This window comes from Pseudochaenichthys georgianus, chromosome 6 (genome assembly GCF_902827115.2).
Source record: "Pseudochaenichthys georgianus chromosome 6, fPseGeo1.2, whole genome shotgun sequence".
In the NCBI taxonomy this organism is placed as follows: Eukaryota; Metazoa; Chordata; class Actinopteri; order Perciformes; family Channichthyidae; genus Pseudochaenichthys; species Pseudochaenichthys georgianus.
The window spans coordinates 36,240,229-36,384,407 of record NC_047508.1 but is presented as its reverse complement, the minus strand read 5'-3'; the positions used below and the strand labels follow the sequence as shown (position 1 = coordinate 36,384,407).

The 144,179-nt window shown below is 41.9% G+C and overlaps 4 protein-coding genes and 1 long non-coding RNA gene across 7 annotated transcripts in view; 2 read left to right on the top strand and 3 right to left on the bottom strand.

Moving 5' to 3' along the window:
* The window catches only part of slc6a13 (solute carrier family 6 member 13), a 22,762-nt gene extending 12,483 nt beyond the window's left edge, over positions 1–10,279 (bottom strand). The window contains exons 1-3 of the mRNA XM_034085140.2: positions 10,169–10,279; positions 4,927–5,145; positions 3,731–3,865 (exon numbers count right to left, since the gene is read on the bottom strand). Of these exons, the coding sequence (XP_033941031.1) occupies positions 3,731–3,865; positions 4,927–5,145; positions 10,169–10,175 (361 nt within the window). The 5' untranslated portion in view covers positions 10,176–10,279. The remainder of the gene's footprint in view (positions 1–3,730; positions 3,866–4,926; positions 5,146–10,168) is intronic.
* A 34,927-nt stretch (positions 10,280–45,206) lies between these two features.
* LOC117447648 (aldo-keto reductase family 1 member D1-like) lies at positions 45,207–48,355 on the bottom strand. Of its 2 annotated transcripts, none has more exons than XM_034084439.1 (9): positions 48,224–48,355; positions 47,852–48,019; positions 47,650–47,766; positions 47,005–47,082; positions 46,674–46,796; positions 46,172–46,281; positions 45,726–45,891; positions 45,500–45,582; positions 45,207–45,406 (listed from the first exon to the last, which is right to left on the bottom strand). In XM_034084439.1, exons 1-9 carry the CDS (start codon positions 48,314–48,316, stop codon positions 45,307–45,309), a joined length of 1,038 nt encoding a protein of 345 aa, XP_033940330.1. In that variant the 5' UTR covers positions 48,317–48,355; the 3' UTR covers positions 45,207–45,306. The 2 variants fall into 2 exon arrangements, with proteins under 2 accessions (XP_033940330.1, XP_033940331.1); XM_034084440.1 differs by having other exon boundaries at positions 45,207–45,349.
* Positions 48,356–55,938: 7,583 nt separating this feature from the next.
* Positions 55,939–57,786, bottom strand: LOC139434010 (uncharacterized). The gene is made up of 3 exons (XR_011643412.1): positions 57,307–57,786; positions 57,015–57,065; positions 55,939–56,701 (listed from the first exon to the last, which is right to left on the bottom strand). It is a non-coding gene; the product is annotated as an uncharacterized lncRNA (long non-coding RNA).
* An 8,455-nt stretch (positions 57,787–66,241) lies between these two features.
* LOC117448320 (transcription intermediary factor 1-alpha-like) lies at positions 66,242–83,031 on the top strand. Its single transcript, XM_034085574.1, has 18 exons — positions 66,242–66,754; positions 66,975–67,093; positions 67,410–67,557; positions 68,929–69,061; positions 69,264–69,380; positions 69,600–69,714; positions 69,900–70,046; positions 70,213–70,327; positions 71,583–71,962; positions 73,194–73,322; positions 73,459–73,564; positions 73,659–73,716; positions 73,863–73,995; positions 74,412–74,731; positions 74,943–75,072; positions 81,501–81,575; positions 81,938–82,075; positions 82,151–83,031. The coding sequence occupies exons 1-18, from the start codon at positions 66,478–66,480 to the stop codon at positions 82,382–82,384; spliced, it is 2,874 nt and encodes a 957-aa protein (XP_033941465.1). The 5' UTR covers positions 66,242–66,477; the 3' UTR covers positions 82,385–83,031.
* A 2,986-nt stretch (positions 83,032–86,017) lies between these two features.
* Positions 86,018–115,363, top strand: fbln1 (fibulin 1). Of its 2 annotated transcripts, XM_034085543.1 has the most exons (17): positions 86,018–86,246; positions 89,719–89,827; positions 91,950–92,079; positions 94,834–94,993; positions 95,504–95,566; positions 95,671–95,757; positions 95,867–96,004; positions 96,099–96,236; positions 96,837–96,980; positions 97,081–97,206; positions 97,335–97,460; positions 97,950–98,069; positions 98,252–98,383; positions 98,487–98,610; positions 103,551–103,696; positions 104,949–105,089; positions 114,747–115,363. In XM_034085543.1, exons 1-17 carry the CDS (start codon positions 86,192–86,194, stop codon positions 114,884–114,886), a joined length of 2,079 nt encoding a protein of 692 aa, XP_033941434.1. In that variant the 5' UTR covers positions 86,018–86,191; the 3' UTR covers positions 114,887–115,363. The 2 variants fall into 2 exon arrangements, with proteins under 2 accessions (XP_033941434.1, XP_033941435.1); XM_034085544.1 differs by lacking the exons at positions 103,551–103,696; positions 104,949–105,089; positions 114,747–115,363 and adding an exon at positions 99,511–101,156.
* Positions 115,364–144,179: the final 28,816 nt, after the last annotated feature.

Genomic DNA, 144,179 nt, shown 5'->3' with positions numbered 1-144,179 from the left:
GGGAGGGGCGTATTTTGTCTTCTGCTATGCTGATGTTAAATCTCTAGAAATTGTCCCCACCATATTGTCTGACAAAATGACGCCCATGCTACAACAAATATATCACCTCACCTTAGGGCTGTCCCGAATACCATTTTTCGGGCTCCGGATATTCGGTAGTAATCAGCAGCGAATATTCGGTGCGGAGAGATTTGTATTTTTTTTTAATAAATTTTTTTTTCACATTTTTTTTTTTTTTCCCAAAAGGTTTCATAACACGCTCCGAATCCGAGACACCTGACAACACGCTGTTAAGCAGAAGCGCAGAAAGAGCATACTATTACGATTTATATGTATTTATTGTCTCAGTACTCGCAAACATTAAAACTAAATGTGTCCTCTGCATTTAACCCAGCGCAGCACCCGGGGACCAAATCTGGTTCCACATTCCGTCTATAACATTTTACAACCTGAACAGTCAAACAAAGATACAAAACACATATTTCAGCTGCCAGCTTCATGTTGCTGGCATTGTCGTGGACAACGGCTACTCGCTTATAATTCGGAATGGCAAAGGCGTCCGCCACTTCTCCAAGCTGTTCTGCAATATTTACTCCCGTATGGTTTACTTCCATTACTTTGGTTTCCAAAACAAAGTTACAGAGTTTCCACTCGCGAGTTATGAAATGACAGGTGACAGCCATATACGCCTCCATACGCACCGAGGTGGTCCAAATGTCCGTTGTAAAACTTACGGCAGTTGAGTTTTCAATCTGAGTTACAATTTGGTCTCGGTGATCGCTGTACTTCAGAGACATGGCATCTAAAATACTGGAGCGTTTGGGGACAGTGTAGCCGGGCTCCATCTTCTTCATTAATTTTCTGAAGCCTTCGCCTTCGACTATGTAAATGGGTCTCATATCCATAGCGATGAAATGTACTATGGCATCTGTTATCTCTATCTTTCTTTTCTCCGTTATCGTTTTTTTTAACTGTAGGGTCTGCTGTATTGTTGAGGATGTTGATGGCTGGGATGCGTGGGGATGCACCTATGGCCACAATGTATTATTAGGCTGAGCTACTCAACTTTATGCCAATAATTGCCTTAGCCCCAGATGTTCCCACATTACTCCTATTATTTTCACTATGCTGATAAAATTAAAAAACTAATATAAAAAAACAATTCGGTTGCTTGCTTGCAACTATTTTCCAAGCAAAGTAAGTGCACGTTTTTATCATGTTTAACGTTACTGTTTAAACGGCGGATAAAGCAGCTTCATCATGGCAACTTCACAACAGCTAAGCTAAGCTAGGCTACTACTTACTAGGGTTGCCAGAAACTGACCATGATCAAAATCGATTATTCGGCAGCCCTGGCGAATAATAATGTTTTCTTTACTGGAACATGTTTAACAGTACAAACAACAAACAAGCATGTCATCACAACGGCGTGGCCTTGAAGTGAAGTTGGTAATGGCCGGCTGTGCTGCGTCTTTCTCTGTAACCTCTTTGGCTTCGCACTCAAATGCGAACGCATTGTTGAGGTTGAGCTGTGATAGACCAACGTCTTTTCGCAGAGCTTGCATTTAACTTCCTTTGGACTTGTAAGTTCGAAGTAGTTCCACGAGGAGGAACTCTTTTTACCTGCCGCTTTGTTCATCTTTAGTCGCACGTGTGAGGGAGAGGGGGGGTGGGGGCGGGGTCGGTGTGTAGCGTGCTGCTGCAGCAGCAGTCTGCTCTGCACGCAGGCTTCCTCCAAGTTTACAGTAAAACAAACTGGTGGTGTGACCAATGACAATTATTAATACTATTACTATTATTAGCATTAGTCTATATTTTGGTTGAACCTAAGCCAGAAAAAAAAAAAACATAAATAATAATAAATAAAATCGATTTTTAAAAATAATATTCGATTATGGAGACTGTAGCGAATATTCGAATAATCGAATAATCGCTGGCATCCCTACTACTTACAGCATCCAGGTGACTTTTCAGAGTTGTTGTGCCACCGTGGTAGGCCAGTTTCTTATCACATATTTGGCACACTGCCTTCTTTTTACCGTCGTCCAATTTAAAATGGTCCCACACAGCTGAAGTCTTCGGCATTTTATGGGTGAAACGAGGTGAAGCGAGGTGAAGCGTGCCGTTTGCGTTCGTGACTGTGAACAGTGAACGCAACAGTGTCAGGAGCACAGGCTGAGATTGTATATATTTCCGCATTTTAACAGTGCAATTCAAAAGTATAAATATAGTATAAGAATATGGCAATTCGCCTTTATTAATAGCATACATTTAGAAAAATATATTAATTTGTTTGAAAAAATATTTTATTTTTAAAAATATTTTTTTGTTTGGGAAAAAAAAAAAACGAATATCCGAATAATGAAATTGAAACCCGAATAGTTGGCCAACGAACGAATATTCGAATAGTCGAATATTCGGGTACAGCCCTACCTCACCTACTAATTTCCCCCCTCTCATGTTTAACCCTTGTGCAGAGTTGGGTGTTTTACCGACAAAAGTAATATTATTACAGTAACGGGTTACTGTAATAATATTACCTTTGTCCAACAATTCCACATGTCCTTCACAATAAATAAGCCCCAGCCATTGAGTTTCAGGTTGAACGAAAATATCCTTATTTTTTTTTTTATTCATTGAAAATGGAAATCGGGTCAATTTGACACGAACACCACACAAGGGTCAATCCCTCGGTCCCTCCCGGAACGTTTATCTTTGTTTTCGTCACTTACGGGACTCTTTTCGGCCGAACACCCAGGAGCGGACAGGTATGTGTTTATGCAAAACAACTCACGCCAATGTTCGCCAAACTAAAACAAAGTGATGTCGACGTGAAAGTTTAGAAGCTTTTTTAGCAAACGAGTGTGCAAAGAGTTAATTTGTCGAGGCTTCATGCACACACACAAAGAGTGTCGAACAGGCTGATATGACCTGTCAACAATGTGATAGTTGATAAAGCCTGCTAAATTCCCCATCATTGGAGCAACTCAAAAATGAAAAAAATCCATGTCATCCATTTATATTATGAGTCTATTCCACCAGTTAATAGGATTGCATAAAACAACTGTATACTACATTGGCTTGTGAGTTATGCATCCAATGTTTGCAAATCAATTATTTGTGCATTAAAGGCCTCATAAACCATGTCAGGGTTGCAGGAAAAGGTGAATTGGTTACAATTGTGTGTGGTTTTATTTTCTTACAAGACTATGTCCGTAATGAAACTGCAATGTCCTCAGAGAGACTGAACAATAACTACATAAGGCTACTTTTCCATATCAAAGAAAACATGTATTATTCAGAGCAGTCACATAAATGGTGCTGATCAACAAATATTGCTACCAAAATGTGGTATTATTGATGTGCGTAGTTAAGCTGTTTGTTAAAAGGGCAAGAAATACAAGAAAACCAGCTATGAGACGCTAAAGCCAACCGTAACGCACTACATGTACACTGAAAAGAATATGAGCACACAGATCCTAACATATCGGAAATTCCAATCCCACATTGTTGTGAACATGTATAGATGTTGTCACAAAAAACGAACATGCATACTGCAATAAAATGCATACTGGGATCATTAGATCATTACATTTGAACGTTCTAATCATCATGAAGATGGATGCTTCCGCCAAGTCAAATAATTGTTGGAAGTGCATGCTGTAAAGCTGTAAAGTGTTTCGACAACATTAAACATCCATTTAATTCTATTTCTTAATAAAATGGGTACCTTCAAATAACGGGCAGATTTTCCTCCAGCAGGTGACTCCTCCCTCACTGGTGAACTGACCCAGAGACGTCTCCAGGAAGAAGACCGGGATCCCACAAGCAAACAGGAAGATGAGGTATGGGATGAAGAAGGCCCCTGTATAAGCACATAGATTAAAGGAACAGTTCACTAGTCTATTACCTTTCCATTACCATTCCTTACATTTATTATAGCGCTTTTTCAATGACTCAAAGCGCTTTTATATATACACACATTACACATATATCATACATGCAATGGTCAGATACTGTGGACAATACCCACAGGAGCAAGTTCAGGTGAAGTGTCTTGCCCAAGGACACACCGGCTTTACAGACGCAGCAGCGGAGTAGAAGATACTGATGCATTAATTTAAGGTATTGTAAAGAGAATATTTAAAGATATAAATTGTCAAAATCTTATGCTGGTCGAATAATCTGAAATCATTCATGTGGTTAACAAGAGAATGACACACTTTTACTGCCTGTCGGACATAACTGATACAATGTTGTTATTGTTTATTTGTTGTCAGTGAGCTCTCTCTTATCAGCCATTAGCCACACCTAAACTAGCTTCCCAAATGAGTCTGGCTCTTTTCTGTGAACTTTGACCCTCAATGGATCTCCGTGGAATAGATTATATATTAGCGTGTGTATTATCTCCTCCTAACTTAAAGGTGGGGTAGGTAAGTTTGAGAAACCGGCTCGAGATCGCTAGAATTTGAAAATACACAACCGGAAAAAATCTGCCCCTCCCTTATAGAGCCCCTCCTCCAACACACGAACGCGCACATGACCAATGAGGGCACGAGATACGTTTGTGCCCCGATGGAAGGCTGACAGGCAGGTAGTACTTTTTACAGTATTACGGCTTCTACAGATGACATTTTTTTATGGATTTTCTGTCAAAGCACTTCAGATATTCATTGCTATCGGGATGTTAAGAGCATTCCATGGAATATAACAAAAAGTGTATCTCGAGCTGGTTTCTGAAACTTACCTACCCCACCTTTAAATCTATTATTTTTAATCGGAAGCTTAATTGTGCTGCTTTACAATTTCAATCAGTGCAAAGTTGGAACTTCTGGAAGACTTGTGTTTGGAGTAAATAAGATATGTATGACTGAATACAAAAGCTTTTGTGTTAAACATGCCAGAGAGAAGTATTTGAGCACTCACCTCCTCCATTCTTGTAACATAGATAGGGGAAACGCCAGACATTCCCCAGGCCAATAATTTCTCCGGCCACTGACAGAACAAACTCGATCTTGTTGCTCCACTGACCCCTCTCTATCAACTTATCCTCTGTGCTGGGCACGATGTCCAGGGGTCTGCTGAGCCCATTGGAGGGCTCCACTTTGGACATGTCCTCCGTGTCCTCTGTGTCCTCCGTGTCCCCTGTGGGAATAAAGGGAAAGAGTGGAAAAGAAAATTACAAAGAAGTAATGTTGCAAATGGCATTATCCTTATTTCATATATCTCAAGAGGCATAACTGATTCCTTGTTTTCAATTGAAATTCCTTTGACAAATAATTAAGGACACAATCTCATAGTAGAAGTTCTAAAGCGCTGTTTGTAATTTATTTATTTCAAAAAGTTACTATTTATCTGAATAGCAAATAATTGAATTCCATAACTGGTGATGATGTCAACTGAAGACATCTTTAAATGTGGTAAATGTGAGCAACATCTGTTAAAGCTCGATCCTTGTGTAAAACAAGAACTTAAGTAACTAGAGATGTCCCGATCCGATCACGTGATCGGGGATCGGAGCCGATCACGTGATTTTCAAAAGATCGGAATCGGGAGAAAAAAATCGGGGATCGGGATTTTTTTTTTTTTTCATAAAATATATTTATTATTTTATTTAATGTTACAAAACAAAAATGACCATGTTCACGTCTTAAAGTCATCCTGAGGACTTAGTTGTGGTTTAAAATTACACAACATCATGTATGTGTTGCTTTCTTTGGGCTTGTTTTCATAGACCTGGTTGCTTATTTCTCTGAAAGCTGGCAACAGAGTGGGCGCAGTGTCTAATAGTAGCAGTAAGCTAACGAGAGGCTACGTTCAGCTGGTGACTCGGGAGTCGGCACAGAGAAAATGTCAGGAGTTTGGAAGTATTATAAAATTGAAAGCGAAGGCAGTGTAACAGCCAGATGCAATGTTTGCAAGGCAGAGGTTCCGCGTGGTGGAAAGAACAGAGCTACTTTCAACACGACCAATCTAATACGCTACCTGAGAAACAAACACCAACAACAACACGGCGAGTACACAGCGGCCACTCAGGTAACGGCACTGAAACAACCGACACTTTCAGAGACTTTTAAAAGGAAAGAGAAACTGCCCCAGAACAGTGAAAAGGCCAAAAATATAACAGCCAAGATAGCTGAATTCATAGCATTGGATGACCAGCCGTTATCTGTTACCTTTTTTTCTCTTAATGCATTGCATAAAGATCGGATCGGGAAAAATCGGTATCGGCAGATTGTCAAAATCAAATGATCGGAATCGGATCGGGAGCAAAAAAAGTTGATCGGGACATCCCTATAAGTAACTCATTTTGTTTGTTTGTAATGCAAAATTGCTTTTGATAGGATAATGTGATCTGACCATATCATCCCAATATGACTCAGCTGACATGTTCGTTTTAGAATACCTCTTTTGTTACCGTTCACACAAAGCAAGTCATGAAAAAGTAGGCAATGTCCGTAATGAAACTGCAATGTCCTCAGAGAGACTGAACAATAACTACATAAGGCTACTTTTCCATATCAAAGAAAACATGTATTATTCAGAGCAGTCACATAAATGGTGCTGATCAACAAATATTGCTACCAAATTATTCGTGTGTGTTGGAGGAGGGGCTCTGTATGGAAAAAAAAGTTGATTTTTTTAGACTTCATCATCCAAAATTATTTGAATAAGCTCAATTTGCTCAGTGAGCCTAAATGTGCATCCTATTATAAGGCTCCAGCTAATTAAAAATGAAGCTACCAGTCATGCATACTCTCAAAACGGAAAAACATGAAATGAAACAGAACCAGCTTCAAATGTCACAATAGTCCTCGAGAAGCTTTACAGTTTTCTTTAATTGGTCCTTCCGGGTCAATAAATATAAAAAGGGACCTATTTGAAGATTAAGTGAAAGACCTGGAGTGAGAAGGAGGATATTCAGGACCTTGGCTAGTTCTTAAGGAGAATTCCCATCGTGTATGAAATGTGCCAAATATGCCTGTTTTTGTTTACAAGATCTAATGTTTTATTTATGTCACTACTCTTCCTGTCACTACTCTTCCTGTGTTGGATGAGGTCAGTAATGGCTTGATGTTATGTGACAACGTTAGAAGTTAGTCGAGCCCTCGGCCAGACCCTGTTTTGGGGCCAGTGTTGCTGAAATAATTTCTCTCTGTGGAGGAAACAGACAACTCACTGACTGTGCTCACTCCTGTCAGCTTGCATTAACAGGCCCCTCACCAGCCCCTCTGTCACCCTTGTAGCTCTCTCACAGGCGTGATGGCTGTTGCAGTCTCAATTCAAATGGATTGGTTGTCAGTCTGCAGGAAACGTGCTCAAACTTATTCATTTACAAGAATACGTATGGGCATGAACCTTTCTTTATCTTTCAGACATGCGCACAGACTAATGCGTTGCATATGTTGCGCGACCTTTGTCTCACGGGACCAATAAAGCTGTCTTCTTTTTTGGAGTTTAGTTCTGAAGACAACAGCCTTGTTTGAAGCCACCTTAAGGAATGTGATCCTCCTGGCAAAGAGCAGAGGTGGAGCACAAGTGTGACTCTGTGTGTGCTGTGTGCATTAGGTTGGACCCCTCTTAAGAGCCAAAAACCTCCAGCACTGAAGCCAAATTGTGGCCGGAGGTAAAAATAGAGCCCCTTGTTTTCTGGAGGTACTTGGTGGGAATGAAGTCTTGGGGCAACAAAAGCCCAAGGAGCCCCACCGCTCTCCGCTCTGTGCTGGCAAATGAGAATCCTCACTGGTGTCGCAGCCAGATCACAGTTTACCTCACTTTTTCACACTTTCTTTGTGAATGCTGGGAAGCTCAACACACGGGCCAAATGCCTCACTTCAAACAGTCCTTTTTAAATAGGTGAGACGTAATATTAGCACTATTTATAGTAACATAGTCAGGCTGAAATAATGTTCTTACATATATGCTAATAGAATAGTCACAGAAGAGGCACCGTGTGAGAAAATATGCAAAGATTAAGAATGACCTCATCAAGAAACAGAAGAGCTTTATCCCAGGAAACGGTGCCAACGTAACCTCTCTCTGAGGAGCTGTGGACTGACTGAGCAAGTGACTGGCAGAGTGAGTGACTGACAGACTGACCTATTGAAGGATTGAATGAATGTGTGGCTGACTTAACTGGACATTGAGTGCTCAGTTTTTATTCTAATAAACCAATGGCCCTTAAAACACAGATTTAGCCTTAAACTTCTTTAACATTGCCCGGCGCACAATGGACAGTCTTTCTTTATTCCATGCCATTTTCTTCCTGCCAAAACCTGGTGCCTCCATTACCCATCATGCCCCATGGCTGCTGACAGTTTTGTTAGAGATTTTGATGTGTTATCCTGTTAGTAGCCTCCAGTTTCTAGCCTCAAGCAGAGATGAGGACTTTACTATGTGCCACTCCTGTGGAGTCACACAAGGCCTATATACCACTTATTCCACATATGTAGTACCCTCCAAAACCTGTTAACAGACTACCATTTGGTAGAGATCCTCTCAAAGGTTCAACATGACTTCAAAAATAAACTCAAAAAAGCCTTTAGGTTAATTTCTAATGAAATAGCCGGTCATGCCGCTCTTAAGCTGCCAAATGGTGCACTATTGGCACGACTGGTGCATGAACAGATAGAGAATTGTGAGTTCATTCGATTTCTTTGTTTGCTCATCAACAACTGTCTTTGGTGTAAAGAAAGGTAATAAGAGTTGTGACAGTGAACCAGAACAGTACAAATGTGGACCACAAAAAAACAAAGCAATTGGGCTGAAAGAGCCTCTGACACTTTGTGGAGCTGCAGGGAACTAATGAGGTTGGCGATGATTACAATCACCAAGGAGGTTATATTTTTTTGTTTGGTTTGTTTGTCAGCAAGATGACAGAAAAGCAACCAGCTCAAATGAAAGTAGTGGAAGCGTGTAGCATGGGACAAGAGAGACCAATCACAGAGAAGTGCCTTTATCGTTCTCTGTGGGTTCGTCATTGCAAGAGACTTATTTTTCTCTTATAGCCAGTTGATTAATTGTCAAAAAAAATGTAAACTACTTGTGGTACTGTCTTTTGTTCTTATTGGTAGTAATCCAAATATATGTACATCTCTAGTTCACCAGCGTGAGTGACCTTAAGTGAGATAAGTAGAGTCCACACTGATATTGAGGTGAAAGTGGAAAGCCACAAAAGATTAAACGGATAGACTAGTTAGACATTAAAAGAGCAGAAGACAAAGGTCTTTTGGGTTAGAAATAATGGCTCCTCTTGTAATTATGTGCAGCTCAGAGTTACACATTCACAATATCCCGTACCCCGAGGCTACGAGAGTTGGATAAAACAGGCTAATGCACAACTCAATCAGTTACAGGTGGTTGGGTTCAATGTCTCATGTCTACCTGTACGCAACAAAGACAGCAGCATTTGATGTTGAATCTACATAAGGGTTTAAAATGCTACATGTGGTTGGTGAAAAAACACACAAAACAAGGGGAATGGCATACATTGTGAGGAAAATGTCATGCATATTGTCTTAAATGTTGATTTAATGTTGATATAGACCTTTTCTTTAATTATCCGTTTGAATTTCCTGCCGAAAATGTTGTCACATGTCTAAATTGGTGAGCTATTGAGGTTCAAGCAAACATTTCGATTGCAAAACAACATCCACGCTTCACGTGATAAAGCTCAGTCGAAGCCATATTCTCTGATATGTAATTAATCTGAATGCAACAATGCAAAATGAGCTGCAATGGCTTATTATATTATCTCTGCCTGAGGATGCAACAACAAGCAACTCTTGTCTTGGACCAACACATGTAATCTGCTTTCTGATAACAGCACTGGACACCATGATCCCAGCATGGAATGGACTGTGCTGCACACACATTTGCTCAAAATGAAAACAAAGTTATGAAAGTGTTGATTCTCGTGCATACAGTTCCTGCTCTGGAGAACATCGTTATGTTTTAATACCGCATGCCTTTCCTTAGCAGGACAACATTATGCATTGTGTTTTTCTCAGGAAAACTCAAAATGACAAGTTTCAAACAACAAATTCCATTGAGCCAATAAATAAAAAATTAAATAACAATGTAGGATGTCTATGAATATATCCATTGTATCTCAAAAGTAGTTTTAACTTCTATCTAGGTCACATAATTGATATTCAAATGCACTCACCTTTCATAATGACAGCCTCAGGAAGAGAGTGGGCCACCAAATACGGGCCTGCTGGCGTTTTAGGTTTCACTATATAACATTCAAGGAGGGGCGGAGATCTGAGAAACTAGTGCAGCCCGTGCAGCGAGATTTTCCCTCTCCAAAACCCCCCCCCTTCCTGTATCCAATTCCATTCAGACACCCCACACACACACACACACACACACACACACACACACACACACACACACACACACACACACACACACACACACACACACACACACACACACACACACACACACACACACACACACACACACACACACACACACACACACACACACACACACACACACACACACACACACTCACTCCCCACAGCACACTAGAGGTCTGTGCTGTCTCAGCATGGTGGGCTGATTGCGTAACCTTTTGACACACACATTCTCCCAGGGCCTTTCTGCCCAGAGAGCAACCCGGGAGAATGGAGGGGAGGCTGGTCACACTTGTGTTTAGGTGGCCCCTTAGATTATATAGCAGGCATGCACATGTGTATGCAAATGTGCAATGATCTAATCTGTTTCTGAGACATACAGAAAAGCATCATTTGCAAAGCATGTAAACTAAAATGTGTGTACCAAAATTGCTAAAAATATCTCCCAAATTTCAGAGATCTTTCCTGCCCGAGTGTAATTAAAACATCACTCCTGCTTCATGAAGCCCCTGCTCCAAAAACATCCTTAATTCAGCCCCCGGAAAGGAGTCTTTATTCCCCCCACAGACCCAGGAGCCCATTCAGAACATTTTCCCACAGCAGGGGTCCAGAGTGGCCCGGTTCATGGCGTTTGTTAGAAGGTCACAATCCAGAGGGTCTTTATGGAGGTGGGGGAGTGATGTGCTTCTGCTTTTCCTGTCTGAAATCTTTCAGGGTGAGGCCTTTTTTTTGTAAACTCCCCATCCCCCACCTCAAGTCAAATTATAATTCAAGACACGGTCACGTTAGCTTTCTATAAAAAGAAGGCTGTCGGCTTGACATTAGATTTGTGGCAGTTTAGACTGAACAACACATCTGTTTATTCAGTTACAGAGGAATTACAAAAATAAGTGTCTTCAAATATTTAGTCCCTTTTTTCTATAAAGTAACTTATTCAAATTTAAATCTTGTGTGTTGTTGAAGATCGTGTGTGAGCAAGAGCTCAACAATCCAAATGTTCATTTTGTTGAATAAATTAATAACCTCTGTAGTGGACATTTTTATTATATCCTTATATGCTTAAACCAAATGCTTTTCATAAATGTCATGTGCTGTTTTCTTTTTCTTCTACGTGCTTCAAGGCCACAGAGCTGCTTTGGCTACTGGGAGACTCATACACAGTCACACAAGAACTTCCCTGCTCTGAGAACCGTTATGCTATCTACAGCTCAAGGCCAGAAGATGTCTAATAACAATGTGACCGTGTGAACACAAGAGTTATAACATTCCTTTTATGATTCTGTTTAGTTGTATTTTTGTTGTGTGCTTTTGTGTGCTATTTCCTGTCTCACCCCTCTCTTCTCTGTTTTCCTCTGCAGGGCTGGTGTGTGACAGGGAGTTGGCTGGCTCCTCCCAGTAGCAGACGAGGCACACCTGTTTCCACTCACCTCTTCACCTGTAGAGATAAAAGCCCGGTCCTCATGCCACTTCCCTGCCAGATAATTACTCTGTGTTTCGACCCTCCGGTGTGTCTCGCTGCTCTCCTCGTTGTTTGGATTATTGTTTGGATTTTTGCCAGCCAACTTCCTGACTCCACTGCCGTATTTTTTGTTCTCTGCTTGAATAAAGCTTTTTGTTTATCGACCATCTCTCTCCAGTCTTTTGCTTTGGGGTCCAAAATCCTATAGGCCGTAACAGAATTATCTGGCCAAAGCATGGACCCCGCAGAGACTGAGAGATTGAAGCAAGCTATTTCGACACAGGGAGCTCGTGTGGGGCAGCACGAACAAGCCCTACAAAGTATCATGGAATCCCTCCACAACCTTAATACCGGTTTCATTCAACTCAGCGGCCGCTTGGACCAGTCTTTCACCCAGCTCAACACTCTGACGGCTCCAGCTCCTGCGCCTCCAGCTCCTGAGATTCCAGTCATTCATCCCGGCCAACCCCGTGAACCATTCATCCCCACCCCTGTGAGGTATTCAGGTGATTCAGGGACATGCAGTCAGTTTCTTCACCAGTGCTCCATAGTTTTTGATCAGCAGCCTTTAACTTACTCCTCTGACAGAACTAGAGTAGCTTTCGTTATGAGTTTGTTATCGGGTAAAGCAGCTGCATGGGCGGTGGCCATAGCCAAGAGTAACCCAGCTATCTATAACTCCTTTCCTGTGTTTGAGACCGAGATGTATCGAGTTTTTGACCACCCGCTTCAGGGTAAGGAGGCTGGTAATCGGCTCCTTTCTTTACGCCAGGGTTCTGAGTCAGTCTCCACTTACTCAATTGATTTCCGCATTCTCGCAGCAGAGAGCGGGTGGGATGAGACGGCTCTACAGATAGTTTTTTCCCGTGGATTAAACGAGGAGTTAAAGGACGAGCTAGCTGCTCGAGATGAGACTTCGTCCCTTGAGGAGTTAATTTCTTTGGCCATTCGCTTAGATAATCGCCTCCGTGAGAGGCGTAGGGAGAGAACAGACAGGCAGAGATTCCCTCTCTTCCCCGCCCAGGAGAGGGATGTGGCAGTCCCCTCAGTACAGGGGCATCTTCGGCAGGGCCCGCAGAGTCTGGCATGAAGCTCGGGCAGCTCTTGTTCGCACTGCTGCTCGCAACCAGAGGCTTGCAGACCGCCATCGCACTCCAGCCCCGGACTACCAGCCCGGTCAGAAGGTCTGGCTGTCCTCCCGTGATCTGCCACTCCAGACTGACTCCCGCAAACTGGCACCCAGGTACATTGGCCCGTTTGTCATTGAACGGATTATTAACCCCGCTGTGGTTAGGCTCAAGCTGCCTGCTGCCTTGAATGTCCACCCATCATTTCATGTCTCACTTCTCAAACCAGTTTCCTCCAGTCCTCTGAGCCCTCCGGCCTCCCCCCCTCCTCCCCCCCGGAGTATTGACAATCATCCTGCTTTCACCGTCCAGCGGTTGTTGGATGTACGAAGGCGAGGCCGGGGGTTCCAGTACTTGGTGGATTGGGAGGGGTACGGACTAGAGGAGCGTCAATGGGTCTCCCGCTCCCTGATTTTGGACCCTGCTCTCCTTAGGGACTTTTATGAGAGGTACCCGGACAGGCCTGGTAGGACGCCAGGAGGCGTCCGTTGAGGGGGGGGTACTGTTATGATTCTGTTTAGTTGTATTTTTGTTGTGTGCTTTTGTGTGCTATTTCCTGTCTCACCCCTCTCTTCTCTGTTTTCCTCTGCAGGGCTGGTGTGTGACAGGGAGTTGGCTGGCTCCTCCCAGTAGCAGACGAGGCACACCCGTTTCCACTCACCTCTTCACCTGTAGAGATAAAAGCCCGGTCCTCATGCCACTTCCCTGCCAGATAATTCCTCTGTGTTTCGACCCTCCGGTGTGTCTCGCTGCTCTCCTCGTTGTTTGGATTATTGTTTGGATTTTTGCCAGCCAACTTCCTGACTCCACTGCCGTATTTTTTGTTCTCTGCTTGAATAAAGCTTTTTGTTTATCGACCATCTCTCTCCAGTCTTTTGCTTTGGGGTCCAAAATCCTATAGGCCGTAACAATTCCCACTCTTTTTCTATATAACCTCTGCTTTTTCATTGTACTACGCACACTCTGGCAGACTATTCTATGCTCTGTCAGACATGTGTCTATTTATTATTGTATCATGTATTTGAAGCTTCAAATAAATAACTAGAAAGACAAGCTCTGTCTGATTCACCATTTATTTGTTTTGATCACTTTGACTTGTACTCTCCAGCTGTGTTGGGTCCTAGATTTCCATAACAAATGGCGTTGTCGGCAGGATCTCTGCAAGTTCGATTGGGGACACCTCCGGACGCTGGTGGTCGCTCCAGGATCCTCGGATCCTCCTCTACCTCGACAGAAACCGTACGGGACGAGAGGACCAGCGCCGGGGTGGAACCGATTGACTTCACGAGATCCAACGAACTCAAAGGGCTTTCAATACTCGGTGAGATGTACAGAGTCTAAATTGTTTAAAGTTAAACGTAATTAAACTCGACATGACATTTATGAGAGGGACTGCTCGAAAGTAGGATATTTGGGATACCTGTATCATCGACGGATGAAAAAATAGTGTTTTGGTAACACGGGGTGTTTTGGTAACACTTAAAAGACTTTGTTATGGGAGCAAAGCATAGGGGATTTGTACATTCTCCTGAGGGTCCGATTATGGATGTCATGCGAGCAAAATATGGTGAAGACAGTCTGTCTAAATTAAATATATGGATGGAAATGTTCGGATTTCCTAAGGGAGGTTTTTTGAGTAAATTAAAAATCAAGAACCTAAAAAGAATAAATTACAAGAACATGAAGATGGAATGAAGGGTAAAAAAATAAAGTTAAAGTAAAAGACTTATAGAAAACTGGACACTCACAGAAAGTGTTTATAATACTGGGGAGTAAAAAAAAAGGCAGTTGGCCTTGGGCATTAAATGAAATATTAAGGTGGAAGATGAATGTGAAGAAAAGAAATACATTATTTCCAAAAGACATGTAAACCCCAGACATCTCTGTGTCCTTCCATTGCAGGCCTGAATGTCCTCTCCTCGACTCTGGGTATCCCTTCCCTCCTCTGGCGTACAACCCTGGCAATCCGGTTGGAACACCTCAACCACCTCCACCGCCACTACAAGCCCCAGCCATGCAGTCAGCGTCAACTCCAAGCTCGTCCACCCCCATCAGGCCCAAGTAGATGGGGACAACAGCGGGATAAACAAACCCGATGCCCTAGGAGACCAAGCAGGTGTTTGGGAAACAAACCTCAGTAATGCCTTTCTCAACGGACTCACAGACACAGCGCAAGCTAAGCAAAATGCTGGCCGCTCACAATACCGAAGGAGAGGCAGAGGAGGTTTTCAGAGGCAGAGGACGAGAAGCAAGACTTTCAAGTGTGGCAGTGTTGAACATTGGATTATGGGACTGCTCACAGAACACTGGCAGTGGAGGCAGAGGGGGACAGCAAGGACGGGACCATTCACAAAGACTGACCTACACCGGATGGGGAGGAGGGGGCCCAATCGAGCGAGACGGAAATTCAGCCAGCAGCATCTAACCAGGGAAGTGACACACACACACACACACACACACACGCATCATACATGCCATTGAGAAATTAGAAGAATTAGAGAACATGTCTGTGGCAGGGTTTCTGTGGCAGGGTTTCCGTTAGCCGGTAATTACCGGTTTTTAGCTGGTAAAATTTATTAAAAACCGGTAAATTCAAAACCTGCCGGTCAAAATGTCTGGTAATAATTAGGGAGACTCCGATCGATCGGCCGCCGGTCATTATCGGCCGATATTCACTCTTAATAGTTTGATCGGTGCTCTCTATAAAGGCAGAGCAGGAGAGCTGGATCTGATCGATATGGACATAAACGCGAGTGAAGTATAACCGGACGCGAGAGAGAGAGAGAGAGAGATCAGATCAGCTGCTGAGTCTGACCGAGACACGCAGCTCTGTATAATCACCTGAAGCCCCGCCCTCTGTTTAGCGAGCTGCAGGAGCTGCATGAGAAACTGACGGGCTGTCAGGAGAGAGAAAGGGGAAAAGAGAGGATCCGTTTCTCCCGTGTTATTATTCAAAGTTAATGTAAACTTTTGAATAATGTACGTTATCTACTACAAGTAGTTTGTTTGAATGTAATAATTATGTTGTTTGTTGTTTGTGGAATAATTTATTGAAAAATGAATCTGAATTTTTCGATCTGTTACAATTATAAACTGAAGCAATATAAAAATGAGCCCCGTGAACTGAGTTGTAAACTGAAGCATATCTGCTCATAGTCCGGTAATTACCTGCTAACGGAAACTCTGCTACACAACTCTTATTATTATTATTGAAATATGACCGGTAAGTTTCAAATTTGTCCGGTAAAATAAATTCTGCCCGGACATTTGACCGGCGAGAAAAAATCCTAGCGGAAACCCTGGTCTGTGGTTAAAAAGGGTACATATTTGAAATATGACAGTGAATGTTTGCATTAAGAAATGTCCCACACTGACTTTAGCTATCATGGGTGTTGGTTACATTTTTGGTTTTGATTCTGGGGCTACACATTCTGTGGTAAAAAAAGGGCAGATTTGCCTGAATGCAAATTTAGTGGTAGATGTATTCATGTGCTGGGTAACTGTAAAGGAGAAGTTTCTGTACCACTTCAGAGTAAAGATAACGGTGATGACAGTCATCCATTTCCCACATCAATAAAAAACAGTTATTTTATCATCTGTTTGCCCAATACATTTACTGGGCAGAGATCTGATTCTCCGGTTCGGCTTGGACCCCATTTTCCCACAAATGAGGGTCTTAAAGTCCGACAGCCATCTCCTACGATGGTTCAAAAAGTGTCATTTGATGATAAATAACTGGTGAATGTGTATCAATGGGCTGCTGACATATCCTGATTCTCAGGCGTTGTTGCGTTTGACTGATCAACGTGTTTTTCCACCTGCCGTGTTCATGGAAACTTCTCATTTGCATTGTACTGCTAACGTTGTTGATGATGATGCATGTAGATACTATGATGAGAGTTTTCTGCAATGTTTGAATGATTAGATCATGCTTAAAACAATGTATTGGAATTCTCTGTGTAGCGCTATCACACAACCAGCTGTATCAAATCCCAGGGGCGGTCCACACATTTCACTAGCCAGGGGGCCCACTGATAGATGGAGGGATTTGGGTCCAATCGTTAAAGATTGGGAGTCAGTCACTGATTGGGCACCTACACACACAGAATATGTCATGTACTCTATGTCACGTGACGTGTATCAAATGAAAATGTGCACGAATGTAGCCGTTCTGCGCACATTGCTGTTGGTTGAGGATGATAAGGTAATTCTCATATCTCTGAGCTTCCTGCCGCGCTTTCAGATGTGCCATACTCACTCTGGGCAGCTCACAGATATGACGTAGGGTTAATGTCCACGTTCCGTACCGTACCCATTTAAACGTGAAGCTGTTGATGGCATTCGGCCAGTGTTTACCTCTCTGCTTAAACAAGGGGTCATTATTCCGTGTAACGATTCCAGTGTTTCCTGTCAAAAAGATCAGAGACAAACCTCCTGACGAGTGGAGATTTGTCCAGGATTTACGATGTAAATGCAGCTGTGCATGCACGCTCGTCCGGAATCCTTATCTGATTATTTCCCAAGTTCCAGCCTCTGCAACATATTTACTGCCATAGATGTCTCAAATGCATTTTTCAGTGTTCCGGTACACAAAGACAGTCCATTTTTGTTCACATTTGAATATAATGGTAAACCTTACACATTCACACGTTTGTGTTAAGGCTAAATGGTAAAAAAGTCCAATATGTACAAAGAACAGTTACATGCACTGCAGGGTAGCTTGTGGATTTACTCCAGGTGGAACTAAAGTCTGATTTAACACTTGATTATATTTCACATCATTCATCCAGATCTGTGAAGTAACTGAAGGGATTAAATACATGTAGTGGAGGAAAAGTACACCATGTACCTCTGACTTATGTTCACTTCCAACCTAAAAGTACCTCAAAAAATAGTAATCAATAATGTATTGAAAAGTTATTTGCTGATTGGTTTTTATATCGGCTCAGCCAGGTTATATGGGAGGCCCAGTCTACTTACACTCTAAAAACAAATGCCTTGGCTTAACAAAGAAAATCAAGGCAATAGGTTGCATCGATGGTTATTGAGTTAAGACAACTTCTATTGAAATGTTGTTAAAGCAACAAAGTTATTTGGGTTAGGGGAGAAGGCTTTTCCTCTACAATCAGAGGTGTTTTCAATTACCACTTACTTAATAATTGGTAGCATAAACACAAGTTTTTAAGTTGATTACTCCAAAAGTTCCAACTTGTTTTACCGTATGATTTAAATATAATCTTAAATTGTATGTACTTAATTACCACATGTTGAACATGAACACATGTTTTTAAGTTGACAACCATTTATAAATTAAGTTGCTCCAAATAATATTGTATTCAATAGGGGTTTTCTCTTAGCTTTTTCATGTTTTTGCCTTTAAAGAAAGAAATTAATTGATTCCACAACAAAAATATTAGGCAATTCACTTTTTATTTTTTAACTGCAGGTGTTTATTTCAACACATGATGTTTCAAAAGGAGAGACTTCATTTAGTTTGAACATTGCCTGAAGACGGTTGACGAACTTCTCATGGTGTGCACACCTAGACCGGACTTAAAAGACGTTCTTCTGACCAACGCTGACCTCATTTTGTATGTTGATGGGTCTGCCTCTCGCGACCAAGGGGGCACTAATCGGGTGGGTTTTTCTGTTGTTTCAGATTCTGCTGTACTCCGTTCCGGCCCACTCCCATGCCACCTCTCAGCACAGGCAGCAGAGCTCATCGCACTAACTGAAGCCTGCACGTTTGCAGAAGGCAAAACCGTGACTATTTACACTGACTCACGATATGCTTTCGGGGTAGTACACGATTTTGGGGCTATTTGGAAGTGTAGACAATTTCTGAAATCTGATGGCAAACCAGTACTTAACCATGTACTGGTTGCAGGCTTACTAGACGCCATTTTGCTCCCATCTGAGGTTGCAGTCTGTAAATGTGCCGCACACGCAAGCAGTACAGACCCAGTTTCCCTAGGAAATGCGTCTGCTGACTCAGCCGCAAAGGCAGCTGCTCTGATTCCTCTCGCACCTCACGCACACTCATTTGTTAAAATCCCTGTCTCCTCCTTCACTGACAAAATGTCATCACTGACTTCCATGCAGCAGCTAGCTACGCCAGTTGAGAAGGCTCAATGGAAGGCTGCTGGGGCTGTTTTTGACCCAACCTCCAGCATCTGGGTTGGCCCAAATTCCAATCCATGTCTTCCCAGACATTTTTTCCCTCATTTCGCTAAGTTGACACATGGGTTGGATCATGTGTCAAAAGGAGGGATGTTAGAGTCTATCAATCAGGAGCGGTTCACAAGGGGGTTCACAGTAACAGCTCAAAAGCACTGTGAAGCATGCTAATCTGCATTATGCAAAATTCTGGTAGACCAGTAAAGGTTACAGGACCCGGAGCACATCCACCTCCCACCAGGCCATTTGAGCACCTAATGCTGGATTTCATTGAGCTTAGCCCATCAGAGGGTAAGAAGCACTGTCTGGTGGTGGTCGACATGTGGTCCAAATGGGTTGAAGCTTTCCCAGTAAAAGCACAGACAGCAAATGCTGTGGCAAAGGCACTACTGAGGGAAATAATTCCTAGATGGGGACTACCAGACAACATTTCTAGTGACAACGGTTCACATTTTGCTAATGAGGCCATTACGCAGATAGGAGAATACATGGGCATGGACATCAGAAAGCATTGTGCTTAATGCTGTGCAGACACAGGTCTGTCATGGACACAAGCTCTGCCCATTGTGCTGATGTAAATGCGGATGCGGAAAAGAACACAGTCAACTCAGCCCATTTGAAATCCTTTTTGGGGCTCCTCCACAGATTGGACTCAAGGCTCCAGGATGTCCTCTTCCCTCCACAACTTTGTGTGAGGATGCTATGTTGTCATATTGTGTTAACCTATCATCCACTTTAGCAGACATCCGACGTCAGGTAGCCGCAGCCTTGCCTACCCCTGCCACTGGTCCGCTTCACCGCCTTCAACCCGGCGATTTCGTGCTGATCAAGGATTTCCGGAGAAAGAGCTGGAAATCCAATCGTTGGCAAGGTCCCTACCAGGTGCTTCTCGTCACCCAGACAGCGGTCAAGGTCGCCGAGAGAGCTACGTGGGTCCACGCCAGCCACTGCAAGGTCGTAGTCACAGGAAAGGAGAAACGGTAGAAGAAGACGACAACGAGTGACGTGTCCTAGTCACCAACAGAAACAGATGACAACAAGTGACGTGTCCAAGTCACCAACAGAGATGACAACAAGTGACGTGTCCAAGTCACCAACAGAGATGACAACAAGTGACGTGTCCTAGTCACCACCAGCACCACACTTGCACTACATACACCAAAACACACTACACACAAGGTGTCACGAGCGAGTGCCAGCTGAGCAGTTCCATATGCTCTCTGGTTCCTCGTTTGTGTTATCGGTGTGCGGAGTCTGACTGTCCGTGTCACGAAATCGACCGAGAGAATACACTCACACACACCATGGAACATTTCCCCCTCGTGATGAGGGCTCGCCTGGAGAGACGACAACACAACCGTGAGCAATGTGAATACTACTGGAGAGCCTGGACAATCATAGAATGGTTCCTCTGCATACTTGCCATGATAGTTGTGTTAGGACTAGTCCTATATTTTATGTATCCATTTCAGCACACAGCATGTCAGCCAAAATCGAGGTATCTAAGAGGTACATGGGGAAAGCAGGGCGAACCACATTTATTTTATTTTGTTGTATGTATGTATCCGGCGCCGACCCGTGTGGCACATTTTACATAGACATCGCGCCCAAAACTCAGACCCCGAAAAGCGTAAGCAACTTTGTTGACATCCATAGGTACATCTACATTTAATCTATACATAGGCGATAACGACCATAGCAACATTGATGTGGGTCAGACCAGTAATGGGATCACCGGTAACGTCTGGTGGCACACTCTGAGATCATTCTTGCAGGCCGCAGGACAACATGGGTCATGTTATGCATGCACCCTTTTCCCCCAGGACTCATCAATGTCCGTGCCAGTTCGTCCGCGCTCTCTGACCCAGGTTGAACACCTCTGTGCGTTTATGGCTCTGACAAGGCCCATCAAGGGTGAAGACAGCGTAACCGAGTGGCGTTATACGAGGCCGCTTCCCCCACCATGCAGTAATCGGTCTAACTCCCCTTTGCGTGCATCCACGCTTGATACCACATACGCAAAGTACCAACCCGTCAGCCATGTGCACCCCAGTCATTTGAGAGGGATGAAACACAGCCTCTGCATCCAGAGAGTGTACCACAAAATGTCTCTTACACCACCTTATTTTTCCCTAGGAACTACTACTGGTTGTACTCGTATCCTACGGAACACGTGCAGTTACGGTGCTTACAAAATCTCGTATTGTCACATATCCGGTGCCCCTGAAAGAATCCTTTCTAACGTAGCATTCCCTGATGTTAAACATATGTCCCTCCAACTGGCCTGGCCCAGTGATGCTGGGTTTAGCGCGCCACAAGATTACGTTTGGTTGTGCGGCGACAAGCTCTATCAAGTTCTGGCTCCCCTCTGGATAGGTACATGCACTCTAGTGGATTTGAATCCAGCAGTCACTGTACTCACGTCCTTAATGTACACGACACATCATTACCCAGAGTTCCAACACCCCGACCACCACAAGGTAAAAAGAGATCTGACGTCCGCTGGAGCTAAATTCATGGGCGGCCTGTTCCCATGGTGGGGTACAGTAAACAATGCCCATAAAATAGATACCTTACACGTTCGTCTAGAGCAGAGGTTCTCAATTGTTTTTCAGCCAAGGACCCCTTACAAGATAGAGAATACACCAAGGACCCCCTCATTCTGATTTGTGATTTTGGGCTATATAAATAAAAATTGACTTGATTTGACATGTATGTCCCTTGGAATAATCTGACGTAGCCTATTTTTTACACTTTTATAGTCTTAGTTATGTGAAACTCTGTGAGTTGGGGGAACATGTCTGTAATGCTTTGTGAGCAACGCGACCAACAACCAATCACATGAATCTCCCGCCCCCGACATACAAAGCAAAAAACCCCGGGGATTTTATGCGAGCAATATATATATATATATATATTAGGGCTGTCAGTCGATTAAAATATTTAATCGCGATTAATCGCATGATTGTCCATAGTTAATCGCATGATTGTCCATAGTTAATCGCGATTAATCGCAAATTAATCGCACATATTTTATCTGTTCTAAATGAACCTTAAACACAACAACCTCTGAACATTAAAAATATTCGCCTCAATTCAACCTGGAACCTCTCTCATACAATACAAATGGTGTGTGCGTGTGCGCGTCTGTGTGTGCGCGTGTGTGCGTGCGTGTGCGCGTGTGTGTGTTGGATCGTTGGAGCTATGTGCAACTCAAGGCATATGCTCGAACGGGAGCTGCCTGGACGCTGCGATCATGTTGCTGCAATCATGAGTGTGCTGACTTCTCCTACAATGTCCCACTGTCTGACTTCCTGCATAAAGTCAAGTGCTCGGTGCAGTTGTGTGGATAGAGCGCTCCTCTGTTTTCATTTAAACAGCTCCTTATATCCGTTAGCGCAGCTAGCTAGCACCCGATGCTAACAACAACAATGCACGTACGGTCTCTCTCTTGCTCACTCGCGCCACACAAACACACACCCTCCCGGTCCTCCCGATGGCCAGTCGGTGCCTGCCGGTGAGCGTGGAAGTGTGGTCTGCTGCAAGCTGGCGGCAGGAGCGGGGCTGTCAGCATCAGCTTGTAGATGGTATTTTAAACTCGATGCGCTCTGAAACTACGGAAAAAAACATGCGTTAATCGCGTTAAAATAATTAGTGGCGTTAATTTTTTTTTGCGTTAACGCGTTATTAACGCTTTAACTTGACAGCCCTAATATATATATAAACTCCCCAAACAGGCGAAAACCTACCAGTTTCACCCACTGTCTCTGCCACCTCCCTCCATGCCTGCTTCCTCCGGTTTGTATCCCGTTAATAGTTCTGGTCGTTAAGAACCGGGTGATTTGCTACCGTAATTTCTCGTTTGGAATATGAGGAAATGAACTGCGGTCTGGCTCTCCCTGCTTACACGCGGTTTGATTGGCTAGCGCTTCTACTGTCAGATTTGCATAAACGTGTTTGATTGGCTGACGCTTCCAGCTCAGCTTCAACAGTTGAACATTGCTCAACTTTTGAATCCTGGAAATCTTCGCTTCGCTCCCCCACAATGCAGTTCGGCGAAAAGCGAGGCAAAGTGACGTCATCCCCATTCAAAGTCAATGGGCAGAGAAGCGTTGGAAGCGGTGGAAGATTCGTCTAAAGCTGCTGTGTGGACGTACCGTAAAGCTGCTGTGTGGACGTACCGTTAGCAATCCTCTGCGCTACCAGGTATGCCCGCTGCACTTTAGCAGAAACAGACGTAACATTAACCATCCGTTGTTGTTGCTGGCGTTAGTCCTCACCCTTCCTCTCAAAAAAAGCCTGGTCTTTTTTTACATAATCTGGATGCTTGGTCTCGAGGTGCCTCTTCAATTTGGCAGGCTTCATCACCTCATTGGCAAGACACCGCAGGCATATCAGACATTTCGGTTTCCCTTCCACTTCAATACATCCATATTGGAGATACTCCTCATCGTATTTCCTTACTTTTGTTTTTTGTTTTTCATTTACTTCATTTGTAGCCGTAACCGGTCGTTTTAAAAATCTGTCCATCTTCGTAGTATGCTAGCCGTGTTATATCTCTATGATGCTTGCAGCTGCGCTCTCTGACTGACGTAACAGTTATTGTTGTTTCCACGGTAATGGGTGACACGCTTGATTTTTAAATGTATCTATTTGTTAGATTAGAACGTAATCTATGAACTATTTTAGATTAAAAAAAATATATATTTGTTGAAAAAAAAAAAATGATATCATGATAATTTAAATTAATGAATCTGAAAACTTTTCACGGACCGCCTGGCAGTGCCACGGACCCCCGGGGGGTCGCGGACCCCACTTTGAGAACCACTGGTCTAGAGAACCTCACTTACGAGACGACGCAAGGCTTCCAGGCATTGCCCCCATTCATAATAGCCTCTAGGAACATGCTCATGCAGCACCAATTTGCTCTTGACCTTTTGTTCGCCTCAAAGGGTGGCCTGTGCTGTGTCATGTGATCGGTGACTCCTGTTGCACTTACATTCCCGACGCCACCAAGAACATCACTGACACCGTGCTGCATCTCAACGACCTGTTAGCCGTCATGAAAGCGATCATTTTTGGCCTATTAATCAGTTGTACCTGTTTGATTATCCCAATACTGAAGAAGTGCGTTTCCAGCATGGTATCCTCAGCTTTCGTTCAGTATACTGCTATTCCATTACAAGACAATCCTTTGCGCCACAGTGAGAGACCAGCTAGAATCAGAAGAGTCTGATTCCGACACTACAATATAATCATGTGTACCCTCCTCTCTTATGCTTACATTATATTGGAGTCTGTCCTCCACAAAAACAGCCAGTTTTCTATGATATATTTGTGATGTGTTTACTTAAACCAGCGATGGAGTGTATTCATTTGATGTGTTATATCAGTCTATCCTGTCATTTGTTTTTTTTATTGATCAAGTATGATCAAAAGGGGAGAATGTAGTGGACATTTTTATTATATCCTTATATGCTTAAACCAAATGCTTCTCATAAATGTCATGTGCTGTTTTCTTTTTCTTCTACGCGCTTCAAGGCCACAGAGCTGCTTTGGCTACTGGGAGACTCATACACAGTCACACAAGAACTTCCCTACTCTGAGAACCGTTATGCTATCTACAGCTCAAGGCCAGAAGATGTCTAATAACAATGTGACCGTGTGAACACAAGAGTTATAACATTCCCACTCTTTTTCTATATAACCTCTGCTTTTTCATTGTACTACGCACACTCTGGCAGACTATTCTATGCTCTGTCAGACATGTGTCTATTTATTATTATATCATGTATTTGAAGCTTCAAATAAATAACTAGAAAGACAAGCTCTGTCTGATTCACCATTTATTTGTTTTGATCACTTTGACTTGTACTCTCCAGCTGTGTTGGGTCCTAGATTTCCATAACACCTCACAAGTGCTACAATTTCATTTGTCACATTTATGAAACTATCTTTCCCGTTTAGCACTTTCTTGCATTTATTTGAGAAGAATAACACCTATCTTCTTAACCCTTGTAACTTATCGCAAGAAAGTGAGTAACTCACTTCAAAATGTAAATCTTCCTTTTAAGATTGAGTATGGTAACTGTGAAGTCAACTTGGAAAATCCTCACAGGAAATCAAGGGGTTAAAAAGTCGGGCTGATTGACAGATGTCTGAAATCATTCCCTAATTGCTAATCAGCATCGCTGCACCTTTTAAAAGCAATGCACCTGAAAGAAGGGCAGTAATCAAAGCTGGAGAGGGACAAACTAAAAAGCGTGCGTCCAGCAGAAGCAGAAGCAGCAGCAGCAACGAACCAGCAGAAGAAACGTCGAAGAAGCAGCACTGGTGCAGCCATAACAAGCTGGAGAAGCGGCCGGTGAGAGACGAACTGTGTGTTTAGTCAAGAGTCATACAACTTGCCGTTCGTGGCGTGCGTTCTAGTTCAGTGTCATTTGTTTGTTTGATGTCCTCAAGCTAAAGCAACATGATTGTTGATTTAAAAATGAATGTGATTTGCTTATTGAGAGATTGGTAAAAACGGTTTGCATGCTGCTAAAAATTCAGTCTATTATATTTGCATTTTTAATGAGACTTCATAAGTTAAAAACTGTTTAAAAACATAATTCATAAAAATACATTAAGAAAGTAAAACAATATTCACAAGTGTTAAAAAGTATATGTAAAGCATGTATTGTATTTACAGTAATTATTTTTTATTTAAGGTTTTTTACCTTACAACCTTTACTACATAAGCTGTACTGCAACACATGGGCGTAGGAAGCATTCTGAATGTGGGGGGGACCTTTTAACGGGGGTGTGGGGGCCCTCCCCCACGAACAAAAATAGATTTCCTGTATTCTGGGGCATTTTATAAGGTGGTTTGATACTTTTATGTGGCTATACTAGCATGAGGAAAATGATGGGTACATTTTGTAATTTCATCCAGTAGTAAAGAAAGGAAACATATTTTGCCTGAGATCGCATGCTGTGGTTTTATTAAATGTGCCAAGTGCTAGGACTGTCTTAGGGAAGAAAGCTTTTAGATGTGCAGCTCCACTAACATGGAACAGTCTGCAAAAAGAATGGAAAATTACCAAGCTAGTACCACTACATGTTTTTAAAGCTTGGTTGGATGCTACAAAATCAGATGCTGTTGGTACCTGTACATGTGGTTAGATATGTAAATTGTAATCCCTGTACATTTAGCTGTATGATGTCCTTTTATTGTTCTGTTGTTTATGTTTTTATGTCTTCTTGTGGAACCTACTGCTGCAGGTCTCCCTTGAAAAAGAGATAATTGAGCTCAATGGGATTTTACCTGGATAAATAAAGGTTTTGTATTGAATTGGATTATTAATTCAGAGCCGTCTTTGAATTAATAAAAAGCAGTTTAAATGCCAATTTGTTGTACATTTATAGACAACAATAAATATTTGTGCGTGCATTGAGAGATATTGTTGTGGAGTCATTTATATATAAATCGCAAAATACATTTGTGAATCCTTCCGTGAGCATTTATTAATATTGAGACTGATCTGACTCCATACAGATGTTAAGTTCACCTAGGAATGGTATCATTGACTTAAATGTTCAAATAAATATTGCTCTTCTGTCTATATTGGTCATATGATGCCCCTTGACTGAAATGTTTCCTGTTCAATATCCCCACTGATTTCCTTCTCATTCTGGGATGAGAGTCCACATCACAATTTACTCTAAACTGTCATTTCCCTTTCATCACTCACCTCAGCAACGGACCTCTCTCCACTGTCCCTGTGTGCTGCCTCTGACTCACTCTCAAGCGCCTAGATGTCAAGAGAGGTGGTGAAGTGATAATTATTTATTGAGCAGTATACTCTTTCACATTGAATCATAACAAGTCATACTGAATGTAAATGCAACTGACTCTAAAGTAAGTCCCAGTCTGTGACATTGGACATTTTGAAGACTCAAAGTCCCAAGCAGTAGGTAGAATTGTAGCTAGTCTATGTAATGTGCACAGAAAATAAACAGTTAAATGGGATGGAAATGGCCTATAAGCACTCAGTAAAACATAAACACACACACAAAAAGCTTCTGAATGATAAGAAGTATAATTAAAACATAATGCCCATTTTGAGAGAGTACCGAAGTTAAAGAACTCAGAAAATAATCTCTTATCGAACTGAGGCTCCAGTAAAACACACTGACTGCGTCTCTACATGGACATCATGGTGTTTACATGAGCACAGAGATCGGTTATTCATGTTCCCTGTTTACATGATAAATACTAGTAACCTGGCATTTCGATGCCTTTTCTCATCTAAACTATTCAGTATTTGTATCTCTCTATCATGACATAAAGACGAAACTCCTCTCCAGAAGTGAGACGTTTTTGCCGCCGCCGCCATCACTGTGGTTAACTGATTAACTGCTACCAGCTGAAGACTTACTTTCCTATTCTTTGAAAAAAAAGGTCTTATGTCCATGTTGTCTGGGGGAGAAAACATATCAAACCAAGAGATCGTCAGCTTTGATTTTCGCTGTATTAACAATGTCCTGAACACTTGGTGTGTGTCAGTGTTAATTTTGGCAGCTATTTTTGAGTTAGTCTTAGTCTTTAGACGAAAATGGTTATTAGTTTTAGTCACATTTTAGTCATTTCTATCCTTTATAGTTTTAGTCTAGTTTTAGTCGACGAAAACTCAAAACGTTTTAGTCTAGTTTTAGTCGACGAAAACTCAAAACGTTTTAGTCTAGTTTTAGTCCAGTTTTAGTCGATGAAAAATTACATTTTAGTTAACTTTAAGTCAAAATGTTTTCTCTCTTTAAACCAATTCAGTTAGGCAAATACAGGTATCTGAAATTGGAATCAAGGTGACCGTATCAAGTGTTGAAATTTGTAAAGCAACATTTCACTCTCTTAACCCTTTACTTAGTTAGTTTGATATCTCTAGCCTCTCACATTGGTGCAATACTGTTGTGTTGTCCTTGCTGATCCTCTAAGGTAAGGATAGTGCATACACATAGATACAAGTGGTACTGGTAACATAGTGGAATGTTCTTTACTCAAAGTCAAGAACCAAAACATTATTTTTTTTAGCCTTATATTTATTTTCCGAAACCTCCAATAAAAGTGAAGACACGTATGCCCAAAACAGAGCAATAAATGATGAACAATGACATGACACCTGAAGTTTTGGATCACGAAAATTACAGACTTGAGTTAGCTCAGTGACTCAAACTGTAGTCCATTGTAGACTCTCTACATTTATCAATGGTGTGTCAGTAACTTGTCAGAACAGAGGGTCATCCCTCACAAGATGCAGTGCAAAGCAGTAACTTGTATAAATTATAAAGTATAAATTGTTGTATAAAACTATCCCTCACCTTAACATTATACGTTTCTGTACCTACAAATAAAATAAAAATGTTGAAAGTGCATACAGTACATACCTATAGAATAAGATAAACCTTGAATAAACTTGGCCTTATAAACAATCAGAGGGAACCACCTCTGTAGTGCACTCTCATATAAAGTAACAGACAAAGTACAGACATCCGTAGTAGCATTAACAACTTTTTAGCCTACTGATCTCTATTCAGTTTGAGGAAAGCACTTCTCCTCTTATCGAAGGTCTCCATCATAAGGATGAAATCCTCATCCTCAACTGTACGGGCAGGTAGACCGGTGCGTCCAATCCACTGGGCAATGACCTTTTCTTTGGTGCCTTGTTCCAGCGAGTCTGCTTTATATTTTGGTCCTGAGGAAGAGAACGCTGCTGGGATAGTTGACTGTTTATTCTTTGCACCAGGTTGCTGTTTTGGAGTACTCGTCTCTGGGATCTAGGTGAGGAAAAATAAGATTGCATAATTACTCCCTATACAGAACTACAACGCCTACAGATGAATTCCAATTAATTAAATGTAGGCTAATCCCTTTAAAATATGCCTTTGGTAATAGTATCATTAAAATATAGTATATCAATAATATCAAGTTTAGATTTTGAAGATTCTAATTATGTGATAATACAATACAACTAGCCTATTATATATGCCTACCTGGCCTTAGAGATAAGAAGGTATTTTCCAAATAAATTGCCGTGTACTCTTAAAAAAACACACAATAATTGCAGTGACTAGATAGTTATTGCAATGCAAGCCCAGCCAACATTAGCCTGGAACTTGCCAGAATCATTCATTTGCTACCGGAAACTGAAAACGTGTTTGCAAGAAAGGCTAAGCTAACATAGATAGTTAGTACATTTGCCTCTAGTAACTAGTGACTAGCTAGCAGTCTGCATTGGCAATGGCAACTTGCAAATGCAGACTGCCCAGTAACATAGACTTAACGTTAGCAAATGTATATGCTTAGTTAGCGTTACCACATACGAGTTAGTTACGACTTATCATGTAACGTTACAGTTAGCTAACTTACCGTGGCATAAATAGCAGGATGGTGCGCCTTCAAGTGCCTCTTCAGGTTAGTCGTATTCTTCCCAACTAATTTGAAGCCACATGGCGTCTCTCCTTCTCCCGCAGTTGCAGTGCAGTGTGTTTTATTTTCTACCGAGTTATAAAGAAAGTTGGTCCATATATCTATTCTTTTTTTGCGACTAAAAGCGCTTTCGCTGAATCCGTCATCTTCACTGTTTGGATATCATCACCACCTGTGCTGCTGCAGTGAAGCTGGGGTGGGCGGGGGTGAGTGAGGTGTGCAAATTGACGGACAATTGGAGGAAAATAATATCCTGCATTTTTAATGTCCGATAGTCCACCCTTAACACCTTCGTCTCGTCTCGTCAACGAAAACTACATTTACATTTCGTCATAGTTTTCGTTATCAAGAATCTATTTTTAGCTCGTCATCGTCTCGTCTTAGTCATGTAAAAAAGGTCGTTGACGAACATTTTTCGTCATAGTTTTCGTTAACGAAATTAACACTGGTGTGTGTGTGCCTTACCTCCGCTACCGGCATCGCTTCATACAACAGATCTGAGCTGTCCAACTATGACAACACTCCTTGAACATGCGCGCGCTATGTGAGAATCTGCCTTGGTACCAAGTAGCAGTGAAAACATGGTATGGAGTTTCATTGATTTGGGCATTCTCTCAAAAAGCAAGTGGAATGGATTTGATAGTGAAGCACTGACACAGCGCTCTACAAAGTGCGGCGAGTGGAGAGGCCGATTCACGGACTTTCCACATGGTAGAAGTAACGGCCCGTCTACACTACAGCGTCGAAAGCTCCAATCTGCCCATAGCTTGGTTTCACTTGACGTCACACCGCTGCGTTCCTTTGGCGCGAAATTCCATTGGAGGTCAGGAAGTAATTTTCCACAGAGGATCTAGCTGCGAAAATGCCGGTGTGTTGTGTAGTTTACGGTTTTTCCAATCGATCCGGCCAAGAGAAAAACAAGAGGTTTTACCGAGTGCCGAAGGTTGTCGTCCATAAAGCTGAGCAATTTAAGAAGCTCGGAAAAAATGGCTTTCAAACCTACATCTGCGGTCGGGAGCAGCAGAGTCGTCTAATGCAGTGTCTGCAGCGACCACTTCATCAGAGGTATTAGCTAACTTGGTTTTTGTGGCTTTGTTTATGTATTATTGGGTTGTGGTTAAATGCTTATTTACTTAGTAATACTGATCATGTTTAAGTTACCTGTAGTCTAATATGGACTTTGATGGGACTTTTTAGGGTGCCCTAGCGCTTTGGGTGACGTTGAGTCGGTAGACTGGGCTCCCACTGTTAGCCTCGGTTACCTATGGGCATAGATATGTCTCATAATTATTTGTGTGAACATACAAATAATTTGTGTGTAAATATGTGATTTGTAAATGTAAAACACCATCCACAAATGCATTTAAAAGATTTGCAAACTCACCAAAAAATGTGCAAGTGTAAAACGGATCTGCAAATATGCTAAATTATTTCACAAATAAAAAAAAAATCTGTGAATATCTCTTTAACATTTACAACTTTCGATCAGGCATTTGTGAATCCATTTTGTATTTGCAGTGTGAGAAAAAGTTTTTAGAGAGTACTTGTCCATGGACAAGTGAGTTTGGCAATTTACTTGTCCGAATACATTCTTCACTTGTCCAGAATGGACAAAAATTGGGGCCACTGGAATCTTCTTCTTCGTCATCGTATTTTACACTTTCCCACGGTTTTTACAACACCGCTAACGTAAGTGAGCGGTAAGATGTTACTGCATCACACATAGGGATGGGTATCGTTTGGATTTTAACGATTCCGGTTCTGCTTTTCGATTCCGGTTATTTTCGGTTCTCGATTCCGGTTCTTTGAGAGGGTAAATAAGTCCCATGACAAACTGGGAGAAAAATATATTTATGAAAACATTAAGTCAAATCTGTATTCCTATTTACAAATCACTTCATACTGTTGAATTTCTTACGGTTATTGAATACAATTATATAAAAATAATTGCATTATTTAGTTAGTTCTAAGTGGTGCAGTTTAAGAATGTACAATTGGCCCAGTCTCCTCTGATGTTACACTGCAACCTGCCTGTGAGACAGAGTCCAACCACACATCTCCAACACATAGGCCTAATAATAATAATAATAATAATAATAATAATAATAATAATAATAATAAATTATTATTATCTCAAAAAGAGAGATGCTAACAAATAATCTAGGAAGTTTAACCACTTGGATTAAACCGGAGGTGACAAGTCTCGGTGTCATCCTGGACTCAGATTTGAACTTTAACGCCCATTTAAACAAAGTGACCAAAATAGCTTTCTTTCATCTCAGAAACATAGCGAAGTTAAGACCATTCATAAATCACAATGATGCAGAGAAGATAATTCATGCTTTTATATCTAGCCGACTGCAATGCACTATTCACTGGTCTCCCCAAGAAAGCTAGACTCCAGCTCATTCAAAACTCTGCAGCTAGACTACTGACGAATACCAAAAGGAGGGAACACGTTAGTCCTGTCTCAGCTACTCTACACTGGCTTCCTGTAACTTTCAGAACTGATTTGAAGGTGCTTCTCCTTACATACAAAGCTCTAAATGGACAAGGACCCAGCTACATTGCTGACTCTCTAATAAACTACACACCCGCCAGAACACTGCGATCATCAGATGCAGGTCTATTAGAGGTCACCAGAAAGAGTCATAAGAAGATCGGTGATGCAGCCTTTGTAAACCACGTTACCCAACAATATTAGGGAAGCCAATACATTAGGCATTTTTAAAAGGCAGCTTAAAACCTATCTCTTTACCAAAGCATTTTTACACTATTATACTGCACTATTCCCTGTGATTGACATTGCACTATTTCTCTATGTTTTATTCCCCATGTTTTTATTTTTAATTATTTTATCCCACTTTTTGCTCTTGCTGCTTGTTTTACACTGATTTGATGTCTTGTTTTTTACTGATGTAAAGCACTTTGAACTGCAATCCCCTGCATGAAAGGTGCTATACAAATAAAGTTATTATTATTATTATTATATTTATAGCCTATAGGCCTAGCGCTTTTCTACAACTCAAAGCGCATACACATGTCCTGCAATACACATGCTGCAGCTGCCCAGCTAATCACTGTTTGTAAAAGTAAATAAATAGTATTTTCATTTCAATAATGTACTTTCTATACCCTGCTTCATAAACAATACTAACATGACATCCCTGTGCTCCTCCGAGTCTGGGGGTCCGGGGATGTGAGGACAGCGCGAGGACAGACAGGGAGGCTGCTTCACTTCATAAAGGAAATGGCGGTCAATATTAACGACACAGGAGCTAAAACGCTTAATAACCTTCATTACGTGTTAGAAAGAACATAAGAAAGTTTGACAACGATGAGGCTGTTAAACGGGCAGCGGATCCGCTGTGTGTAGAAAGAGAGAGATAGAGAGACGCTGAGCTGCAACGTGCAGCGATCAGCTGATACGGAGCATAGAGAGAGAGAGCTGCGGTCCGCGGGGCTCCGCCTCCTGTCCTCACAACTCTTATTAATCCCGGTACCGGACAATTGTTATTTGTTCCTACTCGAAACCGAGTTTTGCTTCCCAACCCTGCCACTGTGCTACACTTCCCACCCCGCTCCGCCCCGCCCCCGTCTAACTGTACAGAAAACGGCGAGATGCATTTCCTTATGAATCGACAAGCAGAACCGAAACTAACATTTCTAAACGAACAATGGCGGACACAGACAATTTGCGAATGAGTTCTGCCTTTTGTAAACTGAATTTATCAATAATTTGTCAATAAATCGGGGCGAAAAACGTCACTTGTCCACCGGACAAGTCAATTATTGTCCGATATTGTAAATAACACGTCCCGGACGGTGGGACGTGTACTTTTTCGCACACTGATTTGTCGACCAAAAATGCGCTTGCGGATCTCAAATCTCTGCTCGTGGATCGTATTTTTACACACACGGAATTTTGAGACATATTTTCCACCTGTCTCTTCTAAAATCTACTCGTGTCACTCGGTTATTTTCGGAAACCACGTGATTGCCCGCTGATGACAACATTTCCGCATGATTTCAAAGTAAGAGCATGATGGTTTGTTTAATGCTCTGTTTTTATATTATAATGAACAGCGGAACGTTAGATGCATTTTTTATCACCATCATCATCATCATCATCATCATGTTATAGTGATACAGTTAGTTTGTGTTAGTTTATTGGTTCAATACAGCATATATCGAGCACATGCATTGATGTTGAAGTACAGGCTAAGTTACAATGTAAAATTGTAAGTACAATGTAAAGTCCTGTGCTCTGCAGGTGCCGGTAAAGAGCAATAGAATGACAAAACCTTTCCAAACAAAACAACTAGTAGGGCGGGCAGGCAGGCAGGCAGGCGGAGGGGCTATTGCTCTAAACTGGAAAAAGGGCCTCCCCCCGAACAAAAACATAAGACCTTTTTTTTTTTTAATGTAAAAGAAACCAAATGATTATTACATCAACTAAATTGAACAGTAATTCACATCTCATAACACATAAATAAGCTAAGGCGACTACTTGCATTCGGTGACTTAATTTCAACTATTAAAGACAAAATGGGGACAATTCTGTTCTAATGTATTTGACCTGTCTGTGCAGTCCAGACATACTGATAAAATAGGGCCTCTAACCAGGGGTTGAATTGGGCCGGGGCTGTCCGGGGCTCAGCCCCGGCACATAGGACGATGCTCTGACGTCATCACCCTCGCTCATTTGTCATTTGTTTAAGCCATAATGTCAAAACATCTCTCGTTCTTAATATAGACTTTATTTAGGGTCGATATGTGTTGACTTCAAAATTTAAAATAGCAGATCTCTGTGACAGGATATAGTTGTTCCGCTTAGTGAACGTGTGTCTCTGCTCCGATCAGGAGCTGCAGCACCGTGGCTCCTTCGTGCAGAGAATCTGCAGCTGTGTGTGTGTGTGCAGAGAGTCTGCAGTGGTACCGCCAAACCCCCGACCCGTCTTGTAACACGGAGCCCGTTTCCTACACCATCAGGGCCGGTTCTAACCAATTTGCTGCCCTAGGCGAGATTTTAGCTGGCGCCCCCCCTTGCCAGAAAATCGTTCAGTAGAACAAATAAAAGTATCCAAGGAATACACAATAGAATAAATGAAAAATCTCTACAAAAGACCAATGCACTACAAAAACAGAAACGTATTGACATGTTGGTTATATACATCAAAAAGGCTTCAAATGTATTCAGTATTATGGGGGTGAGGACATCACATCCTCTAGGGGGGTCCGGGGTATGCCCCCCCGGGAAGAAATGTTTGAACATTTAAAGTAACATGCTTCAATCTGGTGCACTTAGAGCACACATTACTAGAGACCTGATCTAGGGGGTACAACTCTAACGGCCGTCCACACAGCGGCGTGCGTTGAAGCTTCCCGGCGGGCGTGTCTGAAACTCAACCAACAACCAATCACATGAATTTCCCGCCCCTGACATACAAGCAGCGGTTTGATTGGCTAGAGCTTGTACTGTCATATGATTCGATTGACTAACGCTTCTGCCGTGGCTTCAAAACTTGAACATTGCTCAACTTTTGCAGCGAGCCACGCCAGCAAAGTGACGTTACCCCATTCAAAGTGAATGGTGAAGCTTGCAACGCACGCCGCTGTGTGGACGGACCGTAAAACACCCATATGAAAAAGATTGGTTTACATTTTAATAACCAAATATGTGAACATAACCAATAATCTACCATAGCCAATAGCAAATAAATGCAACTTGTTTTATTTTTGTTGTTCATTCATATTTTATTTTACCTAGTTAACATGTATGTGTATCTCTCAAGTTTTAAACGATATTTTTGGTTACTGTCCTATAGTATACATTGAAATGATTTCAAACCTGTTTACCCCAATAATTATAAAAGAGTGCCTTGGAAATATTTGTTTACATAAATTGAATTTATCTCTCTCGCTCGATCCCACGCCCACTTTGGCTGTGAGCTGCGGGTGCCAGATAAGCCAACACCCCCCACTTTCATCACTTACAGCATCTATCGTACAGGGCAAATGAAAAGTGTAACCGGGGTGAAAGGGGTGTTACCTTGACTTAATTATGAATGTTGTTACATCAAGGCCGAAAATTAGGATGAGCGCAAACAGTCAAAAAAATGTTTTCCCTCCCAGAGCTGCCAGCGCAGCGCCCCCCCCCCCAGATCTGGCGCCCTAGGCAACCGCCTATGTCGCCTATGCCAAAAACCGACCCTGATTTAACCTAACAACTTATTTAATTTGTTTTCACAATTACTGATGTCATGTTTTTTTTATTCTTGAAGAGAATGTATTTTTTTCTGGCATTCTTCCAGGATTAACAAAAATAAGAATAACATTGAGAACAATCTTTGAAGTAAATGGCTGTTGTTAAACGCTTCCCACATTTACTTCAATCGTATAATAGAAAAGATAAAAGTACCCAAGGAATACACAATAGAATAAATGAAAAATCTCTACAAAAGACCAATATACTACAAACACAGAAACGTATTGACATGTTGGTTATTATATATACATCAAAAAGGCTTCAAATGTATTCGGTATTGTTTGAATTGGGGTGTGGACGTCACATCCTCTTGTGGGGTCCGGGGGTATGCCCCCCCCAGGAAGAAATGTTTGAACATTTAAAGTAAAATGCTTCAATCGGGTGCACTTTGAGCACACATTACTAGAGACCTGACCGGGGGTAGAACTCTAAACACCCATATGAAAAAGATTGGTTTACATTTTAATAACCAAATATGTGAACATAACCAATAACCTACCATAGCCAATAACAAATAAAGGCAACTTATTTTATTTTTGTTGTTCATTCATATCTTATTTTACCTAGTTAACATTTATTTCTGCATATTTTTGTATCTCAAGTTTTAAACGATATGTCTGGTTTACTGTCCTATAGTAAACATTGAAATGATTTCAAACCTGTTTACCCCAATAATTATAAAAGAGTGCCTTGGAAATATTTGTTTGCATAAATTGCATTTATCTCTCTCGCTCGATCCCACACCCACTTTGGCTGTGAGCTGCGGACGCCTGATAAGCCAACACCCTCCACTTTCATCACTGACAGCGCCCATCGTACGGGGCAAATGAAAAGTGTAACCGGGGTGAAAAGGGTGTTACCTTGACTTAATTATGAATGTTGTTACATCAATGCCCCCGTCAATCTCCCGGGGGGAGGTCACTGAGGTCGTCAAACAACTCCACAGTGGCAAAGCCCCGGGGGTGGATGAGATCCGCCCGGAAATGCTGAAGGCTCTGGGTGTTGAGGGACTGTCATGGTTGACACGTCTCATCAACGTTGCGTGGAAGTCGGAAACGGTACCGAAGGAGTGGCAGACCGGGGTGGTGGTCCCCCTTTTCAAAAAGGGGGATCAGAGGGTGTGTGCCAATTATAGAGGCATCACACTACTCAGCCTCCCCGGGAAAGTTTACTCCAAGGTACTCGAAAGGAGGGTCAGGCCGATTGTCGAACCTCAGATTGAGGAGGAACAATGCGGATTCCGTCCTGGTCGTGGAACGACGGATCAGCTTTTTACTCTCGCAAGGATCCTGGAGGGGGCCTGGGAGTACGCTTATCCGGTCTACATGTGTCTTGTAGACTTGGAGAAGGCGTATGACCGGGTTCCCAGGGAGTTACTGTGGGAGGTGCTGCGGGAGTATGGGGTGAGGGGGTCTCTACTCAGGGCCATCCAATCTCTGTACTCCCAAAGCGAGAGCTGTGTCCGGGTCCTCGGCAGTAAGTCGGACCCATTTCCGGTGAGGGTTGGCCTCCGCCAGGGCTGCGCTTTGTCACCAATCCTGTTTGTAATATACATGGATCGGATTTCGAGGCGTAGTCGTGGGGGGGGGGGTCTGCAGTTCGGTGGACTAAGGATTGCACCACTGCTTTTTGCAGATGATGTGGTTCTGATGGCTTCATCGGTCTGCGACCTTCAGCACTCACTGGATCGGTTCGCAACCGAGTGTGAAGCGGCTGGGATGAGGATCAGCACCTCCAAATCTGAGGCCATGGTTCTCAGCAGGAAACCGATGGACTGTCCACTCCAAGTAGGGAATGAGTCCTTACCCCAAGTGAAGGAGTTCAAGTATCTCGGGGTCTTGTTCTCGAGTGAGGGATCAATGGAGCGTGAGATGGGCCGGAGAATCGGAGCAGCGGGAGCGGTATTGCAGTCGCTTTACCGCACCGTTGTGACGAAAAGGGAGCTGAGCCGGAAGGCAAAGCTCTCTGTCTACCGGGCCATTTTCGTTCCTACCCTCACCTATGGTCATGAAGGATGGGTCATGACCGAAAGAACGAGATCGCGGATACAAGCGGCCGAGATGGGTTTCCTCCGCCGGGTGGCTGGTGTCTCCCTTAGAGATAAGGTGAGAAGTTCGGTCATCAGGGAGGGACTCGGAGTTGAGCCGCTCCTCCTTCGCGTCGAAAGAAGCCAGTTGAGGTGGTTCGGGCACCTAGTTAGGATGCCACCTGGGCGCCTCCCTAGGGAGGTGTTCCAGGCACGTCCAGCTGGGAAGAGACCAAGGGGTAGACCTAGGACCAGGTGGAGGGATTATATCTCTTCGCTGGCCTGGGAGCGCCTTGGGATCCCCCAGTCAGAGCTGGTTGATGTCGCCAGGGAAAAGAAAGTTTGGGGCTCTCTGCTGGAACTGCTACCCCCGCGACCCGACCACGGATAAGCGGGAGAAGATGGATGGATGGATGGTTACATCAATGCCGAACATTAGGATGAGCGCAAACATTCAAAATGTTGCCCTAGGCGACCGCCTATGTCACCTATGCCAAGAACCGGCCCTGTACACCATGCTAAATGTATGTCTGCATAAAGCTGAGTTATGATCGGTCATAATAACACAGAATTTGGTGATGATTAAATAGTTTACAGTGAGATTTACTCCTTTTGGCCATACTCACGCAGCCCTACAAATGAATTGAGATTTCCACACAAATGTTCTTTAGCAAGTGTGCAGAGCAGTGTTGATTTAAAAAAGCAATTTGAAGGTTGGATATTTTTAAACCTTTTTTTGTGTATATATATTCATAATTTAAGATGTAAATGAATTCCAGTTTATTTGTAGTACTTTCTATTTTTATTATGACATTTAGTGGCATCAATGTCTGCATTTGATACAGATAATGGAGCAGTTGCTTTAGGGCCACAGTGTAGGCCTATATCCCTTAAGGTCAAATAATGACCTTTTTTGTAAATAACCAACGGTATCAAGAGGAAGTAAAGTCCCCTGGTTTGTCCCTTATACCCTAACTGCCATGAGACAACTCAAAATCAAGTTTCCAAAATCCGACACTGAGGTGGTCTTAACGCACCGGCAGATGACAGCACTTTTCCCGCAGCGAGACGCTTCTATATCATATATAGATAGATACTTCATTCATCCCAAATTGTGAAATGTGTGGAAACAAGTATAAACACAATAACATTAAATACAAATGAAAGCAATAGACAGGAATATATGCATATACAGTAGAAAGGACACGATGAATATTATAACATTTAATGTAGCCTTACTATGAGGCTAACCTAAATACGGTGCTTTTCTAAAGATTACTTTATTACTGCACTGGTAAAGTAAAATTAGGCCGATTAATAAGATGTGAAGTGCTTTGTAACTTCGACCCGCTTGACTGAATACACAACAAACAATGAAGAAAGAGTTTTATCTGGGCTGCTCCGCTGCCAGCTGCTCCCCCGGTACCCGAAAGTGGCGTAGGCTAGAGCCTGTACTTCAACATCAACGAAAGTGCTCGATATATGCTGTATTGAACCAATAAACTAACACAAACTAACTGTGTCACTATAACATGATGATGATGATGATGATGATGATGATGATGATGATGATGATAAAAAATGCATCTAACGTTCCGCTGTTCATTATAATATAAAAACAGAGCATTAAACAAACCATCATGCTCTTACTTTGAAATCATGTGGAAATGTCGTCATCAGCGGGCAATCACGTGGTTTCCGAAAATAACCGAGTGACACGAGTAGATTTTCGAAGAGACCGGTGGAAAATATGTCTCAAAATTCCGTGTGTGTAAAAATACGATCCACGAGCAGAGATTTGAGATCCGCAAGCGCATTTTTGGTCGACAAATACAAAATGGATTCACAAATGCCTGATCGAAAGTTGTAAATGTTAAAGAGATATTCACAGATCTTTTTTTTATTTGTGAAAATATTTAGCGTATTTGCAGATCCGTTTTACACTTGCAAATTTTTTTGTGAGTTTGCAAATCTTTTAAATGCATTTGTGAATGGTGTTTTACATTTACAAATCACATATTTACACACAAATTATTTGTATGTTCACACAAATAATTATGAGACATATCTATGTCCAAAACTCCAATCTGCCCATTCACTTTGGGGTGACGTCACGTAGCCGCGCTTTTTCGCCGAACTGAATTGTGGGTAGCAGAGCGGTCCGTCTCAGGCGACAGAAGTTGAACAATGTTCAACTTCTGTCGCCTGAGACGCCGGAGTAGCCAGCGCCAGCCAATCAAATCCCGTTTCCCAAAATCTGACAGCTGAAGCCGTAGCCAATCAAACCGCGTCTAAGCTGGGAGAGATATCCCGCCGTTCATTTCTATATTTCAAAAAGATTCGTAGGAGAAACTAACTATCGCCGTAGCAAATCACCCGGTTTTGTATGACCAGACCCTCTTCACCTACCGGGATACAAACCGGAGGAACCAGGCATGGAGGGAGGTGGCAGAGACAGTGGGTGAAACTGGTAGGTTTTCGCCTGTTTGGGGAGTTTATATATATATATTGCTCCCATACAATCCCCGGGGTTTTATGCTTTGTATGTCGGGGGCGGGAGATTCATGTGATTGGTTGTTGGCCGTGTTGCTTGAATAAAATCCCCAAGCTCCAGACACGCCCAGCTTCAAGCTATTTTTGAAGCTGTAGTGTGGACGCTCCGTAAGTGTGGGGGTCTAAACTAATCATTTGAAAAAGTGGGGGGGACTTGTCCCACCCTCTTACGGCCCGTCTACACTACAGCGTCGAAAGCTCCAATCTGCCCATTCACTTTCAATGGGGTGACGTCACGTAGCCTCGCTTTTTCGCCGTGACGGAGCGTCCACACTACAGCTTCAAAAAAAGCTTGGAGCTGGGCGTGTCTGGAGTTTAGGGATTTTATTCAAGCAACACGACCAACAACCAATCACATGAATCTCCCGCCCCCGACATACAAAGCAAAAAACCCCGGGGATTTTATGGGAGCAATATATATATATATATATATATATATAAAATCCCCAAACAGGCGAAAACCTACCAGTTTCCCCCACTGTCTCTGCCACCTCCCTCCATGCCTGGTTCCTCCGGTTTGTATCCCGGTAGGTGAAGAGGGTCTGGTCATACAAAACCGGGTGATCGCTACGGCGATAGTTAGTTTCTCCTCCAACTTTTTTTTAAATATAGAAATGAACGGCGGGATATCTCTCCCAGCTTAGACGTGGTTTGATTGGCTACGGCTTCAGCTGTCAGATTTTCAGAAACGGGATTTGATTGGCTGGCGCTGGCTACTCCGGCGTCTCCGGCGGGGACGGACCGCTCTGCTACCCACAATTCAGTTCGGCGAAAAAGCGAGGCAACGTGACGTCACCCCATTGAAAATGAATGGGCAGATTGGAGTTTTCGACGCTGTCGACGCTGTAGTGTGGACGGGCCGTTATAATGACTGCGACGCCCATGCTGCAACAACAAAAACGAAAGTAAAGAAGAACTCAAAAGAAACAAAGTTGTGGTCATTGTACGAGTGAAACCCAGTTAAAACCTCCTATGGACTGTACCATCCTACGGAGCCCCTAAAGGGACATGGAAAAAAAAAAAAAAGAGAGACAAAAAAAATAAAGGCAGGATAACGGATTCGTTTCTCGTGCGCACGAGAAACGAATCCGTTATCCTGACTTTATTTTTTTTTGAGAAAGTTACCGATGCACCAAGGAGGAAGTGGAACACGAGACAACCATTTCATTGCAGACTTTTATGTTTACGTGGGGAAATGAGAGTGCATACATTATTTGAGATATATTTTGAAGTCAGACTTAATTGTATGGACATTTCGGCCAGGGGTATTGGTATTGGCCAGCTATTGGTTTAAGCACCGGATTGGCAAAAAACAGGAGAGTCTGTAAACCAGTCTGCTTTGATCTATGAATTAATGTCCGTGACTCTCAGAGTACCTGCTGCCCGCAGCTGTCACACGCAGCTGTCTCTCACACTCACTCACTCACTCACACTCTCACTCACACACTCACTCGCGCACGCACGCACACACGCACACACACACACACACACACACACACACACACACACACACACACACACACACAGCCAGTGGCGGACTGGCCATCGGGACGTATCCCATTGGGCCGGTACCGAAGTGGGCTGGGCTAGGGGCTGGGTGCGAGTCCCGGGCTGATTTTTAGTCCCAGTCCGCCCATCATGTATAGCTGTTCAATGAAGGTAAACACAGTGTAGGCGGTGCGTAAAAGCTCTTTGAGCGCTGGTGCTGCTCTTCTCTGAGTTACACGTCCCGCTGCCTCCTGGAGTGACCACACACCCCTGGCCGAAATGTCCTTAAAGTGAAGTCTAAGTACGATATATATCTCAAATAATGTATGCACTGTCATTTCCCCACGTAAACATAACAGTCTGCAATTAAATGGTTGTCTCCTGTGCGCTTCACTTCCTCCTTGGCGCACCGGTAACTTTCTCAAAAAAAAAAGTGCGAGATCTCGTGCTCACCAGAAACTTTCTCGTGCGCACGAGTTAGTATCTCGTGCGCACGAGATACTAACTCGTTATCCTGACTTTTTTTTTTCTCCCTCTGTTTTTTTCTTCTTTTTTCTTCATGTCCCTTTAGGGGCTCCGTACCATCCCTTTCAAGCGGGGAAACTGCAAATATACCCAAGGGCTTGACAGTAACTCAGATGTACCAAATGGATAACTATATATAAAAATGATTGGTTCAGTTGTAATTTAAGAAAACAACTGTTCTGGATGTTTAAAAAGGAGGTACAACAAAAAACATTCAGTGGTCCTTTAATTAACAGTTAAAGGTCTCTTATAATGCAAAATGCACTTTTTGATGTATTTTGTACATAAATATGTGTCTCCTGTGAGTAAGGGAACTCACAAAGTGTCAGAAAATAAAACTTGATCCGTTTGGTATTTTGAGCAAAACACTTAATTGACATGTTTTTTATATGTCTGAGACCTATACTATATGCCTAAAATAGTATAATAGGAGACCTTTGAAGTCTCATTGTACAACTATTTCTTTCTTAGAAATCGGAAGCTAGTAGCTCATCCAGATCAATCGTCATGCTTGCAAAAGTCCAAGGATGTACAAAATAAGATAAAGGAAGACAAAACAACCAACTCAAGGCGGCTCATTATTGACCTGTAATTCTTCATTATCTCCTCTGCTTCCTGCTGTTCTATGACTCTATACGGACACAGTTCACTGCTCAGATTGTACATCTCTTCTGATCAAACTCAAATGTGCCGGTTAAATTAAATGTGTAAAATCATCTGTTTTAGAGTCTGCAGGAATGGGAAGTTAAAATTAGCAGCAGTGCAGGACCTCATTCACGGGGCTTGTTAATGATTAATATTAGACCAGATCGCATGCAATAAAATTGGTTTACCTGCGGTCAGTGGAAAAAAACAGCGGCAGATATTTTTGTTTGACTGCATGTTTGTAAAACCAAAATGTTGGATGGCTGACGAGATTAATAGACCGCCCACTTTAAAGTTTCTGCAAAATCAAATGACCAACTGTGCACATACAAATACTTACTCAAACCCTTTTCAAACGAGGCATGGTCAAATAAGTGGTTTACTGATAAGTGAACGGTTCTTACATCACTGCTCATCGGAGACATGAGCATAAAGCCACTAACTACAAAGTACATAGCTTTTGGCTGCTTAGAAAAACCCTCTTTTTTTTGAATGCCAGCGTTGGAGGGAACTGGCCATGATAGTTAAAGTAGGTAAAAGGTGTGTACACAAAGATTACACAGTCTGCTTTTAAAGAAGAATACCGGCAGACGGGTTGCTGTTTTTAATTATGCACAAGAAGAATAAACACATTCATATAACACTACACAAAAATGGTTAAGCTGCTATTATATTTTTGCACGAGTCTTTGTTCTGGTGTGTGTAATCTTCAAAAAATCTTACTATAATTAAACATTAAAAAGATTCTGTTTAATGCATAGGAGTCGTAAACATGGTGAATAATTATTTTTAACAAGATGCATCAATTTAGTTATGGCTCTTCTATATTTACTCTTACTTCTTCTGCATACATAAGTATCAAGTTTGTCGAAATTAGCCTAATACAGGTCAGTGAGAGAATGTCACTTTTTACAGTCTTCTCAATGTTGACACCCTCAGTTCATCATTCTGTTCAATCTTTGTATAATATGAGGTTTATCTTTCTAAGTAGAATAGATGTTTTAGAATGGTGGATAGGATACAAATAAACAACACCCACCCCTCTGCTTCGTTACCACACAGATGTCTTTCAGCAACATTCTTTAACCTAAATTCCTCCGGGGCTGAAGTGTTTGGACAGCAAGACATCACAGGTTTTAAACTCCGGATACTTAAAAAGTAAATACCTGCAATCCCCATTAATCACATTTAGTTTAGACTATAGGTTATTTGAACTGAACCTTCTTGACAGGGTGTTATGGTTAGATTTAGCTTAAACAGTGCAACAATGGAGCCTTCAATTTAAATATTTGCATCTGGAAGACAGAAACTGCGGCTCAAACCAATGAGAATGCTACGCCCAGTAAATGTTCTTCCTTTAGAGGATGTTTATTTTGAGAATGTATATCATGCGTCCATAAATATGAACTGGCATGGTCCTTTTGTCTAATTGTACTCTCTTATTTCATTTTGAAAGTATAATACTAAAACAAATTGGAATCCATCCTGCACAATCCTCAATATTCACAAATGTTTTCCCTTTCCAGTTACACTATATCTAAGAAATCAATGATCATTCATTGTCACAGGGTTGCACAACAAAACAAACAGATTTGAATTTGTTACAACTACTGATGTTCTTTATTTTGGAGATTCGGCACAGCTGAAATCTTTGTTCCCCTACAGTAAATAGCTTTTTTTCTACTTTCTCTACTCTTTGACTAACATAACTACCTGTTCTATATCTGTGTTGTTTGCTCTAACACAGCATTACCTTAAACAAGATACAGGACTTTGGTCAATTTGGATTGTTTTTAAATGTTCCTGTAAACTGGTATAGTGATCATTCGGCCATTTGTAGCCAACTGTTGTAAAGACAAACCTCTGTCAATATTTCAGCAAACCAGTGCATCCACATAGTCTTATTTTTTAACCAAACCTTATTAAAAGCAGACGCTGCGTCTATTTCAATTCAGCTGGAAGTGACAATACATGTTTTTTGGTTTTTATATTATGTAAACCCTAAGCACATTCTGCATGAGACAACTTGACATCATCAAACATCTGAGCTAAATGTTATCCTATGTTGTGCTTTTCATTTACTCACAGTAAAGCTAGAGCCCTCTAGTGTTCACTGTTGACATGTACCAGACTTTAATGGTGAAATAAAGATGCTGAAAACCAAAATCAGTCAATCAATAGTTTGTTTTATAAAGAGTCATTCATCATATTAATAATCCTCATGAAATGGGTACTCTGGATGGTCGCTCCACCTGTGTTGAAACAACGAAAAAGTTGTTTTCCGAGCATAATGATGTGGACTTGTTCGTCTTTTTGAAAACAGTATTTAGACAGAAAAACACAATATATAGTTAGTTTCAACTCTCACTTAAATATATACTTCTTTTAAAGCTTATACTTACATCAGCAGCTCCACAAAGCGGATATTTTTGTTCAGCGCCTCAATGGCTTTCATTTCCTCCGCAGTGAGTGAAAAGTCAAATATCTAGAAAAATAAATGGATTTATTTACTCAAATAATATAAATACATTTAAGATTACTATATAAAATAAATATAATAACTTGTCGTACTGACAAAAACGTATATATAAATATGTATATTATGAAAAGGTATTTATTTAAACCCACCTGGAAGTTGTGTTTGATCCTCTCGGGGCTGAAGCTCTTGGGGATCACGACCACTCCTCTCTGGGCGTTGAAGCGCAGAGCCACCTGAGCCGTGCTCTTCTTGTATTTTTTCCCAATGGATACAAGCAGCTCGTCCTCCAGCAGGGGAGGACATTTCACATTCACCCTAAACCAGAGAAGGAGGAAAATACAAAAGCAGGAGAGAGACGTTTATCAAAGTGTTTAGGTGTCGCATCGCTGTGTTAATGGTTTGGTAACAGAAATAATGTTGTTGGTTTAAACGATGCTGACGCGTGGCAGAGATGTTTTGTTGTATTACTTACATTTTAACATTTTACGATTGTGTTGTTGAACTCAAATGTTATCCATATACTGTATGAATACAGTACCAGAAGGAACAACACATGACAAAACACCAGTTTCAGTGAAAAGTGCATATATCTTACCAGGAGGCATCTCTGGAGGAGCCAATTGGGCAGTAGCCAACAATCACTATGTCATTCTGACGACAGTACTCCAGAAGCTTGGGCTGTGTGAAATATGGATGGCATTCAACCTACAGGTAAGTGAGAAGAAAATATATAATTTAGGAAGAAAACTGTTACATTACATCAGCACCCTTTGCGCTACAAGCCAGAATAATAGTGGGCATAGAGGGGAAATATTAACTAATTTTAACACCATAAAGCTAAAGAAATATGAATTATGATATAGTCTTTGACTATTGTGACAAGATCTAGGTTTGTTGAGTTCAAAACAAACTATACAAGTAACCCAAAGAATACACACAGCTCTACCAGCTACTTACACTTGGTCCAATGTGGGTTCTTTCGCATATATCTAAAAGATATCTACCCTCTTGTTTATGGTCTATAATACATACTGATTTACTACTGTAATACTGCTTTCTGTGATGTCAGTGGGGGTCTGAACACTAGTGTGGGTCACCTGGTTGGATACAGGTCTGTGTTTGAGGCCAGGTTTGTTGAGCAGCAGCTCCAGCTGTCTGCGGTTGAAGTTGGAGACTCCCAGAGATTTCACCAGCCCTGCGTCTTTGCAAGCCTCTAAAGCCTGTTGAGGAGAAAAAGATTTACATCCTCTGACTGATAGTGATTATCTTTACAGACGTACTGAGAGAGTTGAGTCGCATATGAAGCACAGCCGAGCTGAAAAAACAGATCTTTGAATGAAGCTTGGCTTGTCATGAAACTACCATATCCAGACATTTCAATGCAGGATGTTAAAGCATTTTAGAAATTGGGAATTGAATGGAACTCACCTCCCATGTTGCACAGAGGTCTGTGTGGTGGTAGATGTGTTTTCCATCCTGGTCTATTGGATAGAACTCTTTTCCAGGCTAATATTTAAGCAAAATTCATTATTTTGCATTAATAACACACAATGCATAAATAATAGTGCTTTGGTCTATATTCGTGCATATTCGGTACAGTGTTGGAGTGTGGTGGTGCAGTTGGCTTCAGCTTTGGTTAAGTTCACATCTCAACACATATCTGATTTATAAACTATAAACTGGGCCAGATAGTTTGAGTTCATGAGCAAACATACTCGACATGTCTGTCTTATCTTTTCTGTAACCTTAAACTAATCATGAGCCACATTTGACACGTGTTATGCAGCTACAATGCATAAATATAACAGTTTGATACAATTGTGTTGGCATCTTATCTAGTGCATATAACTAAAAATAAACATTAGATTGTGCATGCAGCTGTGTGTGTTGCCATACTTTCTAGATCTATTATCTTTTATTTCAAATAGTTATAATATTAATATTATCTTCTTCAAACCTGACGGAGTAAGTCAGAGTATTATCTAAACTAAACACTACCGGTGTGACTATCTTAGGTCAATGTTCAGACACTAAAGGGCTGGTTGTTAAAAGAACTGAGATCAAATGGTGTACCTTGAAGGCCATAGGGAGTTCAACAATGTAGAGATCCACATAGTCTAGTTTTAAGGCTTTCAGTGTCCTCTCCAAAGCTTGTCTCACCAACTCTGGTGGATGAAATGTATTCCAGAGCTGAAAAAAGTAACATGCAACTAGTTATACAAGATTGAAATATAGTTAACACCACTGAAGAATGAAGAATGACAAATCGTATTACCTTCCCACAGTAAAATATGTCCTTTCTTTGAACGGTTCCATCAGCAATCTTCTCTCTAATGGCTTGACCAACTTCATGCTCATTGAAATACACCAATGCTCCATCGAAGTGCCTGTAACCCACATCTATGGCCAGCTTGACACACTCAAGTACTGTGCCTATGGGTGTCTATTGTAAATCAAAATAAAATGAATACATTATTTGACCCGACTCATTATTCGATTGACTCGCGCTGCACTTTGTGTTGACATTTCTCTGTTAAACAATATCTAATCATTGCAAGAAAAAAACTCCTGCATTATAGAGAGTCCTTTTGGTGAAGCTGTCATTAGTAAAACAGATCTAGAAACACACATATCATATCCTTCTTACCGTTCGAGGGTCTCCATAGGTGCCCAATCCCAGCAGTGGGATATGGTTCCCGTCACTGAGAGGGACACTGTGGCGTTCTGCTGTCAGATCCATGTGTGTGGATAAACTGTGCTGTTATCTAGCCTGACAGGACCATGGATATATACCAAGTTATTTATTTACTAAAGAGCATGAACTTTGAACCCTGACGTTTGACTTATGTTATTAATTTCATACTGAGAGGTTTTGCCGAGTCAAACCCAAACAAATCTATGCAAATACGACTATAATGTTGGACTTAATCCAAACATTTTAACCCCTCCTATAATGTAAATGTTATCCAGCTTTTTAACAAAACACGCTTGCTGTAATTGTTTCTATGGCTGTTTGTTGTTATTATCGTGGTTCAAAACATATGTAAAGGAGTATACAAAACATAACATTGAAGAACAAAGGATAAATCAGTTATATTAACACACTGATTGATGATCAGAGGGGTTACGATGCTGGTAAGTGCAGCAGTATTGCATAACACATTTAAAAAAACATACCCAATCATTCATAGTGGTGTGTGGTTGCAATTACAATGCTAATGCATAACAACAAATGTAATTTAAGGTTTTCTTTCTCTAAGACTGCTCATATAGACTATAAGCATGGCTGTATTATTAATCAACCTTAAAGAATGGAAACGTTTAAAATTCCGAATTTACTGAACACATAAACATTTCAGTAGTGCAGTAAAGATCCTACCGATATGATAGACATGTACTCCGGCAGCAGCATTTTTACCCCTTGGAAAGTCTTTAGAGATTGGCCTGGACAGCTGGTCACAACTATCCTTCAGCAAAGTGACAAACCCTTGGCCTCGTTATGACAATGCTGTCTTTTAAAGGATTATTTCTCTGCCGCTAGTTCATTCCTCTTAGATTCTTCCATCAGTCCCAGTCATTGCATGTCAGTCAATAGAGCTTCGAAAAATGTGTCTGTTACGATTATTGTGTTATGTCACGTTTTGTAGTGATGTTACGTATTGCGCCGAGGCTTCGGAGCGTGTGTCGAGTAATCCCCGAAGCTTTTTGTGAAGCTTGTATCGAGGCTTGTATCGTTTTGGGCCAGTGACGTCACCGATGACAAACGAAGCCTCGCTGCCTGTCGATACCACGTGACTGCTTCAGAAAGTGCTTTAGATCGGTTGAACCACAACGCTCATAATACCCATGGATGTATAATAAGAACCATATTACCCCTCCTGTACCCGGGCCCGCTGGTGACACGATGTAATTAAAAGAGCTCAGACCCTCACTTATATAGAGGTCGGAACATGTCATAATAAATAGATACAAGCATAAATACATGTAGGAATAAAAACATCAATAAATACAGGAATACATATGTTGCAGTGTTTTCAGGGAGCTTTAGTGTGTGTGCTGTGGCTCAGCCTGAAAGCAGTTGATTCATGACCGCAGGGTCCCTGGTTCAACGACTCGTCAATACGTCGTTTATAAAAGCTACAGCTAAATGAGATAATGTAGTTAATAAATGTATTCTTTGATATGGTTTAGCCTTTCTCAGGCTACAACATGGTTAAGTTTATGAATATTATTAAGGAATACAAATCCCTCTTTGCAATGTTTACCAGCCTCCTTAGGATTTTCAATCACAATCATTAAACTGGAATAAATACAATATTGTTAACATGAAAATATGATTTTCTGTTCGTTGTTTAGAGTTATTCTAAGGCTTTACTCATTGGGAACTCGGTATGAGATAGATAGAGCACACTGTTGAGAAGTCCAATATGCCTCTTTTACACACTTTGACCAACAGGGGGGTTAGTGTTCAAATGAAGCCCATGATGAAGCCTCATGAGATGAACCCTTTTGCGAACCAATTGGCTGGAAAGCTTCATAAGGCTTCATCTCGCCATCACTAACGTTTTGTATGTCTTGTTTTGGGTGTTTTGCTGTTCTCCCTGTCATGTTTTCCTCTTGGTATATTATCTGGTCCTTTTCCCTGTGTTTTTCCTCCTGTCGTTAGTTTCCCTGGTGTGTCTAGTTGTCTGATTGTGTTCACCTGTGGCCCTTGTGTTTCTCCTCCCCTGCCCGGCTGTTTCTCGTCTTGTGATTACCCCTGCCTGTATTTAGTCTTGTCTCTTCCTGTGTTCAGTGTTGGTTCGTCGTTTGTCCGTGACTGTGTTCACCGGCGAGTGTTCTGATTGTCCGTGTGCCATATCCTTGAAATAAAGGTATTTTCAGTTTTTTCTGCATTTGGGTCCTGCCTGCTTCACTCACTGTAACAGAACCAACCAACCAAAAGATGGACCCAGCAGACAGCCTGTACGAGGTGACCAAGCGGCAAACTCTGGGGAAGAGCCGGGAAGCCAATACGGAAGTGCCACACACTGCAGTTCATATATTGGCCGATAGGCGATGGCTGCAGAAAGGAGCAATTTCCATAGACCCCCATGTTAAAATGCCCAACTTTACAGCGGAAAAAAACATGTTTCTCTCCCTGGCTCCATACATTTTATTATCGATATAGTTAGATTCCACCTTCATGATTATGGATCTGTGAGTGAATTGTTTTCTAACGCGACCCTTTTATTTATATTAGGTCTTAAAGTTTGTGCATACATTAGGGCGTGGTCACTTTGATTGACAGATACGTGCCTCACTGTCAGCTAACAGCAACTTGTCCACTCTGCTAGGCTACAACCATAGAGGCTACAACGTTAGTTAGTCATAGTACTGTACTTGACCCTTTAGCCGTGTTCGTGGTGATATACCAGACAATTAAGATGTCGTGCTGTGCGCTTGAATGTACTAACAGAACTTCCAAGAAGTCTACTCACAGCTTTTTTCGGTGAGTAAAATGATAATATTATACATGTTAACCCCGTTAGCAGGTGTTTGTGTGCTTGTTAGCTTAGCTTGTTATGTAGCTAGCTAAGGACGTAACCCTTTATGCATGTGTATATATATATATATATATACAGTTTAGTTTATGATTCAGCCTTGGGTAAGACTTTTATAGTCTATGGCTATGACGCCCATAATGCTAAATGGGAGCAAATGTTAAAAGGGGACCCAATTATCCCAGTGGTGGCCGCCGGAGTCCGCCGCCGAAGCTAACCGGAGCCGTAGCTAGCCCTTTGCGGCTCCGTTAGCTTCGGCCAGCGGCGGAGCCCGGCGTTATAACTGGAGATCAAGGAATGCAGCGAAACGCGGACTTGGTTCGCCTGCAGCCCGCTATAGTATTAGCTAAAGAAATGATGTTGAACAAGGCTTATTAAGCTGAACATCGCCACAATTGTTCTGCTATGTATCGGTACTTATTTTATTTTATTAACGTGTGAATGACAAGCATTAAGAATAACAACAAATAGCTATTTATCATGCATATTGTCTCGTTTGATTATGAATGTAACGTTTATATAGTGGAACTACACTGTTTTATCAAAACCAAAGTGCCACGCAGTAACTTGGTAGGCCCATGCATGTATTTCAGCAGGAAATGTGCAACCTAGATTACATTTACCAACACAGACTATATAGAAATATTTGTAAAAGTTGTTCATGCGTTACTAAGTGAATATGGCATTAACCCTCCTGTTGTCTTTGGGTCGGTTTTCATGTATTTTTGAATAAAGGTTTCCTTTCGGTGATCCAGACAGGCTGGACCAGTGGGTGCTGAACATCCGGAGGAATACATGGACCCCCAACGTTTCTTCTCGCCTGTGCAGTGCACACTTTGAGAGTCATCCCTTCAGCACGGACTCATGGGTACAGATCCTTTTTTAAAAACAAAATAACTTGGTTCCATTTGTGAGTGGAAATTGTTGTTACTAATTAAATACATGTTATACATTATATAATGCTAAATAATTGTTATGGCACAGCTTGCACATCAGTGATGAGTAATGTTCTTTTTATTAAAGGCCAAATTAAGATTTTGCCAGTTAAGTAAAGAAAAATAGAAATCGATTTGTTTGCAAACCATCACATTTCTCTTCAATTTATGCAAAGACTCTTTATCATAGATAGAGAATTGCCATTTCCCCCCACATACTCTATGTTAAAAACAGATGAATTATATTACCTTTTTTTTACATTATTTTAATAGCAACATTCATTCATCTGTTGTCATCTTATAACTTATTTATCTTAACAGCTATCACTGTAAAAAAAAAATGATTTAATTTGACTATACAATATTTATCTTTACATTCTGTTCTTGCATATGTCTTATTATATTTACGTGTATATAGATTTCTGCCTGCACTAATTTATTATTCTTAATTTAATTTTGAATTTATTTGATTGTTTTATGTCTTATATAACTGTTGCATTGTTGGAGGAGCTCGGGACAGATGATTTTCATTGCCATTCCCACACTGTAGCCTATGTGCTATGACATAAATCCTTTGAATCTGAATCTTGGAAACACGTAATTGTTGAATGGATTAACTGCATAGTTAACATGTTGGCCCTCTATTGTCTTTTATAATGCACTCTTACATTTAAAACAACATTATTCAAAAGAAAGTTGAATATCTACAGACCTCAAAAAGTTATTTTATGTGTTTTTGTTTATTATTTTTATTAGGGAAGGAGATGCCTGAAAAACACTGCAGTGCCCACCATTTTCTATTTCACCAATGGCAAAGAACAACAGCCTGGAAGGAGAAGCAGGTGAGTAACAATGACGAGGTAAGTGACACTCCTAGTTCGACTGTTAATAGCAATGAGGAGGTTGCAGATGTAGACCATGGTAGTGGTGAAAACAGTCTTGCTGCTGATCAGAGCAATATCATTATGATACAAGGCATGAAGAAGCCTTTGTTGTTCCACATGTGGAGCGTAATGACATTCCAACAGTCAATGCTTGTGAGGAGGGTGTTGGTTTGGGAAGCAGCAGCCAACAAACAAAACAAATTGGAAAACAGGCAGACTCCGCCTCTGTTCACTCTTACACTTGGGCTTTAAACTAAGACGGGTCATACTGAATAGTTTGTGCACACATTTCTAACATGTGATCTTTCTTTCATGTAGGACGCTTGAGGGAAGTTGCAACGCCTCGGCCAATGGGATGTCTTCTCCACGTGAAAGAGATTGAAGGCATAATTTATAACTTGAGACAATTTTCCAAAAGTTATGACTTGTATTGGCTTAGATAGTAATGGATTACATCGAACACGAATCAAGATTGTATAGAAAAAAATGAAAGTGTAATCCTTAGTTACATAGGAAGAGATGTAATCGGATTAGTTTTACTTTTTTTAATAATAGGGAAACTCAGGATTACAATCTTATTCAAAACCTAAAAAGAGCAGATAGTGGTTGTTGTAAAATGATCAAATGGTATCTCTTTGGAAGCCGTACTGTTCTGGAGGATAATACTTTAATTGTGAATCTCTACACCTACTGCCTGAATCTGCTTTATGGTATTATATTATACATTTTAAGTAAAAAAATCATATTCATATTTCTTCTCTCCTGTGTTTATTTGCATTACATTTGATATTGAAGTAATCCAAAACAAAAAGAAAGTTATCAGGTTACATTACTTTTATATCTTGATACTCACATGAAGTAGCCAGGCAAGTAGCCCTCCCAAGCCTGTGCATAAGTTATATCATTTTAATTACTGATGCAGTTGTTGCACATCTTTAATTTATTTTGTAGTGTACTTAAAGGGATAGTGGAAATTGAACCCCAAATAGTTTCGTTTTAACTTATATACAAGCATAATTACGTACCAAAACAATCACACCTGATTAAAAAAATATAATAATTGCCTTACGCATGTTAGAAGCACTTTATTGCAGCTTCCCCGAACTTTTTTAGAAACGAAATGATCGAGTCAGCCAAACCGGAAGTGAGGAAAACTCAGGAAGACGAAACAATAACAAACCACGGCGTCTATGCAGAATGAACGTGGAAGGGCAAATATACCAGACAAAGAAGGATTGTACGAGGTATCCAGTGATGATAGCGAGTCAGAAACATCCTCTCGGCTTTCCTGTGAAAATGTAGTTTTAGGAACTGAATCTGAATCCGGTTCAGTAAGCGACGATGGTGAGAATATTGAGCCAGACGATGGACCATTACGTCCTTATTTGTTCGAGCCCGAGGTGATGGAGTTAGTTCACGGCATGGGCAATGGCGAGGATGACCAGGACCAGGCGCCAGATGATGCACCCCTACGCACAAATAATCTTGACTGGTAGGTCCCTAAGCATAGCTCACGCTAGGCGCTATATTATATATTGCAAAAGTTGGCATGCATGCACTGTAGGCCTATGGCTATGCCCGAGGATGACTGCATGTAGGGTACATTTCATAACATACCAGGGTCAGGTTCACATAAATTATCTTGTCACATTTATTATTGTATATGTAACAGCCTTATGGGCATTAATTACATGAATAAATTTAAATGAATTGTATACTAGCATGATATACAGCTAGAGCCAATCGGTCTTTTGACGTAGTATGGTCCTAATCCTAGGCTAGCCAGGCTGCCTGTCAAGTGTAGGCTGTACTCACAGTACTGTTAGTCTATCATGTCTATATGATGACTGTAGTGTACACATTCGACACTGTGTACCGGATTATCGGATGACGAGGCCTCCGGTCGCCTAATCGACAGGCAATAAATGGCGTTGTACACAATGGTACAGGCTAATGATGCATTAAATCAGCCAGAAAACATAATAAAATACTCGTGCCTCGTCCAATGTTTGTGCCCGTCTTCCTTTGTTTTCGTCATCACCCGAAGATTCCCGAAGTATTTCGTTTCATTGAGAGGGCGTGGTCGGGAGCAGTAAAATTGAAAATAAAATGAAACTAGGCGCATAAAATTAAAAAAAATGGTTTATTATGCTTATTTTTAATAAAAATACATAAGTTAAACCCAAAATTCGCGGATTTCCACTATCCCTTTAAGTCATACAATGATTCGAAACCTTTACTTTTCATAAAATGCAAGATGTAACTTTCAATGTGGCTTGTGTATTTATCACATTTTCAATGTAAATAGATCTGATTAAATAAAGAGTAAAAGCACAATCTTAAATGTTGACGGTTATCATTTTCCTATGCTTATTGTTAATGTAGTGGTGTTATGAACAAAATGTTGTCCTAAAGGAAATTAAGATGTTTTTTATTTGTTGACAAAAGATTTAAAGTAGATGCTCACAACATGTGGGAACATTTATAGAGAAAAAATTTTCTATTGTAAAACAAATATTTATCTGCATACTGAACAATTTAGAAACTCTCTAAAAGGTATTATCTTCTGTGACGGTACGACCCTGTAGGGATTGTGGGTATTGCACTTCATAATTACATTCTATGGTATGCTTATGACATTGATGCCAACATACATGGGACTAGGGGAGACCTTCCTGTTGTTTGCATTGTCACTGACAAATGACAGTGTAGTATTCATTGTCAAGATTTTGTGTTTTTAAACTTGGGACTCTTTTCAGACTGCTCCGGCTTGGGAAAAGATTTGAGCCTTAATGTGTAATGTTTTCTGTATTGTATGGTAAGCTTATCCTTTCATTTGATAGTCCCATTTGGATGTGATAGCTAACATTTTCAGTAAGCAGTAGACAAAAGAAGTGAAAATATGAATGTAATTTATTTTCAATATTTACATAAATACATAATTATTTTAACAAATAAAATAACAAAAAACATCATAACAAATACAAAATAAAAGGTTTGACAGACAGCCATGCCCAGCATGGGCCTGGAGAGCTGCAGAGTCCATTGGGGGAAGAGGGGGGGTGGGATGTGGGGAAGAGGAAGAGCAGCCATGTTAACAGTGTTATGGCTACAGATGTAATGTCTAACTCAACATTAGCAAGGGCCTTAGAATACATACTCTAAAGGCCAAATCCAAAAACAGTGATACTGACATTTTAGCAGTTCACAGTCTTTGGAGGTGGTCTTTCAGGCAATTGGCTAGTGACTTTACAAAAAATATCATTTCCCCAAGGGGTGAAATTAACTCCATCTCGCAAAAACAGCCCAGGACTGTCATGTCTAATGTTGGAGTGGTCAACAATGGCACCATTTAGGCTATGACCAAAAGTAGCCATAACACTGTTAACAAACTTCCGGGCCTTGTCCATTTTGACAGGATTTGCACCAGCCCTCCACCGGCGCCTCTGGTTCATCTGGGAGAGCATGATCTTCATGCCAGGGTGCCGATGGTGAAGCTGGTGCAGGTCCTCCTTCATCTGGTTCAGCAACTGAACACTGGGCACATCCCCCAAGTCATTGCCGCCACAGTGGATGAGGAGGACATCCGGGACTGCTCTTCCTCGCAGGGAGTAGGAAAAGAAAGGGAGGACACCTCTCCAGCGCAGTCCACCCCAACCGAACCAGCACACCCTCAGGTCGAGGCCAAGGTTGCTGCCGATGGTCTCTGTAGCTCTCTGGGCTCCACGCCGGACATAGCTGTCTCCGATTATCCATACAGTCACTATGGGAGGAAAATAAATGAGAGCAACAAATGCTTCAGATCATGCGGAATATCAAATCAATTATAAAGGGTTTCTCATTTTGTTCCTTTGACAATAACATGCAAAATAACTATGAAATCACACCTGTATGGTTAAAAGTAACAAGAGAGCAAAACCTCAAAAAACAGATTAACAGCACACAGTTTATATATATATATTTATATACTGTGTGCTGTTTATCTACAATTGTGCACACATGTATATGTATAGTATGTTTGTGTGTAATGTCAACCATCTGAAGTCATGTAAAGTAAGCCAGGACCATCAACTTACAGGTTGTGCAGTTTGGCGTGGAGGAGGTTGCCATCTTCATTTTTCTTAATGCTGAAATAAATAAAAATGGTTTAATCAATATAAAAGCACCTTTCTTTTTCTACAGTCATATTTCATTAATCACATTTAATTCACGCAACACTGGCCATATCTCTGCTAGTTTACAAAGTTTAGTTACAAATGACATTTATATTTGAAAAACGGTGAAGCACTTAAAAAACAATTGTATAGTGTAGGTTCAAGAACATTTAAATCAAAAGAACAAGTTTTGTAAAGTTACAGGGTATCTTACCTTCAGAATATGCCGGGAACGAGGAGCAGTGACCTCAAGCTGGGTTGTTAGCATAGGTTGTTAGCTTAATACTGAATAGAGCATGTTAGCTTAGCTTCTTAGCCTGAGCTAGGTCTGGAACGTCACGCTCGGTGGCAGCAGGTCCCGCCCTGTCCAACCTCGGCTCCGCCTCAGCACCGCCTCTTTGCCCTTATTTGGAGCAGGCGGGAGAAGGCGGGAGTTAGACTCTGACGTCGCTGTCGAGCCGTTAGTGGCCGACTCCGCCTACTAAGGGCTTCACGGCAACTCTGCAGAATCCTATGGGTGACGTCACGGACCCTACGTCCATTTATATATACAGTCTATGGAGGTGACGTATAACCTAATGTGCTTTAAAAACGACTGTCGATATGCCTCCAGTAGTGAAGAGAGGCAGTCAATTATCTCAACGGCACGCCAAGAAGTAACCTCAAGGCCCTGGTTAAAGGAGTTACTTCCCGAGTGGGTGGCGGACTTTTTCGGTAGCTTTGAGGTCAAACCTGTTTCCCGGCCTGCTAGCCCCCTGCCGGGGCCGGGGCGAAGAAGTGTGTCGCTCCCTGCAGTCACAAGCCTCGGAGGAGCCGGCGCTCAGTAGTGGCCCTGAGCGTTGGCGGCATGAGGAGGCTTCTCTTCGTCAGCGACAGAATCTCAGGAAGCATGTTTCTGTGTGACACAGGAGCTCAACGGAGTGTTGTTCCTGCGGGGGGACATGTACCGCGGTTGACGACGGCTAATGGCGGCCCCATTCACACGTATGGCGTGAGGCCTATGTGTTTGTGTATTGGAGGACAGCAGTTCAACTGGGATTTTGTAACGACAGACATTTCCTCACATTTCCCCCACTTCTTCGGGGCAGACTTTTTATGTGCTCACGCCTCACGGACTCCTGGTGGACGTTAAAAATCAACGCTTGGTTGATGCCTTGACGTTTTCCTCCCTCGTGTGTACACTTGGCAAGGCGGCGTACGACGGGCTGTCGGGCTCGCTGTCGGGGGTAGACATTTTTCTCAGGCTGTTTTCCAGACCTGATGCTACCCACCTTCTCCGCACTCACCACCAAGCATGGGGTGGAACACCACGTCACCACCGAAGGTCCCCCGGTCTACGCCAGGGAACGGCGGTTGAACCCTTCTAAGCTTGCAGTATCGAGGGCGGAGTTTTCAACCATGGAACGTCTGGGTATCGTCCGCTGGTCTGACAGTCCTTGGGTCTCTCCTATGCACGTCGTTCCAAGGCCGAACGGCGGTTGGCGCCCGTGCGGGGATTACCGCCGCCTCAATGACACCCGACCGCTACCCGGTGCCGCACATTCAAGACTTTTCAGCACATCTGGCCGGTACCCTGGTGTTTTCAAAAGTGGACCTGGTGCGTGGATACCACCAGGTGCCCATACATCCCCTGGACGTTCCCAAGACGGCAGTGATAACGCCGTTTGGACTTTTCGAGTTCATGCGGATGCCTTTTGGGCTCAAGAACGCCGCTCAAACGTTCCAGCACCTGATGGATTCGGTGCTACGGGACCTCCCGTTTGTGTTCGTCTACCCAGGGCTCGAGCTTAAGGACGTCCCGGGGGCCAAAAAAATAGTATCTGGGAGGATAAAAAATTATTTTGGGACGAATTTGGGAAGAGAGTTATAATAAAAATACCCTGCTAACTCTACTACAAACGGCGATGAAAATGAAACCGACTGCACGTTTTGTGTAGCACATTAAACCTCCTTGTCAACATAAACACACACGCATAAAACATTTAGAAACCCGCGAAATACACACGTAGCTACAGCTGTGCCGGTGGCTGTCAGCCAGCCGCCCAGCTGGCTGTGCCCGCGAATTCGCAGGTCTAGCTATGTACTGTGTGTGTGTATTTCGTGGGTTGAGTGATGTAAAACTTATTGTTTTTCTTCAACAAGTTTTACTACATTGAAAGACAGAGGAGGGACATTATGTGCATTCTTAATGAACATACTATGTATTTTTGTAAGTGTCAGGGTGTTATGCTCCAGGTCCATGAGGACAGGGCCCACAGTGAGTTCAGGATGAAGTGTTACTGTCTTAGTTACCGTCTGGTTCAACATGTTCCTGGGGATTCGGCTCATTTCAGACAGGTTAGACACAGCCAATAGTAAAACATCAACTTTAATATAACTAGCACAAGGTAGCTACTCCCCAGAAATGGACTGACTGATCTGTGTGTGCTGCACAGAGGTCACAGTTGTGTTTTGTTCCTGTTCTGTTAAAGAGTATTTTTTCTTCATTCATAGTATAAAAGTAAATCAATTCATATCAGTATGTATAAGAAGATGTAAGTATAGAAAACATTTAGGAAAAAATATATGACTTATTTACTCCTTAAAATAGCACAATGTTATTAAACCAAAATGTTACCCTAAAAGAAATAATACAAAGCAAACTGAATACGTATTTATTTTGTTTCTCTTCTTACAGGTGGGGCTGAAAGACTCGACCCCCGTTGAGCTGGAGCATCATGGCTGCAGGTGTGGCGTGTGTTACTCTCCTGCTCCAGTCACATGACTCCCAGTGGGTCCCCAGTACTCAGCTCTACAGAGCAGAGCAGCAGTGGTACAAACCAAGAACTATGGCAAGTCTGAGAATAATGTCATTGTAATTCAAATACTAAAACTACACACACATCATCTTATAATTTCTATATCTTGCTTAAACTCACAGTGTGTAAAACCAGGCCCGGAAGAGAACATGGCTGGGATGTCCGCAATCCAAAGCAGAGAACAATGTCAGAGAGAGATTAGTCTGAAAGTAACCTCACAGTATCCCTGTGAGGTGCCAATAGTGGACTCTGCTCTCGGTAAAGTTCAAGCAGGCAGTCCCCTTGTCATATGAACATCACCATGACAGCAAGAAGTCACACCGCTGCCCACCACCATGCTCCACCAAGGCCAGATCTGCCACTGTCTGGCTACAGACTACAAGCATGCGGTTTTTGTTGTTGTGAACATCAACAGCTGCCCTTAAGAGTATAGTTCTGGTCTTTTGAAGTGGGGTAGTGTGTGGTGTATATCCATAATCAGTGTATTACTACCTACAGTAGTCGTGTGGAGAAACATACAGGAGCCCCGGCACAGCAGAGCCATGTGCTGCTGAGGACGTGGGCAAAAGCAACATTTCTTTTCTCCACCAAAAAACCTATATCAGTTTAAGTGTACATTATTTAATGCTAATAATAGCGATTTTTTTTCAGGTGGGCCTTCATTTTTGGGTGGATAAAATAGGTTTTGCTGCTGTGTTTTTAGAAAAATGTGATTATTTGTGGCCTATTACAGCTTTGTGCAATTACCAAGACACAAACTGGTACTTTTGGCACAATTATTAAACTCAAGTTGCCTTTCATCTATTGAACAGATATGGGTTAGCCCTACTAACCCTACACCCAGAATGCACATGTTAAAATGATATCACTTAGAAACCTGAGCATGAACACTTTGTTGTGCACGACAATGGAGGCCAATTTTGGAGAGAGGCAGAGGTAAATGCAATATTGTGGTGACCACCTATTTAACCACTGGGACATAATTCATACTTGGAACTACAGTTGCGGTTATTGTTCCCACACGGACATGTTATGGGTTACCTATAAATAGGTGTGCCCTCTTTGCTCTCTCTCTGGTCGACCCGGGCTGCGACCCGACAACATGTCCTTTGCAGCTTGTGAATAAATAACTATTCTTGCACCTTCCTTGCACCGCCTCTGACTCCATATCTCTCGGCACTACAATATACTGTATTTTGTCTTCTGTACCATTCTATGTTCAAGTCATCTTCACTCTCAGTAAAGTTATTGTGTCTGATACATGTTATGAGTATTGAGAATAAACCTATTTGTGTGTTTCCACATTGCATGTGTTCATTCATAGTCCATATTTACAGCGTGCTACAAATGCAAATGCCTAAAACTTTTACTTGAATGTCTTGTTTATTAATCAACTAATGGACAGTGTTTCAATTCAGTTCATGTAAGCCTTACACACACTCTTTTGAGCGTCTAGTGATTATGGCCTGCATGTCTTTCTGTTCTAACTCAGCTGTCAGCTTCTTAGCAGTTTAGACAAACATCAAATTCATAATGTAGACTAGTTGGACAAAATAATGCTTAACAACTGTTCCATTACTGTGTGAACTGTTTTAGGGGTCGACTGTATCAGATATCGTTCTCCCGCTTGCTGCTGGGTGCAGGTGAAAGTAGGGTGACAGTTCTGTTCACATCGCTGACCTTTGTCACAGGTAAATCTTGCAGGTTTGCAACAAACATGACGTTGTTCAATGGTTGTCACACAGCGGCAAGCTGGACACTGGATTTACCGACACAGTACAAACCGGAAGTCAGCGAAATAAAGTTATGCACACAGCTTGCACACAAGTATTAATCTCTATAAACGCATATCTGCATGTGAATGCAGAAATAAACGTATCCTCGTCAGCATGAGTGCCGGAAGCAGGGGGACCAAGGGTCGTCAGACTTCTGGGTCTTTTACAGCATTGCCATTTTATCCTTGTCTTTTATTTTGAAATATGTTCTTTAACTTCCGGTCCACCGGACTGCTTTTCTTCATTCTTCAATACAAAACGGAAAATTGAATGAAGTTGTTATCAAAAACCAAAATCAGACCGTTTTTTTATTAGGTCTTCTTGTTATTCGTTTTTTGATTCACACAACAACAACAACAACAACAACAACAACAACAACAGGGAAATGGCTTTGGTTTCCCGTTTTTTCGTTTTTGATTTAAAACGAGAAAAGGCTGGTATTTAAATTTTTCTCATTTTTTGGTTTAAACGAAAAATCAAACTAACAACACGTACACCTACCTTTTTTTAATTAGGTTTTCTCGTTATCCGTCTTTTTATTCAGACAACAACAACGGAAAAACGGCTTTGGTTTCCCGTTTTTTCGTTTTAAATAAAAAACGAAAAAACGGAAAAAGGCTGGTATTTCCGTTTTATGGCTTTTGTTTAAAACGAAAAATCAAACTGACAAAAAGTACACGGACCATTATATCCTCCTGTCTTTTATTTTGAAATATTTTCTTTAACTTCCGGTCCACTGGATTGCTTTTCTTCATTCTTCACTACAAAACGGAAAATTGAATGAAGTTGTTGTTGTCACTGTCACTGTCACTACCCGATCCGTCCCCCTGCCCGATCGGTACTGCGCATGTGCGAGATGGTCCGGAAGTCCGGACGGCAACCCGAGATGGCCCCTTGACACAGTGGCTTTTAGCAAAGCTCAAAAAGAAAAACCGAGAGAGATTAGTTATTGTTATTACAACGTGAATTCACTATTATTTAACAACTATTTTTATTGGGTTCTTTTATTTGGGGTTAAGTACATTGTCAGAATAAGTGAGAAATGGATTTAACTTCTGTTAGACAGCTATCATACTGAATAAATATTTACTGTGAATGTATGCAAACATATATGGCATATGGCTGTCTAACAGAAGTTATATTCATTTCTCACTTATTCTGACAATGTACTTAACCCCAAATAAAAGAACCCAATAAAAAGAGTTGTTAAATAATAGTGAAGTCACGTTGTAATAACAATAACTCATCTCTCTCTCGTTTTGTTTTTGAGCTTTGCTAAAAGCCACTGTGTCAAGTGTCCATCATGGGTTGCCGTCCGGACTTGTCCAACATGGCGGACCATCTCGCACATGCGCAGTACCGATCGGGCAGGGGGACGGATCGGGTAGTGACAGTTGTTATCAAAAACCAAAATCAGACCGTTTTTTTTATTAGGTCTTCTTGTTATCCGTTTTTTGATTCAGACAACATAAACAGGAAAACGGCTTTGGTTTCACGTTTTTTCGTTTTTGATTTAAAACGAAAAAAGGCTGATATTTTCGTTTTTTTGGTTCAAACGAAAAATCAAACTAACAAAACGTACAGACTTTTTTTTATTAGGTTTTCTCGTTATCCGTCTTTTGATTCAGACAACACAAACGGGAAAACGGCTTTGGTTTTCCGTTTTTCCGTTTTAAATCAAAAACGAAAAAAGGCTGGTATTTTCGTTTTTTGGCTTTTGGTTCAAACGAAAAATCAAACTAACACGGACCGTTTTTGTAGAAATACTACGTCCTACGTTGTGGACCAACGTAGTTATTACACGTTTTTTTATGAGACTGGGTTGGTCAATTTTATCAAAAGACGTGTTCAATGACATTAAAACGAGAAAAAACGCGGCTGAATCGGTTAATCCATAGGTTTTTAACGTCTCTGTATAATTTTTTTTATTTCATTTATAATCCATAATTCAATTTTTATGTAAAAATCGCAGAGCAAACGTTAGCTGCTAATGGTAGCCACCAGAGTGGCTGCTTCTTCCGTTCTTGGCTATGCAGCAGTCTAATCCATACTTGCCAACCTGAGACCTCAGAAATCGGGAGCATTTCAAAACCACCGCCGGGGGGTTGCCGGAGCTGTTAGATTAACATTAACATGCTTATTGTAGTTGTAAGTGCACTGTCTTGCGGCCTGTCGCACCATCCTTGATGATATGATTTGATATGTGTGAAGTGGACCTGTATTTTACAGGAAAGGAGTGGGAGTGAGCAGAGGTTCGAGTTGTCGATTCTTGTTCTGTTTTCTGTGACTATCTGCCTCACCCTCGTTAGACTTTCAGTTGCGCACGCTGCTAAAGAGACGTGCTACCATGGAAACCAAACAATGGTGTATTAAAGTCCGAATGGAAACAGTCGTGAGTAAATCTGGTTTTGTCAGAATCAGGAGAAATGCGGGAAAAATATGACCCCGGGAGGAAACCGGGAGAGGGCTATGAAATCGGGAGTCTCCTGCGAAAATCCATGGGAGCCTGCCTGCAGACCTCCACTCTCAGGACAAGTCCGGTGCAGACCTCCACTCTCAGGACACCTCCACTGTCAGTACAGGAAGTGACGATTCTGACGCGTTTTTTTCCCGCCCACCGAAGGACTCGTTTGATGGAAGTTTTCAAATCACAATGGAGACTCATCACGGAGGTGATGAGTCCGACCACCGTGCACTTTGGGTCGGCCTTGGTCAAGCCCTTTTGACCCCCCCAGCCTGGTTCTCGTAAAAGTTTTTCGCTCAAATGACACCATGGAGATATGTAACGGGAGTTGATAGGGGACTCTGCCCGCCTCACGAGTGCCTATATTCGGACACTTTTTTCCACTTTTCCCCGGTTTTATTATTTTTTAGGTTATTTCACCCGGTTTCTACCGGGGACATTGCCCGGTCTCGGGTGTCCCCCCACGGCCTGTGTCCAGCCCCCCCCCCACACTCATCCATATATTAACGGATTTTGACAATTGTTGTTGCATTTTTCTCCTCTCCTCTCACTGATCGAATGGCAAACGCGACCCACTGTCGGAGGGCCTCCGCGCCGGCCGATATGAAGCGTGACCAAGACGCACCGTCCAGGGGTCCCACGGGTCCCACGGGTCCCGCAGCGGGGTGGAGGTTCCCAGCTGGAACCTCCCCACCTGCGCCGCGGTGCACCCGGCAAACACGGTTGTTTCTCGAACCTTCCACTGTTGTCTAGCGGGTGTAACTAAAATACAAGATGTCGTATTTATATATATAAATAAATATATATATCTATCTAGATATATATATATAGATAATAAGTGTCAGTGCTATTTTATTTTGTATTTGCGTGCATTTCCTGTTTGGAAAGTGGCACTGTACTGATAGTGGTGATTTTATTTTGGAATTCTTAGCGTGCACTTCCTGTACTGATAGTGGAGGTGTCCTGAGAGTGGAGGTCTGCACCGGAACTGTCCTGAGAGTGGAGGTCTGCAGGCAGACCCCTCTCCGAAAATCGGGAGGGTTGGCAAGTATGGTCTAACCATAGACTGTATATATAAAGTCTAACTCAAGCACATTACCAAATAAGGACTAGGTGGGAGTTCCCCTCGATTCCATTGGCTCTGACGGTCAGAAAGAGATGTCACATGTCAAAATCCAGCAAGGGGGGCCAGAGATATGGAAAATCCACCCAAATGGCCCCAGAAGAGGTTTTTTTTTGCTAAAACTTATTATATGTTGTACTTTGGATTCCTAAAGCTTTTAGTCTACTAACCCATCATCCAAGGTTAGTTTTTCACTATAAGTACAAAATATATTTTGGACGAACACTATAATTTACAGTTTTTTACCATGTTCAATCTGAATTTTCTTTAAAATAAAAAACATCTATATTTATTCTGACTTTTCTACATCCAACTCACAGGTTTATCATTACTTTGAGAAAAAAGATTATTAATTTAACCCTTTTAGAAGGGAAGATATATGGTCATTTGTTCTGGGAATGTCATTTTCGAGCCTGAAACCTGAAAAACAGGCTCGGGGTTTAACAGGTTAAGCTGGTATGAAGTAAGGGGAATAGTTATTTTTATGTATCTGTAAAAGGGATACATACCTGGTAGACTGGTTGGACACTTAACCAAAAATGTGTATTTGATATACAGAAAACAGCTTCAACACATTTAGACAAATAGACACATTCAATACATGTTTATTAATTAGTTACAATTACAAATGTAAAAACTAAGATATGCTTGTTATTTTTGCATGAAACGTTTGGAACTGTTTGTTTTTCTGAAAACCTAGAGGTAAAAGTGTTTCAAATTTGACACATTTAAAGGGTATAATAACCTTAAACTCTACCTCTACACTTTTACAGTCATTCAATTTTAGGACAAATTGATTACGACTACTGCTGCTACAAGGATTATTACTAACTTGAAAACATGAAACAATGAGTCAGTGTTTAAATATCCTCATTCAGCTTGCTTCTCTCTTATCAGCACGCGCGCTATTTGACCCCACCCTCTCATGCAGCAACGAGCGCGTGCGGTGGATTGAAAGAGCTCCTCTATCAACATCTGCAGCACGAGACCCCACGGAGGCTTTCTATTTTTATTCCACAGGTCTGTGCTCCAGTCGATATATTGTCGATGTTCCGTGAAGATAACATGTTAGCATCCTACAAAAACATGAGCTGACTGAGAGTAGGGGGGGAATGAAGGTGTGCTTTTTCGCGAACTATATGAGGAAATTGACTGGTCTGCTCATCTGTGTGGGATAATATTTTACACACGGAGAGATCTAGCCTTGAAAGCTGAAAGTACTGAAATGGATGTACGCACAGGAAAACAGGAGGCGATGGATGCTGCTGCCTTCACCGCTGAGAATGAAGCTGAGAGCAAGCAGGTGCAGGAGGAAAAGTCCGCTGCATCCGGGCAAAATTACCTGGACTCTTGCCCCGTTTGCACTTTAAACTTTCACAGCCGAGAGCCCAAACTTCTTCCGTGTCTGCACTCTTTTTGTAAGAAATGTCTCCCTTCGCCCTCGAGGAATTTGGCCATGGCAGAGACGCCAAACTCCCAGGTGGACAGCGCGACCAAACCACGTTAGTCACTGTTTACAAACAATCACCCATTGATCCATAACATAGTCCTAATCTTTACTGCATGCAAGGAACACTAGAATCACTGTAGATCTATAAAGACTAGTGTGTTTAAGTGCGTACATTTAACACACATGGATTGCCTTCGACTTCATATCAAGTGGCATCTCTCATGTTTTCATTAAAGCACATTTCCAATTTGAGTGATTATGTTTGCTTCCAGTGAATGTGATCCGCTGTCCGGTGTGCAGACAGGAATGTATGGAGGTAGATGTGATGGACAACGTGTTTGTGAGGGACTCAGTTGAGACTCCCAGCAGCACAGTGGAGAGGACAGTCCAGGTTAGTGATAACATGCATTACCATATGGGGGCAGCCTTGTCACTAGTTTGTAGGGTCATGGATATATTATTATTTAATTATAAGCAAGGTTGTATGCCCTGGGCGTTTGAACAGGTTCAATTGGGTTACTTAACAGTATATAAGGTAATTAAGATAACATTATGGTAATAAGGTGCTTTGATTTGTCTTTTGTCCACTTTGACATGGATTGTAATGATAATATTATAATTGAACTTGCTTGACGAAACAAGACCCAGCATGATACCTGACCACCTGTAATCTATCAGCCTCTGATGTTTACCTCATCTTCCTGCAGCTCTGTATGACATGTGATGACAACACTGAGGTGGCTGGGTTTTGTGCGGACTGCGTTGAATACCTCTGTGCCACCTGTGTGGAGGCCCACCAAAGGGTCAAATTCACCAAAGACCACACCATCAGACAGAAAGCAGAAGTATCGCAAGGTACTTTCAGGCTCCTCCCCTCGCTTTTATCTTCTACATATTTACTAAAATAAGATACAATTGACCTTTATTAATCCCTGTGGGGAAATAGTTCAAAAAGCAACAGGGTAAGAATAAAAAACAGGACAGCACAGATTCACACAGATTCGAGATTAATACAATTAAAGATAAAATAAAAGATATAAATACAATTATATACAGTTAAAGGTGGGGTAGGTAATTTTGGAGAAACCAGCTCGAGTGCGCTAGAATTTGAAAATACACAGCGGGAAAAAAGCTTCCATTTCCTTACAGAGCCCCTCCCCCAACACACACGAACCGCACATGACCAATGAGGGCACGAGATAAGTTTGTGCACAGATGGAAGGCTGACAGGCAGGTAGGCCATCCAGTTATTTTAGCCGGGCCGCTAAAATGACTGGTCGTGCTTTTTACAGTAGGTACTACGGCTTCCACAGATGACATTTTTTAATGGATTTTTTGTATTAAGATATTGCTATCGGGATGTTAAGAGCTTCCATGGAATATAACAAAAAGTGTATCTCGAGCCGGTTTCTGAAACTTACCGTAAGGGGTCGGTAAGTTTGAGAAACCGGCTCGAATAGCAATGAATATCTTAAGTGCTTTGACAAAAAATCCATAAAAAAATGTCATCTGTAGAAGCCGTAATACTGTAAAAAGTACAACCAATCCATTTAGCCGGGCCGGTAGATGGCCTACCTGCCTGTCAGCCTGCCATCGGGGCACAACCTTATCTCGTGCCCTCATTGGTCATGTGCACGTTCGTGTGTGTTGGAGGAGGGGCTCTATAAGGAAGTGGCAGATTTTCTCCTGTTGTGTATTTTCAAATTCTGGCGATCTCGAGCCAGTTTCTCAAACTTACCTACCCCACCTTTAAGTAACTTTAAAATAAGAAATGAAAAAGTAAATAATCTTGTGCTTTAATATTGTAACATATTTTTGGGGTAAAATGCTTCTAAATTGAACCTCATGTCTTCCTGGACAGTCCCTTTACATGACGCATATGTCATAACGTTAATACCCTCTGGAGTTTGGCACGCAGTTTAAAAACAATACTTTACATTCTTACACAGACCATTAGGCCTACTTATCTTTAAATACACTTTAAGCCTATTAGGCAATGATGGTAAAACTCGAACATTGCTCGTTTTTTTAATGGCCTAAACGATAGATGACATTTCCTTTTACCCAGTTAAGAAAGTAATTAGAGCTAATTAAACACATTCCCACTCAATGAAATAATGGAACATATTGCTCAATAACCCCACATCTTATTATTAAGGGCCAGACATAACTTGTATGGTTCCCAGAATGAAATGAAATTATCTCTGCTCTCCTATTGTTTCCCAGAAGTCCATGGGGTGTCGACTCAGAGGCCGGTGTTCTGTGAGATCCACAAGCAGGAGCCGCTGAAGCTCTTCTGTGAGACCTGCGACCTGCTGACCTGTCGTGACTGCCAGCTGGTCAAGCACAAGGACCACAAGTATAGTCACTATTTACAATATAACACAATATATATTATATTTGGTTCTTACATTTCAGTTTTTTACATTACTACCATTAATAAACCACTTATCCACTCTAAAAGACTTTCAGTGTGTTAGTTAGGTTACTATCACTCATTAAGAACGATTACTATTTATATTATTGAATCCACTGACTTCATGTTTTTTTTTTTGGAGTAGTTACCAGTTCCTTGAAGATGCTTATAAAAACCATAAACAGCACATGGACAGCATGACCCATCGGCTGCAGGAGAAACAGAAAATGATTGAAGAGGTATCCAACTCCATAAACAATGGGTATGTATTTCCCCACACCACAAGATATGTCAAGTGTGCAAAATGTATACGAAGAGGAACGCACTTATAGTTTATAGAACTGCTGTTGCAACTTCCACATGTCTCATTACCACAAATAACTGTAATCATGCATACCTCCAGTAATAATGAGATTTCACCAAATATGTAAATACGTGCCGTTTCATTTATCAAATTGTAATACTTTTGTATGCTTTTCAGACTCCGACAGGTTCATCAGAACCGTGCGACAGTTCACAACGAAATAGATAAATCTATCTGCAGTTTGATTCTTGAGATAAACAAGAAGGGCAAGATGCTAGTTAATCAACTTGAGGTGAGACAGAAGCTTTTGAATAAAAAAACATTGTTATTTCTATGTTGCATGCTGAAGATTGCTGTGTTTTTTCTAAAGGAACATTACTTGCTTGCAAACTCAGTTACCTGTCTCCCCCCCAAGGCCAAGAGCTCATACCCTAGCTGTTTAAACACTGCAGAGGTTCACTTATTCATGTTTTCCAGGCTGTAACAAAGGACCATGAGAGTGTCCTACGAAAACAGCAGGAGGACATCGGCTATCTATCCAGACACCTGGATCATGTCATCAACTTCACCAAATGGGCCACAGCCAGGAATGGGGGCACAGCCCTGTTGTACTGTAAACGTTTGGTAAGGTTTATCTGATCATCCATATCTCAGTTTCCCAGAAAAAGCTCAGCTCTGAAAGCCGGTTAGGAGAGTGGTCTCTGTGACGTGATGAAGTGGGAACATATGCCTGTTGTAACGCACAAGAGCCTTCCTCTGAAAATTATTAATAACTTCCCTTCTGTTGCAGATTCTGTTTCAGATTGGAAACCTCCTGCGGGCAAAATGTAGTACGTCGTTTATACCACAGAGTACTGTGCGCTTCCAGAGCCGATCCTCTTATTGGGCCTCGAATGTAGATCTGGGTAAGACATACACAAACATCTGTCTAAATTAAGATAATCTAGAGCCCTGAAAAAGGGTTTTGTTTAGTCTGGACTCTGTTTTTATTTGGCCTTTTTATGAATGAGTATTTTTTTAAACTTCTACTTAAGATGACTGACAAGTAAGTGGCTCATTTTAAGACTATTGTTGGACTGGTCAACTGCCACAAAATATAGTTTTACAAGGTAAAGGCCATGCTGATCAGTTCCACAAAATGAGTTATTAAACAGGCATGACCATGCTTATATGCAAACATTGCAGAAACAGCATGATGCTCGTGCTAGTTCAATCAGGTCTATCTGATAATCTGATACTTAAGAGTCTCTATTTTTTACTTTTTTTTAAAAATATATATTTATTTTTCAGTTATAAGATACACACAGACATTGCCCCAGATAACAGAAAAAACAACAAAACACGCAACAACAAGCAACTAAACAAGACATAATGGGGGAGGGGGGGATGCAAGGATGACTTCCTAAGACAGCAAATTGTTACATACACAGGGCATTACATACAACATACATTACACAGGAGATGCCATATTGACAGGGTCAGATAGGAGTGCTGCGGACAATGAACCGTAATCCTCCTGTCTCGCCTCAAAATCCCCCAACAGAGAAGCTGCACGTTCCACATCTATTTTTTAATTTAAAAACTCAATGATTAAATAATTATACTCTCTCGATAGTTACACTGATTTTCAAAAAATCCCATTTGAATCTTGTTTCAATACCATGTCTGGGGCTTTTCATATCTGCATGCAAGTGACATAACTTACCCTTGATATGTTGGTTCCCCCTTGTCTTATGGATGAAGGCTCGGTGTGCCTAAAGGGCCCAAATGCTCTTCAGCTGCAGCAGTTTCAACTGTAGCCTGACAATTGTAATAAAATATTGCTATATTATAAAAGTCTGCCAAAAGAAAATCCACATGAAAAGTTTTGACTCTTTTGATGCTTGTCAAAACAAGCCATTTGAAGATATTTTTCAATATGTTGTAATGACACTTTATCCAAAACATTTTCAACGGATTAAAAGTATAATCAATAACTTATGTGAGAAAAGTGTCATTACAGCATGACATGGTTTCCCTCTTATTAACCCCCACAGTTTCACAAACCATCTACCCAAACGTTCTCTTTCCCACATTCCTCTGCAGAAGTTTTGTCTGTATTATGTAATGTGTATCCCTGCTTGTTATGCTCATGCTGTCTTGGTGTGTATGTTCCCTCAGGCTCTTTACTGGTGGAGAGTGCACCAGGCCACCAGCTGGGCAGTTTTCAGGGTATCCCTCATCAGCTCCCCCACCCTGCGCTGGGCCCCTCAGGCTCACCCCACAGCTTCGCCCTGGGAGCACCCCATACCACTCTGGCTCAGCTCCAAATGCAGGTGGAGAAGCTAAACCCGCAGGCCAACTGGCAGCCCCAACCACCTCCTCCACCCTGGACGTGGTACCAGAGTGTCCGACTTCAGCGAACCATCCCTGGGCCCCTGCAAGGAGGCCCCGCCCCCTCCCACAGTATGATGCCCCAACCAGCCCGCAGGTTCATGGTGCCCCCTCCCAACCACGTCAGCCCAACGAGCAGCTTTGAAAGCCCTGGGTTTACGCCCCAGGTTAGTGTGTGAATTCTGTGTGTGTGTGTGTGTGTGTGTGTGTGTCCATTCGACAGACAAGTCCTCTTAACAAGCACCGACATTGGATGGTTCTGTCCTAAATAGAGCTGACAGCCTTCCCATCTTTAGCAATTTATGTCTCTCCTTGTCAAGATGGATTTTAGTCTTTGTTAAATGGATGGATTTGAGTGTAAAACAAGCTTATGACTCAAAATTATAAATTCAAACCGTTAAATCGGCAGTGCAACAGCAGCCAACATGTGACAGAGAGTGGACCCAAGACAGAAACGCTTGATAGTATCTCGTCATCCAAGTTGTTTAGTCTACTCCACAGGGTGTTTTGGTTCCAGCTCTCAAGTGTAGGCTCATTCACAGGACGATATTGCTGTGTGAAGTGCACACATACGTTGTGTCACACTGATTTGAACAAGATGTTATAGCCGCACCAGGGTTGTGCTAGTTTCACTTCAAATCACATATAATTAATGATACTCACGATGATTGTGTTTCTTGAAGCAGACAGTAGTCGTTTTTTAGTTTGTTTTCTGGGTTTGCTCATTTGTTTCTCTTAACTATTGTGCAAACAACTTAAAGAGAGATTTAGGATACTTTAAAGTCAGTTACTTTAAGTAAACAGGAAGTCTGCTTTTTTGTATAATACTACATTTCACAACCAGAAGGTGAGTCATAAGATATAGATTTATCAGATTTGTATCGAAATGTTGGATAACAAAAACTGTTCTGACTTTGGCAGAGCACTTTTTATTATTGCGTACCAAATTGTAAAAACATAGGTTTTCCGGGCCTTTAAATGATGTAATGTAATTTATAGTGATGTGTTATTTGAGTGTAGTGTAATGTGTTCAAATCAGTCGGTACACCCCTTTTAGGTGTATCCCAACTAAACTGCATTCGACATAGTAAATTAAAATATTTTATTTAAATGCTAAATGTTTTTATACATTTTGAGAAAGATTAGCTGCACCGGCTATTAAATAAACCAACAAAATAACTAAAATCAGCCTCAAACTTCCGAGTGTTTGGTTTATTCTTTAATCCTCTCTGTTCTGGCGGTTGCCGGGGGCGTCAACCCACGCAGCAGCAACAGGGTATTGAAAGAGCACTGTTTCCTATCCAGATCCATCATCACATGCTTGCAGCCGCTGACAGGAATGTTGGATAAAAATGATTGCAGCAAGTCAATCCGTCTTTCTGTTTCTCTGTCTCATAGCCTCTGAGGGGGATGGGAAGCAGCTACCAACCCAAACCCATGGAAGTCTTCTCCTCTCCACCTCTCTACACCCATATTACACCACTGCCCATCAATAGTGGTGTCAGCTCGCCTCAATCAGCTCAGACGGCAAGTGAATCCATATATCCATTAAGTATATTGATATATATTATGCTTACAGTGTAGTAAACTGATAAACTGGGTCAAAGTTATGGACCTTGGAAAATATTTCCCCAACATAAACAACATGCAATGATGTGTTTAGATTGAGCCTACATATCTGAATAGGAGGAGTGATTCAGGTGGTCCGATGTACATGCTGAAACCAAACTATCCCCAGGGCTTGCCTCCATGTTTTCAACACATAAACGGTATGTGTGTGCCATCTGTCATGTTTACATTTTCAGACTGTATGTATTGCTGTGTTCTTTATAAATCAAAACAGATTTTTATATTTCTCTCAAGTGCAAGGACAGCAGAATTCACCAGGGTACGCTGCCGTTTCCCAGGAGGAGAAACCAGGGTAAAGACACATCTGCTCACACACAAAAGCACAGCTTCTGACAATCTAAAACAGTGCTGCTTTGATATGACCCCAGTCCCTTTGTGCTGTTGGTCTCTCCAGTGAATTTTGATTTGACTTTGATTGGTTCATTATTTTCTCCCAAGCATTGTTACCTGGAAACCTCCAGAAACACATCAGGCCAGTGGAGCAGTGGGCTCAGCTGTCAAGAAGAGAAGAAGGTTGTCACCAGGGCCCATCATAGTCATCAAAGATGAGCCAGATGATGAGAGTGGCTACGTAAGCAGAAAATAGATTATTATTACAATCTATTGATTATAAATTTGCCATAGTTGAGAATTTTAGTTTCATCTTCAGCCTGTTACTGCAGCAAGACTGCATTTTGGACTTACAGTGTATGATTTAAAGGAAAACAGTTTACTATAATTTGGCCATCTCTGATAACTGTAAATGCTATTGGTTGCCATAACACTGTATACTTACCAGAGTTATTGATCTGAAAATGCAGAGATGATCTGTCAGACAAAGCAAGAAACATAAGTGGTTTGCAAGATTTTCTAAGCCTTTTTATCTGGAAGTAGAACCCAAAGCAATGGCAACTTCAACGTGAGTTAGAATACATTATCGGACATATAAAACGGTCTGTGGCCTTACCACCAAGGTTAAGTATTTTTTTCTCTGTTTGTGGATTTCAGCTCCAAACCCATCAAAGAGCCAGCCTTCCTGACAGCACAGGTGACCAACCCCCAATCAGTGCTCCTCTTCAAAGCACAGGTGACAACCCCCATAGTCCTTCACAGCCTCCATGCAGCCCGCGGGACCAGAGTAAGACTAATGCTCAAAATCACATCCGTACCCTGGGAGGAGAACAGCAGGCAGACCAAGCCCCACTGGAGGACTCTAAAGAGGTCCTGTGTGCTGCGTGTGGGACAGGCGGAGAGCTGCTGAGCTGTGATCAGTGTCCCAGGAGGTTTCACCTTTCCTGCCATGTTCCAACTCTCCTCAAATCTCCCAGGCAAGCTCTGACTGCGGATATTAATGTATTCATGGTCTCAGATGAAAACCCCTTCTTTTGATTTCGGTGTTTATACAAATAAGAACGCTTTAGCTTTAAGAAAGAGGCTGTTTTCGGTGTGAGGTTTTCATCTGAGAGCAGCATTATGCACTTGGTGTATATGTTCCCTTACTGGCTTGTTGTGTTGAGTCTCTGGACTTTCTCTTTTCAGTGGGAAATGGTTTTGCTCATTCTGCCGTGATCTGTTGGTGCCAGAGATGGATTATGACTGCGAACCTGAAGCCAAAACAGTGAAGAAGGAGCCAGATTCTGAAGGAGGATTTCACCCTGTGGACAAACGAGTCAGTGCTCCATTTTTTTTTCTTTCGGAAACTTTTCACCTCACCATTTTTGTATTTATTTGGAAGTTTGTCGTTTCATCCTTAGTCATATTTTACCAAAAATATTGCTCAATGCTCAAATTCTGTCTCTATCCCCACCTTACTATGTGCATTCAGGATAGTTGCATCGTTACAGCGCCCCACTCCTGTTCCGTCATTGGACGGAATCACTCAGAATCCTAGCTCACTCATTGGCTAGGCCAACAAACTCACTTTTTCCTTGTTAATTGGTATGCATTGGAACACAGGGCACATTATTTTACAATTCTCCCAAACAGAAGCAGGTGTTTCTTACACAAAGCACCGCAAATGGACAGTAGCATATGGATGAAGAAAGTGGCTTTAGTTTCTATGCATCATATCTTTCTATTTTGTTCTTAACGGTAAAAGCACCGCTTCTGTTGGAAATATTTGTAAGCTACCGAACAAAGCTTTCCACAGCTAGCAGGCGCCATCAGGTACAAAACTACAAACCACCTTTCAAGTTTTAAGGTTGTGAGAGAGTGAAACTGAGTAGCACTGTTTGCCCAGCAACCATATTAGTTGTACTGTTGACCAGCTGTTTTATGTAGTCCAAGAACATTATGAATTGATAGTAGTATTGTAACAAATCTCAAATGTATTACATTTGTGCAATTCTGTTTAAAATGGAGGGTCTTAAAATAGTTTGAGGCATATAAAAAACAATATGTTGCCGGACGCAGTGTGTTTTAGTGGATGTGTTTTTATTTGTATTAGAACAGCTATAAATTGGTGTTGGACTTAAAGTAGATCAGCATCAGATACGTTCTGAGAAGCAATCCTGGTCATGTTAAACGTATTCAGATTCAATATACTATATAGATCGGTGAATTGTATATTCTTTATCAGTTGTACATCAGGGATGCAAACTTGTCACCTTTCGGCGAAATTAGCCGTTTTGAATTCAAAATAGGTTGTTTGTGTGATTCATGTAGATCTGCAATACGAATATGTTTGGGGTATGGGGGGGTCTGGGACCCGGAGTAATCTGCGGCCGCGAGCTGTTATGTAAAAAAAAAAAAATGTGTTTCTCCGAATCGAAGGGGAAAAATACAAAAGCATTGCACACAATTTAAACCAATCAATGTTGTGTAATCAACAAGGATACTCTGGTGTTTTTTAGTCGATGAGTAGTGCAGATATCACTGTAAAATCAATCGACAGTAAGAGGAATACTTACTTCCGGGTGTACAATTCTCCGTTATCCAATGGGAATGGACGCTCACATTGCCTTTTAAGGGCAGCCAACACAAACGAATGCCGTGCTTCCATGAGCGTCAAATCCCGCCGCAGATGGGAATACATTGCAATCAGTTGAAAGCTATTTGCGTCCCTTTTATGACGGAGCCTAGGAGCGTCACAACTGCACGCCACGGACACTGACCAAACGTCACTCCTGGACGATTATGGAGTGAGAGTGTGTTGGTTATGTGCCATCATACACGCATGGTGTTCTTTTTTTATATATTATAATGAAGCGCGAGCTGTGTGCTCGAGTCTTCCTGCCTGTCGGCTCTGCTCATGGATGTATAATAAGGCTCTGCTGCTCCGCGATGAGGGTCTAGCTTCAGCAGCTACATTACCTACGGGTGCGTTCGTTAATATTAACTGTGCGGTCCGGAGTCACTGTGGCACAGACTGGACCGCTGGTGAACAGCTGTTAGAACGGGCCATTCAGGTGTTCAGAGCAGAGCTCCCTGTCGGAGCGGCAGAGTGTGATGTGCACTGAGAAGTTTTTCTGTCTCAATATTATTTAATGAATCGTTGAGCTAGCTAACTAGCATACATTGTCACTATCTGCTAACATTAGCTTTAGCCTTCGTTTTCTAATAGTTTTTTTCATAGGGTATAAACAGAGGTGGTATAAGTATAGATATTGTACTTGAGTAATAGAAGCACTCAGATCTTGTACTAGAATACAAGTAGAAGTACTCAGATCTTGTACTTGAGTAAAAGTAGAAGTACTCAGGTCTTGTACTTGAGTAAAAGTAGAAGTACTCAGGTCTTGTACTTGAGTAAAAGTATAAGTACTTGAGTAAAAGTAGAAGCACACAGATCTTGTACTAGAGTAAAAGTATAAGTACTAAGATCTTGTACTTGAGTAAAAGTAGAAGTACTCCGATCTTGTACTTGAGTAAAAGTAGAAGTACCAGAGTGTAGGAATACTCGGTTACAGTAAAAGTCCTGCATTCAAAATGTTCCTCAATTAAAAGTATTATCATCATCTCTGAAGAACCAGCACCTTACCGTGGTAGAGAGGTTTGTGTGCCCTGATGAACCTGGGGGCTGTGTTGTCTGGAACCTTGTGTTCCTGGTAGGGTCTCCCATGGCAAATTGGTCTCAGGCAAGGGGCCAGACTAAGATTGGTTCAAAAGACCTCATGAAAGGAAAAACAAGAAGTGAGGATACCCGGCCCGGAGGAAGCCCGGGGTCCCCTTCTGGAGCCAGGCCCAGAAGGAGGACTCGTCGGCGAGCGTCTGGTGGCCGGGCTTGCCACGGAGCCCGGCCGGGCCCAGCCCGAAAAGGCAACGTGGGCAACACCTCCGCTTCTCTGTCCCGCGGGCCCACCACCTACGGGAAACATCGATGGGGTCGGGTGCGCTGCCAGACGGGTGGCAGTGAAAGCGGAGGGTCTCGACGGACCAGACCCGGGCGGCAGAAGCTGGCTTTGGGGACGTGGAACGTCACCTCTCTGGGGGGGAAGGAGCCGGAGCTTGTGCGGGAGGTGGAGCGGTACCAGTTGGATCTGGTTGGGCTCACCTCTACGCACAGTGTCGGCTCTGGAACCTTACTTCTGGATAGGGGTTGGACTCTATTCTTCTCCGGAGTTGCTCAAGGTGTGAGGCGCCGGGCGGGTGTGGGGATACTCACAAGTCCCCGGTTAGGTGCTTCGTTGTTGGAGTTTACCCCAGTGGACGAGAGGGTCGCCTCCCTACGCCTGCGGGTTATGGGGGGGAAAACTCTGACTGTTGTGTGTGCTTATGCACCCAACAGCAGTTCAGAGTATTCGGCCTTCTTGGAGACCCTGGAAAGAGTCCTGTATGGGGCTCCTGAAGGGGACTCCTTAGTCTTGCTGGGAGACTTCAACGCACATGTGGGCAATGATGGAGACACTTGGAGGGGCGTGATTCGGAGGAACGGCCCCCCTGATCTGAACCGGAGTGGTGGTTTGTTACTGGACTTCTGTGCTAGTCATGGATTGGCCATAACAAACACCATGTTCGAACATAAGGATGCTCATAAGTGTACGTGGTACCAGAGCACCCTAGGCAGAAGGTCCATGATCGATTTCGTTATCGTATCATCGGACCTGAGGCCGTATGTTTTGGACACTCGGGTAAAGAGAGAGGCGGAGTTGTCAACTGATCACCATCTGGTGGTGAGTTGGGTCGAGTGGCGGGGGAAGCCTCTGGATAGACCTGGTAAGCCCAAACGTATAGTTCGGGTGAACTGGGAACGTCTGGAGGAGGCCCAAGTTCAGGAGGCCTTCAACTCACACCTCCGGCGGAGCTTTTCGGGCATTCCTGTGGAGGTTGGGGACATTGAACCAGAGTGGTCGGTGTTCAAAGCCTCTATTGCCGAAGCCGCGGTGGGGAGCTGTGGTCTCAAGGTCTTAGGTGCCTCAAGGGGCGGTAACCCTCGAACCTCCTGGTGGACACCGGTGGTCAGGGAAGCCGTCCGACTGAAGAAGGAGGCCTTCAGGGATTTGTTATCCCGGGGGACTCCCGAAGCAGTTGCAAGGTACCGACAGGCCCGAAGGGCAGCAGCCTCATCCGTGGCCGAGGCAAAGCAGCGGGTGTGGGAGAAGTTCGGAGAAGACATGGAGAAGGACTTTCGGGCGGCACCAAAGTTGTTCTGGAAAACTGTCCGACACCTCAGGAGGGGGAAGCAGGGAACCATCCAAGCTGTGTACAGTAAGGATGGGACGTTGTTGACCTCAACTGATGGAGTGTTGGGACGTTGGAAGGAACACTTTGAGGAACTCCTGAACCCGACAACTCCGCCCTCTATGTTAGAGGCAGAGCTGGAGTATGACGGGGGATCAACGCCAATCTCCCGGGGGGAGGTCACTGAGGTCGTCAAACAACTCCACAGTGGCAAAGCCCCGGGGGTGGATGAGATCCGCCCGGAAATGCTGAAGGCTCTGGGTGTTGAGGGACTGTCATGGTTGACACGTCTCATCAACGTTGCGTGGAAGTCGGAAACGGTACCGAAGGAGTGGCAGACCGGGGTGGTGGTCCCCCTTTTCAAAAAGGGGGATCAGAGGGTGTGTGCCAATTACAGAGGCATCACACTACTCAGCCTCCCCGGGAAAGTTTACTCCAAGGTACTCGAAAGGAGGGTCAGGCCGATTGTCGAACCTCAGATTGAGGAGGAACAATGCGGATTCCGTCCTGGTCGTGGAACGACGGATCAGCTTTTTACTCTCGCAAGGATCCTGGAGGGGGCCTGGGAGTACGCTTATCCGGTCTACATGTGTTTTGTAGACTTGGAGAAGGCGTATGACCGGGTTCCCAGGGAGTTACTGTGGGAGGTGCTGCGGGAGTATGGGGTGAGGGGGTCTCTACTCAGGGCCATCCAATCTCTGTACTCCCAAAGCGAGAGCTGTGTCCGGGTCCTCGGCAGTAAGTCGGACCCATTTCCGGTGAGGGTTGGCCTCCGCCAGGGCTGCGCTTTGTCACCAATCCTGTTTGTAATATACATGGATCGGATTTCGAGGCGTAGTCGTGGGGGGGGGGGTCTGCAGTTCGGTGGACTAAGGATTGCACCACTGCTTTTTGCAGATGATGTGGTTCTGATGGCTTCATCGGTCTGCGACCTTCAGCACTCACTGGATCGTTTCGCAACCGAGTGTGAAGCGGCTGGGATGAGGATCAGCACCTCCAAATCTGAGGCCATGGTTCTCAGCAGGAAACCGATGGACTGTCCACTCCAAGTAGGGAATGAGTCCTTACCCCAAGTGAAGGAGTTCAAGTATCTCAGGGTCTTGTTCTCGAGTGAGGGATCAATGGAGCGTGAGATGGGCCGGAGAATCGGAGCAGCGGGAGCGGTATTGCAGTCGCTTTACCGCACCGTTGTGACGAAAAGGGAGCTGAGCCGGAAGGCAAAGCTCTCTGTCTACCGGGCCATTTTCGTTCCTACCCTCACCTATGGTCATGAAGGATGGGTCATGACCGAAAGAACGAGATCGCGGATACAAGCGGCCGAGATGGGTTTCCTCCGCCGGGTGGCTGGTGTCTCCCTTAGAGATAAGGTGAGAAGTTCGGTCATCAGGGAGGGACTCGGAGTTGAGCCGCTCCTCCTTCGCGTCGAAAGAAGCCAGTTGAGGTGGTTCGGGCACCTAGTTAGGATGCCACCTGGGTGCCTCCCTAGGGAGGTGTTCCAGGCACGTCCAGCTGGGAAGAGACCAAGGGGTAGACCTAGGACCAGGTGGAGGGATTATATCTCTTCGCTGGCCTGGGAGCGCCTTGGGATCCCCCAGTCAGAGCTGGTTGATGTCGCCAGGGAAAAGAAAGTTTGGGGCTCTCTGCTGGAACTGCTACCCCCGCGACCCGACCACGGATAAGCGGGAGAAGATGGATGGATGGATGGATCATCAAAATATAGTGAAAGTAGCGACAGTAAAAGTAGTCATTGTGCAGATTGATCCATTTCAGAATAATATATCTGATATGTTTTATAATGATTGATCATGAAAGGGTTCTCAAAGCTGGTAAAGGTGCAGCTAGTTTGAATGACTTTGTAGACTGCAGGGTAGCTTGTGGATTTACTTCAGGTGGAACTAAAGTCTGATTTAACACTTGATTATATTTCACATCATTCATCCACATCTGTAGAGTAGTGGAGGAAAAGTACACCATGTACCTCTGAACTGTAGAGGAGGAAAAGTACACCATGTACCTCTGAACTGTAGAGGAGGAAAAGTACACCATGTACCTCTGAACTGTAGAGGAGAAGAAGAACAAAATAGCAAAACATTGAAGTATCTCAACATTTTACCCAAGTATAGTACTTGTTGAGTTGATGAATTTAGTTACTTTACACCAGTGGCTATACAGATAAGCCAGACTAAGCCTTGAACAGAGGCATGGAAATACATTTTCAAAATGCTCAACAGTGCTGCCAAAATGATAAACTGACACAATTAAAATAAATGCTTATATATTTCTATTAGATGTGACTCTTTAACGTTTCTGTTATTATTAACTGCTGCTTTAGTTGTTCTGACGGCTAACATCCTGTTATTCCTCATTTTAAAGCTGATATTCTGTGGGGTCGGGGGATCGGATCCTTGTCACCTTTTTCATACCTGATGAGTTTGCATCCCCTGGTACATTAAGTCAATTGTCTTTTTTCCACCACTGCAGAAGTGTGAGAGGCTGTTGCTGCACTTGTTTTGCAGCAAGCTGAGTTCAGACCTTCAAGGCCCTGTATCCCCCCCGGTGAGTCTGGAAGCTTTGCTGACTACGGGCAAAAAGTTCACAGGATTAATGTCACACAGAGTTACTGTGACTGTAATTCTAATGAGGTGTAAAATGCAGTATTTATGAGTAAATACAGAGACATTATGCAACTTTTAATCAGTTTTATAAATATACAGGAATTTGTCCTGCTGACACAGAGTTTGTAGTAATTGTTATTCTTAATGCAGTGCACCTTTTTGGCTTGAACTACCTCGATCTGCATGACACAATGTGTTAAAAATCCCTTACCGATTGTGCACACATGTAATAGTTTATACGAGATATTACTCATGTGTTTATTATTTATTGTTTTATTATCTCTCCCTTTCTAAATACTGTAGGTATGTGCTAATAACAGGGTGACTATAAAAGGACCGATTCATCTTTCCGCTCTGAGAAAACGACTGGAAGCAAAGCAGAGTCTGTGCTACAAAAGCCCTGCAGAGTTTGTGTCGGACATCAAGCTTGTCCTCAATCAGGTACTGTGGAAATAGTTGTCGAAAATATATTTTTTGTTCCCCTCACCTGCTAATATACTTCTACTTGCATGGCAGGTGGACGCAGAGGGCAGGAAGCTGGGCGGAAAGCTTAAAGAGCAGTTTGAGGAATACCTGAAGAGCATCTTCCCTGACCAGACCTTTCCAGAAATCAAACAGGAGATGATGCCTTCTGCTCCTTCTGACTGTCTTTTCTCATCTTTTGACCACAAATCCCAGCATGCAAAGGATCCATGTCCAGACTCCCATGATACACCAATCTGTCCCAGTGGAGAGGGGGGAGGAGTATGAAAGAAAGACATATTTTGAAACGTTCAAAAACACTGCCAGCACCAGCTAATATTTGGAGTGTTCAACTTTATACTTGAACTCGATACACAATCATCTTCAGGCCACAACACATTTGTCCTTCCTTTTCTTTTTCCTTACATTTTCTGGACCAAGCTGCATGGCAAATGTTGCATACACTGAATTCAAAGACATGGCTGCTATTACTTCAGGCATAAATAATAAGATGTATGCACAATGTACATACATGCAGAACATGTGGGTGTTTACAGGGTAAAGCGGAACCGGCTATTAAGGTAAGCAGTCTTGTTCTGGTTAAATTACGAGATCAAGTCATCAATTTACTCAAGTTAAATACATTCATTAGCTCTGAGCTTGGACACTGTGGTTATGTCTCGAGTGTTTTTCCTGTTCAGCTCTCCATGTGTAAATACAGCAGTGTTCAGCGGAAGGATGATAATCATGCAGCTTTGATGTTTTTTCATATGTGGAATAAAATGTGTTACGAGGCCCGTCAAGAAAAACAATGGAGTCAAAGCTGTTTGATAAAACCCAAAACGATTTACGTTGTCAAATTGTTACACAATACTTCTGCTTTGTCTAAATAGATGTTATTTTCTCTTCTATTTATGTTTATTTTAAATAAGGGTTATGGCAAATGTAAGATAAAAGATCATTTTAATTCACTAGCATTTCTTTCCACACCACAGGATTAAGTAACAAACCTACTTTCATGCAGGTGTGTACAGGGTAAAATAAAAGCATGTTAGTTTGCATCTGAGTATGATTAAGGGTAACCAAAAATGTTCCACATAAACCTCCTTGGCTCTATAAATGCATGGTAATTAATGTCCTACTTTAATATCATTCCTCTTAATCCAACACACTTTAAAGTTAAGCAATGCCACTTCCTCCTTAATAAGTTCCTACAGTTGTGTTGACTAACAGCACCCGGTCCTTTGGGCCCCACAGGGCCGGCCCCTGGCTGCCTCGCTGTGTTAGTGGCCCTCGGGTGATTGACACAGACGTGGCAGGACAAGCTTTGATGAGCTTCAAAGGAACTGTACTGCACCCCCCACAACAAGATTAACACTGTTTGAATGCCATTCCAATTTCCTCCACCTATGAGCTAAGAGGTCATCTCACGCTGCTGTTTTTCGTTAAAACCCAAATGTAGATTGGAGATGGTAGTTTCTGGAAGTTGCCCTCAGTTATTCACAGTGATTTATCCAGCCAGGTTTCAAGCTCAACGCTGTTATGGGTCTTATTTAGGGCTTTCTGCATACATGACCTCTAACGGTCTATTATCTATCACCTCCATACACTCAGGCTAAGATAAGATTAAGGACAGCAGTAAAGGAGTGCCTTGGGATGTAACTGTTACATCATAGAGAAGAGGAAGGGGGGGTGCCACATCCGTTACTGATAAATGTCCAGAGGAGTGGTATCTGTGCTGCTATAGCAAACGTCTCCTTAACATAGGGCACAGTTCTAGGACCATGAAAGTGTGCATGTTTTACGTACAATACTTGACATGACTTTCTCCGGTTTGATTTGTGAACAGTGTTTTCCTACACGTCCAAACACTGTTTTTATATCGTCCTGCTAAGTGTTTAACATAAACATGCAACAAACTGCTACTCCAATCCATGACACACCATCATGCTGTTGTTTTTCAGGAGTAAATCACATACTGTGGCATTATAAGTGTTGATAGATATAAAAACTATGGTTTTCACTTTACAATGTAAGTGTAAAGTAAAAGACAGACGGATTACTCCCTCAAGTTCTGGACAAGCTCACTTCCACCCAACAGTGCGATTTATTTCAAGTGGATTTTATTGGGAACAAATAATCCTGGATATCAATAATTACAAAGACAGCGATATCTTCCAAATAAGAAAGAAAAATAACATGATATTTAAACTTAAATCATTCAGAGTAGAATGGTTTGAGCAGAGATGGAGACTCAATTTACTTTGACACAGTGCAGTTACCCTTTTATAAGTGCCATATACTTGTGGCCTTTCCTGTATGCCTGGTATCAAGTCTTGGGTGATGTTTCTAGACTGGCTAGACTGGTGGTGGAGACATGTGGCTCTGATTAGAAGATCATTTAACCTCTCGCTGTCACCATGCCCAGAATCAGTAGACTGATTGAATTTGCAGAGGGCTTTAGTTGGTACAAAATGTTTATAATGCAGTCTAGCAATTATTTCTCCGCTCCTTGCCAAATCCTGTAGACATGTGTGTGTTAGTGTGCAGGCAAGTGTGGCTTCCTTTCACAGTTCATGATCACATTGGCTGATGGTTTGCCCACATTGTGTGGAACTGATACAAAAGCTTCAATTCATTAACTTTAAGGAAAATGCCTCATTTTGTTTGGTATGGCTGTGAACTTCAGTGAAGAGAAAATAGGATCAGCTTGGACGAGAGACCTTTACTACCTCTGTGCAGAACGCAGATACATCATCAATAAGTATTTAAATATAATGGAGTATGAAACAGCACAAAGCCAGTTTGATTGATCATCCTCTTTAAGGTGCAGTGAGCTGAAAATGTAGAAGTGAATAAATAGATATGTGCAGACAGAGGCAGTGACAATCTATTATTTCTTTATTCCCCCTATTTCCTCTTACTAAGATATCCAAAAAGGTTTCAAGGCTTGCAGTCTGGACATAGCCGCAAGAGATTTTTTTAAATAACTCGAAACCGGCTCCAGATGTTGAGTAATCAGCACAATCATTAGTCACAGACAGAAAAAGTCTACTTTGCCATTGATGGGAAGACAATTTCCATGTGTGCATGCATACCTTACAACACAGTAGCCTGAAGTCACTTGCAATTCCTCCTGAAGGCAATAAAAGATATTTCAGCATCTCCCTTGGTAGTATTTCAGGTCTTCTACTTTCCAACACACATAAATGTGTCAATCATATACAACATTTTTAGAAGGATAGGCTTTTTGTGCAAACATTCCTGTCCGAATCTAGTAATAACTTACAGTATAAATTAACTTCTAAGTGTTAAAACCTATGTGTAAGTAAAATATATATTGGAAAAAATATTTGTAATGTAGTTTATTGTAAATGTAAGGGAAGGAAGAGGATTAGGGCCACGTGAGAAGAAAAACAATTCTGGATACAAAAAATAAGAATTCTGAGGAAGAAAAACAATCAGGTATTTGTCTGAAAATGTTCAATTTTTTTTGTTTAAAGTCAAGATTCTGATTTCTTTCTTACGGAAGAGGATTATGGCCACACACAAATATCTATTTTTTATATATATATTTGTTTTTTTTGGAGAAAAAAGTCAGAATTCTGACTTTTTAGTCAGAATTCAAATTGTCTTTATTCTCAGAACAAAACAAAAAAAATCATTTTATTTTTCACATCCCCAGCATATCTTTTTCACGGGGCCCTAATCCTCTTCCGTACTTTCTGACTTTAATCTCAGAAAAAAAAGCTTTGGTCAGTTCTTCTTAAATAAATGTGTACACATGTGGCCCTTACCCTCTTCAGTAAATGAGATCACGGTTTCTCACAAAATCTCACAGAAGATTTAGAAACAGAAATAACAAATAAGTCTGTCTGTGGCCCCAGCCCGCCCCTCACGGTGTCATAATTGGACGCTCGCTCGTGCACTCAAGCTGTAACTGCGACTCTCTCAGCTCCATCACATCCACTTCTGTCCACTCCTGCGGAGTCCCTCTTCCTCTCTTTGAAGGAGCGCTACTGTTTTTGCACATCCTTCACAATAACCAGCCTTTCGGAGTTCTTTTTACCCTCGAGTCAAATCTCCTTTCATTCAATGGGTCCGCGTGTCGTTCTGCTGTGCTCTCTGTTTGGAGTTCTTCTTGGCCAAGGTAAGTTATTGTATGACTCTGCTAAGACCCTTTCTAAGTGTACATAACACAAACCGTGCCAAAGAACGGTGTGAGTATCATATGCTGGCGTGGGTGGGTTTTATATTGCAAGATACGGTTTCACATGCATGTATGAAGGTATTTACAATAAGATATGAAAGTGTTAATGAGGCAGTAGTGAGATCCGGGGAGGTGATGCATTTGCCACAGGACTAGTCAGGGCATGTGATGAAAGCACAGTCCACAAAGCTGGGTGCTTCAAAGTGTGGCACTTCTCCTATTGTATTAAATATCCCATTATGCCATGATATATAACATTTAACCACTCGTACTTCGATAAGATATTTTCTGTTTCCATTGTTTTGCATGCCAACTTAAAATCTAGGTAGTGATATTAGTAGCTATAAACCCCTTGCAGAACACTCCATTGTGTAAGGAACATTTCAGAGGCTATTTTTATCTTATTACGTGAAAATACAATATAAAGTAAACTGTGCCATTATCATTTGTTTTTCATTTTATTTATAGCCTGGAATGAAAGTGATTAAAGATGATGTCACAACACAAGGAGTGTTAAAATGATATTTTTTAACTGAAGTTATTAGTTCCCCCTGCCCTTGTTTCTGTATTTCTTCCCTGGAAGTCAAAGGCCAGGTGCCTTGGTATGCTGTGATGGTGTCAGAGCGACCCAGTGCCTCTCCGGGACAGGGTGGTCTGGACACAGCAGGGTGATTTATACAGATCCTAATGCTCATGGTTGCCTGGTCACACATGGGGCAACTTTCACAGTCAGCAGGGCCACTTTTCCTCAAGATGCCGTCTCAGAAGGGGGTCGTTTCACGGTCAGTTTGGAGTCAAATTCAGTCAGCTATCAGCTCGACCAATACTCCTAAAAGTAACCGTGTGTAAGATAGACAGATACATAGATAGAGGCGAAAGTAGGTTGGAAGTTAGGTAGGTAGAAACAAATCAGCTTCGTAAGTGTGTTTATATCAATAAGATTGGAAGAAAGCTCTAGAATAAAAGCCTGTAGTGCAGCCTGTAAAGGAAATGCACCCTTCTGTTTTGATGTCTATAAGGCCCTCCACTCTGGCTGGGCGGAGCTCCACCAGTTGATCATTAAGCCTTGTTTACATGAGGCGTCTAGACACAGGCAAGCCATGTGCTGCTCTGCCAAGTCAGAGTGGCCCTCACAACCAGCACCGCCATCCACGATGGAAATCAGCCCTCTGCAGACAGACAATGCATCACAGAGACGGAGCACAGGGGCAGACTGCATCTCGGCCTCTTTTGATAAAACAGACACTTCTGGTCTTTCAATTTACGTTTGCAAGATCAGCAGAACGTGGTTGCGTTGGAATGATTCCCTGATGCCTTGTGGTTTAGAGTTAGTTATCAGCAGAGTGCTACTGTGGCGAGGACCCTCTAGTACAGAGCAGTGTGACCAATGGAAATATATTCTTTGACACCTAAACTGTATTAGGCATCAATGGCACTAAAAAATCCTTAGTCCTAGTGCAACATCCTGGTGTTCCTCTGCAAGCAGATTGAGGTTTCTAACATACAGACACAGAGAGAGAGTGAATGTGCGATGGCCCACTTGGTAAGCTGATGTGAAAAGCTTTTAAAATGCCATCATTTCATCCAGCTGCTGCAAGGTTTATTGGCTACAGGATTCTGGGATATGCCAGATTCCAGAAGTCAGTAGTGAGTCAGCTAATGTGGCAGTCGAGTAATAAATCCTCTGTCCAAATTCACTCCTTTCTGCCAGCTTAATCATCCTTTTTGTAGTGGCAGTGGTCACAATGGTTATTGCAATTGGGAAGTGACTCCATTTCTTCAGAAAACAACCCGTTGATTTAAAAAAATAAACCCTAGTCGTTGTTGTGTCTTGCCCCTACTTAGTTCTGGGCTGAAGCCTGCCAGCTATTCTGAGAAATTGAGTTTGATTGCAATGCTTACATTGTGTTGTTACAAACATGATCAATGCTGTTTGTGATGATTATTCCTGTTTGTGCTTCGTCTTTGATTTACTGGTTAAAATAAAATTCCTCCTGCCCCTCTGGGAGAAGGCATATCCATAAAACCGAGGACTGCTATTCCAGACACTTGTCCTCCTCCTCCTAACGTAATTTAACTTATTATCTGAAGTTGTTGACTCTTGCCAGACTGCTCACGGCAGACGCTGTGCCTCACACAGATGGATTTGTTCAGTGCATTTCACAATCACTATTTCCCAAAACTCAGGGCATTGTGTCTCTAACCAGCAACACCATATGCTATTACAATGGGTCGATTACATTTGTTTCATGGTGAGTTTGTTTTCTTTTTTCCAATCTCCTAGGACTTATTTTTTATATCAATTTGGCACACTTATCCTGGTTTGAGCCGAAGGCAAACGAAAGTAAAAGGAACCATAACTATTTCACGTTTGGCAGAGCATACAAACCACAGGCGAATGAATGTGATTGGGACGGCTGGTTGTTTACAGAGTCGAGGCATTCCACGCTCTTTAATACACACGAATAAACAGCCAGATAACCACAGAATTGGTGTTGCTCCAGTAAAAGAAAAGCCTCTCTTGTGTCTGCAACAACATATCCATCATTCCTTGCCCAGGCAAAAAAAAGGCGTACGGGTAATTAAAATGGCCTGACAGATTTTGAATTTAGTTTTTGAGGAGAAAGGGTAACTCACCGTGAAGGACAGCGGCAATATCTGTTTTTATTATGGTTACATTTCAAAATCCTTATATTCCTTAAAGGTGAGGTAGGTAAGTTTGAGAAACCGGCTCGAGATCGCTAGAATTTGAAAATACACAACCGGAGAAAATCTGCCACTTCCTTATAGAGCCCTTCCTCCAACACACACGAACGTGCACATGACCAATGAGGGCACGAGATAAGGTTGTGCCCCGATGGCAGGCTGACAGGCAGGTAGGCCATCTACCGGCCCGGCTAAATGGATTGGTTGTACTTTTTACAGTATTACGGCTTCTACAGATGAAATTTTTTTTATGGATTTTTTGTCAAAGCACTTAAGATTCATTGCTATCAGGATGTTAAGAGCATTCCATGGAATATAACAAAAAGTGTATCTCGAGCCGGTTTCTGAAACTTACCTACCCCACCTTTAAGTCTGACCTTGCAGCAAGATGTATTTTTGCCAAAAACAAGAATCCATAATGTCATTAACCAATGCTTTGACTGTTTTATTTGTTATACTTTGTTTTGTCATGAACAAAACTAGTCTATAGGTGAGGGTTCAACACCATGTGAGTATGCCTAGACTGATGTGATAATAGCAGAGGCAACAGTGTGCCATATGGGGTCGATCTCCTGCAGTGATTATGTTGGTCCCCTCAATGCGGTAAACATATAAAAATGTCCCCGTCAGAGTGCATAGTGAACGGAAGTGCACAAATCTCCTACCTGTGTTCACACACCTTTTGTTGTTTTTTCAATGTTTGTAGGAATAGAGCAGATGTCCATAGAGGGCTGCTGTAAAGATGGCCAGAGCCGGGGGAACAACAACGAAGATTGTGCGGCCCTCCCTCTGATCTCCGAGTACACCACATGCAGGTGAGCAGGAGCGATCCGCCACTTTGCTCTCACTGACCGCAAATCTATACACCATACGGTTTATAGAGCGCTCAGGAGACCAGTCTGGGGCTTATTCAGATTTACAAGTCATTAAATGCAGCGCCATTTGTCACAATCTTACATTTTCTATCAGCACCACAGAAGCTTATGCAGTATTGGCCCCGAGGGATCTGCCCCGTACCATAAATGGGATGTCTGAAGGCCTTTAATATGAGATTGCTTTATTACCGTCTTTACTCCTGTAAATCTCCAAGCACATTATTCACTTCACGTGAGAGCAGGAAACAGTAATAGTGATGGGATAATAACGGGCCTGCTGGTAACCCTAGGGTGTGCTGCCACCGGTTCAGGGACCATAAGCCGGGGAGATCTGCCGCTGTGAACACTGATGGCAAACACATTTACCGTAGCCACCCCAAGTGATCCCAAATGTGTCTAAATTATAGTGTGTGAGGGAAAGAGAGGAAAGGGCAGAGGTTTGTGGGGGTGCGGGGTGGAAAAGGGGTGAGGGGGGGTCAGTAGAGGGGCTGTTTCAATACCCAGGAAATACCTTCGAGGTGAAACGCAGCATGGAGTGAGCATGGAGCGAGGCAATAACAGGAAATCTGAACGATTACTTCAGATACCACAGGAAGAAAAAAGATGATGGAAGAGAAAAACAAGAGCACCAATGTGTCCTTAAAAGGTTCGTGTGCCTTGATGTGAATTTGAGATCAGTAGTAGTTTATTTGGAAAAAATATTTCTGGTAAGAGTAGATAAAGAGGCTATTCGGAAACGAGAGTGGAGCAGTGAGTCGTCTTTTTCTTTCTGTGTTGTATCATCGCAGTGAGACAGATTTCCAGACAGAGTATTAACTGATCCGAAAGCACTTGCTGACAATACAATGAAATCTGATCAAACTGACACGTACATTATATCTTGATAATAGTGGTCTCGTGTGAGCAGCTGTGCTTAATCCAGACATTGCTTTTGACGCAGGTATCATCGTCATACAGTGTTTTATTAAAGCCCTGCAGAGATATGAACTTTACGATCATCATAAGCACCGAGATCAGATTTGAGATCAGGTCGGATGTCCAGGAGGAGTTGCAGTAACAACGTGTTTCTCAATCATGGTTCTTCCCCGGTGATGTCATTTACCAAAAGCAAACTGTATCTACCGGCAACTGTTAGTCAACGTTTCTCACAGGACACATCATGCTTATCCAAAGGGAGTGGTTTGTTTTTATGATATTATAATAAGATCAATTCCTCTAAAAGCTACATGTGGAGGTGGCCACTATCTTGGGACTGAAATGTTGATTTTAACTGAGAGTGCTGCTCATAACAGTTTAGAGTACAATGACGTCAGTAGTGGATTAGAAAAGTGCTCACAGAGTTAAGATCCCTGCCAAGTGTGTCTCCTGTTGCTCCTTTTCCACACAAAGAACAGTTGAATCTCATTAAATGGTCCCTTATGGCTCTCTTACAGTCAAGATGGCAACAAAGATAAACACCATTTTGATGTATAGGCTATTTATCTTGTCTCGTGTCTAACTTGGAATATAAATGATCGAATCTGCAGATAATCAGACCAAACCTTTTGATGCATATCAGATAAACAACAAATGTGGATTGCAACACACTAGGTATAGCCTTGATATTTTAGCCAGGAAGATGCTTTGTGCTAAAGAAGCAGTTGTTTACGTAAGTTACGATCCCTAACGGCTTGTTAAAAGAAGTGACGGTATAAAACAGTCAAATAAATAGTGAATCCCCACAATCACGAGAGGTCAGCATGCACACAGTCCTGCATTTCCATCAAAGCAAATCAAGATGATAGATTCAGTTTCATGCCAGATTAACTGTGGATAGATACAAGACCCACTGCAAGATCCCCTGACACACGTATGCATTGCGGAAGACACGTACTATGCTAATCCATAGCGTTCTCACTGAACCCATTTATTCACACATTTTCGACTCTGAGATCCCCATCAGGCTTGCCTCAGGCTGATTTTAATGGGATACACTTTAAGGCAGCGTTGTTTTGCACCAAGGACGTACAGAGCTGGAAATAAATGCACCATCTGTGTTTTGTGTTTTTCCTCTTGCTGACAGGATAGTGCAGGAGCAGTGCTGTGTGACAGTGCTTGAAGATAACATGTGCACCACTGGTATCAACATGGCGAAAGACCAAGGAGCCTGTGACTCTTTGTTCACCAACACCTGCGAGAAAAAGACCACAAAGGTGTGTTTGTACCTGTGCACATACATACCGTACCTTTATGTTTGTTTACATTTGCCTTACAAGCTAAACATATTTGAAATAGATCACAATCTCCCTCTACTCAATCACTGTCCTGTATATTACTCTGCCAGTTTGGACGTACATGATTGATGAGATTGATCATTTGTGTGTGTTTTTGTGTGTGTGTGCACACTGAGCAGGATGAGGCATGTCACTCCACGAAGGAATGGAGTTTGTTGCTGTCAGATAGATTAAACATTTGACTAGAATCTCCGTCGGGCTCGCGTCCAAGCACTTTCCACATGTATATGTTATTCCCCTCATTGTGGCCCGATATTTCCACAACAGACTGCACATCATCACATCACTGAGATAAATGCTTGGCAGAATATAGCTCGGAGGGGAAGCACGTTGGTGCACTTTCTTAATATGATGAGATAATTGTCAGAAGCCAGCTTGTCTTTACTTGATCGAATTTGAAGTGCAGGTTGGAGTTTATACTTGAATGTAAGGGGAGAATTTGATGTGTGCAGTGTTACAAATGTATTGCACATGTACAAACTATATACATAAAAAAAAAACATTTACAAACGTAACTTCTCAGGGATTAACTCTAATAAATTAGAGGTCGTATCCATAAACTAGTGGCGGTGCCAGAGATTTTCTTTTGGGGGTGCTGTGGGGTAGCTTGACGTTTCATAGAGGGTGCTCAACCATTTAGGGTTTCCCATGAATGTACCGGGCGCTACAGTGGAATACGCACATACACAGTATACCTGCGACAGTTACAATGAAGGCTCGATAATCAGCTCACGGCATATAGGTGTAAGCAGGGGTAAAGTGCTATTTTTTTACAAGTGGGGGGTGGACCTAACATCCTCTAGGGGGGTCCCTAGAGGATGTTTACATAAATCGTGACCAAACCGGTTTAGACTGAGATAACTTAGACTAAAGTTAACTATCTAAACACTCAGAGAGTCCTTTAGCTGCTCACCTGAGCCTCTGAGTCTGACAGGAGAGCATTTTCCCTTCACCTTCTTATATCTGTTAGCGCAGCTAGCTAACCAGATGCTAACAACAACAATGCCAGGTACCGCTGCTCTCTCTCTCTCTCTCTCTCTCTCTCTCTCTCTCTCTCTCTCTCTCTCTCTCTCTCTCTCTCGGTTTGCTGTTCCTTCACTTTATTTGTATATTTATATCAACCTGATCTCACCAGAATGCGTGACTCCACCACGACTCCTTAACACCGCATTGCGTGGTGGAGTTACGCATTCTGCTACATTTACGTGTCGGCACCACGCAAAACACCCCAATGTAAAGTGAATGAGGCTAATAAAATAAAAGAAGCCTCCCGTGAGTTACTACAATGTATATAGTCGATTTTAAAAATTTTAAAATTTTAAATTTTAAAATTCACTTTACATTGGGGTTTTTTGCGTGGTGCCGACACGTAAATGTAGCAGAATGCGTGACTCCACCACGCAATGCGGTTTTAAGGAGTCATGGTGGAGTCACGCATTCTGGTGAGATCAGTTTGATTTATATACATTTATTTTGGACGAAAACTTAGCGTGAGGAAAGGCATGTGTGGCGTGAGTGAGTGATAAATGTGTTAATTGCGTGACTCTCACACTCAATGTGTGATGGTTGGCAGCCCTGCTTTTATGCTGGTTAAATAAAAACAAAGATGGTGACGGCTATAATGCCAACTTCCATGCAGTCCACAAATTAAAGAGTAACCGACCATTTCTACATCACAAATAGAGTTGTAATATTTGAGACTTGTGTTCAGCCTCGCTATCACCATCACTACTTAAATGCACCACATATGGTTACATTTACTGATATGTATTTACCCTTATAGCCCAAAATGCAACACAAACATGCCCATCCCCCACACTGTGCACTTTCATTCCCTCCCTGGCTGACATTACCAGGCTGCCAAAAAGATTGATTGAGCATGCTTCAGCCAGAGGGGATGATGTCATCTCATCACTGTCTGTCTTGCTGTCTGTCTGTCTGTCTGTCTGTCTGTCTGTCTGTCTGTCTGTCTTGCTGTCTGTCTGTCTGTCTGTCTGTCTGTCTGTCTGTCTGACTGACTGACTGACTGACTGACTGACTGACTGACTTACTGCTTATCATCTGTCTGTCTGAAGCCTGTCATTTGGGACTTCATCTCAAGCATCCTTATATTTGTCTGTCAGGTTGATTGAGAGCTTTGCTGTCTGGAACACATCCTCCTATTTGTGTCCGTCTAAAAACCTGTTTCATGTAACTCCAGTATTTGACCAACCAACTTCATCCCACAATCTCCTTTTTCTTTCCCTTCAGTTGCTCTTCCCTGATGATAGATGGCATAATGTTTTTCCTCTCCTTTCGTTGTAAAAAGTCCTATTATGTTAACCGAGATATATTTTATAGTTTTGCATCGACTCAGTTGTCTTGTGTCTTATCTGTCAGAGATAAACCATTATTTATTCTATTTTATTTGTATTATCATACATTGTACCTCCTTGTGTCTATTAACCTGATACAATGTTATATATTTTGCTGCATGTAGCCTTCCTTTTAAAGTTCTTAACAAATAATCTGAGGGGAATTTCTTGTTGTTTGTTTTTAACTTGTTTTATGTGTCATTTTGTAAAGCACTTTGAGCTGCATGAGTTGTATGAAAAGTGCTATATAAATAAAGCTTTATTATTATTATTACTATTATAAATGTTTTTTTATTGTATTCCACTCTGTGTCCTGTAGATGTGCTGCGACTGTTGTCTCCTGGGGAAGGCGACCCTGGAGAAGGGCCTACCCTGTGACCACACCCTGTCGGTGGGCTACCAGTGTGGCTTGGTGTCCCGAGCATGCTGTGTACACGGAGCCGCAGATAACCAGACCACACCTACACAAAAAACGGAATGTTAGTGAAATAAAATGAGTAGAACTACAGTAGGCAAGATTTAAAAATGTAAACAAGTTTCTTTAACCAAAGCAGGCAATTTTCATCACCGTAGCACACATAAAATCTGGAAATATTGGAGAAGGAGCATAAGAATGAGCTCACACTGCCCCCTGCTGGATGTATGTGGACATTGCTTTTAAGGCAGTTGAAAGTGTATTGCTCATGGGCAATCCAGCAAAAACACATTTTTCTTACTTTTTTCTCCAAGATTATATTTGGAACAATTTGTGGCTTTTATTGTTGTGTGGAATTATAATATGAATACCTTTTTGCTTTGGATTTATGGGTAGCTCCACAAGACATTGAAGCTGCCACACTTGTCATTAAAAAAAACAACGGACACTTTTTTCTAAAATGTCATAGACTTAACAATTATTCAGTTGCAGCCCTAAACAAAGCATTATTTGAGAATGTCCTCGGGCTGCTTCTTATGATATATATATAATCATGTTTTTTTCTCTCATGCAGTACCTAACAAGGATGACACCCATGAAAATGGAGATAATTCAGTATTAAGTGATCAGTGCGAGGGTATGTTATATTATGGCAATAAACAAGCTTCCCTACACATTCCTGATTTTTAATCTAAAGAAATGCATCGCTCAATTATGGACGTGTTTGTTTTACATTTTTAGGGAAATGTGCTCATTCCTGTGTTGGCAACCACACTTGTACCTGCTTTAAAGGGTACAAACTCAAACCAGATGGAAAGAGCTGTGATGGTGGGTATTGTCTTCAACTGAGAAACGTATGAATTATTTTGACAACAATAAAAGCACAAAATAGTTGGGAGGATCAACACAATAAGAGAACCTCTGCTGTCAAACACAGATATCAATGAGTGTTTGCTGGGAGCCAGCAACTGTCGGGGGGGCGAGCGCTGTATCAACACTGAGGGCTCTTTCCGTTGCCAGAGAGAGGTCAGCTGTGGGACTGGCTATGAACTCACTGACAACAACAATTGTAAAGGTCAGTCAAACTGCTGTTTGCCTCCATGACTAACTTACTGTGTATCTTAGCTGGTGTTATCAGTGTGTTCAATAGCACTTTACCCTTTTTTCAGATATTGATGAGTGTGAGACTGGCATCCATAACTGTGGCCCAGAGTTTGAGTGCCAAAACACCCAGGGGTCATTTCGTTGTTCCCCTAAGGTCAAGTGTGGTGGCGGCTTTATCCAAGATGCCCTCGGCACCTGCATCGGTAAGCACCATGAGACATTTGTGAAAGAATCCTGCTTCTTTCCCTCGCCAAAAGTGCTTCAAAGATTCCACCATGCTCAAACGAAAACAACCATAAGAATCGAGGAGTCAGTCGAGTTCAACCACTGCTAGTGAACTCCCATCAAATTGAAAAACTGTGCAACCTTTCTCATTTATGATTCGGTTAATGCATTGACTCAAATGTTTTAAGAAACCTATTAGTGATAGACACTGTGCTATAGACTCCTGGGTTCTGATTGGTTGTTCTTCCTTTGCCACAGGAATCTTGCATATCTGTTGCATGCATGACTGTCAGGAAATAGTGACATTTCAGCAAATATGCCAACAATTTTATGAATGAACAGTAGACAATCTATGAAAGACAGAGTGCAGATGGACCAGTACATACTGCTGGTTGACTGCGAGGGTAACTGCAGGGCAAGAGGGAGAAGGTTCATATATATTGAAATGCAGAGTTAGAAGGATAGGTAAACAGAAGGAAGGTGAATTCATGTTTAGGATCTGGCTGAATTTGTGTCTCCATGACTTCCTGGTCTTTGTCTAGAACCAGCAACAATGTCATCTGTTTCTGCGTTTTCAGATATAAATGAATGCGTCAGTCAGACAGGCCCATGCCACCACGGGCAGATCTGTATCAACACAGTTGGCTCCTACGTCTGCCAGAGGAACTCCGTTAATTGCGGTCGAGGGTACCACCTCAATGAGGAGGGCAACCGCTGTGTTGGTAAGGCGGAAAAACTCACCATTCCTACATGACAAAGTATTTTCTAACTACCTGAGAAGCATTACATGGTTTTCTTTCTTGTCTGCGTCCCTCACTGCAGATATTGATGAGTGTAAGGACCCTGATAAGGTCTGTATAGGTCACGGGTGTGTCAACCTGATAGGCTCCTACCGCTGTGAGTGTGAGGCTGGCTACGTCTTCAACAGCATCAGTCGGATTTGTGAGGGTAAGCAGCGGGTCGACTATGTTTGGTGTTCTTACACAAATATAACAGTGTCCAATGAATACACATGCATACTGTACGGTTAATGGTCAAGGTGTGTCGTGAACTTCTTACTGTGGACGGTGTTTTAGATATTAATGAATGCAGACACTACCCTGGCCGCCTGTGTGCTCATAAGTGTGAGAACGCTCTGGGTTCCTACAAGTGTAGCTGCACCACCGGCTTCAAGCTTTCTGTGGATGGCAGGAATTGTGATGGTAAGAAATAAAGAATTTATAAGTACAACTTGTTATGCAATACACAGTATGTTTCTTGTACTAGAACAACATGAACCCCTAATCAGCTCCTAGTTGGAAGACCTGGAAGTCTTTGATTAGAGTTGTTTTGGTTTAATTGGTTAATTGATAACATTCCAATATCTTTTTTTGAAAACAACTGATCAGAGACAGGACTGTAAAGCCATATTCCCTGGAGACCTCTACTGTAGTCATTTGTCATAAAACAGCAACATCACTGCCCCTCTTGCAATTGGGTTTAAGATATAATCCAGATTCACAAGAACATTTACCGAGATTGAGAAATAGAGTATATTCAGTGTATGAAATCAACAAGACACCATTGTACTTTGTCAGACCAGAAAACTGTGCGAGCAAATGTTGATGTAGGACATATTGAAAGGAGGTTTACTATTTAGTAAACCAGTAAGATAGAGTTAAACATGGTCTGTGATCATTTCTTCTCTATAGATTTGAATGAGTGCGACAGCAAGCCGTGCAGTCAAGAGTGCGCCAACGTGTACGGCTCCTACCAGTGTTACTGTCGCCGTGGCTACCAGCTCAGTGACATAGACGGATTGACTTGTGAAGGTAAAGTGTTTTAACAGCTACTTGGAGGAATACAGGAATATAAAAAAAAAATTGTGTTAGCATACAGACTATAGCAAACTGCCTTATATATTAAACAGATGAATTACAAGCAGTTAAAATGTGTATTTCTTAGATTTCCATTTTGGTTTGACTTGTTTTATCTGTCTCTGTTGCATATTTAGATATAGATGAGTGTGCACTGCCTACCGGAGGTCACATCTGCTCCTATCGCTGTCACAACACCCCTGGCAGCTTCCACTGTTCCTGTCCTGTCGAGGGCTACACCTTATCACCCAATGGGCGCAGCTGCCAGGGTAAGCTATTCTTCAAATGAAGGCATATGTACATTTTAACACAAGTTATCTTTGTGAATGTATTGAAATCACATTTTTCTACCATTGTCTCTTTCGCTCCCAGATGTTGATGAATGTGTAACAGGAACACACACATGCCTGGTGGATCAGAGCTGCTTTAATGTACAGGGAGAATTCAAATGTCTTTCCTTTGTCTGTCCGGCCAACTACCGACGCGTGGGAGAGACGTGAGTTTTCTAGATTTTGTGCACATTTTTATGAACATGACACAATACTACTTTAAATGTTCTCATGACAATGTGATTGGACTCCTTTGTATAATGTAATATAGTGACATCACTATGTTACACCCGTGCTTCTATTGACTAGCACTCCAACACACAGTACGTGATAGGCTAAGGGGCGGGACATCCCTAAGCGGTTGACCAATCACAACAGAGCCGGCCGGCTAACCAATCAGAGCAGACTGGGCTCTGGTTTCAGACAGAGGGTGAAAAGAGATGCTGCAGCACAGGCAGTATGAGAAAATAAAGACCTTTTTGAACAATACATCTTGTAAACATGTGACAGTAGAGGCACAAAATATCATTATGAAACCTAAAATAAGCATAATAATGCCCACATCGACAGACAAACTCACACACATCCACAGAGCAAGGCCCATGTTCCTCAAAGCCATATCAGACACGTCACCCTACTGAAAGATCAGAGTGCAACAGTAAACCATGTCAGGCCTTTTCAAACCGACCCCCATTCATGTCATTCAAGGCTGTGCATGTACAGTATGCTCAATGCTGGACTGACTTTGGAAAACATCCGGCTGTAGCATGTTCTGTTGTTTCAGAATGATGAAATGCATATGGATATTTTTACAGTGGCTTAATTACAGTAGAGGCTGTGTATGACCTATGCAGGCACCAGGGATGGGACTTCTTGCATGATCCCACAGAGGGCACCATGACTGGCCTGTGAAGTGTTTTGCCGCAGAGACTGTTGTTCCTTCCACTGCATGCCATGCACGGGCAAATGAAATTTACACCTGGTCTCTCTCTCTCTCTCCTTCTCTCTGTGCCTGTTTTGTTCTGTCTTGTCCTGCCCTGCCCCCCTCACCCTTTCTCTATTTGCAGTCGATGTGAACGCTTGCTTTGCAATGAGTCTGACGAGTGCCTGACCATGCCCCTGAGAATAACCCACTACTACCTCACCTTCCCCACCAATATCCCCGTCTTCACCAACATCTTCCGCATGGGCCCCTCCCAAACCGTGGCCGGCGATGACATCCAGATTGTTATCACCGCTGGCAACGAGGGCAGGTTCTTCAAGACAGAGCAAGTGCCCAGCGGTGGCGTGATGTCGGTGGCAAAGCTCATCAACAATCAGCAGGACTTCGACCTGTCTCTGGAGCTGAGGCTGCGTCGCTACGGCACGCTCAGCACATACATGGCTAAAGTGCAAGTGTTTGTTACCCAGGAGGATCCCAGAGTACCTTACAGTCCCCTACTAGAATAAACACAACCAATATGAAAGGTTACACAAGTTACTAAACTCTTTAAAAGGATGTGTCATCTTCAATGCAACGTCTTGGGGAGAAAACAGGACTTTTTAACACAGAAGGTATGTGAGATGAGCATACAGTATTTTTCACAGCAAAGCAAGGTTTTGCAATGTCGACTATCCGGGCAATTATAAATTGATAACTCCAAATGATTGATCATTATCGGTCCATGCATGTTTATAACTAAAGATTATCAATGTTTCTTTCATTCATTGATTTGTGCCACTAGTTTAGGTCTGCCTGAAACTGTATTGGCCTATGGGTTCATGGCCTCGACTGAGCTGTGGGCACCTAATGGTTGCTGTGTCCCTTTCTTAAGTGTCTATTCAATTTCCGTTTTTCCATCAAATATATGCAAATATTTCCAATGTGGACTGACACTTAAAAAAACAGGGAAACAATAAGCCTCGAAAATGTCAAACTATTCCTTTATACACATTAGCATCAAACTTACAGTGGGAAAGGATCCAGCCTTGTCTATTTCCTTTTCTATTTTGTAAAAAAAGACCCCAAATATGACTCTGTTTGTCACTAAGCTCATGTTAAAGATGACACATCATTTTTTTTAAAAGTGTATTTGACATAACAATACAACAAACTAAATCAGAAAACATAAGCACATGTTTTAGTACTGTAGCATTTCTCATAATCAACTTTTTAACACTATAATCTTTATTTAGCAGTATGAATAAGGTCCAGTTGAATGTATCTTCTTGGAGGTAAGGCGCTGTGCTAGCCGCTAGGTGGCGCTCTAGGTCAGGGTAAATCATAAAATGGTAACGACCCATGTCTGCCTACAACTGAGTGTAATTTGATGATGGTTGCATGATAAAGTCTGACGTTTTACAGCATTTTATGGTTTATGTGTTGGATGAACAGTTTTCTATTAAAATTAAATAGAAATAACACATGTTCAAGTAAAATCCAGTTATTGATGATGGTGCATTGTGGGGTTTAATCAAGGCCACATCACAGATGGAGACATGAAGACTTCAACACATAGTTTCATATTGCTATTATCCAACAGCCTCAAGAGGAAACCCATTAATACATGTAGGCTACTGCACATCTCTAGACATGCATATGAGTTAAAGTTACCCGGCTACAAGCATCTATACACTATAGAATTGTATTACACACTAAAATTGGAAAAATCATATATAACTGTATTATTAATAGTATTAAAACGTATGTATGTCTTCTGATGATTTGAACGTTTTTCTGCAATCTGTCCTTTTTGTAAACTAAGAAACCTTCCAGGCCAGTAATTTAAATCAACCATGAAACACACACAAGTCACATTTCCCATCTATAAGTCAAACCATTCAGTTATATATAGTTTATGGTCATTTATGTTAAATTGCACTATTTATCAAGTCTATAAAGTAATCCCCCACCTCCAAATTCCGGTCAGAAATCAGCCAGTTTTTGTATTCATTGTTACTCCTGCTCCCGAAACACCAGTTACCTTTCACCGCAAATACGTCTTTCTGTGGCAGTTATTTTCATACACATCTCTTTAGCTCCCATTACATTTTAGGTTTAATGTGAAATGCACAGATTTCCACTCCATACTGCGGCCATAAACCCCAAAGCAGACAGATAATCCAAATGAAGGCTGAGTAAGTGACACACGATGGGATGCAGTGGCAAAGAGAAGGAAATGTGCACCAGCAGGGGAGAGTATAAATAGTTTGACATGCTATGAGGCTGCAGCCCGAGGACTGTGGCTTATAATAACTGTAAATTCAGATGTCCTAGGTTCCTGCTGTCCTGAGCTGTCAGGACGGTAAGGATGCACTCGGTCCCTATTGGGGATATCCTTAAAATAAGAACATAGTGGTGCACATAAGGCTTTTTCCTCCCCTTTGACATTGAGGTATGGGGCTCTGGGCGGTGGTCTGAACAATTTGTGGTACAGCAACATCACCGCGCTCAGAATGAATGATGCCCTGCAGTGTTTGTGTTGGGGCGTTATCAATGTGCTGACTATAAATAATAATTACCAAAAAAATAAAAGGCCCTGTGCTTGACCAGAGGACTTTCATCCAAAAAGTCTGTTTTTCTTTCTGGTCTGCAAGTATTGGGGTTTTTCTCTTGGGCTGGGCCACGTGAGTCATTGGGGAGATGAAGAAGACGTTCATATGCGCGCAAACACACACACAGACACGCACACACACACACAACCATGTTTACATGTGCGAAGACACAATTGCAGAAATACACATAAAAACGCACGGTATTTTTGCGACAAATAGGCTATACATGTATTGTCCTGTATTTAGCTCAACTTGCGTCCCCTGCTTTCAGGTGTTCAGTTAAGTGTAAGGGGCCAGTTAAGTTTGGATCATTATTTTCTCGTAAATGTACTCTCTACCCAGACAGATCTTTCACCTTGTCCTCCAGAGCCCCGCTCGGGTCTTTCTGCAGCTCAGGCCGTGGTATTATAAACTAAGAGACCATTTTGTGGGTTTGGCAAGGGCCAAAGCAAAACTTGGACCCACCCGCTAATTGCTAATTACAAGCCCCTACCCAGTGGTGGCTTGACTTTTTGTCAGGGGCTTCTCTCCTCTCTCCCCATGGAAGAAGCCCTGCAACCCAAGCCGTGCCTGGGCTTTGAGCTGCAGCCTATAGGTCCCCTGAGGAGAGCCAGTGATCCACGGCCCATGACTCACAATGTGGCTATATGGCTGCCATGCACATTAACTGGTCTTATACATGGCAACTTGGCTGTTTTCATGACCCAATATAACCGTGTACTGACTTGTCTCCTTTGTGAAAACCAAGCTTACATTTAACATTTTGGATGTTGAAGTCAAGGCTTTTATTTAGTTTCAATAGCTCTCTCGTGATCGCGTCTCCCATCGTTTCAAAGACAAACCCTTGATTTATGGGGTTGTTAGTGACTTAGAAACCTCTCTCAAAGTCTTATGTAGCAGACAGGTAGTGAATAGTTATACTTCAGGTGGCGTTAGCCTTAGGAGCCAGCTGAGGCCCTCCATTCCCGTCGACCTGTCACTGATTAGTCTGTGGAATAAACAAAGCTCTAAATAATAGGATGAGAGCTGCCCTGGGGATAGGCTGGGGAGTTGTCTAGTCATGTTGCTCACAATTTAGGAGTCTTTTAGAACACTCCCTTGCCCCATAAATCCTCCTCAAGAGATTATCTGATGTGAAGCAGGGGATGCTCGGCAAATCCAAATATTTTCCTGAGCAGGTTGTGGATCATTCTTTGTGAGTGTAGTAATTCATTTCCCACACAGCTTGAACGCATGCATCATAAAGGCACCAATGGCATCGCGTCTCCACAAACTACTAAGTTTGGCTTCAGCATGATGGCAATTATTGTCACCACCCAGAATTGGAATGTTATTTATTTTTGACTGATGTATCCAGTAACTTCTGTGTTGTCCAGATATTGTTTGTGGCCATTGCTGTTGTCCTCACTGAGTTCTTGATTACACAGAGGGCTGCTCCCAAGGATGCCCTGTTATTTTAGGCTTTAGAAATCAATGGTGATTAACTCTGACGTCTTAATATAGATTATTACCTAAAGGTCAGAGGACGTGTGTGTTTTCTTTTGTGGGTGTGTATGTTTGTTCTGTCCTTTAGAGTGGCGAGGCTTCAACGCTCTGACACCATTCGCTGTGTAAAGTCCTGTCAGCCCAATGACGTCGCCTGTGTCCTGGACCCCATGCACTCAGTGTCCCACACCTTCATCTCCATGCCCACTTTCAGAGAGTTCGCAAAGCCAGAGGGTAGGTACAAAGCATGGTTTAAATGCATACTAATAATGGACTTTTGGGTTAACATGCAGAAAAAGTATAAAAAGGGACAAAATATATTCAAGTTTCATTAACAAAAGATTTTTTATAGTTATAATAGTTTCCACATCTTGGGAAATAAAGTTATTCCTTATGTATATCTTTTTTCAGAGAGTTAGATTAGAAACTACTCTCATATGTTTCGGTCAATTATTAAGCTTAAGCTAGCAGCCGGTTAGCTTACTTTAGCATACAGACAAAAGTTAGCTTGACTCTGCCGTAACGTAATGAACAAAGACAAAGACCAGAAGTAGTGTAAAAGAAACAATTTCCACGTGAATTCAGGAGCCATAAAGATGCTGACAAATGTTCCGCTTTGGACAGGCTAGCTCAACCTCTCCAGTCTATGCTAGGCTAACCATCTGCTTGTTGTACTGTAGTTTCATATTTGCTGTATGCCACTATGCCGATATAAAAGTGGTAGGCCCAATGGTCTTCCCAAAATGTCAAACTTTTAACACAAGGCTTACTTTATATTGCTGATCATCTAAGCTCCTTTAAAGATTCCTGTTAACCCTCAATCCAATAAGGTTAATAGTTGAAGCTTTATTGGGACATAACGTCCTGTTAAAATCATGGGAAACAACAGATTTGTTGACAGCATGATAACTTGTTGGGTTTTTACTTGTACCAATGTGTTCCTCAGCCATTTTGATCTCTCCAACTTTACTTTATCTCCATTAATCTCAAATGCATTTCACTGCAGTTGTCAGAATCCACATGACTACCACTGACCACCAAATAAGTTATTTCATGATGTTCTCCATGCAATCCGGGCTTGGCTGGCCTACACCAGAGAGAACGAGCCATGTTTGTTGGATATGAGTAACGGCGGTAATCACTCGCAGACAATGACAGCTGACAAGCATCTATTGGCTGGCACACAGTGCATGTTTCAGACACACTCATGCTCAACGTCACGGAGAGTTAAGCTCTTGTCGTTTCTCATAAACTCTGAGTTGGGGTGCAAGGGACTCGAGGCTCTTCAGCTGCACAACAGCATTGCAAAGCCTCAACCTTCCAGTGACCCTCTGAGTGTACAATAAACACAGACCATTTTATTGTCTTTCTCTTGGAAAGAAAAAAAGAAAAGCAAGAGTTGGCACTGGCTTGGCGATGCAATCCCAGAGTGATTATGAGCGTTTATGCTCCACAACTTTTTTGTCTAATTGTTATCTTCCAACAGAGATTGTTTTCCTGAGAACCTCGGTGCCAGCTTACGGTGACTATCACTTAAGCAGTTATGATGTCAAGTTTGACATCCTCGAGGGCAACGTGGAGAACGCCTTCGACATCATCAAGCGGGTGGAGAATGGAATGTATGTGGGTGAGTACCAGGATTTTACTTGGTGCGTAAAGTCTGGATGAACCAAAGTAGGGCAATCATTTGACAGTAGCAGTTTATCCGAGCAGCCTTTACAGTCTTCGTGACTGGAAATGGCATTTTCTCTTTAAAGGAGAAAAGGGTTTTAGGTCTCATTTGAAAAATGTATGAAATATATGTGCATTTTTTTTTAATGCAAATCAAAGTCACATGTGCGCTAGAGAAGGGACACAAAGAAACAGAAATCTCCCATAAGGAATGTCTGGACGGCCTGTCTGGGCCGCCCGACATAAGAACATCTGACACAGGCCGTTATGGTCTTTGCACTGTTGTGGCATCATGTAGCTGTCATCATCTGCATGGGGGCTCTTGATGTCTGTGTCTTTGGAGAGCTGTCCTCTGAGTGGCTCTTTGAGATGGACCAAGGCCTGTTTCTGTCTCACCAAATATTTGGCATCGATTTCCACAGTCTTGTGGTTAAACAAAGTACCATTTAATTCACTTATCTACGCCTATGCTTATCCCTAGCAGATTGTTACTTTCCACTATAGTACATAAATGACTTGTGTTTTCACATATGCACCAGTGATTGCAGTTGACAAGCATTTCAATACAACTACCTGTTTACTGAGCCAGCATGCAAACAGAGCCCTACACAAGTAGGAGCAGCAGATACCATCTCCACCGGTTTGTAACAACAACACATGTTTGGGGAGAAACCATTCCCATCTTTTGGTTTGGTGGTGACCCAGCGCTGCTGCACGCCTGTGGGAGAGCTGAACTGAGCCTTGGCCATGGGAGGATGAGGGTGTTGTGAGCCCAAGGATGACACATGTTTGGGCCCTTCTAGGTGTTTTGGTTTTGTGTAGAGATGCATGCAGGGTGGTAGAGGAAGGACAGCGTCTTGTTCTTCTTCTCTCGCTGATGGATGAAGGGATGGCCCGTCAGTATGAACATCTGTCTTTACAGAATGAAAGCGAGAGAGTGTTTCACTGATTCAAGCTGGATTGAAGGCGCACGCAATCGTTCCTCTCTTGTACACTTGTGCAGAAACAGATGTGAGCTCATCAAACGTACCCAAATTCACACACAAAGACAGACAACTGTTTATAACCAGCAATAACTCACTGTTTAAGCTGTTTAATTATATTGTACTGTATAATGGTATGTTTTTGTTGGAGTGTGCAATTGTGTAATTCTGCATGAGTGATTAGCCTTATTTTGTAATACATTGTCAACTGTGTGTGTCTGTGTGCCTATGTGTAAGGAGGATTTAGGAGAAATTCCCTGTTTATAGTGGTGCCCATTTGCAAGGGAAAGTATGTGTGTGTGTGCGCGTGTGTGTGTGTGTGTATGTGTGTGTGTGTGTGTGTGTGTGTGTGTGTGTGTGTGCGCAAGGGAGGGGGGAGAATAAAATTGCAGAGGGAGAAAGACAAAGTGAGACACTGTGATTCAATGAAAGAGGAAAGACTGAGAGAGAAAATATGTGCAGAAGTAATCCTGAGCGCTTTGCTTCATGTGGTTAAATGTATTGTTCCATTTCCCCACGCTAGGCCTCAGTGTCTCGCCGAGCATTAGAGCACTTAAACTCACTCCCACATGAAAGGGCTGTTTGTGAGGAGCCACTTCTCTCCCAAACCCATTGGATGCTTATTGGATGCAGCTCTTGCATGTTTGCACCAGTTGCCCATCACTTTTCCAAATTGAGGCCCTGTGCACTGGAGCCTTTGGCCACTGACTGCTCGCCATGAAGTGTGGCGTCCACGGTGTGATGAAGGCCCTCTTGGTTTTTATTTAGTGGGTTGCGCTGCTGGTGCTTTGGCCCGCAGATGCTGCTGTTGCGTAACCATTGTACGAGGCTTGCTGACGTGTCACTTAAGGAAGCTTAGTTTCCAGTATCTCCAGTGTCTCCAACAGTGGTCTTACAGCTTGGTGGGATGTGAAGAGAAGCAGACATTGAGGCTCCACTAATGAACAAGTGCGTGAACTTTGGCCATTATTTTTGGCCACTTCTTGTGTTTTCGAAAGGGAAAAAAGAGGCAATTAGGAATCCTCAGAATTCGATGTCTTAAAAAAAAGAGATTCTTGACATGTCTGATTGGCTGACGCTCTTTTCCGTTATGCTCACTTACTCTTAAAACCAGTCAAATGCACACACAGGCATGCAGTGTTCGCACACACACACACACACACACACACACACACACACACACACACACACACACACACACACACACACACACACACACACACACACACACACACACACACACACACACACACACACACACACACACACACACACACACACACACACACACACACACACACACACACACACACACACACACACACACACACACACGCATATACACACACACTACCACAAAGAGTAAGAATTGCAGTACTCTTTCCTAGTTTCTGGTCATCCATCACTGCCTTTCCCAGTACTGTCACATCTGGAAGACAACAGCCTGACAGCCGTACACATCTGTGCAAACACAACAGGCCCTCAGCACTTTGAAAACATGATCAGAACCAATCAAACACTTTCATATTCCAGTGACGTCCCCAGTAGCACAGCGGCGACCGCGCAACATCCCTGCAGGTATGTGGGCACACGGCAGAAGCGATATATCATCCTCTCTAAAGACAACATTTGTCATACACATATTTGGAAACTCAAACATCGGAGGAATGCATTGCGCATGCTAGTGATGTCATAGACTTTTGATTAGGGACAGGTTGTTTGAAAAGGGTTGATAATGGGATGATTGATTTGGACAGTCAGCAGGTGGATATTCCTCCCTTAGAAATCACTGGCTCTGTGGAAGAACGAGTGCTGCTGAGTCTCTCATCTCTGATACAATGCTGGTACTTTCTTTGTTTGGTTATCTCTCAGTGACATACAGTACATCACGGGGGATCAATATTGTCTTTTACCCGTCCCATTGAGGGTAGGTCTAGAGATCAAGGTGGGCCTGCTGAGGATGTATGAATTCTTGTAGATTTACTTTAGCCGTTACATATTAGCTGTTTAAATGTAATACGTTTTTGATATAGGGTGGGGACACATGTGTAGAATATAAACCAAGTTTAAAGTTAAAAAAGCCACAAAACGTGTTTATAATGTGACTTATTTTTTGGATATGTCTAAATCAAATGTACAATACAATCAGAATCCCACTGTGGAATCAAACGGTCAGGACATGAATAGTCATCCCTTGAATGTGTCCAAATGAGTAATACTTTGTCATGGAAGGATTTCAATGTACCATTAATCACTGCTGTCTGATTCTTTTTAGCAGAAAAAACTGATTTATGTAGTATTTATGTTTATCTTACTGGACAGCAACGGATAATAAAGCACCCTCTCTTAATGAATCATAGCCCTTCTCTGGAGAAAGTCTGAGACGCCTGAGCTAAATTCCATTCATATTTGAAATGCAGGTGGAAATATGCCTTTGCGGTTTATATCCTGTGCAGAGAATAAATACCTTATGCATTGCCATTGACACGGGGCTGGCAGCCAGTGAGGCAGACAGTAAGATGAATGGAAGAGGAAGTGGACAGTTTGTCTCTATGCAGGTAGTCATGGTCGTCAGGGCGGCCGTCCACAGTGAGCGGTGGAATGTGAGTGGACTGTGTGAGACATGACTGCTTCAGAGCCAGTGGAGCTTGTGGCTCTGGCTTGTGGCTGTGCTGGTGAGGAGTTGAGGACAGCAGTGGAGATAAGCAGACAACTCGCTCCGTTTTAGAGGCTGTCATCTGGATGAATCATGACATGGCAGCAGCGAGCCCACTAGAGCGCGCCAAGCCCATAAGGAATCCTTGTCTGCCCCACAAGAGATTAGTACGGCTAATCAAAACATGGTCTTCTCCACCCAACAACCACACTGTCAAAAACACAACACTCCCCCAAGGTGGTCCTCCACCACCAATGTGCTGATGAAGAGATAGTGATGCCGATATGTCACGCTGACAAAAGGTATGCATACTTATAGCACACATTACTTGCTATAAAGCTGTCTTAATAATTTATCAAATACACTTATCTCCCCTGGGTGGGTGATGTATTTCATTTATACTCATCATTATTCTTTGCTGTCTGGCACTGGGATATTTGGAAAATGTAAAAGGTGATAGCTCAGTTCGTATCCATTTTCATATAGTAGCGAGCCAAAATAGATAAGAAAGTACTTAAAGGTCCCACGCCATGGCCATTTCTACTGATCATATTTCCATTGTTGAGGTCGACTAGAATAGATTTAAATTGTGCAATTTTCCAAACTCACATTGGTTTCTCATACAGCATCTCTGTAAAGTATGTGTATTCACTCTCTGTCCTAAACGGCTTGTTGGAGCTCCTGCCCCCCCCCTCCCTGTGAGCCCAGTGTGCTCTGATTAGTCGGGATGTTGCGAGGCTCGTTGCTGCTCGTTGCTGCTCGTTGCTGCTCGTTGCTGCTCGTTGCTGCTCGCCGCTGCTGCGAGGAGCGTGACAGGTTTCCGGGTTGGCGATACAGCGAGAACAAGCAAAACTCATCCTGAGCACACACAAAGTCACAGCCGAAGTGAAAACAAAAGTGTGGCTTGATATTGAGAAAGAAAAAGGTTTATAACGCTGTGAGAATGGGTCTGCGGAGAGCATTTCTCCGCCATCTCAACTCGCCTATTACCAGCGTTCAGGGAGCTCTAGTCAATGAATGGGGACGCCCTGCTAGTTAGCCAAGGGATCCTGGTGTGGGAGGTGCTCCGCGGATTGGTCCATTTTGGCCAATCCGGTCATTTGTTGTTGATTTGGGTGTTGTCACAGAACCCAGGAAGCACACAATGGAAAATGAGAAATCTCCAACGAGGCGTTCTGGGGCAGCACAGACAGGTATTTTCTGTGTTAGAGTTGTACTCGCTACAGGGTGTACTTTGAGGGGTTGTGACTCTGCAGACCGTTTACATGCATAAAAACCTTCATAACACACAAGGGGATGGGTAAGAACTGGAAAAGCATGACATGGGCCCTTTAAACACCTTATCACAATGCTGGATACTTCCTTCATTTATAATGCGGAAGAAGATTATTATAAAACATCCTGATTTAAACTCCAAACCATGCAGATCTGCATAACCTTTCAATTCAGTCTCTAATGTCAAATCTATACTTTGACTCCGTAGTTATGGGTTTTAGCTTTGTAAGGTCACTTGTAATACAGTGCAAAGGTTGTGGTAAAGATAATGGTGCATGTTGTGTCATCTCAGCTGCTCTGACCCATAACTGCTAAAACAGAAAGTCCAAGAAAAGAACCAACCGATTCCCTACGGCTACTTTTCAATGATGTCACTACCCAATGTGCGACACTGTCCACAATTGACCCATGGGCCATTTGAGAGATCTGTAAGTATGACTCGCTGTTAATTGACCTTAAAATATCAAGCCACATGTGCTGGCCTTTCAGAGTGAAGCTTCCGCTCCCTCTTTGGAGTGGTCAGTTGTGTTTGGACAGCCTGACTCGACGAGCCAAAGTTGTACCAGTGACCATGCCGTAAACACAGCATGGAGCACTCAAGGGGTCTTTGCACTCAGTCTTTGTACATTTATGTTGGCAATTTGAAAGGATTATATTTTGGCTTTGCTGTCAGGTAATCAAAACTGAAATTGCTTGCTTTGCTTATTGGGTAACAAGGGTTTATGCCAACATAGCTCAGCAATATGGTTTGATACAAAACATATCTCAGTTATAGCCACAATGATGATGAAGATACCCTCCAGTACCCTCTTTGCATACTGTAACTCTGTACACCACCTGGATACTCTCCAATGGTTTCACTGGAGCGAGCATGCATAGCACCACAACCAGTGTGTCATTATACAATACTGTGGTGAGGCCAACGCATATTTTTCATTTGTCTCTGGTGTTAAACCCGCTCATTTTGGATTTTGTCATACACTTCCTCGTTGAGTTGAAGAAACCAGAAAACCCAGAAATTGTACTGTTTACATGTTACCCTTCAATATTGCACCGCTCGTGGCCATGAAGGATGACAAATGCCTTCTGGCACTCGCTTCACTTTGTTTTGTGGCAGTGTCTCTGCTACTAGCATGCATTTATTTAAAGCTATTTTTTACTGAAGGGGCTACTTCATGGTGTAGGGAATGTGTTGGAAAGCGGACAGATTGTACAGCTGTTTGTTTGATGGTGGATTTGAAAGCCAGCGCCGTCACCTTTGCACCCTGTGGCAGATACCTCAGTGAGATGGAAAGACACCGCAAACCTTTCCAGCACAACAACTAAATCTCAGGAACGTCAGCCCTCAGATTACATGACCTTGCAACCAATTCACAGAGCAAATTGTTTTGTTAACCTCCCCGTGTTTATTTATATGAATCTCAGGTTGTAGCCAATCAAAGTCAACCTGTTTTGTGGCTGTTGGCTTTTTGCCTTACAGCCCCGATGAAATGTTAAAGATGAGTATGCGGTTGTGGTTTCACCTCAGGTTCACTGTTAGCATGTTGAGGCCCAGCTGTTAGCTGATGCTTCCCTCATTCAGGATACCACTTTGCTTTGATGGGACACTTACGGAAACACATACACTGACCTTAAGCTCCTTTGTGCAGAATTGGGCCCACATTTAAACAACATAGTTACACTTTTCTCCCCCTCAAGGCTGTGCAAAAAGCCTTAAGTCAAACAAAGGCTACATGTAGAAGTTGAATAAAACATGTTTCGACAATTCAACAAATTGGTAAAGTAACAGTAACACATCAATCATACATTCTTTGGTTTGTTATCACGACCAATTGCGTCCCAAAGGTTACAGTAGGGTGAAAGTGAACTGTTATTTTTTAATTTCACTAGTTTCTAACCATGAATTCAGAGGACATATGGGTATTAGGCACGATAACACCATTTTGTTTCTCAGAGACCAGTTTAGCCATTGTGCATGTGCTAATTAGACCACAAGAAAATGTACAAAACAAACAAACACATTCCACATATTGCTCTATTTAGAAGTCCTTAATAAATGTTCAGTCCAGACGCAATATGTGTTTTTGTTATTTATTCATGCCGTGAGATTGTTTAGCTTATTTTCGTAGAAAATATTTAAAGGATTTTCAGTTTAAAAACCAACCCTGATTGTAGAGTGTTAAGCCCTCATTAGATACAGGCTACACACATTTAAAAGAAAACAGTCCTAATAAAGACTGAATCCAAGTCATATTGTGCTCATAATATTTTACACATCTTCGTTGTGTGCTTGCTCAACTCATCAGTGAAGCCTATTCATTTATTTTGTCCGAGTTAAGTCGACAAATCATGAACCTTCTGATCTCACTTGAAGTTTGCGTTGGTCAAGGAGTTGAGTGCCATAACTTTTTTTATTTCATGTTAGTTAGTCTCTTACTGTTGCTGCTGCTTTTAGGTTTAAGCAAAGGTTAGTTCTTCCTGATGACTCTGACGCTTTGGAAACAATCAAATCTCAGTCCCAGTCCCCTCCGTCTGGTGTCACTATGCAACAGAGTCCCAAAACACCCAAACAAAGGGGCACCCATGGTCGAAGTGGGCCCCATTCCACACTCCTCCAAGTGCTTATCGACCGGATCTGCTGGAATCTGCCGTGTGTCCACAAATCCGACTGGGAGAGAGTAAGAGAGCTAAGAAAGTGTCCAAGAAAGAGTGAGAGACAGCAGTTTGCTTGCCCCTTCCAGAGTTAAAGATGGTTTCCTGGAGGAATGCCTCCATGGCTGTATCGCGTGACTGTGACTGCTCCCCTCCATCAAACACATGGGACTCATTTACCCTTGTGGGCCACAGGGATGATGCCACAAACACCAGGCCCCCTCAAGAAGGGAAGAGAGGGGAGAAAGAGAAGAAGGAGAATGAGTGGGTGGGGGGGTGTCTGCCATCATACAATGCCAGTGTCCCAAAGGACGCAGCGGATAGCGCATAATGGCTCATCATCTGCCCTGTGGTGAACGACGACCAAATGGGTTTTACTGCTTTATTACAAGTACCACAAAAAGAAGCCTCATAATTCAGAGCGATTGAGGCAATGATCTGTCGTCATTTTGATCCATGTTGAGTTAAACCAATGAGTCATAGAAGCTTGAACAGTCTACTGACTCACTTGTGAATAAGACAGGAAATGAGAAAAACAAAGAGGACGGTCGTAGGTGTGACAGGAGGACAGGGTGCTGATTGTGCTGCCTGCCCGATGGTTGTTCAAACAGGCCAGAGCTGAAATGTCACCAGCCCTCTGCAGAGAAAAGGCCCGCTGACAGCCTGTATAAACACTGGCATTCCCCCCCGTGTAATCGCATGTTCACTTAAAAAGAGCACCCAATGGATTCCATGGGCGTTCAGTAATGCTCCGTTGTAGTATGTTCACTCTCCCATCTGTTTTACCATGATAGAGGGTGTCCATTCAAAGGGTGGAAGGTGGGAGGGGAGAATACAATCCAGATCACTGGGCTTCAAATCAAATCAAAATCATTGTCTTCTGAGAGCGGTTGGTGTAAGGGTCAGCATTAAATACAACTATTTTCCACCAAAGAAATACCCTTGCTGGCATTTATGATGCTGGATTATTCGCAACATCACATATTTTATACACCAGCTAGCGTAAGAAGTTCATCAACATCGGAGCATCTTTTTGTGGCAGCGCTCAAATCCCGACAAACAACCAATCTAACAGCCAATGAAAATGGTCTTGAAATGTTATGGGAGGCGTGTGGCGCAGTGGGTTGTGCGTTGGTGTTCGGTACAGGTTCAAACCCCACTGCAGTCAGCATGTCGTTGTGTCCCTGGGCAAGACACTTCACCCCAAATTGCTCCTGTGGTGATTGTCCACAGTATTGAGTATGTAAGTCGCTTTGGATAGAAGTAATGTAATGTAATGTTAAAATACACGCTGGTTTCTATATGCAAAGCGCAAGCTGTTACACAACCAATGTAGAAAGCTGTATTGAATACAATGGAAGTTAATACATTTGAGGGAGCTGTCAGACATACGTGAGACGGAAGACTGGAGAAAGATCCTGAAATGTGTCTGGTTGAGACAGCCTGTGACCAGGACATTGTTTTTAAAATGATATGTTGCTGTTGAAAGATATATGTAAATTCACTGTGCTGAGCACCAAAAACAAAATGTTATTATCCTCAATTGTCTTGGGGTGGCAGCAGAAATAAAAACGTCAGCACTAAAAACCCAAACTATCTGCTTAGCTAGATACTAAGGGTAAGTGATAAAACATGCTTTGGGTAACCCTTTAAACCTCATGGCAACGAACAAATAAAACTAATGGAAAAAGTGGAAAAAACAAGTGTATTTTTGCTCACTGCTGCTCTAAATCCACCAATAAGGAATACGAAAAACGACAAATGTATATTGTTGTCAGTCAAACCAATAAACCATAAACGAGACATATATAAGAAATTATCTCAGATTACATTTAATTCATTTCATTGCCAGCTGGAGCAATTTCAGGTCAAAGGTCTTGCCCAAGGCCACTTTGACATGGGGATCGAACCAGAGAACCTCCAATTGATAGACCCCTTAAATCACATCCACTCAGCTCAACGTGACATGATCCAGCCAGCAACAAAGTCTTGCCTCTATTGTCCCAAACTGTGGTCTGATATTGATGTTCCTCTTTGTCTTATTCAGGTGTTGTCCGCCAGGTGAAGGCCCTGATTGGTCCATTGACTACGGTACTGAAACTCTCCATGCGAAACCTGACAACTCAAGGCGACTCCGGTCAGAACATCATCAACGTTCATGTCTTCGTCTCCGAGTTCTGGTTCTGAGAAGTGGATGCCAAGTGTTACTATATGTATTAAGACATCTATTGTCAACACTTAAAGCATTGGTTTTGTTATGTCAATGCATAGATCAGTGTCAAGGTTTTAATGTTATGTTTGACTATATATTTGACAGTTTCTAAGATGAACGGCTACTTGCTGCTTCTGATGAGTTCACTATACCTTATTTGGAGGACAAGCTCACTCTAACGTACACTCCTGCGTCGCAACTAGCATAACAGGGTTACAAATTGAACTTTATATTATTAAATATCTTTCAAGAAAAGAGAAATCAAGACATTTTTGTTCAAATGGAAAGTGCATGCGTTTGGAAAGGTCATTAAAGGATACGATGATTACATTCAACACTATTCTTTTCATGACATTATACGCCTTTTGTTTTTGTAGCATTCACATTTCCTTTCTTACTGTTTGCATTGAATGAGGTATTTTTTCTATGGAATAAACACTATTTTAGTTACAGTATTTGTCAATTTTATTTATTTATTTTTTATATTCCCTACCATTACAATTTAAAGACGAGTGGTTGAATTTGTTACTGAATTTACACTTCAGGAATTTACACTTCAGGAAGTTAACTAAAGTAAAAAGCCATGAGAACATACATATGGAGAGAAGTTAAGAAGCTAGCTGTGATAGAAAAAACGGTTATAAGTGGTTATTTTGTAGAGGTTATATTTTTTCCAAATAAAGTTAAACAAAGGGTAAAATATCCAAATCAGGAGCATATGAAAATGTTTGGCCACTTCAGTTCATGTGCACTTCCTCACGCTACTCCCTTACAGAGACAGAGGTCCAGTTTTTCACAGTGTCTCCTCATACCACAATCCCAGCTCTCGTTATGCCCCATTATTTCTTTCTGGCCTGCTGATGGTCCACTGGCACGGTAAAAATAAGAAGCCTGCAGTTTGTTAAACGTGAATAAGTACTTACTTAATATTTTAAAGCACATGTGGCTGAAAGAGATCTGTCATTATAATGTTGTACATCTGGGTTTGGTCCCTCTCTCCTATGAGACTCAATGTTCTAATGTTTCCGTCTTGAATGCTAATCGCTGTATATGTTAACAAGCTTAGAAATATATTCCCAACGTCTTGATGACAATTCACCATTAATGTTTTAAAAATGAAAACCTTAAAACATGCCTTTTAAAATGTAAGTATATCAAATGGGTTTGTATGACATTGGTAACATGCAGTGTTGAAATGTAAAGAAGTACATTTACTCAAGTTCTATTCTTATTTTGATGTTTTTCTTGAATTTTTAAGCTACTCTATTACTCCTCTACATTATCAAAGCCAATATTTACTTACTTACTTTACTTAATTTTTTACTCTACTAAATTTATCCGACAGGTATTTACAGATTTAATATAGTAGCCCATACAAAATATTAATAAACTAATAAATAAACATTGACATATAAGTGTAGGTTAAATATCCAGAAGCAGAAGGGGTTAAATTAATAATCTTTTTTCTCAAAGTAATGATAAACCTGTGAGTTGGATGTAGAAAAGTCAGAATCAATATAGATGTTTTTTACTTTAAAGAAAATTCAGATTGAACATGGTAAAAAACTGTAGATTATAGTGTCCGTCCAAAAATTATGTTTTACTTATAGTGAAAACTACCCTTGTATGATGGTAAGGTAGACTAAAAGCTTTAGGAATCCAAAGTACAACATATAATAAGTACCCTGTATCAAGATTGATGCAAAACAAGTGAAATTTTACTTTTTTAGAGAGGTTTAGCTAAAAAAACTCCACTTCTGAGGTGATTTGGGTGGAAATGGGGGTTTTACCGTTTCTCTGGAACCCATTGGTCGATTTTGGTGATTGACATCTCTTTCTGACCGTTAGAGCGATTAGAATCGAAGGGGAATCTCCTCACTCACACACAGTCTAAAACAAAAAGGTGTAGGCTTCGCGCACACAGTTTTGCACCAGAGTGAAGCTGTCTCTAGGTCTGACTTCTAGAAACGGAAACGCGGGTTTATTGCTTATGGATTATCAGAAATCATTTCAAAGGGACACAGACACATTGGATTAACCTGTGGATTAATTTCAGCAGCGTTTTTTTATCGTTTTAATGCCATTGAAGACCACTTTTGACCAGACTACGACACAGGTGAGCCATGTTAGCGTTTTTAGCTACCTAGCGCCATATGTTTTGATGTTTGTTCTTGTTATTATCTCTGCGAGTTCGTATAATTGAGTGATAATGAGGGTACCCTTCGATTCTGTGTCACCTCACAATGTGAAACGATGGGTTGGATGTGCAGCAAAGATACATAATAAGGTTTTGTGAGTGAATTTCGGTGCAGTCATCTGTTAGCATTTTTCGCTCGTTGCTAATTCAGAGGCTCAGCGTTAGCATTGTGGGGGTTTTTTTTGGAAAAAAAATTAAAATGATCAGTTAGATGAGTTTCTTCCCATTACATGGATATAAAACATTCATAGTTTATTAAATGAACATGCCCTCAGACACTGTTTCCTGCAAGATGTTGCGGCAGTGCCCCGGAACCGGGGTCTCTCGGGCTTAACAGGTTAAGATAATACATATTATTCATTAACAAGCCATAAAGAGTACTTTTGCACCATATGTTCCACTTTTACTTGGTTAACCCCAGTCATGAACACATTGTAACTCGTGCAATACCCTGAATGAAGTCACAACTCATTGACAGAAAACCTGATTATAATAAATTACACATTTCAATATTAGCAGCCAAACAGAGACAATTTTAGCAAGTTTACTTTCATTTATGGTGGTGTGTTGAATGTCAGTTTCCATGGTGACATTTAGAACATTCTGTTTACATTGCAGCCAATCATATCTGTTTATTGACAGCCTGTCCTCAACATGCCCTCAGTTGAGTTTCCGTAGGATCTACTCGAGATACTCCGTGCATGCGTGTACATATGTTGACTGTGGGTTTTACTTGTGGTCTTTTTGTCCTGCTTGTAGCTTGGGGATGTAATATCTTTATAGAAAATCCCCTTTGGTAGAGTGACAGATTGGGGGAGGGGTAAAGGTGGCAGCAGCAGTTAAAGAACATGGGGCATGGATACTCGCAACCACATTCCTAATTACATTTATCAGTGAACCAGAACTGCCCCCTCCATCAAACATGCGGGGACATCAGACAGAGAGCATGCTGAACACATGTCAGTGACGGCCTAACTACGAGACTGCAATCATCACTGTGGCCGGCTCAGCCAAAGCCTCCCAACGCTTCAAAGACAATGGTGGAGGAGGCGCATACATCAGGATCTGAAGTCGTCTGCGTGATGGATTTTAAGGCTCTACTGAAGGGGGATATCCTCTTCAGAGGAAATAGAGGCCAGCAGGTCAGCCTTGTGGTTGACATGAAAAGAGGAACGAAATGCCGTGCATGTTTGTGTGTGTGTGTAAGTGTGTGTGTGTGTGGGTGTGGTGTGTTTGTCCTAAAAGCAAACTTTCAGCCATGTTTTTTAATATTGTAAATGTTTTCTAATTCTTCTTATCCATTTTCTTTTTTCTATGGTAATGTAAGTCTGAGTCTTAAACTTATTTGGAGGTAACAAATTCTTGGTTGGGAAAAATGTGGGAAATTGGTTTTCCATGGCATTTTTGCACATCCTTATATATTTAAATTGCGATGCAAATCAGTGTCAGTATTTATATTAATTGTAAAGGAGAGAAAAATAGTATAATCTCCGGAAAGAGCTTTGCACACTGAGAAGAAAAAGGCCACTTCCCTCTGTCCAAGTGAAAAGCGGAAAAAATCAGCACATATATACAATAAAAAGTATGTCTATTTTATCAGTATTAGCATTTCAACCACAATTTGAGCCAAACAATGTAAGGACGTAAACGGCTGAACATGAGAATCAAAAAGCCGCATAGCCAGACTGCGTGGGAGGACATTATCCAGGAAAGGCCTCGCTGCTCTGAATCTGGACAATAAGAGGCTGGGGTAGCGTTACCAAACCACGTACATGTGTGGGGACAAATGAGCAAATATCTTCTGCCAGATTCTCCGTCCCAAGCCAAACTGCTTGCACTGGAAGCCGTATTAGTATGACTAAGCCGAGTGGGCTTGATGAGTCGACGTAATGGCAGTGGAGCAGACCTGTGTGTGTCTGCACTGTTTGTTTGTGTACTCTGCTGTGGCACAATGGTGGTCAGGCCTCTCAATGCAAGCGGTCATGGCGGTGTCTGGCTCGGAGAAGACGGGGTATGGGGCTGATGGGAGTTTGCCCAGGGCTGGTGAGGTGGACTGATCCTAGACAGAGACCAGAGGACCTCAGAGGGCACGTGCTCGGCCCACTCCTGCACTCACCCACTCCCTCTTTTTCCTGGCGTCCTACCCCTGCTCCCACCGCAACACATGTTATAGGATATAAGTGAGTTCTTTTAATAAGTTTGGGGGTATTTATGTTTTTCCTCTATTTTACAAACCACTGTTCCTTATTACCATAAACGCAAAAATGTTTCTTGTAAATGGGTACAACCAAATTGCTTTGGTTAGTCATCTTTGTGGTAAATGTCATGTTCAGGAAGATAATGGGTTGATTTACATCTATCACATGTAAAAAGGTAATATGTTTTGTCTAGATGCAGATTAAGTGCCATTGTGTCAGTCATGCATTTACTAATTTTAATAAACCTCAAACAAATGACTGCTAATATCTCCACTGATAAGGGCTTTTAACATATTTCACCTGTGTCAAAGAGTCTTCCCTTACAAAATAATTGCAGAGTGATGTTTCATGGAAGTCCAATAGATGGCAGACGCATACAACACAATGGTGCACAGTCAGTGAGCTTTTACAATGTATTTCCCTGGACAACTGTCACCACCTTACATTACAATTGCAGAAACAGCCAACCAAAGCCCAGTGCTTTTTTCACTTTTCAGTAAAAATCCCTTCATGAATATAACCATCTATCCAGTAGGACAGATTTTCCAATAAAGTCTGAACTCACTAAAATTGATGGCCATCATTTTTAAATATATTCCACTGGGACCTAAATAGCACAACATTAACATCCTGTACGATTCTGACTTAAGCCTGAAAAAGGATTCGATTGCACAAAAAACTATCTGATGTGAACCTTACGGAAAGTGAACTTGGACCGAGAATAGGATCGTAAATTATTGGCTCCACGATGCTATATTTCATGACAAGCTCTATGTAGTATTTTTGATATAAGACTCATTGCCTCCTGTAAATCAATGAAACCTTTTGAGGCTTAGGTTGATAGTCAGTCCCCCAATTACACCAGGGCTCAACCTTGACCAAAAGAGAAACACAAGAACACAAGTGTGCCCCTCCATAACTTATAGATTTTAAACATGACCATTTACAACCACTACTGAACTGGACCTGTTGCCAGAGTACACAGTGGATCATTCACATTTGGGAAAATAGTCCGAGGCTGTACTCATGAAAATTCAGCGTGCAGTCTCTCTGTTGTTACAAGCAGCTCAGAACATACTGTGACGTCCATGGTGCTAATGTGGATGCATATCATAGTGAAAGAAGGGAAACAAAACCAACCACATGTTGGTGTGATGGCAACCTAAAAATAGTCCCTGACCTTATACTGTAAAGTCATCTTTTCTGAAATGAAATGGGTGATTTTGATGTGGCATTTATTTTGTTCATATTTGGTCAATTTTGATTGCCTGTTGCGACATTTAAAACAAATGTGCAATACGCATAAAAAGCATATTGTTTATGGAGGAAAATACCCATATTCCATGAGGCACAAGCTGTGAGATTTTAATATCCAATAACAGGAAATAGCAGTTTTATTAAAAAAGTAAGCGGTTTCTTAAATAAGAAAATTCCTACAAGGGCTTGTTTGAAATACTTATTATAAAAGTTTAAACCAAAGAGAAGTAATTGCATTTTATTAGGCTCATATTCCTTTTTCTCTATTGCCAAGTCATTTTCATTCAGATTGAAGGATTTTTAAAGAGATTGTAGTCACATGTAAAAACCTACAAAAAAAAGCGTTGTTTGGAGTTTAAAAACTGGTCCAGGGGTAAAATCTGGCCCATACATTCTTAAGCTATGCTTTCTCAGAGGCTTCGTTGACAGAAGTGGCCTCTAGCACTTACATTTTTTAAGATAAGGGGAAATAATCTGGGAGTTTGCTGTGTCTGCAGAGGTGTTGTTTTGTCTTTGGCTAAGTAAACACACCCAACTTTCTCCCCTCTGTGGACACCTTGCACCGTCTCAGATGTCTTTGGGTCTCTGAGCAATGATCAGTCAGGGAACAAATCAGGAGAAAGTCGTTTTGTTCTGTAAATACAGGGAGTTTTCAGTGGATTTTCTACAAGGGAAATCATTACATACTGTATGTTTTGATCTGACATGTCAATTGTCGAGCATGTAATTGTGGGGAACTTCATTTGCACTTGCTCTTTGAGTTTGACACTTAGAATCATCACTTACAGTGGTCAGAATCACACCCAGTAATCCATCAGCAAATCACTCAACAGAGACAGACTGTAATGAACTGAGCTCTCACTGCTGAGTCCCTTTTACCCGAGAGATATGTTGGGTGAGACCTTACAAACACAAATGTGCAGATTTCTATGAGAGAAAATGTGACTGCAAAAAACACTCAGTTTAAACTATTCCTTGACTAACAAGAAAAGGTCTGAGAGGATAAATCAGCCGCGATGAGAAATAAAGGTTTTTCTTTGATAGAAATACTATTTATCATTTTGCAACTGCGAAGTTTCATCTTTCAGAGCACATCTGTATGTCGTTCTTAAACCACTGTGTACACTCAAACTTTAAGAAAAGTATTAATTATCCAATTGTTCAGAGGCATCATCATGGGGAAAAAGACTTCAGGCGTCAAAAGGAACATTTTCAATTTAGTGACAGTCACAATGAGTTTGCCTGTTTCCCCTTAACTGTACATGTACTGTACACATGTCACTTGTTAGACGCTTTTATCCGAAGCGACTAACATACTCAATACTGTGGACAATCCCCACAGGAGCAATTTGGGGTGAAGTGTCTCAGGGACACAACAACATGCTGACTGCAGTGGGGTTTGAACCTGTGACCCCCTGATCCGACCACCAACGCTCAACCCACTGCACCACACGCCTCCCTTAACATCATTGTATCTCTGCCCGCTAGGCTCCATTTGACTCCGTGCATGACTATTGGGTGATTTCGGTTTCCAGGAACCGCAATGAGACAAAGGTCATCTGCGATATTAATGAACGGAAGGCCTTTGAATCTCGCACGCTGGCATGGAGCTTTTCTGTGTGACTAAATGTAGCTTACAATTGCCAATGATAATTAATATGTCACTTTTTGTTTTTCAACTGGGTGTTTTCTTCCTTTGTAACTTCAGAGGGCTGGGGAAATCCATCAAACTGTTTCTTGCATTGGTACTTGGTGATACACACAAAGTAAGCTCGGTTAATGGTTACCCGCTACAGTATGGAACATGTAAAGCAGGCCTGTCATTGTTCTGCTCACGACAACACAGTCTGCACACCATACGTCTGTTGACATAGCAGTCACCCTTGTGAACACACACACATGTCTACTTCGCAAAACTGAAAAAAATGCCTACTTAATGCACATATGGCCTACATTGTTGGTAGACCGCTGTGATGATGTCTTTTTCTGTTTCCTCTCATGTCTGGGTGAATTAAATAGATCAAGCCTTCTTGATTCCGACCTATTACCGTAAGGTTCAGAGAAACCCGACTGGATGTTAGACACCATATCCTGTATGTGTATGATGATGTTGTACAAACTATGTATAACACAGCCTTGACTTGTTGTGTGGTAAGGACAAAGCAGATGCTACAGATAAAGTTAGGGTTAAAATACAGTTAAGCCTGAAGAGACTCTGGAAGCCATTGAGTCATTGATCTCAGGGTTCTCCAATCCACGCTGAGCCCCGAGTTATTCTCTATCCCCTCACCCTCCTTCCTTTTTACCCTTTGTTGTGGTCACTGGGACAATCGGTTACAGCCCAGCGGAATGGAAACCACTCAGTCAGTCCCCTGCTACAGCAAACTATTAAACTGAGGATCCGGTTACTATGATCAGTCTGGGAGGAAAGGCATCTTTGGGGGAGATTTAGTTCAAAATGCTTCGCTATAATCTCAGCCAGCAGAAACATTTTTCATACATGTTATTCCAATCAGGAGTTCGATTGGTTGAAACAGTAGTAGTACTAAGAAATACGCTTTTACATAAAGATCACTCTTCAATGGTTGTGTTTATTTCAGGGTAAATGTTGTGTTTTAACCAACTCTTCCCCTGTACGTCTTTGGATTTGGGATTTCATGTCAGGTTGGAAGTGGCTTCATTCCTACAGTTTTGAAAGAAGCAGCAGAACACAAACACAACAATGATGATGGAGTGGATAAACAACATTCCCCCCGGAAACCCAATACAACTTGTTCCTGTGAAACGGTCTGTCTGTGTGTCTCGCTGAGGCAACACGAGTGATTTCTGTTTGAGTCTTGTGGTCTCAACCCCAGACCCTGTCAGTTGGAGCTGCAGAAATGGAGGGTCGTGGTCGCAGCGGATGCTTTGTTTTCCACAGTCGCTTTTCACTGCCGTCCCGCCCAGGATGGACCATTAAAAAATTCTCAATTAAAAGGCATGTTTGTGCTCCACATTTGTTTGTGCTCGCAGATGATTTTTGTAATAAAACAGACTTTTTGGTATTTTTTGGATTCCTGGGTGATGACATTGCGCTTTGCTCTTTCGGGCTTGTGGCTGTCTCCCGTGGAAAATGTTGCTTGCAGAAACGACTAGCTGTTTTCGGGTGTGTCTGTGGGTTGAAATGAAGAATAGAATGAGTCTTGCCGATGTTCCCACTGCCACAATCAAGAGCAGACCCGCTGTGTGCTGGGGAACGCACAAGATGAAGAAGCAGGCTTTGCCATCTCCTCTGAGACATGACGAGAAGTATTTCGGACCAGAAAATGTCCTCATGATATTCTGCTCCATTGTTCTGTCTATTCATCACTTAGTGAGTTATTCATCATCATGAGGTAAAACTAATGTCTGTGTGAGTGACTGTGTACCAGAATGTGAATCGGACTAAAAACACACTTTGTTAATTTGTTAAAATGGTTTCTTATTGTAATTTTGTTGCAAAGCAGTGTCTTTAAAGAGCAACAAGAGAAACAATACATTAACAGGGACACCAGAGATGGTGTAAAAGTACACACATCCTCTACTCAAGTAGAAGTACAGATACTCGTGTTTAAAAATACTCTGGTAAAAGTAGAAGTACTGACTAAACTCCTTTCCTCAAGTAAAAGTAATGAAGTATGGGCTTCGAAATGTAAAGTACCCATAACTACCATCTGTTTTAAAGAGTAACTGACCTCACTTTATATTAATAGAACAATAAGGTAATTGTTAGCTAATGAATGTTTCGATGCTGAACAACGGCAACATGACAACGTTTTCATTGGTGTATCTTCTTTAGATATCTAGGCATTATCCCTGACACTACTCTATCCTTCCACAAACAAGTGGGAAAGGTAATGCAAATAACTAAATACAATCTAGCAAACTTTAGATATATAAGGAACTGTTTGACAACACCTGTAGCAAAACTCTATATGAGTGCCATGATCCTTCCCCACCTAACATACTGTATGACCAGCTGGTCCCAGGTGAAAAGCACAACATTAAGGCCTATCCTATTACTTCACAAACAAGCTCTCGAAGTTTTGGACAGAAAACCTAAGCTATACCATCACTGCAAAATCCTGGACAAACATAACCTGCTCAGCTGGGGAAATCTCTTAAAACACACTGATGCATGTCTCATTTTTAAGATTATAAACGGCAAGGCACCCCCACCCCCACTCTGCACTTTTATACAGCAGAACAATTCAAACAGCAGAACCACAAGGTCTGCCCTAAGAGGGGACTGTGTAGTCCCTCTTAGGTCCAGTTCCTTTGGTAAACACTGTTTCTCTGTGAGGGCATCAACACTTTGGAACACAATACCAATACAGATAAGGAATAACACCTCCTATCATACATCTAACCACTATCTTAAGAACTGGCTTTTAATTAAGCAATCAAAAATGTGAACACTTTTAACTGTATCATAGTATGATAGTATTTCATCTGTTTGCATGTTTGTCTGTTCCTATTTATTGTTGTACTGCTGTTCCTATTTATTTATTGTTGTACTGCTGTTGTCTGTTATATTCTTTCTAATTATGTTTTTATTTCTCTAGTCTTGTTGTGGTTATTTAACATCTTGCCAAGGACAACAGTTGAAAATTAGCCTGCTGGCTAACACTGGCTCATTTACAGCAATGTGAATTAATGTGCACTGTCCTTTAAATAAATAAACAAACAAACAAACAAACAAACAAACAAACAAACAAACAAACAAACAAAGACCAGGGCCTATACTACGAAGCTGGTTCAACCTAACCTGGATATGTTTGAGTTAGCCGGTTGGCCTAATCCAAAACATACGCGCTCTCGCTAAACTGTACTACGACGCGGGTAATCAAGTGGATCGCTCAAGCCAGCCGTGTCCTATCTAGTTAGGTGCGCGTTCACATGAAAGGGGTGGTATCTGGAGCATTCGACCAATCACAAACATGGAGAAGCGTACTGACAGCGCAGCGTCATACTTCCTGAATGAAAAGTGAACTTTAATACTAGTCAAAAATGAAGAAGTTAAACTTTAAACATCCATGACTTAAACACTTTATCCAGGATAAAAGCCACATAGCTGCACCTGCAAGGTGAATACAGCTGGGAACAGAAAAAGTGTTTGAATGCGTACATTAACAGGTTTATGATATCACTGCCCCGTCTAAAACACGATCTGACTTTAATTACATTTGTCTCGAGTGTCAAACTTAATGTGTTGCTTAAAATAATACTTCTGCATACAGTATGTGACACTGTGAGTGTTGCACGGCCAGATACGGCTCAGCTGACTCAGATAAGGAGATATATGATACATTATGAAGTGATATGCCGCGGACTGTACTTAATGTACTCTGATCCGGTTACTTATGTTGTGGCCGATATTTAAGTAAGCTTTCTTAACGCTAATGTTATAATAGTCAGATTGCTCTGAAGATGGAGGTGATATTCTATTCATGTTCACGTTCACACAGTCGGTGATTTTTGCCGGCCGTCTTTCCTGCGACGGCATCTTTTCTGTATTTCCTTTCTCCGGTAATATGACTTGATCGCTTTAAACTCCGCACACTGAGCTCTGATTGGTCAGCAGGCGGTGCTTTCACTGAGTTGAGCTCTTAGCCTGCAACCTAACCTGGTCCCGACCAGGTTAGCCGCTAAGCATAAGTTACCATGGAGATCTAGCCTGAAAAAAAGAGAACCAGCTTCGTAGGACCGGAAAGCCGGAGTTTCCCCTGAATTTAGCCGGCTAAGCGGAAATCCTGCTTCGCAGTATACCCCCCAGGTTAGGTTGCAGGCTAAGAGCTCAACTCAGTGAAAGCACTGCCTGCTGACCAATCAGAGCTCAGTGTGCGGAGTTTAAAGCGATCAAGTCATATTACAGGAGAAAGGAAATACAGAAAAACTGCCGTCGCAGGAAAGACGGCCGGCAAAAATCACCGACTGTGTGAACGTGAACATTAATAGAATATCACCTCCATCTTCAGAGCAATCTGACTATTATAACATTAGCGTTAAGAAAGTTAATTAAATAGCTGCCACAACATAAGTACACTGAGTGCAGACGTCGATGTGTCCCATTATCATTCATATCACATCATATCACATCATAATGTATCATATATCTCCTTATCTGAGTCAGCTAAGCCGTATCTGGCCGTGCAACACTTACAGTGTCACATACTGTATGCAGAAGTATTATTTTAAGCAACACATAAGTTGACGAAACACTCGAGACAAATGTAATTAAAGTCAGATCGTGTCTTAGACGGGGCAGTGATATCATAAACCTGTTAATGTACGCATTCAAACACTTTTTCTGTTCCCAGCTGTATTCACCTTGCAGGTGCAGCTATGTGGCTTTTATCCTGGATAAAGTGTTTAAGTCATGGATGTTTAAAGTTTAACTTCTTCATTTTTGACTAGTATTAAAGTTCACTTTTCATTCAGGAAGTATGACGCTGCGCTGTCAGTACGCTTCTCCATGTTTGTGATTGGTCGAATGCTCCAGATACCACCCATTTCATGTGAACGCGCACCTAACTAGATAGGACACAGCTGGCTTGAGCGATCCACTTGATAACCAGCGTCGTAGTACAGTTTAGCGACAGCGCGTATGTTTTGGATTAGGCCAACCGGCTAACTCAAACATATCCAGGTTAGGTTGAACCAGCTTTGTAGTATAGGCCCCTGGTCCCGACCAGGTTAGCCGCTAAGCATAAGTTACCATCGAGATCTAGCCTGCTAAAAAGAGAACCAGCTTCGTAGGGCCGGAAAGCCGGAGTTTTCCCTGAATTTAGCCGGCTAAGCGAAAATCCTGCTTCGCAGTATACCCCCCAGGAAATGATGGATACACGGATCGTGTTAAAATCAATAAGCACGCAATGACTCTAAATAATGATGATCACCCCACCAAACACAGATTAAAACTAAAGGAACCAGCCCGTTTTGAAAATGTAAGAAGTAGAAAGTACAGGTATTTGTGTTAAAAATGTAAGAAGTAAAAGTAAAAGGTCGTCAGAAAAATAAGTAGTGGAGTAAAGTACTGATACCAGAAAAATTTACTGCAGTACAGTAACAAAGTATTTGTACTCCACTACTTCCCACCTCTCAGGGACACTGACACATGTGCAAGCCAATGATAAAAATACTCTACATTATATTCTTAAAACATAGATGTCCTTTTGTATATTCTTCAAAAAATAATTTCCCACATTCGAGGAAATGTTGTAACGCTTTTACGTACATTGTGGATTTGGCATTCGCTTTCTTTTGGACAACACACTGTCGTGGGAGCTCCACGGACCACACACAGCCCTTTACCCAGAGCACATTCTGGCTAGTGCCCACTTGCCTAGACACCAAGTGTGGGAAGAGGGTGGCACTAACTGTGACCACCAGTCACCCTCCAGATCACTTCTGCCCAACAGATGGACCTGCCAGGAAGCCATCCGATTGGTAGGAGGAAAGGCTGAGAATACGTTTGAAACTTATGAGAGCAGACTTACCATTTAAATGTATTCCTTATATTAAGTCAACGACTAAAGAGAGCGATCAGCTGTAAAATATATTGTAATCTCATCAAACTGTCAAGGCTCCCATATTGAATGACCACTTGAACAAGTTCAAATTGATTTAAGGGAGCTTTTTATTTGAAAAAGAGCGTGTTGCCATCAGTCAATGGTTTCTACAATGTATGGATGCCTGCTGTGTTTTCAAATGGACTGTGTGTGTGGTATATGGTAATTAAAGAGAAGAACGAGAAGGCCCATTTTGAACGCATTGTGGATTCTGAGAAGACATGGCGTTTGGTTGGCCTTTGCTAAGCTGCCACGGAGGCCTCTGGAGCTTAATCTCAAGGATGTGCAATTGGGTTGCATGGTGAGGAGCAATAGTAGTTCAAGCAAGGGTCTGTCACCAAACCTCCCACTAACACAAGTCAGTGAGCAGCAGCATGGATAGATTTCTCGTTTGTGCTTGGTTGCAGTGGTAAGGGGTCTTACACTGTAATGATTTGAACATGTAATTCCAGAGCTGTGGCTTTTTCCTGGAAGACAGTCACTGGTGTAAGACCTCCCTCAACACTTCAATGCTTCAAGTCTCCTCTCCTCAATTATGAATGAAGCATGGCACCATTTGGCTCAGAGGATTAAAACCATAATTGTTCCAACAATTTTGCACACCCAACCCTCGAAAACAAGATCGAAAGAAAACATCTAGTCTATCTCTGGGGATTTTCTTGATTGTCGTCTATCAGCAGTCACTGACTGAAATGTATAAACACGCCAAATACTTGGCAATTGACACCTCCTTAAAAGTGCAAACCGAAATATGTCAAGACTGTGTTTAGTACTTCCACTGTCTTCACAAAGCCTGATGAAATCCTTTTTAGATGGTCGAACACACCACTGTTTTGCCTTTAGAAAAAACGTAGAATGAATGCTTTCAAGGTAACTTATGTACATTTGGACCATAGATTTGGACACACATTATGCAGGCTGTCATTATCATGTTATACATACAAAAGGTATTGGATTATAATATGTGTGTAAACCAGGTAATCAATTTATATGAATCCCACGTCATCCTGAAGCCAGAATAGGTGACGTAGAATTAACACCGGCTCACTGATCGCTAGCGTTGGTGGATTCTCAAAGAAAATGTTACGAAAAAGTACTTTCGTAAAATATAGCATAGCATCTAGACAGGAACGACGATAACGACGAAGGTTGCCTTTTTCAAAGATGTTAATGTAAACATTGTGTTAAGGATTGTTTGCTGTGTTGTTATTGTAAAATATATTAACAAATATATCAATCAATCAATCAATCAATCAATGTTTATTTATATAGCCCAATATCACAAATGTTACATTTGTCTCAGTGGTCTTCACAGTATGTACAGAATATCAGTATGACAATACGACACCCTCTGTCCTTAGACCCTCACATCGTACAAGGAAAAACTTCAGAAGAAAACCCAGTATATAGTTATATATAACTATTGTATCAGAAAAATTGTCTACTTAGTTCTGCTTCTGACATGTAACCGTTTCATTCTTCAATTAGCTTTGTCAAACACCTTTAAGCCAAGAAACATGTCTCACAGTTGGTTCTGAAATTGCCATATGGGGCATCAACTTTCATCCTTGCGTGTAGTAACTCCTTCCCTTGGAGGATCTACAGTTACATAAACATAGAGTGTCTTATGGGGTTTTATAATTGTGTTATTCATACTGCATGATACAATCAACCATAAGCTAGGCTGGGTGCAGTGCCATGAATGGTAAGAAGAATATGTGAGCAGTAAACATGAGAAGGTCTGCTCCATTGACAGGAATTATACTTTCTGCTGCTGCTGTGAAACATGGCATTCCTAATTGTACAGTGGTCACCCACGAGGTCTAAATAGGGTTCAAGACCACACAGTATGATACAGACCCACTGTAGGAAACTCTAAGAGACACAGGAAGAAGATGTGAGCTTTTTTACTGATTTCACTTGAAGGTGATCCATCTGCGTCTTTAAATACACCTTTCTCCATTCATATTTTTGCTACACATCCGTTTTATGTATACCAACAATGGGACGTCATGCCACACACTTTGGAGTATTCCGTGTGACCAAAGTGTTTTTTTTCCTCGAAACACCTGCAATAATCATATCAGGACACACTATTGTGAAATGAAGAATGATAAAACAAGATTTCAATCAAGATTTGGATAACCCAGTGCACTCTTACTAAAAATCAAGCACATTCATATCTTGGAAAAGTGATGAAGACGTGAGAAGATGTATGGGGTGATAAGTAGTGTGCTTACTGTCAAGGCAAGGTCCCTATGGTCCGCCTACAAATCTCCCAACAAAGAAGAAAAACAAGTGGTATCTTCAGGAGTATGTGGATTTCACTCCATCCACTGCCAGCCCACATTTAGATCACCCCCTCCTGATAATGACACATTCAAATTAGCTGTGGTTAGGGTTTTCTCCAAATACACAGCTAGATTCACACAAATTCTTCTCCCCACCTCACCTCTCTATGGTCTGGCCTAAGAAAACCACATGCCGGGGTCACTGCGCTCTCCTCAAGCCAAACCAGACCCATAATTTTGCTTTTGTTTCAAATGTAGCCTCAAAGCCTGAAATATAAAGACCCAGGCCAGCATGGGAAGGTCAGTATTTAGCAGGAAAGAAAGAGATAGAGGGAAAGACTGAAAGAAAGACAGAGGAGGTAGAGAGAGAAAGAGGGGCTTAAGAGGGCTGGTGAGAGTGGAGTGGTTTCCAATCTGTTGAGGAAGTTTTTATTATACAGCGTGTGTGTGTGTGTGTGTGTGTGTGTGTGTGTGTGTGTGTGTGTGTGTGTGTGTGTGTGTGTGTGTGTGTGTGTGTGTGTGTGTGTGTGTGTGTGTGTGTGTGTGTGTGTGTGTGTGTGTGTGTGTGTGTGTGGACAGGAGTAGCTGTGTCACAAGGAGCAGATCTGAGCCAAGCCACAGGCCATTACTGATCATTACACTCAATGAGATGTAATGATATTGGATGTGTGCTATCTCCAGGTAGAGTACATCCAGAGTGCATCCACACTTAAGTGTAATCTCTCAATTTGAATCGAGAGCATCTTACAATTTTATTCACCACGACGTCTCCCTTTGCCAGCCACTCACTTTAATATAGTTTAGAAAAACAGAGCTGACATCTTCTTTTGGATGACCTTATAAAATAAGAGGAGACTGTTTTCTTTCTTTTTCCCCACAGTGTTTGTGTAGATTCAGAAATATTGTCTTAACTTTTCTCAGTGAATTTGAGTGATTTGTTTTTGTCTTTAGAGTTAAGCCTTTTTGTAAAATGTGCCCCCCTCAATGGCTGTTTTAACATGCACAATATGTTTTTATTCTGTCCAATGTTTTTCATGTCAAAAGCCTACCCAACAATGGTACTATGTACACAATCCACTCTTTACCATATCTATACACAGCTGACATTTAGCTGGGCCAAACCAGAGCTCCAGTCGTGATGAAACAAGTTTGCTGCCAATCACCACCTTGTGTTAAAATAAAAAAAGGTCAAAATGCACACACCATAAGGCTCCCATTGTAACAAATGGAGAGGAGTGGAGGTGGTGTGGGGGTGATGGACTAAAACCCCAAAACCTCAACCTCCTTTTTAAGAAAAATAAACCAGTTTTATTTGAGAGCCAGCTAGTGCTTTATACTCCCCTGACCTCAGGAAGCTTTGCCTCTCAGTCCAGCCCGGACACACTGTTCCACCATCAGGGGACCGGGCATATCTATGACACATGTGATGGCCAAACTGCAGTGTGGCCCTGGCCGCAAATCCAGCAGTATTTGGCCCTGGAGTATTGTTTCGTGGAAAGCCGAGGCTCTGACCACAGATGCACAATAACATGGTTTTTTTGTTTGGCGCATATTGGCTTTTTGTAAATACCTTGACATATTGCTTGGCTTTGTATAACCTATTGAGAAACTATCATTCATGGTTCAGTTGTTGAGTAATGCCAGGCAGTATGGGGATTTCGAGTGACATTTACAGTAAGTATTTGAGGTTATATAATAGAAGAATACAGCAAGAAAATACCTGGAACTTAAATAAAAGCTACTACTTATTCTTCGTTTCCCACAATACACCACATGGTAGAACATTTAATTCTGCCAACACCTGGAGGGGTTGAACAGGTTTCTATACAAATTGTATAAGAATGTGAGGGTATAATGTTATAAGTCAAAACAGAAATCAAACACCAGCATGTTTCAAAATGTCCCCTCCCTTCAGTCAATTCAAAGAGAACATCATGTCAAAGGAAGACATGTACAGATAATTGCATGGTAGTACCTGTTTTCATATTTGCTTAATATACTTGTTTGTTTTGTTCTTGATTGACAGTTGTATATGAGCAGCAGGTTATTATTCAGCAACAGTTTTTTGCGCTTTTCACCGTTCTGTTCCAAGAAAGCCATGCATACCTCTTCATCAGACAATGTACTGATTTTATCTCTTGCTTGACATAAATGCCATGGACTAAAACACATTTTTTGTCTCTGCCTTGTCCAGCCTTGTGCTGTTGGATCAAGTTCCTTGAATACTTGCTTCATTGAGAGATCTGCATTGGTGCCTACTGTTTTCATAGTTTATCTTAATGTTTTGAGACCAATGGTGAGTCTAATCTTGTCATGTTTTATTAAGACCTGAATTAAAGAATCTACAGTGAATTGTCCATGACATATACCTGCAAGATACAAACAATGGGGATTCTTGGAATAAAAACTTGAATACTGTATACTGAAAAGGAGTTTTACTCTATACACTCTATGTAGGGCCTTCAATATTGAGAATGCAACAAAGACATATTGGCATTTTTGTATCCAAGGTCAGTAAAATTGCCATTCACATTATTCCTCCATTTTGCCCATACATTGCAAAATAAACAACATTAAATGCATCCCAGAGTGCATCAATGTAACCTCTGTTGTGAATTGAATTCGGAAAAAATGTTTTCTGTATATAATTACATCTGACATGCCCTGTGACAAGAAACCACACAAAGACATGATATGCTTGCATTGGAAATACATGTACATTTGTCAGCATTATGATTTCTGTTGCCCGACTATGGTAAACAAGGCGAGACAGGCAATTCCTTCCTCTCTGAAACCAAGCATATCAGGCTGGATTCCATTCTTCTCCGATTTCATTTAATATTTCGTACAGCACATTTGAACAATTGTGTTATTATGGCAGTGTAAAAAGACCTTTGCACTGGGCAAGCATTCAGGAATGCTGATGATGTGTTAGCTGACACTATTCTGGCTGCAGGAAGCTAAAGCATCATTTATTGTAAATTGGTGGCCCTTGTTAGGTGAAAGGTGGGGGGTGTTTTATTGGCGGCCGATCGTCTGCATAGGCTGTCACAAAATGATTGGTAAAACGGTATCAGTGTCAGCATGAATTGAGCATAATGACCCGTTTGAAATCCAAAATATGTCCAGTCCCGCGGCCAACTAGCTGCCCCTTGAATCCTGTGCTATTTTTCCATTACAGTAAGGCATTCTCCAATCATTTGTATTTGCATTGTTATATAACACGAACCTCCGATTTAAGACACACTATACCCCAATATTATAAAGAAAGGCCAGTTTTAGATTACATGACTGACTACACATGTATACACAATGTTGCATCCAACATGAACATCTAATAAAAAAAATACAAAAACGAAGCTTTTGTAGTAATATTTGGTTTTACGGATAAATAGATGTCAAAATATTGACGGTCATTTATTCTCCTTTTATGCTCAGCTGCTTTGAGTTTGGTCGCTGCTTGCAAAGTAAAACTTCGTCCAATTATTATTTTCTTTCTCTTCATTGCAGCAATTTACATTACATTACATTACATTTCACCTGCTAGACGCTTTTATCCAAATCAACTTACATACATTCAGTACTGTGGGCAATCCCCACAGGAGCAATTTGGGGTGAAGTCTCTTTCCCATTTAGTGAAATAAACTGTGAAATTCAGGTAAAAAACGCTGACATTTAAAGACTTTGCGTAGCAGTTCTCCTCTGATCCACTTTGGATGCAGTCAAAATACTTTCCAGATTCTTGCAGATGTCTACAGATTTTAAAATGATACAGCCACAAAGTTGATTGGTTTTAGATATTGCATGTAAACTGTACCCAATTTTCTTTTTTTTTATCAGTACCAAACTCGGCTATGCACATCATTTTTCACTTCATAAATTCTGCTTACACAGCTGACTAAGACCACAGTGATAGAGGCCAATGGAGTATACTTAACCTGGATCATGTGCTGGGCTTGGATTAACCCCCCCGCTGCTTCCTCCAGTGCCCTGGCCTTGGCTGCCCTCTTCAAGCCCCCATTAACCTCCACCTAAGAGCCAGCTAGCCCCCAGCCAAAGAATACACAGTGTGTATCCATCTCTTTGTTATGTTTTACGTGTTTTGAGTCTGAAGAAAAGAGTCACTGCACAGTAGTTTAAAGTTTGACATTTCTATGAAGGTACTAGATATACAGATATTTTCCACCTTTGCTTTTTTATTCTGTATCCAATTTTCTTTAAAAAGTCAGGGGTGTGTAGGCGTAGAGGCTCCAATGCTGAACTCTTATGGTGTACCTGAAAGCTAACCACAGTGTAAATCTCCTCCCCTGAGGAAGGAGATTCAGGATGTGGCTTTGAAGTAAAGCAGAACTGTGTGTGTGTGTGTGTGTGTGTGTGTGTGTGTGTGTGTGTGTGTGTGTGTGTGTGTGTGTGTGTGTGTGTGTGTGCGTGCGTGCGTGCGTGCGTGCGTGCGTGCGTGCGTGCGTGTGTGCGTGTGTGTGTGTGTGTGTGTGTGTGTGTGTGTGTGTGTGTGTGCATGTGTGTGTGTGTGGACTCAACATGCATATGTGTTTGCGTGAGTGTGTGTCTGTGTATGTGTGTGTGGTCCTCGTACTGAAGTGGAAAATTATTTCTATGTTTTAGTTCAATATTTGCTTTTCCTTCAACTTTCCAATTACATTTTTAGAGCCGAAGAAGGACTTGACACTCGTGAAAAGCTAAACTGAGAGTGGATGTTAATGTGGGATCCTATGAATGAGCAAAGGCATTATTACTCAATGGGAGATCTGCGGCCTGTTTACTACATGAGAGAACAACACATTACAAGCAGTTAAAATCGTGTTTATTTTCATCACATAAGTGTTTATACCTTTCCCTGTCTAGAAGTTACAATGAGAAAATACACAGATACAACTGCAGACATCACAAATGAGTAACTTGGCATCCGTGACACCATGGCAAAACCCAAACAAAAATCCAGGTTTGTTTAGTCATCCTGACCAATATGTTGTATTGTTGGCAACACTGTATAGCTAGGCTTAACTGCAGGAGCTTGATGTAGACTTCTAGTCTTGTGAAGGCGAGCCTTGTAGGGAATAAGTCATGGTGATGCCTCAATCTTCATGAAACATGTTGAATTAGCAAAAATAAAGGGTTTGTCAGAAGTAGAAATGCAAACAATTATTTCATAAAAGACAAGAATCGTCAACATTAGCGGCTTTTTATGTGAAAACCGCAACAAAACATCAAGGATGTGATGTGGTTTTGTGTTAGAAAAGAAAGCAACCAATCAGATCTTGTTCTGGGTCTCTGGGTAGAATATCCTTCAATCAAGGTATTCTATATCCTTGATAGAATGCTCTAGCCGTTGCACTGAATGAGAGCGTACGTTTGGACTGACAGTTTGATCAACCAATCATATATTCATTTGTAGCCAATGGGCGTATTCTTTCAGTTTCCCTCGGTTCCAGGGTATTCTAGAAGGCCCGCTAGTTAACTGGCTCCTCGAGACAGAGGATCGAGATGATTGCGACGAAGCAATTCATGCCGTTTTATTGTTTTTAACGTTGAATTTACAAGTGCAACAGGTGAAGATGAAGTTGTTGCGGAATTGTTGTGAGTACCCTTTTCAAGACAACAATTCAGTGAAAAGACGGACATTATAACACTGTGTGTGGGGGGGGGGGGGGGGGGGGTGTGTCTACAGAAGGTCCGGTTGTGATAGACACGGTTCGCCACTGTTAAATACTAGTGCTGGGGGGAAACGATTATTTCGAAAACGATTATTTCGAAAACGATTATTTTGAAAACGATTATTTCGAAAACGATTAATCGGGCGATTATTTGATCGATTAGTCGACTAATCTAACGATTATTTTTCTGTTGTTCAATTCATAAAAAACGTAATGTAAAAAAAAACGATACTGTGTCTCAGGGGATCTTAATATTTAACAAACTATTAATGTGTTATACCAGATTAACGTAAATAATCTCAGCTAACTGACGATACAAACCATGTTTACCAAAACAAAACACAAGTCTCATAAGAAGCATCTAAATGACCCATGAGCGAAAAATGCTAACGGACATTGGCACAGAACTCAAGATAAAAGTACCCTTATTACTTATCGTAGCTGCACATACAATATATCCGATTAAAGCTGAGGTTCCACAGATTATGTAGGTATATAGTATCATCACTGAGTGATCCGGACTCGCGACAGGGGAAGCAAATACAGTCATCACAACACGTACCTTTACAGAGCTTCTAGGGAGATCGTCTCACCACCGTAGCTGTCAATCTGATCAAAAGACGTGTTCAATGGCATTAAAATGAGAAAAAACGCGGCTGAATCGGTTAATCCATAGGTTTTTAACGTCTATGTATAAAAAAATGATTGAATTTATAATCCATAATTCAATTTTTATGTAAAAATTGGAGAGCAAATGCTAGCTGCTAATGGTAGCCACCACAGCTAGCTGCCGCTTTAAATGTTCCAACATAGCCGTTGTGCTTGTGTGATATGCCAACTCCATTTGGCAAAGACTGCAAATGACAATATCTTTGCGTTTGGACTAACTTTAAAATATTCCCATGCTTTTGAAGACCTAGGGCGAGATGTTTTTGTTTGAGGGCTTCGTGCGCAATCCTGTGAGGAGGAGGTGGTAGCCGTTTCAGTCTCCATTGTGTTTGAAGTGCGATTGCGAACTGCTTGTTGCTTTGTTTACACACCCACGTGTGTGTAAGTGACGTGTCGATGCGGAAATATGTCGTCGACGATATTTTGAAGTCGACGCGTCGTCGCTACAGCACTATTAAATACATCAACCAATCAGTTAGCAAGAAGAGCCAAGACTTAGTTTAGTTAGTTCTGAGATCTCGTGGTTACTTTGTGAATAGGAAAAGGAAACTCTTAGCTCAAAACACAATGACATTCATAAGAAATACTAGAAAGGTACTTTTTGAAAATGGCCTGTGGGCTGTTTACGTTATTTCTGAACTATAAAAAGAATATGGTTTGGAATTGGTTTAGCAAAAGAGGTTGAAATGTTTGTTTCTAGCTCTAGAATTTCTTGTTGATCAACACAGCTTGTTTCCACAGTTATTCTCCATTTCAAGCAACTCCACAGCCTTGGTGCTGTCACGTTGGGAGGAATGTGTCCTGTTAAGCCAGTCCCACTGGTTCAGACTAATTATTTGTTGGACAGCTGTAACAAATGTAAAGAGAGAAAGCTTTAATCTGTTTTGGCTCATACAAGAAAGGCCCAAGTGAAGCAGACATTTGAGAAAGGATTGTCAAAGACTCTTCCATCTCAAGCTGAGTTTCAGTGTTAGTAACGAAGTGGTTAACTATGATATCATTATGAACTGTATGGTGGTTTATTCAGTTAGTTAGCAGTACATTTTTAATGTATTCTATTATTCCTTTTTTGGTAGTGTTATGCTGTGTTCGTTATTCTCGCGTCCAGGAGAGAAGCTTTAAAAGGAGACTAAATGGAGTCTCTGAGAGGTTTCAAATGGGTACTTTAATTAACAAAAAGGCGCGGTAATGTTACAAGCAGAAGATTGTTCAGTGAGGAGAGAAAGGCTGCAGCTTCCTCTCGCAGTGGCGGCCATGCAGAAGAGAACCCACAAGCCTTCGTCCTTCCCGCTTGCTGGCTGTTTGCTCCTCCCCTCTGGGGGCTGTGGTGACGTAGGAGACTTCCCCCTCGTTCTTCTGTTTCTGTGTCCGATATTGTGTTAAACGGAGGATTTCGACATGTTACATTCATTGCTTACTTCCACATGCCTTTTCTTCCCCTTATCTCTTTCATAACTGTATATGTAATACATGTTAACGGCGTCAATAGCCACTTTAATGATACTAATGGACGGTAGTCCCGGATGTCGTCATGAAGGATTTTCAGAATAAAAGCTTGGTATTGAGAACTTCCGTTTTTTTCCAGAATAAAATAGCATTTAAACGGTATGTTTAAGGTACATTATGCTATCAAAACATTGATTTTAATTTCTAACAGTAGCTAATAAACATTTTATATTCTGGGCTAAAAATCAAATTTTCCAGAAAAGACTGGAAAATATTTTGTTGATCATTTCCAAATAGAATATCCCTAATTTTGATCATGCACCAGCTCAGGTGTCAAGCTTTTTTCTCTTGTTTTTGTTTTTTGTATTTTCAAGATACTTCTCAATGGAAGCAGACAGTAGTACAACCCCCACGCCTGCAGGTCATGATGTTAAACAAAAAATGATTCCCAGCTACCCTTCAGCTCTTCCTGAACTCCCCACCTGTGAGGAAAGGTACCAACTTCCTCTCTCTCTACCTGCTGCCTAAGAGACCCCGGCTCTTCATTCCAGCGCATCTCTCAGCACTGCCTCTCTTATCCCTACTCTACACTCCGCCAGAAAAGCACCTGAGGGTCTGCACTCCTCCACAGGTATTTCTGCTGAAAGCTATAATAAATCATTTGCCTTTTGTGTCTCTCCTTCTGCCTATTTTGCTAATGTGTTTTCTCTCCTCCATCCTGGTTGTGGAGTTGAAAGAGGCCTACTTTAAATAGGTGCAGGAGTGTGCTAAGACGGATTCAGTGCTCACAAGTGATTCTTTCTCCTTGTCATCACTCCAATGCCCCATTTCCCCAGGCTGAATAGCACAGGAAGCATAGTGCTGGAGACACATTGTGACAAGTCGCAGGTAAAGAAGGGAAGAAGAGGAAGAGGAGGGGAAAAATAATAGGATTTTTTTTATATGTAGTAATTGAATATTTGATTCGTAGTCCTCCGTTGACTTTTGTTGCTCTCCACAAGTGTTTTGAGCGAAGCTGCGTATCAAATGCCAGTGACTTTGTTTATGGTAAAGTGACTCTGCAGGGAAGAAATTATAGTGTTTATTCAAGGGGGAGAATTTCACATTTTGACCAAATGGACTCTGTATAGAGAAATGCTCAGCAGGCCATGTAAATATCAGAAAGGGTTTAATGAAACCAAGAGGGTTGACAGTTTCCAAAGTACATATTATCTATGGAGAGGTCGCAGTGGGAAGGCAGCCCGCCATCCGTCTGCATTGCTGTTGGTGGCCAGAGAGTCATGAGCCATCATTGGAATGTTTTGGTCAGAGCTTCGTTTGAGCTCAAGCTTTCTTGACAACCCCTTCCCCACTGTGTGTCTCCCCCCCCCCCATGCACACACTGACACAGACACATGCACACGTGTACACACACACATTTGCACTCTGCCATCCAGCTCAGTGGTTTGGAGCCTCCTGCATTCAGGGTCGGTGGGAGTGGACTTCCTGAAAACAATGGAACGGACTAATCTGCGGATTTGCTAGTGGATTTGATAAAGGACCATGTTCTAAGCCAAAGTTTCTCTGACCTCTTGTTAAAAACTTCTCATCTCTCCCTTCCCATCCCTCCCACCCCTTGTTCTTTTCATGAATGGGGGGAGAGTGGATTACCAGAGATGCTGTGTCTCTAATTAAACTATTCTCTCCGTTGCATCCCCCCTTATTTCTATACGTCCATCTTCTGTCCCAAAGCAGACAGACAATCCTCACATTCTCTTTCTTTTGGCATTTTGGCACAACCGTTAGTTTGAATGAAAAGGCTCATGCTGATGACTCCTAACAGGAGTAAGGCGCAGCGGTGTCGGGGTCACAAGTCAAAGGTCAATCCTTTCGGGTCAGGCGAAGGTTAATAAGGTGTTTTGTCACTTGAAAAAAAGTCTAATCTCCCTGAGACTCAAAAGGATGCATCTTTCCTTTGGCAAACTCCAGTAGCTGCCTACCCCCTTCTCATGCTGTCTAACCCTTTCTTTCATGTCCACTCCTCTTTGTAGTCCACCCTTTGTGGACCATTTCAACAAGGCAATACTTTCCAAAGCCATGGTTTGTCCAGGATTAATTTACGGCAACATTTCCTGAATCCCCCTTTTCAATCTGCTCATCATCTTTCATGGAAAGCTGTCCTGCGCCAGCCTTTTTGAATGGCAAGCGAGTTGATTCCCGTGAAACAATTAAAATTCCAGCCTTTGGCCCTCTCTCCGTGAGCTGTCTTGAAGCTCGGCGGGGCACAAATGCAACTCTGCCGACAGGAGTCCACTTGATGAGGGTATTATTTTAATGGAAAAGAGTCGCCTATTCATTACGTGCATGTGGCCATCACTGACACACAAACAACAGATAATGACATGAACCAAAAGATGGCAAGGTGCCAAGCCTGCTTAAAAAACGCTGCCCACTCGCCAAGTTACAGTGCCAGTGACTCAACCAGGCAGCTGCACACAATAACGTGGAAACTGGCCTCCTTTACGGTTTGAACTGATCATATTTACATATCAACTATCACTGATTGGACTTGTCATTTGTGTGACCATATGATTCAATATTATTTCACTCCAAAACAAGCTTATTCTTTCCATCAGTGATAGCCTGCTGGCTGTTTTCGAGGTCTTTCCCAGAAATAGATGCTGCTGGAGACTGAGGCTGAAACTGCAGAATGCATTTAGCATTCTTACGCCCATGTTTCCTGTTTACCATATTGTTTTCTTATGTGGTGCCTACTTCCTTATGAGTGGGCGCTGGGCGGTAGTATCTTTGGATGCATTTCCGTATGCTTAAAAAATACATCGAACACATCATCTTTAGGAATTAATCTTGATAATCAAAACTAGTTCCAACAACTAGCATTCCTTGAAAATTGTGCACAGAAACTTATCAGTGCAGCACATGTGTGAACTCTGTGTTTGGGAAATACCTTTGGCTACTCCTATGCGGAAACCCACAACATTAGGTCAAGGCCATGTGGTGTGTTGTGCCACTGATGGTGAAGAATGTGACATATTGAGGACAAACAGCCTTTTCCACAAACAAAAATATGGGGAGAGCCCACATTCGTGTTTTCCACTTGTTTGTGAAGGAACCACACTGTTATTGTTTTCCTGTCATTTTGAATTACAGCACTGTGAGAATACTTCTTGCCTTTCTCTCTAATTGTCCATTTCTCTGTGAAAGGAATCCCAGACATTACTCCACTTTGCTGAGGGAGTACTTATTTGAGTGACTTATGAATATCTATGATCATTTTGGTTTCTAAAGAAGAGTCGTTTTTTGCAGTTTAAGCTATTTCTTTGTAATGACATTTATGCATCCAATATTGCAACATTACAAGGCACTTAGGGAAGCGCACATCGCCCTAAAAAGTATACATTTCACATGAGATACAACAGCATTTTTGATTAAATATACCACTTGTAATTTGTCTGTATTTCAAGTATTTCTTACGGGATGCATATTTTTATGTTCATTACACCACATTGTAGACATATCAAAGTTAAGTGTATCCTATGCAGAGGCCACTATGAGGTCTGTAAAAGAGCCATATTTTCTTTGTGCAAAAAAAGACATTTGTTCCTCTTATAATATTGCTACAGTATATCCATTTTATTCCTGAGAGGATGATATTTTTATGGTGCTCCATTTTTACAACACTTTCCCTTCATTGGAATCTCTGCTAATACACCAGTGAATGGTAAACCACTACATCTTTCTTTACAGGATCAGTGGAAATTCAGGATTCTTTTGGATATTGGTGTTATCGTAGTCAAGAAAGGGCAAATGAGCTGTAACATTTAGTGTTTATAGAGTTAGTTGAAACAATAGGAAAGTAGAGATCGTCTCAGTACGAGACCTACACAGTAAGGAGACGTTTACAACAGGCTATTTGGGGTGAATTTGGGATAATACATTAGGCATCTTTCACTACACAGCAGGTGGTGCAGGATCAACCAGCAACATGTACAACAATGAACTTTGTGCAAATTAGAGGACATTCACCTGGAAGATCTATATTGATTTTCTAACAAAGAGAGTAAAGAGATGCAGTGATAGGCTAACGGCCCGTCCACACAGCGGCGTGCGCTGACGCTTGCCGGCGGGCGTGTCTGAAACTCGACCAACAACCAATCACATGAATCTCCCGCCCCTGACACACAAGCAGCGGTTTGATTGGCTAGAGCTTGTACTGGCATATGATTCGATTGGCTGACGCTTCTGCCGAGGCGTCAAAAGTTGAACATTGCTCAACTTTTGCAGCGAGCCACGCCAGCTACGCTCCACGTCGCTTCCCACGATGCATTTCGGCTAAAAGTGACGTCACCCCATTCAATGTGAATGGTGAAGCGTCAACGCACGCCGCTGTGTGGACGGGCCGTTAGGGATGTTGTCTTCATGTGTTAAAAAACCTTGTCGAAAGAGAAGGTTGTTTCAAGAATTCTTCGTTTGTTCTTCTCCAAGGTCACACACAGCCACAAATGACGTGCTGCTTGGCCCAAAGTGAGCCAGCGAACACAAATAAATATTTCCAGTGACACTTCAAGGCTAAGATCAACGTTCAACAATCCTAACTGCACATGCTTTACCCAGTGACAACATTTTAATGTTAGTACCGCATATTCTTACACAAGAATATGTGGTTTCTTTTGTGAAGGTTCTGTGTTATTTGGCAAAACAATCTTTAATAACACATCACCTATGTTAGGACCATCGAAAATGTGTTTCTATACTGAAATGCATGAACCAGGCGATGAGTCCTTCCTCGATCCTCTTTTGCACGTTTTAGAGTGATGTATAAAGTTCCCTGCTTCTAAAAACGAGCGATAGGATGGTTGTTCGTCTCTGGCTTTCCCCGTGTGGTCACTCATTTCAACGGTGGGTCACAGCTGCTCTGTTTTAGCCGTGGCTCCCAGGCTTCTCGCGCGTCCTGCGGTTTGGTATCACCCAAAGGTGTCTGATGCATTTGGCCGTCGTGCTCGGGTGGCCTGCCCTGCGGTCGCCCTCTGTTTGGGTTTCTGCTTCGTGCTCAGATTAGCAGCTATCTCCACTGGGCTTTGGCTTTTCCTGGAAGCAGGCTCATTCATTGAGTATTTGCTTATGTTTCAGTGTGAACTGGCTCACTCTTCCTCGTTCCAGATAGCCTACGCTCTGAATGGTTCAGCCCGGTGCCAGGAGCCATTGTGTACTTCACTAAATCTCCGACTATTAATTTATAATATCAACTACGGATGGCAAAACCCCTTAAAGCTGTATCGATATCAGGTCTCATCAAGCATAAACACACCGTTTCTAAAGCCCATAATCAAGTCAAGTGACTAACTATACTTGATACAGAGATTATTGTGTTTATTTATGTACATTTACATGTTTTGGCCCTTTTGTGTGTCTGGATAACTCACTTTGTTTGAGCTTTTTACTTATTGTCGTCAATAGCTATCGTGTCTTTATGGCGTTTGTCGTGTCTGTGTGAGACTTACGCATTTGACAGTCTTTAATTATCAATATATCCCGTGACATATGATTGCAAACACACCAATCTCAAGTGATAATGAGGAATGCCGGGCCCAAAGCTCGGAGTTTTGCATGAGATGAAGCAATATCAGTTGCACTGCCAGACTCGAGTTAGTGATACCCCTCCTGAGGTTTCACCACACAACTCAAACATGATCAATCCCAATAAAGCTGTCACATAGCGCGTTAGGATTTCTTCCTCACTGCCTGCTCATCTCTCCAAAACATTTTGTCAAACATCCTTGACATCTCTCCCTGTGATGTATACAACTTTACAGTACCGTTATTCCTTCGCTAACGAGTGTATCGGGTTCCCGCGAACTGCAGCGAACAAATTAGCGGAGATGATTACACTGCCTTTTTGCTAACTTTATCTGCTAATCTCTTGTTCTCTCAGTTTCATTTACCCTCTCC

Coding starts and splice junctions, on each gene's coding strand:
- LOC117447648 (XM_034084439.1), bottom strand. CDS start 48,316: ATGGATCTGACAGCAGAACGCCACAGTGTCCCTCTCAGTGACGGGAAC. Junction 47,083..47,649: donor AACTCCCTATGGCCTTCAAG/GTACACCATTTG, acceptor CTTAAATATTAG/CCTGGAAAAGAGTTCTATCC. Junction 46,282..46,673: donor ACAGACCTGTATCCAACCAG/GTGACCCACACT, acceptor ACTTACCTGTAG/GTTGAATGCCATCCATATTT.
- LOC117448320 (XM_034085574.1), top strand. CDS start 66,478: ATGGATGTACGCACAGGAAAACAGGAGGCGATGGATGCTGCTGCCTTC. Junction 69,062..69,263: donor GTCAAGCACAAGGACCACAA/GTATAGTCACTA, acceptor TTTTTGGAGTAG/TTACCAGTTCCTTGAAGATG. Junction 73,565..73,658: donor ATGTTTTCAACACATAAACG/GTATGTGTGTGC, acceptor ATTTCTCTCAAG/TGCAAGGACAGCAGAATTCA.
- fbln1 (XM_034085543.1), top strand. CDS start 86,192: ATGGGTCCGCGTGTCGTTCTGCTGTGCTCTCTGTTTGGAGTTCTTCTT. Junction 89,828..91,949: donor TCCGAGTACACCACATGCAG/GTGAGCAGGAGC, acceptor TCTTGCTGACAG/GATAGTGCAGGAGCAGTGCT. Junction 97,207..97,334: donor CATCAGTCGGATTTGTGAGG/GTAAGCAGCGGG, acceptor ACGGTGTTTTAG/ATATTAATGAATGCAGACAC.